This window comes from Pararge aegeria, chromosome 11 (genome assembly GCF_905163445.1).
Source record: "Pararge aegeria chromosome 11, ilParAegt1.1, whole genome shotgun sequence".
NCBI lineage: Eukaryota > Metazoa > Arthropoda > Insecta > Lepidoptera > Nymphalidae > Pararge > Pararge aegeria.
The window spans coordinates 6678473-6801791 of NC_053190.1; the positions used below are offsets into that span (position 1 = coordinate 6678473).

Sequence of the window (123319 nt, forward strand, 5' to 3'; positions counted from 1 at the left end):
TGACGTAACTAACACGTGACTGTTAAAGAAAAAACTCTACATGCCCATGAAGCGAGGATCATCGGAAGGGTTCTGGGGAATTTCATCATCATCATCATAATATCAACCCATTCCCGGCCCACCACAAGGCACGGATCTCCTCCGACAATGGGAAGGGTTTAGGCCCAGTGCGGACACGCCTTAAAGTTTATGAAGAACTCTCAGGCATGCGGGTTTCTATACGCTGTTTCCTACACCGTTGAAGCATGTAATATTTTAAGCACATAACTTGGAAAAGTAAGAGTAAGTAAAAGGTATGTGGAGGGATCCAGAATGGCCAAAAGTAAAGCTGAAGTCCCACCCACTAGGCTTCTGGGGAATTTGGTGTCGCGATAATATCGGTGAAAAATCGTTGTAACGAAGCAAATCGTAGAAAAAGACCAGCGACATCATCGCGGCGATTTAGCGGTCTTATTGCAATTTTATATTATGGTTCTTATTCAGAATGCAGGATGGTGAAAAGATGTTTACAAATTTTCATCAGTTATTGCACTGCCAACTACATCGGGCTTATTTGTTGCGCAAAGGTTCAGCCGGGCTGCTCAGCGAAGAAATTCAGCCAACATGCCACATAAAAAAACATCATACTTAATTCCTAATATACCGACTGCCCTAGTAGTCTAGTGGCTAGCATGTTCACCTACATATTACGAAGTACTGTGTTCGTCTTCGGATCGGTCCAAAAATTGTTTGTTAAAATAAATTTTCATTAAGTACCAGCCTGGCGTTGGGAAATCGGTATTCACCACCAATGTTGACTTAGCGTGCTTCAGAGAGCATGCTAAATCTCCATGGACAAGTCCTTACTCTACAACTCTATTATCTATGAGATTATCATTAATTGGCTGATGATGATAAATTAGATTACTCTTAATAAATTAGGTTCTCGAAATAATAGATTACAGGATTTAAAATGTCTAAAATCAACGTTAATATATACATATATTCTTCGGTTTATATAAAAACCGAAGTATTCAAGGAAGTATTGCATGACATTAAAATTAATTTAATCGTATTTAAAATAACGTATAATAAACATTTTAGTTATAACTAGGTATAATACATTGCATTTATATAACTATTATTGTATTTTCAATGAACTTATGACTAACAATATTTAGTGAACCTGATTTGATATAGACATGGCATAGCCAACATTTTTGATTGACTTACTGAGAAAGACCTTTTCAATACGTATACTCGTAAATCTCTCAGTGTTTAATTTGTATTAAATATTTATTTGGTCAAAATTATTTTAATTGACATATTTAAAATTTATAATAATTTTAATATTTTATAAAACCATTACCTAGCATCCGAGAAATATCACGTAGATTTGAATTTTCGATATATTTTTTGTAATAAATAAAGAACAAAAAGGCAACACCATACCGTGACAGGTGTCATGCCATTGTTAGATGTTTATCATGCAAATAAATAAATAGAAAAAAGACGAGAGTATGCAAGATTGGAAGACGAAATAAAGCCGACCGATATTAAATTAAATTAATTTTGTCTATTTCGTAATGTATATCTTTTGAGAGTTCTTTCATTTTTATTAATTTATATATTTATTATCTTTCTACTATGCTTTTATAGTAGTGTATTTATATGTTTATATGTTGGTATACATTATGTAAGGAATATATATTATATTTTTGTATATAGAATCTATGGGTTGTTTAATATGTACTATATTATTTTTTTGTTTATTTTATGTTTATATAGTTTTATCATAAAAACATACTTACTTCGTATATATATGTACCACCTACCAATTATCTAATATATAAAATAGCATTTTCTTCAACGCCTTTGGTGGCCTGGAATTTTAGTATTACTGAATCCATTGATTAATCAATTTTAAAGAATTTATATTTTTCATTTGAATATGTTTGATATCCACGCAAACTTCATAAAATCTAAATGTTCAATAAAAATCTAGCAAGTCAAAGATGCAATAGCGCCAGCATTTTAGGTACAATGCCCATAAGTGAAAGTTAGTTTATGTTAGTTTGTAATTATTAGTATGTGCTTTCTAATCGGAATTATACTTTGCTAAGCTATTTAAAAAAGAACAGAATGCTTAAATATTTGTGTGTGGATATAAGGGTTTTATTTTTAATTTTATTTCATTAAGTGAATTAATTATCCTTAGGTACGTACCTTTTAACTGACGTAAACTTATTATGAACACTTCCGGAACACCTTCTTAAATCTGTATAATATTACTTTATTTGCAAATATTTTTAAAATTATATGCGTATCACATATAGTCCAAATAAATGAAACTGAAACTGGCCAAACAACTTAAAAACCACTCATCGATTGAACGGCAAAACGCTTGTGTTGTAATCCTACGAAAATTTTACAGGTTTGGTAGTTCATTAGCAATTCATTAGCAAATTGCGATTTCTGTAAAGACTTCCATACACCTTAGTCCTCTATTTTTAACGCTGAGAACATTTTCTCATTAAAATGTATAATGGTAGGTATCTATTACTTGTAAATGCTGCAGGCTGCGATTTGCGAACCCTTTAAATTGGATTTGCATACCTTACTTTTCTTAATCGTTTCCTAAGAATTTATAAAATGTAGGTACTCAGTAGAGTCAGAAGGAAACAACAATCTTAAACAATACTTTTAAATCGGTTTCTTTTTTACGCTAATTCACAAACATGATACCTAGCTTTCGCCCGCGACTTTGTCTGTTTTTTTTTGAGTATTTAATTAAGAAGTCTTAATTAAAAACCTTTATTTGGGTTTTTTTAAGAATCCGTTGACTTTCCCGGGCGATGTTTAATATTCTAAGAGTGGATGCTATTTTTATACAAAAGTTTGTAACTTAAGAACAGAACCAGTTATTCATACTAATAATGTGAAAGTATTTTATATGTTTGTTTGCTCAACCGTATATATAATTGAAACTTCTCAACCTACAGCTTTAGCTATATTATAATATTGAAAAGTCACTTACAGGGCGGAAGTAAATATTATACGTACATACCCACACTTCATTCTTTCTTTTCCACTTCTAGTTAGCGCTTAACTACTATCTCACTTCTCCCTCCACCACCTCATAGAAGCAGTCTTTGATGGTAGGGGGATAACTTGTTAAGGGTATCACAGTCCTTATAAAACTCGCACAGGTAGCATGGGCAGGAGACAATTACATATATCCCCGGGGAAAAGATACAAATGTATCTTCTCCCTCAGCTTTATCAACTCCCAGGGCACTGGAGCACTATATGCGAAATAATAAACGGGGGTAAACTTCACATATTCCATTTTTTTTTTATACGACAATACACACATCGCCATCTAGCCCCAAAGTAAGCATAGCTTGTGTTATGGGTATTAAGATAGCTGATGGATATCTTTATGAATATAATACACGTTAATACTTATAATATACTGATAAACACCCAGACACTGAAAAACATTAATGTTCACCACACAAACATTTTCCAGTAGTGGGAATCGAACCCACGGCCTTGGACTCAGAAAGCAGGGTCGCTGCCCACTGCGCCACTCGGCCGTCAATTATAATTTTCCCGTGCTTAAGCAGGTGGACACGTTAATTATATTCCTTGTATATAGGGAGATATCCCCAGGGGATATAATTTTTATCTCCTGCCCGTGTTAGCCCTGCTGGTTGGTTTCTACGCTCGGACCAAAACGCTTAATCAATTCAGCGTTCCGCTACGATTCCTTAGTCGGTAGCCGCGGCCAAAATCTCCCACAGGACCAGAGGCCTAGACCTGAAAAATTCAGAAATTACAAATTCCCAAAAACCTTGCCGGGTTGCGAACCCGGTACACCCTGCTAATAAGACCAAGGGCTCACCAATTTTGGTATCGAGTATAAGTAAATTTCACTTTTTAACTATAGTCGTGACTATATTAATATTATAGTTTGCCTCTCTACATGAAGTAGGTACATATACGAATTGTCCAATTTGCTTTCAAGTGACTATATTGTATGCATCAATTGCAAAATAGCCTATATCCTTATACCAATAGACCGTAATGGGCCAAGATCCCATGAACGCCTGACCTACGTTATAGTATTGAGGTAGATTTTTTAAAATGTCTAGAACTCTAGACATTTAAAATTACCACAAAATATTATAGGCTATAAAAGTCTTTGGCTTCTCTTTTTTTGGGACTGAGTTCGATCCCCGCTCTTCCTTTCCGGAGTTACATGCGTTCTTAATTTAAACAATATCACGTGCTTTAACGGTCAAGGAAAATATTGTGAGTAAACCTGCATGTCTGAGAGTTATCAATAATGTTCTGAAGGGCGTGTGACGTCCACTAATCCGCACATGGTCAGCGTGGTGGACTACGGCCTAAACCCGTCTCATTTTGAAATTGGGTGTCCCACCTAATGATTTTAATTAATTTGTTAAAGGCTGAACTTGTAAGTGCAAATTTCATGCCGGCTTCTTCTCAAAAGAATCTGTATGATATTTGGAAGTATTTACTATATCCAAAAATATTTTATTTTTTCGGAATTTAATAGATTTTTGATATAAATTTCAAATCATATTCAAAAAAAATATTTCTCGCAAAAATTCCCGCATTCGTGACGTCATAGGCAAATTAGAACTATCGGCGTTAAGTCCTTGTTCCATAGTTATAGATTATTGATTTAAGTATTGATAACAAAAAACTTAGCAACTGATAGTCTGAAATCACAAAATACCTAATATATACCTACGCAATAACAAGTGCCGAGATTTTTTAAGTTCAAGCGGCATAAAATTATGTTTCGATACACGTGACCTAATTTGGAGTTTAAACTGTCATAGCGGATCGCATTTTGCAGTTTTATTTATTGAAAACAAATACCAGTCTCGCTTCAGATATACATAAAAATATCTAGCGATTCTTTGTTACTGGTATCATGCCTATTTTAAAGATTATAATCTCTGCGGCATCGACAGTAGGTAAGAGTAGGTACAGTAGTGCTTTATTTAATTAGTTTTTTGTTATCAATGAATAGTAATTAGACATTGGATACTCCAACTGGGTCGTAGTTGAAACACAACAAAAAGTAGCTGTTTATATTATTTAAATATACTGGCTTTATTTATCATAAAAATTCCCAAAAGACGTTGTTACACGTACACGTAAAGGAGTTTACACAACCCGTTGTCGGCGGCACAACATAAGCAATCTTCGAAATCGCCGTGCAACTGATCACATACATGTCTTCGGCAAGTTACCTACGTGTTTCCACAAATCACCGGAAAGCAGTTCACAGCCATGAAATTCTTAAAATAAAGTCGACACCAAAGTTGGTTACGTTCAACGACAACTCAAAACAGCGCACACAAAGTACGCTGGAGGCTGCACAGGACTCTTTTTGATATATGGAAACAGAGTAATCCTTAAACCAGGAAACACAGTTTCCGCTTACCGCTGGCAAGAGCTCAAGTTCCGCCTGATCACACTAATGTCACAACGTTGGTTTATCGTCTAAGGCTGTGAAGGCCCGCTCTTCACAGCAACTATTCCATAACGCTCGAGCACGCGCGTTAACATCCTATCCCCAAGGAAAAGATAAGCACCGTCGACGTAATTCGATATTGAGATGGCTATTGTCCAAATTTTCCACCTGGCACAATTATTACGGCTATGCCATTAATAATAACAATAATAATAATAAAAGGCTCAGTAACCACAAATACAATTATAAACATACAAATAATTATAAAAAAGAGGAGGAGAAGGAAAAGTATAACATAAAAACAATTAAAATCTACGTTGCGTTCTTGTAGTTAATGGGTCATCTCCTCAGCTTTATGCTGCAGCACCATGCCATTCGCAATCATCTTGCGGATAGTGACATCTTTCATGGCAGGCAGGTCCTTTTAAGTCTCCGTAGAGTGCACAAACTCCCAGTCGCGCCAAATACGTTCTGGAGTACCGCAGGGCAGAAACGTGATCCTGTATCTCTTCGCGAAATAACCAAGCCATCTTCATGAGACACCTGCACGAAAAGAAGATTTGCTATTTTGCTCTACATTTACTTAAACTTGCTTTCGGAAGGGGCGAACTTTCGAGTACAGAACTTAGAGTGGCAGACTGCGGTGGAGAGATTGGGGAGCAGCATCGACCGCACCCTAAACATCGTGCCTTCGATGGATCATGACGTAAACCACGCAAAGGCATGTCGATGCTGAAGCATGACCTCAAGTTTATCACCGAAAACCAAGCTTTAAGTTTATATATCCTCTCATGTGTGACGTGCCTGTCAAAAACGTGGGAAGCAAAACCAGTACCTGCGCTCGATTGTGGACCAACCGGATTGAGTTAGAAATGACTGTATACCATGGAGTATGTTGTTTTTTCTAACTTATGCTGAATGAATCGTCGCGAGGAAACCTGCATGCTTGAGAGTACTCCATAATGTTCTTGTGAAGTCAACGACTTGTAAAGTCTACCAACCCGCACTAGGAGAGCTTGGTAGACTACGGATTGAAATGTCCTCATTCTGAGAGGATCTGTGGAGCATACGCCGCACTATTGCACGACGATCCTGTATGTCGGTGTAAGGATACACCGACATACAGGATCGCTAGAACATTTTACTCAGAATGAGTATCATTTCAAAAGAGATAATTCATAAATCTATCTTCAGATAGATACAGTGTTGTTATTGCCGTGGCACGATAGTGCAGTCTAGCACGTAGTTCATTAGTACTCAATACCTCGGCGACCCTTGCGAAGCCGGGGCAGGTCAGCTCGTATATTAGTTTATCTTTAACTATTCTTATTATAACCCTCTGACTAGGCAAAAATCTCTACTTAATATTATAAATGCGATGCTATGTTTATTGCGTTTCTAAGATATGACTGGTAAGTACGGGATGTACATTTCTGTAATTCAGGCGGAACGGGTGTTAAAAAAATACTTCTTAGTTTTTAGTTATACACGATTCATTTTCAGAAGTAGGTAAAAGGAAATTATTAGAATTGTTATGCTCATAACACGTACCTACTCAATGCAATTATCGAAGTACTTAGTCTTTATTTGTCTTTTTTGATATTATAAACACACACCTTTATACCTACCCATACTCAAAATATTAAAAAAGGAAAAGTGTGCATTTTTGTGTAGGCTTAGTTGTTAACTTGAGCGAAGCCGCAGAAAGCTCATGTTCATATCTTTATTAAAGTATTATTCCTGACATAGATGGAAGCCAAAGAAGCGGTTCTTTTATATTTTTGGTCTTAGATCGCACCATATATTTAAAAAACCCATAAACGATGTCGTTTCCTATGGGAAAGAAAACATAAACTATGTGTTGATTTAATTTAGAAATCTAATACATACTCGTAGATAGCCTAAGTCATTTTCATTATCGACCCATTACATGTCCACTATCGTTATGGGCCACGGGTCTATCAAGAATCAGAAGGGTATAGGCCGTAGTTTACCAAGCTGGCCAAGTGCGGATTGACACAAGTAGACTTCACTAACAACGTTCAGACATAGGGATAAAAAGTCCGTCTCCATAATGCAATCTATCTCCGTCCCAAAGTTCGCCAAGATCGATGCAGTGGTTAAGCCAAACATAGCCTTACAAACAACGCATAAATAAATAGACACAACTTCGCATAAATAATATAATTACGGATAGTATGGAAGCAAATATTTTAGTAGGGATCAAGATCATGGAAACTTTCAGATGAAAGTATCTTTTCATATCACGTGGCAGTTTAATGAAATATTGTATCACGAGTGCGAAGTTTAGCGGTTATCAGTGAAAAGTGTGCAAAGGTGACGCTTTTATGCGTAATGATATTAATGTATTGCATGATAATAACTAATACTCGTAGGTAGATTCCGAAGAATTATGTCACATAGTTTTCAAAACGATATGAAATATTTGTATTCAATGAAGATTTAAACTCAGTGGGAATTTTCTCCCCATCCCGAAAGCACAAGTCCTGGAAGACGTGATGAATGGGTGCTTAGTTACTGATTGTTTTAAACAAGTATCTACTATACAAAATGTTTTAATAAATAGAACTCCTGAACCCTCCTGAACTTAACATATAGGCTCCTTATATCCATCTTACATATAGGCCCCCGAGGCGCAATTTTATTTTCATAACAATATTTTATCTTCGGATCAATAGCTAATTTCTTTTTTCCCGCGTGTAACATTCTTGAGTACACGCGATTTTGTAGATCATCTTTGCATACTTATGTTACGAATGCAAAGATAATCTACAAACCACGAGACTCAGTATCGCATTTATGACATTCGTGAAGTTTGAGTAGTTTAATATTTTACTTAGTAAATGAGCTTCGGCCTTTTTACTTGGGAACAGAGTTCAATCCCCGGAACGACCCTCTAATTTTTGAAGAATAATTGAAGGTATTATCATCATCATAAAGGTATTATCTTCGCTAATAATGTCATCTGTCTCCTTATGGACACATGCCGTCTCAAGCATTAACTTAGATAATAATAACTTTTTTTTGTATACTTGATAGACTTGCGCTTGACAACTATCATGCCTGATGTAAAGCAATGATGTGGTCTAAGTTGGGGCGCGCTTGCCTAGAAAATGTCTATTCATTCTTGCCTTTAAAGCATTCAGTTGTATGTATCAGGAAACTCCGAAGCCGGAAGAGCGTTCCAAACTTTAGCAGTCCGTATCAGAAACGTAGATGAAAAGCGCTTCGTGCGTGTTGCCTGTATGTCAACCACAAAAGGATGCCACCGTTCACGTCGTCTCGCTGTTCTGTGAAAGAGGATGAGCTGGAGGAACAAGATTATGAAGTTCCTGAGCATACTCGCTGAAGTATATCCTGTAAAAAACCGCCACGCAGGCAACATTACGTCGGTGCCGTAAGCATTGCAAATCATTTTTTTAGTACGTAGGAAAACCATAGCACCGCGTTGCCGGGGTATGCTAGTAAATTATAGAACACAAGTGCAGTATTGTTAAATAAGAAACGGGTGTCTTTAGTATAGAGTGTTATGAGCCTAATATGGTCCACGTTACGAGCAAGTGTATAGAAAATTAATTAACACGCGATATTGTGGTCGTAGGTCACTCTCAGCTTGTTGTACAGTACCTGTCAAGAAATACTGTGATGCTGATTTTCAGTAGGGACCCAAGGAGCAACATGGTCCAACGTAGTGCTGAGTTTTATTTTGTAATATTGTATGTTATAGGATTTCAAGGCAATAACGTTTTTTTTACACGTCAGTGATAACAATCAAGAAGAAGAAGAAGTCTTTACTTTACATACAAATAGAAAGCCAGGTTAACAAAAAAAACGATAGTACAAAACATATGCCCAAAGTCGGCCTTATCGTTTGAAGCGATGTCCTCCAGATAACCTTTGGTTGAAGAAACATTACATAATCTAGTGTACAGTAAAAATTCCGTTGGATTTTGTTTCTATAAAAAGCAAAAAATAGTGCCAATGGTTTAAATGAATTCATGAATTTTATGCATTTTTAAAACGCATATATAAATACGGAATCGACGAAGTCGATTTTGGATTTATCAAATTTGCTATTATATTTTTTCTAAATATATTAACATCCTTTGGACAAAGATCGCCGCAACTATTCTTAACCATTCTTTGCCTGCTAATAGGAACCTAGAGAGTTTAGGTAAACATAAACAAAGTAAATGTTTGAATACATAATGAATTACACGTTTTTATGATTGATTAAATATTTGCCAAAATTATTCTCTAAGTGACCTTTAGCTTTAGACTTTAACAACAGAATATTTAAATATATACTTACGTTACAAAGCGGTGATAGCCTTGTGGGCAAGGCAACGATTTTTTTCTGGGGGGACCAAGTTTTATCCTCGGTATGCACCTTAAACTCCTCTGAGCTATGTGCTTTTAAAATATGGGAAGAAAGGTGCTTTAGCATTAAGTACACCATTTATAAGCTGATTTCTGGTTGTAAAGCAGTGAAAATTGTAAATCTACTTGCATTTATTTGTAAAATTGAATTCCTTATTGCACACATAAAAGCAAGATACAAAAAAAAATGAAATAACACAGCAACTTACAATCGATGTTAGGCGTGCAAAAGCAGTCTTATTCATTACTAAAGCGATCTCTCCCAGACCTTTGTTGAAAGTAATTTGTAAGGAACGTTATAGCAACTATTTATGACTCGTCTTTCTACTTGCACTTGGTGATCAAGTAGAAAGACACACCATACCTCAAAAAGATAAAAACAAAACTGTAATGACAAGTAGATAAAAGACATAAAATAGGCGGTAGGTTAAGAGACCAGGGCTTCAGTAGGATAAAAGCTTCAGTTCCCATTAAAAGCTGAGACATAGATGCGGGTCCAGTCTACTCGAGAAAAAAAACGGTTTCCATCCTATGAGCAAAGCGATGCCACAAAATGGTTTGTTGAGGCGATCCGTACTGTAGATACCGCAGATTCACGCCTGGGGGTCTAATTATATGATCGAAATTACATAGCTGCCCGTGACTTTGTAACTTTAGAAGTAACCGACTTCTCCATCTTGAGGTTCAAAATGATTTCTTGTTTGTAGCGGATTATTTATACCAGTACCACCTATAGGATCAAGAGACGACTTGGATGTTCGAAACCTCTGACAGTTACGAGACTACGAGATAGTTACGAGTCTACGAATATCAACTTAGGTACCGAATGTAGGAAGGTACTGTTAAAGTTAACATATTTTTTTTTGGAATGAAACCGAGTGTGCACGGTTTTATTTTACAAAAATTAATTGAAAGTCCGCGTGAATATATTACAATTAACGAATGTTACAGTATTTTTATAATCAAACTTTTGATAACTATAAATTCATATTGGCCAGATATTTTATTAAATTGATTAGAATTTTTAAAAACACGATTATAATTATTATTTAATTAAAAATTAACAACCAATGTTCATGACATTGAGTTGGTGGGTGTTTCGATATAAATACGGGTTCCTTTTTGGATACACTTCAGTTCTACATTGACTCGAACGATGTAGAGACACCTTGACTTTCTGTATGTTTATGGCAATCTACATTCCGTATAATCTATTAAACTGATAGGTATTAAAGAATTTGCTTTTTTGATACAGGCATAAACATCGCGGAAAACCTCAATTACTAATCAGACGAAATCGCATATATAAATACATATATATGTATATGTTATATGTATTTAAATATAATTATAGGAACCTACTCTTAAAACCGGTGGTTTAAGAGTAGGTTCCTATCTACTCGTGCCATTGACAAAAAATTGCTCATTATAAATTTACAATTAAAAGTACGTACGTTAGCTGAAACGTTGAAACTTATTAATATGTATAAATAAAAAAAAACAGCGAGTGTGAACCAACCGAAAACTACGTTTGTTTGGAAAGTGTTGTTGCTGATTTAAAAATAAAACTGTGCCAGTAAAATACATTGTTTTAACTCTCCAGTATTGTTATAGTTTGACATTTATATTGATATTCTAATTTGACATAAATAATAATAGATTTGTAATATTGAAATGTTTTGTCTTGAAATTTGTTTCTTATTTTAATAATGTCAATTGATTTAGGATAGTATTATTAAAGAAAGTAGAAATTAGTCTAAGAACATGTTTATTTTATTTTTTGTTTGTCCTTATATTTTATCTAACAATATTGTAAAACCAATCAGCAAATAAACGAATTGAATTGAATTGAATGTATGTCTTGTATAAGTCATATATTCAATCCTATTAGCATTCTTCATTGACCACAACCTGATAACCATTCAAAATCTTGCGCTGACGAGTAGCTGATGTGGTAGTTTGTATGGAAAAGTTATCAGAAGTGGCATCGTACTCGGATCGTCATTGGGGTGAACTACTAGTGTGTTAACACTATTATTTTTTTGCAAATTTATGTATGTGTGTAATAATTGTTGTGTTAATATTCCGAGCACAGAATTAAGAACATACAGAAACCGAGTACACGTAATATTGAAGCATCAGAAACCACTCCACTGTAGAATGGTTCCTTGAACAAACCATTAGTCAATTCGTACCATTTAGCAGTTGATAGTAATTATTTAAGCTCTAATGTTTTAAACGTAAACCATAAAATGAGAGAATGGGAAGAAGTTTGTAAGCTAGCAACATTCCGCGGATGTAAAAGACGTGTACAGGGCGTTTTCACTGTTTTTGCACACAATAAATACACTGCATACAATAATGAGAATTCTGTATGTTTTTAATTCAATCTGCCCAAGATGGGCGCCGCTACAGAATGGCAGATTACATACTTTTCACGACATCCTTAATATGGGTAGAATAATGTAAAGCATATTAAAAAGTCGGGGGTTTTTTAAATTTTAAATTTATATTTATATCGTATATTTAAACATGAACGTTACCTTTCTTTATGATATTTCATGTTGCATTTATACATGAAAACATATTTGCTCCGTAATTTTTGCAGGTGTTTTTCATATATTATTTCTAAAATTAAAGCAGAATATAAAAAATGAAATTAAGGCAATATAGACGATTATTTTTCATCCTAGTAACTATGGCATAAACAAGGGTACTTATTAATGAAAAAGTTTCTGACGGCGTCCTATTATTTAAAAGTCAAAGTCAGAGTCAAATATTTCTTTATTCAAATAGGCACATAGATGGCACTTTTGATGCGCATTACATGTAAAATATGACATAGAAGTGAGCTGATGGCGATAACTAAATTCGTCAACCTAAAATTAAAAGGCGTTCCAAACGCGCCCTGGTCTAAGAAGAAGCCCTCAACAAACTTAGCCGGTTGTTATTTATTTTTTTGTTATCACCATCTCACATTGTCATTTATAACTACTAAATAAGCAACCTATAATTCACACCTATCGTTGACGTAGTCCTTAATACTATAATAGGATTTTTCTATAAGCTTACGTTTAATACAAACTTTGAATTTTTTCAGAGACATCTCCAAGATATCAACTTGTGGTTTATTGTAAAATTGAATACAATTTCCTTTAAATTAATTATTCTTTTTTCTCTTTCGCAGCCTCTCACAACCACCCTTACCCGAGCAGTTGACGGTCGGTTCACCGTTTAGTCATATAAGTTAAATTATCGATGTTAATATCAGCTATGACTTTTGTATTTGCAACGCTACTTTCCGGACTAAAATTCCATATTCTATTTTTAATATCTACTATTATCTTACCCCTTAACCCATTTATTAACAAACGTGCCATAAAATCGGAACAAAGTGTTTTATCACAGTTCAACTGAGCGCTACTTTCAAATGTCAGAGCACGATAAACAAAAAGGCTTTTATTCCACCCGCTCGTCAAAATCCCTTTGATATAATAAGAGAACTTTACAACCGATCCACAATATCAGGGAGAAATCGTTAAACAAAAATATAACAAACATATAACAAACAGTAGTAGTAGAGCTTTTTAAGACAGAGCTCGTCAGAAGAACTCCGCTATGCTTATCTCTGCCGAAAAGCTGTATTGGTGCAATGCTGTGTTCCGATCTGAAGGTACCCGTTACTGGTATAATTCCAGGCACATGGCCTAATACCTACGCCTCAGGTTGTCGGACACACGGTAGCACTGTTCAGGACCTGTTATTGGCATGCCTTGCGAAGTGTTTGCTCTGTTTATAGCCGATGGTTTTCCACCTGCCCTCCGGTGGGGCATCTGCTTGGAGCGTCAATATACCGTTGAATGATCTATTAGAAATATCTCCATCTTTTAAAGTCGCTTTAAAAAACTTCTCATTCAAACTTTTAATGAAACCAAGAAGGGAGATAATTTTCAGAAAACTTTGATGCTTGATAATAAAGGGCACACGATCCTACATTTCTGGTAACTTGACACTATTTCAGTAGAGTACTCTCAGTAACTGAGACATAAAGGGGGCGACCGAAATATAGTGTTACCGCTTGGCCCATTTGATCAGCAAAATTCTCTTGGCCTTGAGTCGGCAATATAGCACTGTGTGCTCTCATTATAATCCTTACTAATATTATAAATGTGAATGTAAGTTTTTTTGTTACGCTTTCACGCAAAAACTACTAAAACGATCTTCATGAATCTTTTTATACATATTCTTGGAGGTATTAGAAATAATATAGTATACTTTTCTCATTGAAAAAAAAAATAATTACCTAAGATAAAAATTGTTTGTGAAAATATCTCAAAATCTCATATATAACTATAGGTGTAGACTATGTAGCAGTACGCTGCCTCCCAAAATTACGCGGGCGAAGCCACAGGGCACATCTAGTAATGAATAAATGAATTAAGATTGTTTTGGATTATGAAAGAATAAGGTTCTTTCATAATTCAAATTAATCTTAATTCATTTATTTCCAGTAGGCTTAAAATTAAGCACTTTTAAAATGTAGAGTCTGACGTTTCTTAGTGACTCTACCTGGTTCGGAAGGCAGACTCTACCAAGAGAAGCCGGCAAGAAACTCAGCAGTTGTCCTTTTTCATCATCATTATTTTTACAATAATTATTGTGTCTTGCGAGAGATGAAAGCGCAGCGGTGTGCTTCGTAATAACCTTGTCGTTCAGAAAATCATCAATTTTATAGCTTATTAATTCATAGCTCAGATTAACCCTGGTGGAAATGCGCTCAACGAAGCTATGTCTATGCTTTCTATATTAAGAGAAAAGATTTTATATTTTATGTAACCTATATTTTTATGCTAACGAGACAGCTGCTAACAGTTAAAAATGTTTAATATCCTCGCAATCGAAGTGAAAGAAGTTGTTCATAAAGACTTAGGATTTGGTCATAAAATGACTAAATATGCCCGCATTTAATAGACGTGTAGTCTTTTAAATTCGGGCATAAAGCACTTTCTCCATTTTCTACCAGCCAGCCTTCGACGTGCGAAAAACATAATTTATATTATATCGCTTATAACCTTAAACCACATTTAAAAAAAAGGTTTCAGAGTCTAGAACCTCGCTTTCTACGGCTATAAAAAAGGATTTCCCTCATTCTCTATGGAGTTCTAGTGGTACCACTGAGTATAAAGATTACTTATAGGAGTTATAGGGTAGATACCGATAGCATAATATAACATAATTTACAAAATCGATCCACAAATTGTATTTTTTTAAAGTTGTTTATAAATTCACTTCGATTTCTTTTATTTATTAAATTAATTCAGTATACAATATACAGTATGTCGTGTATTTCGTAGGTATATGTAGCTTTCAAAGGAAATAATTTCACATCGCGCCAGTAACACCCAGTAATGAGGCAGGCTTCTAGGATTTTACGTAATGTGAAATACTCGCGCGGCTTTACGTGGAAATTGTCATATTATGTAAATAGGAATCTGCTCGGAATGAAGTTCAAATATAGAGAAAAATTCTGGTATATATCGGATATCGGTTTTAATAATACTCATTATATTATCTACATACGTCTATAGTTCCCTCGACGTCATCATCTTTATCATCGTCATCAATATCCCACTACTAACCACAGACTTGTCACAGGCAGGAAATAAAGGGATTTAGAATTTGACCCCCTAATATGGGTTTTAGGTAAAATAATTATCGTCATCTGGTGCTAGCGATAAATACACTAGAGGCCCTAGTGTAACTTAATCCTTACTAACATTATAAATGTGAATGTGTGTTTGTTTGTTGGCCCTTTATTTTCGGAAAGTAACATAGACTTTACATCCCAGGAAAACAGGTGGTTCCCACGGGATTTGTAAAAAAAACAAACGAAACGACGAAGAACGCGGACAATAGCTAGTAAATTAATAAACTAGACTTTGGAGTTAAAGACAATCTGTTTAATTAACAAATTGTAACGTTTGCCTCCAAATAAAATAACATATTTCTAAATATTGGATAGAAGCAGGCGTTACTTTGCGGAAATCCATGATATATTATCAAAATTAAGCTTAATTTGCTATACTCCGCGAAAAGCAGGAGAATCTGTATGGTGTAATTTATAATTTCTTCAATCCTTATACTCCACACCAAACAGATCTTCGGCAATATACCCTCTACGCACGTTTCGCTCCGAAACCGGAGCATCCTCAGGAGATGTTGACTTTACAATGAATAATTGTAAAAGTCAACATCTCCTGAGGATGTGTTGACTGAATGTCAACCATATAAGGATGCCACTGTTCACGGCGTCTCGCTGTTTTCCATTGATGGATGGCGTTAATCCATCATTTCCTATACATACTTTTACACTAGGAGCGTAGCGTAAACGAAACCAATGTTCGGGTTTAGATGGTTCCAAGTGCCACTCCGAGAGTCCAGAGTAAAAATTTGTGTACAAAAGAATTGGCACCAGAGTCCCAAGACGGTGACAAGACCTGTCTGCGTGTACACAGCGCCTAAAGTATCACAGTTCGTTTACTATCCCTATTTATCTCAGCCCAAGACAAATCCAGACCGTTTTGCTCACAGCAAGCTTCTAAAATGGTTATTGTTAAAGTTAGGCGATTCAAACTTGCACAGACAGTTAACATTCTCGCACTATACTTACACGTATGACTTGCTGTACCCGCAACTAATGTTCAACACCGGACGATAAGGCGTCGACAATGACATATATACGCTTGGTAGAATACCTATATGACCTTTTTTATAGTGATTGATTATGAAAATTTAGCAAGAGCAGGAGAATCTGTATATAATTTATAATTTCTTCAATCCTTATACTCTACAGCAAACCTATACACCTACAATATAAAAAATCTTCTGAAGATTTTTCGATTTGTTTAGTTTTATAATTAGTTTTATAACTTGCTGTAATGGCGAAAAAGACGCTCGGGAAACTGTAAGCGCTAAAACCGGAACAGGAAACTAGGATGTGAAGAATACAAACGTGTTTCCCGGCACAACATCCCGTTAAAACCTCCGCTGCTGTATTCACGTATACAGAGAAGGCATAAGCAGACGAACGATATAAAATCGACAAATCCTCTTCCAATTCAATTTGAAAAATAATTGACGTTCTTTTTATTCATGTGTGAAATCCCGGTACCGATTTAGATCCCCGGCATGCAGTGTAACTTTTCGGACCTTCATGCCTAAGAATTCTCCATAATGGCATTTAAAGTCCACCAATCCGAACTTTCCCAGCGTGGTGGACTACGGCCTAAACCGTCCTCATTCTGGAAGGAGCTCGTGACCTCTACGATAACCTGTAGTTGCTCACACACAAACACGTTTAAAATAATGTGAATTTTCTTTTATAAAAACTGAAATACATGTTGTAATTTATAATAATTTCGCCAAATAGAGTATAAATTCGCCGCCTTTTAAGTAGCGTCCTAGTACCGCCTTTTCATAAGACCTTGTATTTACCTTTTTGGCCAGCGTGGTGGACTACGGCCTCCCCTCCTCATTATGTGAGGAGACTCGTGCCCGGTAATGGGTTCATATGATGATGATGAACATCTACCTATATTGAGGATATCATGCTTTGCCAATTAATTAAGCATCGGCCCACCAAACTCCGATGCTGCAAATAATAGGTATATGCTTTTTTACCAGCCAATAACCTTTAGTGACTGTTAACGCGATCTAGTAAGAAACTAACGATGAGTCACTTTAAATAACGCGGGATACATTGCTTTTTATTATTTTAAATTTTGACCATACGGAACTCCTGCTGCTATGCCACTTCGTTTAACGTCATCAAAAGGTATTTCAAGCTATTTGAATAGCTTATGAACCGCCTAATGCAAGGAATCCCTAATGCCCATTTTCACTAAGGACTATGCTTAAGTAAAGCCTAGTGGCGTGCACTCCATACATGCACAAAAGCACTGCATACCCTTACATTGATGTATAACTTGTATAGGAGAAGAATTTGTGACGTTCTATGCAATTTTCCTGCTGTATGCATACCATACCATACCATATCAAACATGATTCCTAGGCATATATTTGCCTTTCCCAATCGATTTTCATTAGACTACTTAATTTGAATTTATTTTGTAATTCTTTGAATTTTATTATGAATTTGAATTCATTTTCCACATGGATATAAGTTTATTAAAAAAAGAAAGAACATAATTTTTATTTTTTACATCTATCAAAATAAAAACCTTAACCTTAAAGGTCCAATCTCAATGGCCATGTTAAGTAATTTGGACTTACAGATTTCTTGAGTTGAGCCGTTCATATAGAATCAGGGCCAAGAACTTGTATTAGTTGTTAAATACGAGTAGCAGAAACTACAAGAAACTGAACAACGTAATATATTTGATCTTAAGTTTCCGCGGTTGCAGTAACATAATGAAGGCGCTCGAGATGCTGTTTCACGGTCCATTTAAACAAGAAATGCCGCCTGCGTTATGGTCTCCAACAAACACTCTGCCACATATTGCTAGCCGTATTCCGACTGCTAACTTGCTGCCTACGACAGAATTAAGACTTACCTACGACATTTAAAATAACTTCGAAGTAAACAACTTATTTAGTTACTATGTATTCCGCGGTTTTACTCGCATTAACCACGCGGGTACCTTGCCCATAAACCCTTCGCTATGCCCCTTAATTTTGGGGCAAAATAACATACTATAGAGGGCCAAATTTATCTACATAAAATCGTCTTCATAATAAAATGCTCCTTTTGGGAAGGATTAGTATTTTATGTGCGATATATGCGGTGATAGCCCAGTGGGTAGGACTTCCACATCACTTTGGGTGGGCCGAGTTCAAATCCCAGAACGCACTTCTACCTTACCACAAATTGCTTGCCGTATTCAGACTGCTAACTTGTTGCCTACGACAGAATAGAGAACTTACCTACGTCATTATAATTAACTTCGATTTAAACAACTTATTTAGTTACTAGCTGTTCCCCGTGGCTTTACCCGCATTAACCACGCTCGTACCTTACCCATAAACCCTTCGTTATGCCAAGTTTATCTTCATAATATTATCTTCATAATGAAATGTAATTTTTTGTATGGATTAATATTCTATGTGCGATATACGCTGTGATAGCGCAGTGGGTCTTCGACTTCACTTTCAAGTTATCACTAGCTTGAACGATAAAGGAGTTTTCCTTCTTGAATTCTTTCATAAATTCGATTTGATACAATGTTTTATTATTATTTATTTACTAACATTTTACATTTTGTGTGACAATATCATAATTCTATCTTACGGCAGAAAATCATGAATAAATATGGCGGTTATATTTTCCTGGGCGAGCTCTGTCACCAAAAACTCGAAAAACCTGAAAAATCATGTCATCCTATGGACGTCCGCTGCTGGAAATTGATCATTTGTACTTACATATTATGTACAGTGGTCCCCTGGGCCTCGACAAGTTGAGAGTCGACATTAAATCAACTGTTAACTTAGTCTTAGTGGGTCTACCAACGCTTTGTTTGGGGCGCCATTTCGGCAGCTTGGGACCCCAATGACAATCGGTGCGATGAATCTTTACTCGAACAGAATTGCTTTAATTTAGATACAGACAGTGTGTTAATTTATTGCGATGTCGATTACGAAGAAAGCCGATAGTTAATGACTGCATAAATTACTTACTCTGATTGAATTAAGTACTTCGTTTGTTTTTCATTCAATCATTATTAGTTTCTTCGAAAAGGAATTAGCAAAATGTGTAGAAGATGTCCCATGAACCATTAGCAACCAACTGTATGTCATTGAAAGCAACTGCTGGGGCAACAAACTTGAAATTTTGACAGTAGGTTTATTTTATGACGTAACCGAACACTAAGAAAAGGATTGTTTGAAAATCCACCCCCAAGTGGGTTTAAAAGGGGTTCAAACTTCGTATGGAAGGCCGTCATTTTTTTAACTAATATCCATGAAACTTGGTACGATGGCTTTTAAAATTAAATAAATGTGTCTCCCAGTTTTTGTAAATTCTACCCCCAAAGAGTATAAATAAAGAATGAAATACGACTGAAATATGAATGCACATCCTAGTCCGCAACTAAGAAAGGATAAGTATCAACTAAGAAAGGATATTTTGAAACTCCACCCCTAAGCGAGTAAAATGCATGGTTTAATACTTATAATAACACTGTGCGTCCTACATTTAGTATTTTTTGAAAAATGTATTGGGGGGAAGCTTATAAATAGATAGAGAACAAATTTTTTTTTTTTCTGTCTGTCTATTAGCGCAATACGTGAAACTAAACTTAAAATAGTTTTGCATAATAGCCCATAATTATTTTGTAATCTAAGAATACAAAGGGAAATAATATAAATATATAAATATTGAAAATAATTAGGTTGTCTCCATAATAACTATCGCATTTTCCTTGTTTTGTGGAAGTTGATTAAAAATAAATCAACGTTTAAGCTTAATAAAGGGAGATGCTAACTTAACGGTGTCGTAAACAAAAGTCTCAAACAAGAAGTTGGAAACTTTATAGTTTCATAGTAATCTGAATACTAAAAGGGAAAAAATCGATTAGCTATGAGTAGATTTGTCTAACTTTGTCTTTTTGAGTTCGTTGCCGTGTCATATTCATATTCATGGTTTAATGGCATTGTAGAACGAGTTTAACAATAATTTAATAAATTAGTATGGTTATCAAATTAATCATAATGAGAAAATACTTGCGTTTACTTTACGGGTACTATTTACTAGTCTGCGTGAGTATAGTGTAGTGGTTGCACATGTAAGTACCGAGTGGATGTGAAAGCACCTGAAACGTTTAAATTTGCACGCTTCGAGATGAGAACTCCGCGAAACGGAATACTACTAGGTACGAGGTTACGAGGCGATTGAGTTCTCAGATAACTTCTCCATGCGTGGAGGATCGCGATCTTAGTACATAGTTAAAGACACATCAGAATCCGCTGCATACGTTGGTAAAGAACTCTGACTCTTAGGTGACTCCCAGTAAGCAAGACATACTTAAAACTCATGTTTTTTTTAAAATCAAAACAAAGGCGCCTACGCGATGGTTGACTAAGCGAAGCAGTAAGGCCTAATTTTATAATGCATAATTAGGTATATACGCTATGTTGTTTTTGTTTCTCTATTTTTTTGGTGTCTACAATAAAAGTGTTTTTATTCATTCATTCATACATTCACTCTTTTGCATGATAATAGATATTTTCACGCCGTTTCTTTGATATACTAAAGTTGTTACAAAAATAAAGCTCGCCTACGCGGTGTGAAAATAATTCTCATATTGTTTGCTCGGCGGCACAATCTCTGACAGGCGTTTGCATGTAAATATAACCAAAAATTCACTAATTCGTTCGTCGTAAACATGATTTTTTTCACTACAGGAGGTCCTAGGTCAATGAAAGCCTTACGTGCCTGTAATAAGTTACACCAACAGCGACGTCCTTGAGACCGGCACACAGCAAAGCTGGAACTTAGTTATGCTGCTTAGCGGTATAAATATGCGTGGCGGCACCACTTTCCCGAACAAGCTCTGTCACAAAAAGCTATACTAAAAACGTAGTTAAAGTCGGGAAAGACATCAATTTCAACAGAACTCTTGATGATTTATGAGGTAATGAACCTTCTATCTATCTATCTATATATATAAAAGAGAAAGTGTGTGGGTATGTTCCGTTTAGGCTCCGAAACGGCTGGACCGATTTCAATAAAACTTTCAGGGAATCTCCGGATTGACCTGGCGAGTAATCCTGTAAAGTTTGGTGACGATCGGAGCACTCTTATTTTTGAACTGTCAAATACAGCTTTTATTAAAAATTTTGTGATGTAAGTTTATTGTTTAAATAAAATAAAGCAAAATCTTGCCCGGCGAAGCGGGCTGGGTACCATTTAAAACATTGGACACATTACCACTGGTTAACATTGAAACAGATATCCTGCACTTACGAAGTAACGTTTTAAAAATGTCACGTTACGAGTGAGTGAATTTAACAGAACTCTGTTATGCAGTAGTTTGTAGTGATAAACTACTGCATATAAAAAAGATGGAAATAGTTTGGTACACATGTAACTAGCAGTTACTGTTTATTACTGGTTACAGTTGTTAAGCTTGCAGCTATGCAGTGGCATAACATGAGTGGGTTGGGGGTTAGCTGCCGCAATTTTAAAATGCAGAAATTGCCAAAAAATATCGATATTAAAAAATATATTAATATCGATGGATGGTATATCGAAAATAGAACATGATGCCGGTGAAATTTTCAGATACGTTTAAATTGTACTTTGTGCTTTATGAAATTCTTTTGGTTTGTTTTCTACTAGAATATAGTCAGTAAAAATATTAGATTTCGTTCTCACATACCCGATATTCTAATTATCAACAAAAAATATCTGTAAATTGATAAAATGATAAATCAAGTCGAGTTTAACAAACTCGACTTGATTTATCATTTTCACATAAATTATTTTGTACTATATTCATGCAGAGTTTCCTATAAATACTTGTTACGGAAAGAATAAAAATCGACATTGAAATACTTTTATACGGCTCAGATACCGCTTACAATGTTGACAACAAAACAAACATCACATACTATTGATGAATCTATTTGGAAAACATTAAATATTTTTTATTTAAGCAATTCAATATCAATGAAACTTTTTGTAACGTAACAACTTGTAATATGGAGTAGCAGTTACGAGTACTAGCCACATGCTTTATAGCGTCGTTTTCTGTATCCAAACTATCTGTAAATTTTGTTTGATAAAAATATCCATCCACATTTTTAACAAATAAAAACTTTGCAAAGTAACTTATGAAAAGATTAGATATAAATTTAATATAGAAAATGGACGATAGAGAATGGACATAAATCACTAAAAATTGTTTTGTTTTTATTCTAAAAGCTCATTTGATATACTTGATATTTGCAACAATTTTGTAACAATACATTATTAATTACATTACATGCAATAAATTTAAAGTTTCTGATTTTTCTCTGGTCTAGTCTTGTGGGAAGCTTCGGCTGTGGCTAGCTACCACACTACCGACACCGGAAATGGGTTTTTACCAAGTCAAAGTCAAAGCTTTCTCTATTAAAATAAGCATAAAAAGACGCTTCCAAGCGTAAATACAAGTTAATACATTGCGTTACTTTCTCACTTGTTAGGATTTACACAAATACGCGGTTGGATGTAAAAAAATGTTTTTTATGTTAACATAATTTATCCAGAAGGTAAATGAAGGTCAGTCAAGTGAAAAATACTGTAGTACCTACTCTAGACCGCGAACCTTATAGTGTATAATTAGATATGATAATATCTTCAGAAGTTCTTTGACAACGGAGTTTTGTTAAACCCCCTGGCGCAGTGGTCGTCAGCGCTGTGATCTTATAAGTTAGAGGTCCCGAGTTCGATTTCGAGGCAGGGAAAATTAGGGAATTTATTTTTAATTTCTGAATTTTCGCTGGTATGTTGTGGTTTGAGGATTTTGGATGTAGCTTTTTACCACCCATTCTATTGAGCACAGTAGAAACCGTAACAGGTCAAACCGCTACTTTCGTAAGTTGCATAATTACTTGCCATCAAATTAACTTGAAGTTAAATAAGGCTTCAGACCTACGCCTCAAATTGTTGGACACAGGGCGTCATGTTGTAGAACTTGCTCCTTGCATGCTCCGTGCTCTGTTTATAGGCGATGGTTTTCCACTTACCACCAGGTGGACCATCTGCTTGGTCCGACAATTATTATTATAAAAAAAACAAGTTCATCACGACCACAAATGTTGTAATACACATGGGCACTTAGCGCAACACCTAAGTCGTTTAAAGGACGCTTACTCACCTCAATACCGAGGGTCGCGATTCAGTCTATACAATGTTGGCATTAACCAGAGATCAAGGCATTTGCTGTATCTGCCTTTTATACTATGGTTTTATCATAATAATATCAACCTTTTACCGGTTCACTACAGGGCACGGGTCTCCCGGGTATTCCCCCACGATGTGTTCCTTCACCGTTGAAGCAAGTGATATTTTAATTGTTTAAAACGCACAAAACTTAGAGAGAGGTTAAAAATAAAGTTAGAGGTGCGTGCTGGGATTCGAAAGTCGAAGAGTAGAGCAATAGAGTACTTACAGTCCAATAACTATAACTTGCCTCCTTCATAATATAGACGACTATAAAAGATAGGGGACAAGTTATAATTGGACTGTACTTAGATTAAAACAAAAAAGGTACTAGACCTATTTCTAATCGGTTTTCCGAAGAAAAGAGTAGGAAATCGATCGAGAGAAATTAAAAGGTGGAAAAATAAAGGCAGTGTCATTCCCTAATGTAATATCATGTTCTTATCTTTACTGTCTTGGTTCTTACCCCAGATGAAGTATGAGGCCATGAGACAGAACTTTAGAAGATTAAACGAAATTTATAGGTGGAGCCTACTTGATGCGCCTTTTATTTTTGGGAGCAAAATGATCTTTAACCCTTATGGAATAAAGTTCGTAAATCCACGCGACACATGCCTTTGTAATAATTTAACAGAAGAAAATAATCTGCTTCCGCGTTTTGGATTACAAAACTGTTTGTTCCAGTAAATAAAACGTGTTACAGAAAATAAACATAAATACTTAATGTCATTGATTTAATGTGATACCCCCCTTAATGTTAACCAAAGTTTCGGAGGATAACTTTTGACAAATGACAGTAATAAACACACACACTATCATTTGATTATGGTGAAATAGCTAAATAACTTACCATATATTATATTATAATAAAGCGGTTGCATGTGACAAATACCCGTTTTCACTTACGTCCAATAAGGCAATGCCTTAGTAATTAAAGCCTAATCAAAGAAGGTTTCTAGGCTGTAGGCATACATTTACCTTACACTTATCATTTTTCACTACGCAACTCACATAACCTAACCTTGTATATAGTTCTTGCCACGAGGTGAGGTATTTTGTGTTTGTATTGTCATATTTTTCATTTTCCGAATGGATTTCAGAGTATTAATAAAAACCGAATTTATATATTTTTCATTTGTCAAGTGTCAATTTACGAGTCCCCTTAACATTACGATCCGCCTATTCGGTGTCGTAACTTTAGATTGCGCATAATATCGTTAAACGACACATAAGAGTTCGTGAAACGTTTTTTTCACTAGACATCCGTAATTGAGGCGATTCTTAGTCAATTAAGCATTACTGATTTCTCATTAGATTAGGAAAATTTCCTGCGCTAGCCGATGTCCGTTTCCAGAAAGGAAATATTCTCAAATCAGTTCAGTGAATTAAATGGTTAAAAATATATTAGTCGCATCAGAACAAAAACACTTTTGCATTTATAAGTGGTAATTTGGTCTATTTTTCAACACAAATTATACAATATAAAATCATATATTATGTTTATACGTATATGTGGCAAACATGTAAAAGAATTAGATTTCAAAAGTATTTTTGAGTAAGTAGAATTATATTCTACATATTTTAAAGTCGTTTAATCAGAAGTTGCTTCTATAAGTAGGTGTTTCATTGTTTAAAACAATTTAATCCCAGCAATTACAGGGATTTTTAAAGAAACAGACTGTCAATAGACTTACAGATATGTTATTTCTGACAAATAAATTTAATACCTAGTGTAATAATAACTACTGTGATAAATTTAAAACACATGAATTTCAAGTTTTAATAAATATTTAAAATCTTGTAATTAAAATAGTCAAACCTATTATATATATACATTATTATTAGCAATAGTAATATCGTCATTCAATCTCACAAGATCCTCTTGTCGCACCACGTGCGGCTTAGAAAAAAGAGAACTATAGAGCAAATTAAAGGTAAATAAAATAGATAGATTAGAATGCGTAAAGCTTTCAGCGACAGCTGCTATATTAGCGGAAATTTATCTTTTGTGTCGAGTGCGAGAAGGGATCGCATCGGCCTGGCATACCAAGCAACCATATAATTTCTAAAGTTAAACATTATGGCGTGTAGGATGCATTTAGAATATTTACTTGCCCTTTATATTTTAGTTTATTTTAAACAAAAGCAAAATTTTTTTGGATACACTTAAAACATCATGTGCAAAAGGTTGACAAAACCTGGTCAATAAAGGTCTCATTTGGCATTTAAAATAATCGCATATATATACTTTATGTATGTATATATATTTTTCAAATGGGGCACATATGAATACAAAATTAAAGTAAGTTTCACTTAATCAGAAAATACAATAGCCACAGTTGTATCTTCCACGCGTAGTTACATAATAGCAATAATAAACTTTACGAGATGATAACGGAATAATAGGATTACGACGAAATAAAGGAAAATTTCATCCGTATATTTAATGGATTCCATTATCCAAATTATTAAGAAAACAACGGCTCCTATTACAAAATTAAAATCCTGAAAAAGCGTGGCGTCCAAGTGGTTGTAGCTTTAAGAAGTTTCAGACCTTGTACAAATATTTCTTTTGGCAGAGCGAAGGGAGTCACTTCCAGTAAATTTTAAATTTCTACGTTTGTGTCAGAAGCTGAGAATGGACGAAAAAGTTAAAAATACCCCTATAATAAATAAGAAAACCAATAAATAAGAAAAGATTTATTAAAATACCAAAGATAAGATAGATAAATATTTTAAATAATGTCTAGGTACTTATTTATTTGGTAGTCGTACCTACCCTATTTAGACATATTATTTTAATAGCCGGTGCCCGCGTTCTTCGTCCGTGTTGTATTACGGTTTTATTCGAATCCCGTGGAAAACGTTTGTTTCTCTATATTACACTCCGTCCTTTCAACTTACTCTATGCTAAAACTCAATTTCGACGGACGAAGTCGCGAAGAACGGCTAGTATACATATATTTGTCATCTAAATCGCCTTTTTGTCCCATTCGTATCTATATTCTCGTCACGTAAAACAGTAGGTAAGCAAACCAATTTAGATGTTACTGTTGTATCTTTTAGTACGGTCAACGAAAACTAAGCTGTGTCTTAAGATTACGCGCGTAATTCTATAGATGACAGGAGAATCTTCAAAAGTTTTACAAAAAAACTACTTGGGTTTTCTTATTAATATTTTCATTATTATCATAATTCCAATCAGTGAATGTTTACTGCTGAATGTGGCCGGTCTTGCTGCCACTTACGTACAGCGACTCTCTGAAACTCGCTTGATGATATCTGTAGCCTTAGTCAATGATCTGCTCGCTCGCAATCGAAGAATCGTTTTCAAGTATGGAAATACTTGAACATCGGAGTAAAATGGATCTTATTTCTAATGGTTACCTCTGAAACACCTAACTAAGACTTGAAAGATTCATAGTAAGAGCCAGGGGTGTTAACGTCCTTTAATTAGGTAAAAATAAACTAATAGAATACGTTGGCTCCAATCATTGATCGGTAAGGTACACTTTTTAACAATCTTCAATTTTGATCATTTTCCATTATAAATCTCATTTATTATTCTTATATTTTTGTTTCATTTCTCCATTTCTCAATGCATGAAATGTCAGCTAATAGGTTGGGAAATCTATATTATTTTGAATGATAATCAATGTATACAAACATTGACTGGCAACTAAATAAATAAATAATTAGGTGCTTTCTTCAACAAAACCTTCCGAGCGTGGCTATTACTTACAGACATCAGCTTATGACGCAGTGTCTTAAGACAAAGCCTACGACTCAAATTAGCTTGATGAGAGACTATATTGTTACTGTTATACTGTAGAACGATTTATCCATCAATTTTATTTTTATTTACATCATTGCAGAGCTACTTTAAAATGAATCTTATCTACACAAGATAAACTTTAAAATTATGATTTGTACAACTTAAAAGAACGAGTTTTTTGGAGTTGTGGGAGCCTAAGCAACAATCGAACGCTCAACTTAAACATATGATGTGTCATGTGTCATATATATAATAAAGTGTGTGCGTTTAACCTTTACGCGCGATTGAAGTAAGACTTTTATTATTATTTATTGATGAAAGAGGAAAATGTTCCTGGGACTCCGCCATTTCATTTAATATTTACTATTTCATTTTATGTATAATAGAATACTATTTAAAATTCATTAATAACACTTTCAGATTTTATAAATATTTTCATTTGTTAAATATAGAATAATTGAGAGTAGAAAACTGAAGGTTAGATCAGCAGATGTCAATATAACCTTGTTATTGAATATTATAGAAAAAAAGATAAAAAAATATTTATTTCAAAAGTAATCAATAAACAATACACTTGTTTAGAGATTTTCAAAAAACTTTGCAATTTAAAATATTCGTTTTAAAATGGTTGAATTTTTATTCGCTTTGCTATCCACAATTGATCCGTATAAAAATATTGGAAATAAATAAATAATCCTAAGTGATTATGATATTTGCCAGAAATCAATATACGTTGGCTCCAATCATTGATCGGTAAGGTACACTTTTTAACAATCTTCAATTTTGATCATTTTCCATTATAAATCTCATTTATTATTCTTATATTTTTGTTTCATTTCTCCATTTCTCAATGCCTGAAATGTCAGCTAATAGGTTGGGAAATCTATATTATTTTGAATGATAATCAATGTATACAAACATTGACTGGCAACTAAATAAATAAAGACCGTTATAAATTAGACAATTAGACAATTTAGACCGTCTAAAATGTGCGAAATTCGCGTGCGCGCCGCTCTCGCGCGTGCGGGTGTCGTGCAGTCCAGTGAGGAGCACACGCTTTTGTGAAAATTTAGTTAAAAAATTTAGAAACTCGGAAAATTTTCGGAAAAAGTCCAAAAATTTTCCAATGAAATTAGTTATTTTTCTTTTTGCAGGGTGGCGCAGAAGGCCAGAAATAACACCCCGACAGTGGACTCGTAAAAAGTCTCGACCAGGAGCGGCGGTAAGTGTGTTTAGCAGTCAAATTGTTGAATGAAATCACTCAAAGTATGGCAGTTTTGTAGGGCCTATGAAGCCTCGGTTCAAGATTTATGTCTTTTTAGACCGTCTAAAAAGTGCGAAATTCGCGTGCGCGCCGCTCTTGCGCGTGCGGGTGTCGTGCAGTCCAGCGAGGAGCACACGCTTATGTGAAAATTTAGTTAAAAAATTTAGAAACTCGGAAAATTTTCGGAAAAAGTCCAAAAATTTTCCAATGAAATTAGTTATTTTTCTTTTTGCAGGGTGGCGCAGAAGGCCAGAAATAACACCCCGACAGTGGACTCGTAAAAAGTCTCGACCAGGAGCGGCGGTAAGTGTGTTTAGCAGTCAAATTGTTGAATGAAATCACTCAAAGTATGGCAGTTTTGTAGGGCCTATGAAGCCTCGGTTCAAGATTTATGCCTTTTTAGACCGTCTAAAAAGTGCGAAATTCGCGTGCGCGCCGCTCTCGCGCGTGCGGGTGTCGTGCAGTCCAGCGAGGAGCACACGCTTATGTGAAAATTTAGTTAAAAAATTTAGAAACTCGGAAAATTTTCGGTAAAAGTCCAAAAATTTTCCAATGAAATTAATTATTTTTCTTTTTGCAGGGTGGCGCAGAAGGCCAGAAAATTAAAAAAGAAAAATTAGAAAATTAAACAGATTAATTTTTTTTTAATTAGAATATTCCCCTAAAATTATACAATTGTATTGTATATTTTTGGGGGAATATTCTTATAATGTTTATTTTATTAGTTAGGTAGGTTTAAGATGAAAATATAGTTTATACGAAAATTTTTCATTTTTCAAAAAAAAAAACATGTAACTTTGGTTTTGCTTACAGTAGGAGTAAATAAGTAGGTACCTACATTTCACACATTTTTAAGAATTTTATTCCCGAAGGCTTAAGTTGGGTATAAAAGAAGGATAAAAAAACTTCATATTTAAAATTTTGACATTTATTAATGGCTTTTAGCTTTTTCCAATAGCTTGCTTTCGTAGATAGACATAGGTACCGCGGAAAATTTCTTTGACTTACGAGATATCACAAGTTCTAGAAGGCGGATGACGACCAAGTTGTTGGGACCCGCTATATGACTTTTGGCTTCAATTGGAATAAAAAAAATATTGTTGACTTTTAAGTGCAGTAGCTACTACATCTTTCTGTTTTCACTACTAAACGAAGTCATTTTATTACCAAAGTATTAAAAAACTTAACCTTAATTTAGATTTCTATTAATGTACAACGATTTTTCCATTGAAAGTATAGCAGTTATAATAATCCCATTTGCGTTAGTTGGTTTGCGTCCGCTATTATATTATACTAGCTTCTGCCTGTGACTTCGTCTGAGTGGACTTTAGAATTGGGTATAAAGCTTCGCTCGTTAACTATTTTTAATCCTACCATGGGAACTATTCGAGAGATCTGTATTGAAAGTACATGCCCTTTTCCATAGCATACCAAATTTCAAAAAGAAAGGTAGAAACGGTTAACCAGAGAAAATAAATACGATTTAACTAGGCGTTCTCTATTTTTTAATTATAACATAAACATATTTTTCATCTTCATTATTAATATCCCACTACTAGGTTACTGGCCTCCTCTCTCGTAAGACCTGTCCTTTTCGGAAGAAAACCAAAAACAATATGTTATTAAACGCTCATTACTTCCTGCTACTTATTTTTAAAAACTATACATAAAAAACCGAAAGCTTTCAATAATCTCCGATTTATAGCACGCAAAAGGTACTGCTCTGTATTTAATATGGGCCCCGAATTCCGAAATTCATTGTGCCTAAATAAGCTTTTTGTTGGAAATAACATAAGATATTGAATGTTCGAGCCAACAAGGAAATTCCAGTGTCATCGCTCAACCCGTTTTATTCTAAGTAGAGTAGCCAGTTCAGATTTCGTCTGAAAAAATAAAAGTAAGCCAATATATTTGTACAGCTGATATTCATCCATCCAGCTACAGCCTGTTAATATCTTACTGCTGGCACAGGCCTTTGTTTTTTTTTCTCTGGTTTTAATGCATAAACCCACCACGCTGCTCTTATGCTTATTCGATCAAAACCACAGTCTTGCCGGTTATAATAACCGTGGCCGACGACTTAACCTGCTCTCCGAGGCACGCGAATGGATGACGCATACATAAAATACTTATTTCCTAAATAAAACCTATCTTATCATTGCAGATTACCCTACTTTTGTATAATCATTAAGTTTGATTTTAATTTTTCAAACTATTAAATTAGTTGTGTGTGTTGAGTCACAAATAATTATTGAAAGGCCAAAATATGTGCCACATTCCAGCAAATCAAGTAATTCTATTATATTCTATTCTAGGCTGAAAAACCCAATAACTAATTTTTGGCATAGAACCCAACTCCCATCGAGGCTGTTAAATTATTATTATTATTACTTTAACAATATACGCATACATACTCTACATGCTATCGTAGCACTCTCAAGCAATTGTACCAACCGGCATACAATGTGGCACGCTCCTCTAACTTATTGTTTTTAATTCAAGCAATTAAAATATCGCTTGCTTAAACGGTGAAGGAAGACATCGTGAGAAAAACTGCCTCAAAGTTCTCCATTATCCCTTCCGAAAATAATGGAGAATTTGGAGGCAGGTTTTCGTGTGAAGTCTACCAATCCGCAATTAGCAAGAGTGGTGGACTAAGGTTTTAGACCTAAGTAGGAGTACCCGTACATTCAGAGAGGAGACCCTTGTTTTATAATAGACCGTTACTGGGCTAATGATGATTTATTTATTAAGAGCACTAACAACATGCATATTACACGTTTTTATAATTTAGCACCCATGCACATTCAAGTCAATTACAAGTGCACATAGCATTGACAAAGCGTCATGTAAACTTAATTTGACGAAAAATGTAACTCACCGATAAGTGTTCGGTGAGTTTTTTTCTAAAGCTGTAGGTGAGTCATGATGATGATGATTAAAATTAAGTCACCACCTGAAATCGCTGCTATTTCTGGCTTCGAAAAATTATACAGACTAAGAAGGAATAGGTGTTGCGTACGTAATATCTATCTTAAGCGAGGGCTCACCGATATGTAAGTATTAAGCTAGGTAAGTTTTTTTTTAAATACCTTTTTTCCGTTTGATTCCTATGACAACCAGCGTGCATCCATCGATTAAGACCGTTAACCCTGTTTGCATTTATGTTTCTAAGGGGATTTTGTGTTATTTCATACGACTGTAGTATTGAAAAAGTTACAAAACAAAGAACCTTTTCGGTGTGAAGTCAGACGCATCAAAATTTGCGTTGTATTTGAACCGCTAAGCCGTCACGTCGGCATTATATTTGATTAAAAGGAATTGTAAGTGATCAGTGAATATAATGGGAGTCATTTCTTACGGTTAAAGTAGTGAAAAGACCGTAAATTAATTAAATAAAAGGTTACAATTAAACGGTGAAAATCAGTAACCTTTGTATTATTTAGACGACATAGCTGATACATTGGGCATTGCAGTGGCGTGCACTTAGTACATACACTAAAGCACTACCTAACCTACGACTTTTGTAGAACTAAAATAGGAGGCGTTTTTTTTTTCATCATTTAAACGTGGAGTGATCGTCTAATATATTAAATGTATAATTGAGGGTTGAACTCTTTTAGACATTAACTTGTTTGGTTCCCAAATGCCGAATGGTTTTGAAACTAGCCTAGCAACCTCCGACAAAAATTCACGTGAGTTCAGACATCAATAAGACATTGAAATGAACTTTACTCAAGATAATATAATAAATAAATAATGTAAATACTAAAATGCTCAACGTGACGCACTCACCAGTCTCTGACTCAGTCCTAACATGCCCCAAAAGACTCTATAGCTACTGGGGCTATATTATTTCGAAGCAAAGTGTTATTTTGGTTAGACCTACATTAGGGATGGTCCAAAACAAATCTCTCAAGTATGCAAATTTAACCGCAGGCCTAACTGCGTCACTTACTATAAAATGTCTTGGCCAAAGAAACTAAAACAGCTCATTTCTATGTAAAAGGGTTTGCCAGTAGTAAGCAAATTGAAGTAAATCCTTCATAGTAGCTATATTATTTTAACTTTATATTTCAGGAAGGAAAAATTATCCAAGCCAATCGAACATCGCTTCAAGCTCCGAGAAAATAAATTTCTTTCCTCTTCCGGCAGCCGTTCCTTCTTCGTATAGCATAAGTAACTTATAGGCAAGTTTGAATAGGCATTTTCTTGATTGGTTTATATCAGGCATGATTTTAAATACACAAGCTCATCTCTCAGAACATCTGGGGACTGAAATCGATCCCAAGCAAGCAAGCAATTAAATTTCATTTACTTTAACAGTGAAGGAAAATATAATGGGGAAACATGCTTGCCTGAGAGTTCTCTCTGATGTGCTCAAAGGGGAGCGAAAATGGCAAGCGTGGATACGGACTAAGCCCTTCTGATACTTAGAGGTGACCAGACCCCTTTTGAGGTCGGGACTAAGACTGTGCGAAAAGAGTAGACTCGGCGACGGTTGAAACAAGACTGTGTTATTGATGATCTAAGAAGGTGCATTCTAGCATAATACATATGGTAAATGAACTTGCACACTACACCCTGTCGTTCGGTGATGAGTTGATAATGACAATGTTGATGATCTTGCATGAAAAAACATAATTATAAATTGCGGTAGGTACGGCCTCGTTAGTCTCATGGTTAACAACGCGAGTTTCTGGGGTCGATTCCCAAATCAAGCTATTATGTTTTTCAGTAAGAAGTTTCAAATCTGGAGCTAAACAATTAACGCTTTCCATCCCCGTGCCTTGGAGAACCCGTTAAGCTCGTGGTCCCGTTATTACCACTAATATGTGCTAACATTTGAGCAGCATGAAGGGTAAACGCTCTTATCTCACTCTCATAAGTAAGAAAACCTGCGTACTGCTATGGACTGGACATTACTGTTGTGACTGGGGATTATAACAACAAATTCCACATGGCAATTATATATTTACTAGTTTTTCAAATTTCGTTCATTTTTTCTATTGGTAAATTTTAACTACAAAGGTTTAAAAAAATGTCTTGCTGCTAATAGAAAAATATGAACGACTTAAAAAATCAGAAACTTTCATATAAATTTTCGTCCCCTATTTGATGCCTTTGGAGTTGGAATTTTTAAAATTTGTGAAACACTTATCTCTTTATTTTTAATCGAAAACCTAAAATCAAAGTTTCATGAAATTAACTTGAAAGGTAATTTGATAAATGAAGGATTTTATACAAACTTTCAACCGCTATTTAACTCTCTTAGGGTTGGAATTTCCAAAAATCCTTAGATTAGTGTTGCGTACAGCTACCTAGATGCTACGGTTAGAAGCTTCCTGTTGAATTGGTGTTGAAAGTGAAATGAACGCAGCATCATTTAATTCATAAGGTGTGTTCACAGTCCACACTTTGTACTTTCAGGGAAAAAGCACAAGATAGAAGATATTGTTTTATAGAGAATATAGTAGCAAATGGAAGACGCAAAGTAATACTTTATAGGTTAAGGTAGTTAGGGTAAAAAGTATTTAGAAAAAAGAAAGTATTTTTGAGTTTATACAAGACTGTCTGTATCAGGTTTTCAAGTTACCTGAATATACCCATAATATAATCAGAAAATCTCACTATTAACGGGCTGAAAGGAATGAAATAAAACATTTTACAAAACAATTATTTTCTTCGCATACCTACAACACAACAAAGCAAAGCTTTTTGTCAGAAGTACTGGATAACTTTTAATTTGGTTACAGCAATAATTGTACCCGTACAAAACGACATCACAAACAATCATGGAATATACGCACGTGAAAGACTCCAGCAATCCAAACTTTGCGACATTACGTTGTTGTAAACGAATTCGTTCAGTGAATCGGAAGCATGAAGTAGGTACAATATTTTCTGTTGATTACCAAGTTTTATGACGCTCTCTAGAATAATAAAGTACTTCATATTTTTCATATTAATAATAAAGGTACATTATTTACTGTCTCTGAGCCTTATCATTGAAACCGAAACGCTAATAGATTTTGAGTTAACCATTGCCATAGTTTTTTATCTTCAATAGGGTTGTCATAAGTAAACATTTCGAATGTTTTGCATTGGTTTGTATGGAAAAATAAATATGCTTCTTTTGATTTTTTTTATATTTTTTTTTTTAAACGCAATTGATTTATTTATTTTTCCATAAAATATAAATATAAACTATTTAAAACTAAATAAAATCTAAAACGTCCTCGAAACCACCGCAGCGAACACAGTTCCTAAGATGCTGGCAGCATTGCATTTATTATTAATAATAATAACGTTTATTTCGGATAAAATTCCATAGCTTGTAACAATATTGTTAAGATACATGAAAAAAAAAATACAACTTAAGAACAAAAAAAAAGTGCTAACCCTGGATTTTACCAAATTGTATTCAATTTTGTTGTTGAATCACTGTGTAACAAATATCTGCACATTTTTAATAATTTTCAAATATAAAATTACCGGGCTGTTTAAGCAATGCATTGATAATATAATCAAAAATCATAGTTTCATTTATTTTTTATAAATAAAGAATGCGTTATACAAAAATGAATATACAGTGTAAACTCTTTATAACGAAACTCGAGGGACTGAGCATTTTTTGTCGTTATAGAGAGTTATCGTTATATGGAGTGAACAAAAAAAACCAAATTAATAAGAATTTTTAATACAAGAATTTTTAATTGTATGTATGTCTTAGATAATAAATGGCCTTTCCGTTTACTGGCCATGTTAACAGTTTCAAAGTAGGTTTACGACTGATAATACGATAGGTACCCAGTATGCTTGGTCGAAGACCATCACTTCCGAGAAAACAATGCGTCATACTGCACGTGTACAAGGCAATTAAGGATAACAAAAGCTAGACCGACCTCGGATGTTTCGGAGCTTCAAAGTCTTTTGTTACCTGATAACATAACATAAACAATAATACCGATAATAAATATTTACTGTCTACAAATATGAACACATTTCTTCGTAATAGAGAATGGCGTATCGCTATAAAGAGTGTTTCAATATGTGAGTTTTAACGCAAACCAACCAACTTGGGCTCACTCCAACGTTATAGGGAGTTTATCGTTATAAAGGATAACGTTATAAAGAGTTTACACTGTATATATATTATACCTTCCTCTGTAAATAAGTCTGAACCAATGTTGATAATATAAAATGTATCTTTCGCCATTGGCCCTTCGGCGTTAGATAACCCATTTATTTAAAAAGATAGGCATATTTGTTTTAAAAGAAACTCGCGTGAAACCGCGGTGCATAGCTAGCAATTTAATTATATTGTTTCTTGACATAGTTGTTACCAACAGGCATTTTCCTCTATGAAACAACGGAACTCGTAGAAATACTTTATGAAACTATTTGATATTACTTTGTTGAATGATGCGACAGAAATGGTGATTGGGATTAAATTAACTTTTCTTACTTCTGTTGTAAACATGCAATCAAACTCACTAACTCAATTTATATTTTCATTAGTGTTCTACGTACTCGTGGTGAAAATATAAAATATTTGCATATTGCAATGCAAACCGGGACGTTTTATTAGAACTTTTTAATAACAGGCTAACTTTCATCCCCGTTTTATGTTAAATGGCGCTAACATTCGATTAAAGGCTGACAAAAGTTTAGATAGAATAGTTTCAGCATCAGTGGTAGAACGACTTCTAGTTTAAAGCCTGCCGGACACGAAATTTTAATATCATGCTATACACAATACAACTTGTGTTTAAAAACTCATCCTGCATGAAATACTCTAGTTTAATGTCTGACTAACTAATAACAAAATGTCAGAAACTACTAAATATGTATGATGACGATTTCTTTTTAAATGTAAACAGTGGAGGGTACATTGCCGAAGATCTGTTTGGTGTTGAGTATGAGTATAAAGAAGTGAAGTATGAAGAAATTACAAATTAAGCTTAATTTTCATAATGTAGTCATCGTTTTTTTTTTACTGATTTTAATAAATTTATTGAATGAATGTTTTTATGCCTGCACAAAATAAACAAATAACTGTACATAATAAATAAATAGTACAAATGCGTCTCTGAAAAATCACTTGTCTGTGTTTAATGAAAGATTGTACGGAAAAAAAATATTTTATTAAAAAGCCTACAAACCATGGCAGATATCAGGTGTAGTAGTTAAACCGGTGTTGGAAAGTTCTTTGATTTTAAAGTTAAAGACAAACTGCAATTTAGAATAATAGTTTGAAATACCTAATTAAATTCATGAATAAGCCCTATTGAAAATTAACATTTAGGGGGATAAATTGGGTAAGAAATTCTGTATTGGAAATATTCATTATTCAGCCCAGTAACTTTAAATTTGCAATGTAGATACTAGGACCGTCTTTCATTGAACGCTGCAGGGGTTTATTTATATTACACACTTTATTTGGACACCACAAAAAGAAAATGACATGAACAAGAAAAGAAGAAATTCCCAAAGAAGAATTAAAAAAAAAAATTACAAAAAAAACTCTGTTATGCCACTAAAAATAACTTAAAACGTTTGTAGAAAATATTTATTTCTCCCTTTTCAGTGTTTTGCCAAAAAAAAAAAATTTAACGCTTTTTAGTGGCTAGATTCGCAATTATACCTACCCAAGTTATAATAATCTAATATCAACTCATATCTTCTACAAAATATTGCTTTTCCGGAAGCCGCGGTGTTTTCCCGATACTTCACCATCAACTCCTTTATTGTGACGAGCATAAATTGCTTCCCAAACATATACTCGTACCATAATCGAATCGCAACCCTTGAATTATTCATTGAGTAGTTACGGTGGCCATCTATCTTCATCATCAGTTCCACTTGACCAAATGGTGTTTTTAATCTTAAATACTCAAATCGCTACACGTCCCTTAACATTTTATGAGCTCCACCGATCCAGAATCCCTCTAATAGATCTTGACCTGATGAAAAAGGAACCATCAAGACTATTAAGCCAGGCTACATACATACATATTCAACCGGTCGTAGCATAAAGCTGCAATACCCAACCGAAATTTGATAGCGACGCATAGGTTTCGCACGAATTACCGAGTAATTCGAATTCGCCCTACGCCTCTACAATCAACTATACTTGTAAATAAAAGAAACCTCTTATTCTTATCGTTACGTATCATATTTCTCTCATTACAGCATAACTCATCATAAATTAAACCATAGTAGAAACTATTTTAATTTATATTTAAGTTTAATCATGCTCTTGAACAGGATTAAACATATATATAAATATTTATGTGTAATCCTGCTGCAATTATTATGTAATTATTTATATTTTTTATTATTATTTTTAATGAGTCTTTTTTTGATCTCTCATTTGAATTTGAATTTCCACGAGATTCCCACTCTAACTTATACAGACTATGCATAATTGTGGCCAGTCCCAAATAATATTCTTTTTTTTTTTAAACTACAGGCAATGACATCTTTGCTAACATGAATAATTAATCTTAAATGCTATTTACTTAATAGCGTCACATAATCTTACGAAAAAGTAGTCGGGGATTTTGTATAAATATTGGTCCGATGTGTTATTTAACAGTATTATTTTCAAATAGGCTCATAGCGGCTATTAAACACATTAATATTTAGGTTGTCACTTTGATAAGTGCTGCTATACTGATATGCTCATGCCAATCGCATATAATCAAGTAAATATTGCCCTTAAACTTTGATTACTGTAAATAAAATTAGCATTTGTGATTTAAATAGCGCTTAGCTAAGTAACCGATAGAATAAGCACAAAGGAAATATACTTATCGATTGGTAAATAGTGCGTCACAAGGTCCCGGAATAGGAATGTCAACTAAGATACGCTTCATCTACAAAGTAGAGTTTCATCTCCATTGCAATATACATATTTTAATATCCTAGATACCGTTCCTAGGTAAGGTTTTAAATGAGTATGCCCCCGCAAATGGCATTGGGCTTACTGGCGGAGCTACGCGTAGCTACGTATTGTATTGTAAGCGAGTACCTATATTTTTATGAAGCGATTACAGCTTTGTGGTGAGGGTTTCAGCTTCCCTTTCGGAGAAACCGAGTTCGCATGCACGCACCGTATGCGTTCGGAGCTACAGGTCGTTTTTATTTTAAGCAATCAAAATATCACTTCCTTTCAAGCTGAAGGAATCGCTTGTTTTCGTTAAAGATGTAAAATTTCTTAATAGAGCATATTTAGCATGGACAAAAAAAATTTCAAAACGGTATAACGTAACGTTATCTCTCCTGCCTTTATCCTGACGTCTTCATTGTATCTAAAACTTTTTTTGTTGGATCATAGATGTCGCGAAGAAGCGAAATAAACATGGCGGTAGTAGGTACGAGTACTTCCCCGGATGAGCTCTATATCAAAACTTGTTACAGCGCATTAGGTATAGATAAAAGTACGTAATACGTAGTAACAGTTAATCCAAAAGGGGCATTAATCCCTATCGTTAGCATTTGTTGGCAAAGATACATATTGTAAGAACCCTACTCTTTGAGAAATGTTTCCCGGAACCTTATCTTAACACACACATACACATGCACGAAGGTAAATAAGGATTATTTTACAGGAAAGTCTGCTTATTTCGCGACCGAAAGACATCTCATAGCCCATAGAAAAAAAATATGCAGCAATGAGATTCATTATTATTATTATCATATTTGACGACCCCATTGGCGCAGTGTCGGGCACAATAAATCGGAGGTCCAGGGTTCGAGAGAAAATTCGCGAATTTGTAATTTTATCTAATACTAGCTGTTGCCCGCGACTTCGTCTGCGTTTGATTTTGTTTTTTGATGTGGCATTCAATTTAGTTGTAGTTCTAAAAAAAATTAAAGTATTCAGTATCGCTAAGCCTTAAGCGGCCTCATGGTTTGCTGCTGTCCGCTGAGGAGTTCTGTCCGCTATCTCCAACCGCATTCATCAGATCTACACACAGTTTGGGCAAATTAAACACATATTTAAAACCTCTATAGTACAAAAATAATTATTTAAAACTATTATTTATTTAAACTATTATTTAATATATAATTAATAATATTATTCAAATTTAAACGGTTATAATTTGTCGGAGTTATGGTGTAAAATCGTCAAACACTTTCATCCCCTCTCCCAAAGGAACCGAGCTTAATGTTGGGATAAATAGTATCCTATATTACTTCTAACACTTCCAAGAATATGTGTACAAAGTTTCATAAGGATCGGTTAAGTAGTTTTTGCGTGAAAGCGTAACAAACAAACTTAAATTACCATTTATAATATTAGTAGAGATAGGGATAGGGATAGGGATTATCTGAAGGGAGACTTTGGCCGTGGATTACCACCCTGATGATAAAGACCAAGCGATTAAATATACCGGTATGATGCCGCGTATAAACCTACAGCATATGTGTTTAATATTGTGTGTGCAAATATGCTATACCCCTACCAGGTTGGAACGCCACAATTTTAGAGATTAGCATTATCACTTGCGACTATAGACGAGATTGCAGTCCAGAGCAAACTTGAGGAATCATAAAAAAAACGTATGATCCTATTACGTGCTAACTTGTGTCACAGGGCATATCCTTATATGCCCTGTGACACAAGTTAGCCTACGGCCTAAACCTTTCTCATTTTAAGAGAAGACCTTTCTTCTCTTAAAATGAGAAAGGTTTAGGCCGTAGTTCAGCATGCTGGCCAAGTGCAGACGTGTAGACTTCACAAGCCTTGGCATCACAGAGAACTCTCAGGCATGCAGGTTTCCTCACGATCTTTCCCTGCACCGTTTTAAAAATGCACATAACTTCCAAAAGTTATAATTCCGTGCCGAAGATCGAATCCACTAAACTATCATGTCTCTTAATTATCGTCCAGAGCAATACTTAGCTTACATTCTTGATCTTTATCATCATCATCCGCAGCCTAATTGCGTCCCACTGCTTGGCGTCCCAGGCCTTGTCGCTCATAGAAGCCACGGGTTTAGAGCATAGACCCACCACGCTGCTACAATGCGGGTTGGTTGAATTTAACGACTATTACCTCAATTAAGTGATATAACGTAAACCATCGGTTCACGTTATATCATTTAAAGCTCTACGGGCTGACTACCTACCTGGTACCGAAAATTCTTAAAAATAAAATACCTAATAGATACCTTATATAATTTGGCCCGACCCGATTCGAACCCAGGACATGCAGACCTAGTTGAACATGATAACCACTAGACCAACGAAGCATTTACATGTTATCTGTATCAGCATTGTTAAATTGTAATATAATGTATAAATCATTATATATTATACAATACACTAGTGTATATTATTACAATTTATTAATAGTAAGTATACATTAAATTATAATAATGGTAGGGACATAATATAACGTCAAGCCTAATAAGGCATTAACTGAGCGTCACCTGCAGACTAATGTTCTGTGGTTTAATTAATGAGTCAAGAGAATCAGTTAGGCAAAATAGAATTAAAGATAGAATTAGTTAAGGGCATGTTATTCAACAAAATCATGTTAAGATATATATGGATATTCATAACAAAGGCTATCTTTTTCCGGGTGCAGTAATGGCCAATCTCCAGGATTCTAGCTATATATGTGCTAAATTTTATCAAGATCGGTGCAGTGGTTGAGCCACTAACACTAAGAAACTAACTTATAAACAAACGCACTTTCGGGTTCATAATAATCTTTATATATATATATATATTTCTTACGTGCGTGTGTATGTCACTGAAATCCTCCTAAACGGCTGGACCGAATTGAATGATTTTTTTTGGTATGCGTTTGGGTGGTACCGTTCTTGATAAAATTTGGTACATATTACGTATATAGTAAATCCCGGATATTTTCATAATATAATTTTTCTGGTAAAACAACCTCGTTCCCGCCTGATTAAAATAAATAGCTACCTATGTAATACTGGATAATGGAGCCAGTGCGCCGACCACAGATTATAGATAGACAATTTCTTAAAGCCAAGTTGTCATGTTGTCGTTGCTCACCGCCATGCCAAAAAATGCCGCCATTATGCTTTGGTACGCGCCAAGCTAGCCGAAGCCCGCCATTTTTTTCGAAAAAGTAATTTAAAAATTTTGTTGTACCAATTTTGTTTTTATTTTTCTTATGTAATGTAGTGGACATTAGTTCGTCCTCCGATTATATCGTATTTTGTCGGCTGATTGGCGCAGTAGGCTGCAACCCTGCTTTCTGAGTCCAAGGCTGTGTGGTCGATTCCTGCAACTGGAAAATGTTTGTGTGATGAACAATGAAGTTTATCTGCATATTATAAGTATATATGTACCTTATTCATCAATATATTCACCATCTTAGTACCCATAACACAAGCTACGCTTTCTTCGGGGCTAGCTGATGGAGATATGTGTATTGTCGTATATTTATTAAAACTGATCTCGACAAAATTCTGCATCGATATAATTTGCATTCTGGAGACATAAATGGGATAGTTTTTGGAATACTAAGGGAATAAACAACGCCAATTTCCTAGAATATTCTATCAAACTATTTCAAGAATTACTTTGATAGAATATTCAAAACAAAACTATTATTGGCCCGGCCTTATTGTAAGTTGTCATGTAACGTCACTCCCGCTTTAGTATCAATTTCTTAATATTTAGGGAGGGCCAATCACTAAAATTTGAGAACTTTTTACAAATCTGACAGTTTTACTTTGCTCCAGTAAGTAGAGCTTTTTGTGACAGTGCTCGTCCGGGGAAGTACTATCGCCATGTTTATTTCTGCTGCTAAACAGCATTGTTGCAATGCTGTGTTCCGGTTTGACAGGCGTTGTTACCGGTGTTATTACGGCACATGAGGCCTAAAACCTACGCCACATTTTTTTGGAAACAGGGCGGCATCTTGCAGGACATGCTCCTTGCATGCCCTGTTAAGTGTTGCTCTGTTTATAGGCGATAGTTTTCCACTTACCATCAGGTGAGCGATCTGCTTGGTCCGTCTATTATTACTATTATACTAAAGAAAAAAAAATCTTTATTTGCTAAATGTGTTAAAATTGTGGTATAAAAAATACTTAGTACCGTGTGGGACGGCAGATCAGAATACAGTTGTCACCACCCATTTTCCGCTGGTGTCATACGAGGCGAGTAAATTAAACACCACTACCATCTTCTGGTGAATATTGAAGGACCCTCCCCTTGGGAGTGGCCTTTAGTCCAGCAGTGGACTGTTATAACTTATAACTTACTAGATGTGCCCTGCGGCTTCGCCCGCGTCAATTTCGGGACTCAGCGTACTGCTACATAGTCTACACCTACAGTCATACATGAGATTTTTAACAAACATTTTTTATCTGTCGTAAAAAATATATATATTTTTGTTTACTAAAAAGTATCCTATGTTACTTTTGATACCTCCATATAATACAAACATACAAAGTACAAAGTTTCATGAAGAACGGTTAAGTAGTTTTCGCGCGAAAGCGTAACAAACAAACTTACATTCACATTTATTTTGTTGTACCAATATAATATTAGAAGGAAAGATAAGCTATTTATGACTTTACTCCAAAGTTAGGTTCGTAAACTTGATCAAATAGACTACTATACGTACCTATAACCACCTTAACAAGTTTAGTCAATTCAGTTAATCGTAAATACATTACGGATGATTACACTTCGTTTAGTTCTTTTATTGCGATATCTCAAGTCTTTTATAGTTCTCTTTAGTTAGTAGAAGAAGGCCTACTGTAGAATTCGTCCCATTTCAATTTAATAAATATATTCGGAGATTGAGATAACCTCTGCGACTAAAACTTTAAGAGCAGCAGTGCTGATTGGTGGATATTACACACCTTTGAAAACATTCTGGAGAACTCTCAGGCATGCAGGTTTCCTCACGATCTTTTCCTTCACCGTCGAAGTGATGTTTTAATAACAAAAAACGCAGATCACTTTGAAAAATTAGAGGAGCGTGCTGGGATTCGAATTCGGCCCCCGAAAGTAAAGTCGAGCTCGTACGCACTGGGCTATCACCACTTCAGTACATTCGCGTATATTACACAATGCTTATTGCATATATTATATATGCAGATAGCCGATTCGAGATTTCTTTTTCGTTCCACTACAAATTAGCCCTTAACTGCAATCTCACCTGGTGGTAAGTGATGATCCCGTCTAAGTTGGTAGGGGGCTAATCTGTTAGGGAGTATGATAGTCATACCCCTAACCCCTAATCTGTTTCTACGCGACATCGTACACTTACCCGCTTAACGGCACGTCTTTGTTTATAGGTTGGTAATTAGCCACTGCCAAAGTCTCCCAACAGACCAGACCAGAGAAAATTCATATATAATATAAATTCCCAAATTACCCCTGCCAGGAACCCGGGACTTCGGTCTTAAATTCATAGCGCTCACCGTTGCGCCAAAGCGGTCGTCAATTTTTTTATGAATACTAGAATAGATACACCAAATCCGTAGTGGCGCTAAGATATACGCAACGCGTTAAGTTGTGTAGAATTACGAACTATAATAAACAAACCTCTGAAATCGTTACAGGGATTAAGGCAGTTTATACAGACAAATAAATTTCGGATAATCCTATGTGTTTTATTGACTGTAATTATTGAAGGAGTTCAAGCGTATATCTTTTGTGTTCCAAAGCGTGATCAATTTAATATGTAAATCAATCTACCACCAATGACGGCCGATAAACGGCAGTTTTAAGCAAAATTATGTGTGGATTTTTCTTGTTATTTGTTAACATTATACCTACCTATTTTCTAAACAGGTAGGTATAATGTTAACGCATCTCTAAGATTTAAATCGAAAATCGATTTCCTTTTGCGATAGAAGCCTTTAAAACGACTCAAAAGAGTTTTTATAAGCATTTTGTACGGCTTCTCATGAACAAAATATGTTCCCAACACTTGTTTTCCTTTGTACAAATTTGTTTGTATAAAATGGTAGCTGGTTGGAGCCAGGGATCGTAAGAAGGATCACAGAGGTTTCTCAATATTGCTCCTTATGAGATAAGAGTGTTTCTTGAGCAGGCCTGCGTAATCTGACCGTCCATACTTATTTTATAAATGCAAAAGTAAGTCTGCTTTTTGTATGCGTTTTTAATTACGTTAGGCTCAACCACTGCTTGGATGTGGCTTGCACGGCTGAGACGGGCGAAGGATTAATATTTCCAGGTAGAACTGTCGCTGATTATTTCTCTACTCGTCATATTTTCATCTCTTTTTATATGTTAAAAAATAATTGAGTTACACACAATGAAATATTACGTTATATTCCCTACGATGACTTCATCCTCACTTACACGTACAAAAGATAATGCCTTGAGGAAATACTTATCGCTGACAGTTTTTTCGCCAAGAATAGGTTTTCAAGAAATGTATAAGTAACACAATAAGTGACATTTATTTAATATAAGTAGATCTTAAGCTTCTTGGTGAAAATCATCATGAAAACAGGCTTATTTCTGTACGTTATAAAAAATATAAAATAAATATTTTTTTACCATAACTTTGTCGGGCGGTCGGGTCGACAGGCGGGGTTTATTCCGGAATTTATAATTTCCCAATTTTCTCTAGTCTGTCGCGGTGGGAGGCTCTTAGGCCGTGGCTAGTTAACACCGTAGCACAAAGACGTGCAGCTAACCGTTTTACCGTACCGATACGATGTCGCGTAGAAACCGATTAGGAATATGGCTTATAGTAGCTATAAGCCATATTCCTAATACCCTAGTTAGCCTGATACCATCTTAGACTGATTTGATATAAATAAGAGATTTCCGCTCCTATTTGTGGGAGCGTGATGTTATACTGGAATCAGGATTGGCGCAGTGGCAAGTGACCCTGCTTACTGAGTCCTAGCCCGTGGGTCCGATTCCCACAACTTTATTTATATGTATAGCTTTCCTCGATAAATTGACTATCGAACAATTTTTTTTTCAATTCTATCTAGTAATTCCTGAGACTAGCTCGTTCAAAAAAAACAGCACTTCAAACTCTTCAGCTTTATAATATTATTAAAGTTGGTAGGTATGTAGAAGGGCCCCCTTTGTAGAGGTAACATAGTGTACGTTGTATATGAACACGTGCATACTAGCACGTTAGCGCCTTAATATGAAACATTTTCCTCATAACAAGCGTTATGCAAGCAAAACTGAACTAAAATGGTATTTAATCAATAAACATTTTCTCTTTTAAATGTATAAAAATGTATTGAAATGAAGAAAAAAAACAATATATAAATGCATATTTTATTATTCAACAACAAAACATTCAACATATATTATATTATTTCTTAGTAATCTAACATATTATATTACAAGTACCCACAATCCAGTCCTTTATTTACACATACAATTTAATTTATAGTACAATGGCGCGTCAATTTCAAAGAAAATCAATTAAACTTTTCATATGCGGAAAAACGTACTTAACTAAAAACGGAAATTCACATAGAAATTTTGAACATTGTTCTCAGAATAATGGAGGGCGGGAGCAAGACTGATAAAAATCGCATGTAAATAAGTTCCACGGTGAATAAGTCTGTACAATTCTTTGCAGTTACGTGTAGGCACAGACATGTTCATCGCGAGCAACTCCGCAGGCGTATCTAGTATAAATCTTATATCGAGATATTTTACTATTGCGAACTATAGTGAAAACTAGGCACGCACACACATATGCTATGGATACATAGGTTAATCCTGGATATTATATATTTCCATTCCAACTTTCAGTCTAATATTTTTCAGTAGTTCTTGCGTGTTTAACAAAAATCCATTCATACATCCTCACAAACTTTCGCGTCTATAATATTAGTAGGAAGAACTACACTACATTTGAAATGTCTGAACTATACTTTAATGTGTCAAACTGTGTAAACGAAGTTTTTAAATCTTTGATATTCCCAGTACGACAAACTATGTCACTGATCGGTTTAAGATCCGTAAACAGTTTGAGAGTATGCTCAGCGGACTTATTAGTATGGCATAAAGTTATAATACTTTCAAACTACAGTTATATTTGACAAACCTTGACGTCTTTGAAATAAGGCATATAATACTGAAGCAAGAATAAAAAAAAATATTAAAAGAAAGAACAAGTAAGTACTCGTAGGTACTCGATTTACTAACGTTTATATCTCCCTATCATCGTACCGCGAAGGAGCTGTTAAGTAGTTAGTTGATATCCCATGGACCTGTACTAAGCTTAAAGGCTTAGGCAGTGGTCTGACCGCCGGCGAGAAAACGACTAACTATCAGCGATTTTCTCGCTCAAGAAACGCACAATAAATGTACATTTCATGTTCCGTGAAAGAGATGCATATATTAAAAGTTGCTCTCTGTCTATTCACACTGCCAGCGACGACTCGCTTAACTACTTTTGTCGAGCTTTCAGCAATAAACTCGTTCAGCGATGCTCGCTCGCATGATCATTTCATTACAGTGCGGCATTGAAAATAGACGTATGGATATCAATGACTTATGAATGGCGCAAGAAATCGCTCGTCGCACTTACACAGTCGCTTATAGCCCGGCGAGTAAACTATCGAAACTGCATACTCGCGTCTCGTTGATCGCCAACTCGTTTATAGTTTCTAGTTCTACTCGTTTCTCGTTAATCGTCGGCGGTCAGACCACTGACTTAGCCTGCTTTTGTAGAATACTCCATTCCATTTATTCCCCGCCATTCTTCCATTTATTCCCCGCCATTCTTCCATTTATTCCCCGCCACCTATGTTATATGTGCCTTGCAATCTAGAGTGATCCACTCCATCTTACTGCACCATCTCTTACTTGCATTGCAGTCCAGAACTTTTGAAATTTTTTAAAACTATAATATAGTCCAGTTAAATTTATAAAATTTAGTGTAGTATCTTAAAATCCTTATTGACTAAAGTGACGCATATAGCCAATATAAAAATGAGGCAAGGATATGCCATCGTTGCTTGAGAGCAGTGGCTTGCCCATCCTACACATATAAAAATATAACCCTAAAGTCTTATTTGTCACTCGTATTTTTGTTTCATTTTATATCATCTGGCTGTTTTATGATAGCCTTGTCTATATGAGGGCATTGATGAGTAATTGTTAGAGAGAGACAGTGAGATTTTACAATTGTTGCCTCGATTTAATGCACCTGCCAGTAACGAATACTGCCCTTGTTTGTTGTTAATTTTTCAACACACCTGAGCATACACTCTGATTCCCAGATAACGAATTAATTTTTAACTGTGGATCCCCAATCTCTGAATACAATTAAATTTCGCTGTATGAATTAAAATACTTTTAACATGTTATATTTGCCACAGTCGGAGAGGCGCGTAAGTTTTCGTTTCACTTCCAAAACCCTCCGAGAACCGAAGAACCCCTTTGATGGGTGCAAAAACCGACACATGACTGGCCGGAAGCGGCCGATGACTCACGCCAGAAGACACACACGGCTACTTCGAAAACTGCACGTTCTTTACACCCCCAGTGTATATTGTTGCGTCGCGCTTATCTTTACAATTATAACTTTACAATTAATAATTTGTCATTTATAACTTCTCAATTTTCTGTGGTCTGGTGGGAGGCTTCGGCCGTGGCTAGTTAGCACCCTATAAACAAAGTCGTGCCACTAAGCAAGCAAGTGTTCCTGTACGATGTCATATAGAAACCGATTAGGGATATATTAAAATATTTACCTACCTACTCCCTACCTACTGCCTACTCTCTAACAGGTTAGCTCGCTTACCAGCAGGTGAAATTGCAGTCAAGATAATTTGTAGCTTGTAGAAATTAAAAAAAAAATATTTATAACATTCACAAAACCATATAAGTATAATGAAACTGACTAGAAGAAACGACAGTAGGTATATTATTTTGTTAAGAAAGCTTCTAAGATCCGCCGATGTGCAAGAATGAACAGAGTCTACTCTTTTAAACAAAGATAGAAAAATCGACGGCTAACATAACATAAGAGTTTATAATTAAGAACCTGTACAATTTCGCAAGAACGGTAATATTACTGGTAAACAACAATAAGATTAGTAGACTGTATTTTTATATATAAATGAGCAGTATATAAATCCTTTCCCAAATCAGTAAATAATTTAAACTGCACCAACCTTGTACCTTCGCCCCGAATGGATTCAACAGCTAACGACACACACGCAGCTCCCTTTTATTAGAAGACTCGACACAGCACTTTCCACTGCGTTTAAACCTTTCAAGAGATCGTTTGTATTATCAACACGGCATGTAAAAAACCACTATCAAAAACGGCTGTATTCCACCGTGAAAACGTTTCACGTAGAAATGTCCACGGCCAGCAATAACGTATTGTTTCTAAGTGGTCGCGGAACAAGTCCTTGGTCGCTCTCGCACATTCCGATGCAGTTATTTTATTTTCAAATTACCCACCAATTCATGGAAAAATATCGCAATTACCAAAAAAAAATTCGTAACTAATTATTATTAATAGTAACACATTCAACTTTTAAGGTTTTTACCGCGTATTACATGTAAATTACTTTGTATAGTTACTTCTTTTTCTTAATAACAATAGTTTTAGACATTTATTGTTACTAAGAAAAAGTTGTAGAACAATAAGTTTTTAATAACTTGAATACTGTACTATCCCGAATCCCGATGGGATTTTTACAGGATATACAATACATTACATACAAATAATATATATATAATACATTTAGTGTTGCGAAAATTATTTGAAAATGCAATTTACGTGAAATCATTCTTACGCCAAAAATTAATAATCAATCTATACAAAATCTTTAGAACAATGATATCAAATAGTACAATCCTTTTTTTACATAACCCTGTCAATAAGGATGATCTTAATATTGTTGACAAGACCTGAAGCTTCAGGCTTCAGTTAACTTACTTCCTCTTCAGATAACATATAATTATAATTCCTACCTACCTATTTCAGTTTAGTATAATTTTAGCAATTTTGATAATTTAACAATTTTGTAATAAATAATAGGGATATGATAGTATATAAGCAACCTCAGATAGAACCTACAGATCCAAGAATAAATAAATAACAGTCGTTGCAACGAATACTTCATTACTTTGTAACTCCTAGCAAATTTTTATCAAATACCCTTCAACATTTTGTATAATTAAACTTATTTTGTTTTAATATCAATTATTAGGTAATTGTAACATAATAATTTTAACGCTATAATTATATTTACAATTAAATTTACTTATACAATATAGTATCTTATACATTTTTGTGAGATCTCCTCGTCTTGACGATTGTTGATTTGATTTTCGACGGCCGAGTGGCGCAGTGGGCAGCAACCCTCTCTCTCGTCTTTTGGTCGTGGGTTCGATTCCCACAACTGGAAAATGTTTGTGTGATGAACATGAATGATTTTCAGTGTCTGGATGTTTATCTGTATATGTATTATATTCATAAAAAAAAAATTATATTCAGCAGCTATCTTAGTACCCATAACACAAGCTACGCTTACTTTGGGGCTAGATGGCGGTGTGTGTATTGTCGTAGTATATTTATTATTATTTATTATTTATTATTTTCTACAATCTGATGTAGAAAACCTTCTATATTAGAACATGCCTCGAAGTAGATTCCCTGATTATATGTATCCTAGGCCGACCAATGGGAACAGCAGAGGATTTGGGTCTTGGACGCACTATACTGCTTTCATGCGGGCTAGCACTAGTCATTCATAGCTATATAATATTATCTGATTATATTATATTTTGTAAGTGGCTAGGGCGTAACGTAAATATTTATTCAGTAACTTTATCAAAAAGCTTGTTTAATTGTTACCTAAAGATTTCAAAATCAACAGTAGAATGAATCACATTAATTGGGTCATTAAGTTTCCAACTATAGCTAATAATATGTGTAATTTAATTACAATATGACCATAATACAAAAATAACTTATAAACGTGAGAACATTTTCGCAGGCTAGATTTGTTTTTTCCAAAGTTTTTATGCTGAACCATAATAAACAAGGCTAGACGGGATGGGATACTAGCGATAAAAATATCACTAATCACTACTAAAGTAGAAAGATTTTTGTCATTATTTGTACCGAATAGGCATTCTTGGACCAATTTTATCCAATTCCTTTTACAAATAGAAACTTGAATTATCAGGAAGCAAAAAAAAAATTGAGAGCCAGAACATGAAAATAATGTATGAATCTAAGCTTAATACTCATCTTCCACCTAGCCTTAAACGTATACACATTACTTACTTATAGTTAGAGGATCCCTGATAAGTATACCTTTCTCTAAGATTTTTTAATTCCGAACACTGGTCGCTCGTAGTCAATTTTGAAGTTTGTTAAGAAAAATTTGTGAATCCTCATTCATCAAATTCTTCAGCTAAAATTTGTTATCATCTTTATTGAAAAAAGAATTAAATAATGACTGAATAATGTTTGTTTTTTTTCTTTGTTATAATCAAAGGAGTTTCAGCAGTTATACATAATTAGTTAACCAAATTACATCGTCGTGAATCGTATATGTTGAATTTTACTTACGCTTAGATCAAAGACATACTCGTATAACCTTGACTTAAAAAGAATAATGGTTATTGGCATAACAACCGACCATTTTATATTCATATCTATAACATGATTACGTTACTGGGAAAAAAATAATACTTAGTTTTCCTTTGAGATGAAATACATGACAGGAGTCTTCTTTCCTAATACTTTAACTAGATCGGGACTAACGAATCTGAAACGTGTGGGATACTTTGTTCTTTTTTTTTATTGTTCAAAGTACAAAGAATTCTTTAATTGAGGAATTTAGAATAAGATACACATCTGTGAATGCTATTTATTAATGTTATGGTTCATTATTGATCTGTTAATATTTTGTATTTTATTTTTTCGGCGCTGGGCAATCCTTCCGACGAGGGGTTATCCGTTATATGTGTAAAGGTGCTAATGCGGTGCTACTGGAATACTCCTTGGTGACATTCTTGAGTATTGGGTAATGCTATAAGAATGGATGTAATAAACTAAAGGCAGCTGCCAGAGAGGAGTAGCGACGTATAGTCAAGCGTGCCACAATACTTAAGTGGCGACCACGACACGACCGCTCTGACAAGAGCGAACCGACTGAGAAAAAGAATAAACTAAAAAATATATGTATGTATATATACATACATAACATAAATAACATAATAATAGTAGTTTAAGTACAAAGTATTGTCAAAACGTCAAGTAATAGATAAGGAAATTAAGGTGTCTGTCATTAAATTCTCAGTACCAGTAAAGTCTCCGGAAATTAATGTTATCTGTCCAAGAGTTAGAGTAACCCTAAGGTTAAGCCCTCGGTCCTTATTATTATCAGTAACATGAAAATAGTCTTAAAAAGCCCGCCAGCCCGCATTGGATGAGTATACCGGATCTACGCTCTAAATTCATGATCCATTTTCGAATATGCCGACCAGAGCATCGGGGATAAGGGCAGTCAATTTCCTCAACCCCCCGTTATTAATCATAATCATCAAAGTGTTCGTTAATAAAATGCAAAAAACGAAATCCATCAATCAAAATGAAAAATTAATCTTTGTGTTTACAAAAGCAGAAAATCAATTATCTGGTGTATTTACCTACACACCGAGAAAATAGTAGGTAGAATTTTAGAAGTAACATTTTTATTTTTTACTATTATTAGAAGGTTTTTCTTAATTTTACCATCTACTTTGTATCTTATATCTTTAAACGAGCAATTCTTGTATATATATAATTGGAAACTCGGAATCGGCTTCAACGATTTTCATGAAATTAAGTATACAGGGGGCGATAAATCGATCTAGCTAAGATTCATTTTTAGAAAATGTCATTTTATTCGTGTTTTCCGGTAATAACCGAATTGGTGGAGCCGAAGTTGCACGGGTCAGCTAGTTACTTATTAACACAGGTATAATTTAGGCATGTTATGTAGGTACATAACTTACTTTTTCCTTATGTACTTTTTTATCTAGCGAAGCGACGCGCGCTTTACGTGTATCATAAAAAGTACCATACCGACATAATAAGTAAAAGTGAAACTTCTTACGTCTCAGTACTATATTTAAATAACCTAACTAATGTGAAAAATATTTACAAAAATATGCATGACATATTCGTAGACGTTTTATAATAATATTATTATTGTACTAACTTCCGCTCCCGAATTGCATGCATGGAATTCGGTTATACATCGACATATGTCGATTTTATCTTGAAAGAGTTACAATCTTCCATGCATACAAAATTTCACGTTTATAATATCACATCTGTGTTTATTATGCTGCGTGGTAAGATTAGAGTACAGTTGTCATCACCCCTCCTTATCCCGCGTTCGACTAAGGGAATACAACAGAGAATGGGCAGCAGAGTTCTCTGTGTTACTAATACCATCTTCTGCGATTACTAACTCGTCTGCCCAGCAGCGTGGTGATTGTGGGCTAATACTCTCATTGGGAGGCCTAGTGATCAGAACTTCGGCCTCCCTTTTGAGGGGACCGAGTTCGATCTCCGTGTTTCGATCATCTTAATATTTTCGGAGTAACATGCAATTGCTTCGGCATTTATATCACTCGCTCTAACGGCACAAAAAGTGAAGAAACCGGAACCTGTGTAACCATAACCAATCCAACTCCAGTACTTACCTAATGTGATGGACTACGGCCTTAACTCTTCTCATTCCAAGAGAAGACCCATGCTAACTGTAGTGGGCTAGTAGGGGGTCAAAAAACATTTTGATATTACAGTATGATTGCCCAATTATTTATTTAAACATAATGGCAAAAAAATGTTTAATAGGCCTCCATATCTATGAAATTAATGTTTTGTCGATCTTCGAATTCTTTCTCAAATCAATCTTAACTTAAATTTTTACAACAGTTTACCATTGGTTTTGATGTGTTTATTTTTCTAACCTATTAAAATTAGCGCGTTTGAAAACGAGAATAAGAAGTGTGACTCCTTTTACATATGCAACTTATTTGTATAAAAACATTATTTTTCTACTACAATCAATAAGAAACAATTTTACGCACCAAGCATTCCTGCCATTTAATTCTTGACTCAGTTTAGAGTTCCACTCAGGGTTCTCTAAACAGACGTGTCTCAGGTAAGCCCACCAATATTACAATTTACTTGATACAAAAAAGTTGCCAATTCTTCACCGCTTAGTTCTTGATCTACTTCGTGTAAGCTGGAATTGGAGATGCTACGTGGGGAGGTGAAGGAGTCTGAGCCTTCCGTCAGACGTTGCTGCCACAGCCAGGTCGACCCCGGCACTTCATTCACGACTGAGAGATCTCTTCGGTGGTAGGACTGCAAAATAAAAATGCCGGTCACACACCATATTACCATATTTTGTAACAACCATTTAATAATGAAAAAGCAAAAATTTTAATTTTACACAACAAATCACAGTATCTAGCAAATTATGAACTACAATTTAACTAAATTAGGAAATTTAGAGAAAACAAATTATTGCCCTTGTCTTCTTCAGAACTGTATCTCGGAAACAGGGGCTTCCCTTAAAAATCTTAATGCGAATGTGGTAGCTATGTGTATGTATATGAAAGTGATTGAATGGGGTATAAATTAAAAATATTTTAAGTTAAACAAAAGTATCGGAGCTAAGTGCGATACTAAGGCTGCCTGCACACACTTTACTTCCACTTTTAAATATGCCCGCAGGGCGTGTTAAATTTAAACATTTCGTAATTGTATCTGCCAACAGAGTTGAATCGAACTCAGCTCTGAAAGTAAAGTTTCAGAATGCAAAATATGGATTTAATAGGTTATTTAGTAGATTCCACAGCCACAAGCTAAGTTTGGTGTCAAATTATATACAGAATAAGCCTGCTGTAATAGATGGTACACAGCTGGCGCAAGACCGAAAATATCTATGTCCAGAAGTGAATGTCTATCCGATGATGACCTAGTTTTTTGAATATATGACGTGTCCGTCAACGGCGTACGAGACTAATGCCTGATAAGTGAGCAAATGAAACTGGCAAATCAAAATTTGGGTTTGCATGGCGCACAGTGTAACTGGCCAGCTGTACTGTATGTGTAGGTGTAGGAAAACAAGTGAAACGCATATAAAGTTTACTAATTGTCCACGAAAGTTGATGAAGAAAAAGGGGAACAATGATGAACAAAAAACCGACACCCTGAAGTTAGCTATAAGGTTTGACAGTGCACACTTTCAATTGTCAAAGTCTGCGGGCGCATTCGGGTGATTCAATTGGTTCAATGGTATATAAATCTCAAATTTTAATGTTTTTCCGATAATGAGTTTAATAGTATTCCAAATTTAATTATGTTTATTATGTCCATTTCATTAATTATATAGATTTTATTTTTGTGATATTGTCTAACTGATATTGCGTTATAATAAAACTTTCAATGTATTGAACACCTTTTTCTACAAAGCCGAAATATGACATTTTTGATAAGATTTTAAATTTTTATCTCGTTACGCAAAAGGAGTATAACTTCTAACGTGTGTACATACGAGTAAGTGCACACACGTTTTTTTTATACATAAAACGTTTATAAGCCTAGTAAAATGGCTATTATAGGATTCAACAAATATTATTTCATATAATAAAGGCTTTGTTAGATGTTTTTCATAAAAAAAAATATTCGCAGTTGTTTAACTTTGAAAATGAGCAGAATGTTGAAGTATATCTTATAAATATTTTATTTTGCTGGATAATTCTTTTCACAAAATGTTAGATCTCAGATTGTTAGCTGACGGTAAAAGAAGCTTCGATAGCCTAGTGGTTAGTTTCTAACTCAAAAAATAAAATATCACTTGCTTTAACGGTGAAGGAAAACATCGTAAGTAAAACTGCATGGCTGAGAGTTCTCCATAATGTTTTCAAAGGTGTGACCAATCTACAATCCGCACTTTGCCAGTGTGATGGACTAAGTAATAATAATACAATAATAATAATTGTTTATTGTTCAATAATAAAACATAGGTACATGTAACATTACATCTGACGGCCGAGTGGCGCAGTGGGCAGCGACCCTGCTTTCTGAGTTCAAGGCCGTGGGTTAGATTCCCACAACTGGAGACTGTTTTTGTGATGAACATGAATGTTTTTCAGTGTCTGGGTGTTAACTGTTTATCTGTGTATTACAAGCATTTATGTGTATTATATTCATAAAAAAATATTTATCAGCTATCTCAGTACCCATAACACAAGCTACGCTTACTTTGGGGCTAGATGGCGATGTGTGTATTGTCATAGTATATTTATTATTTATTTATTTATTTATCTGCACAATAGGTATAACTTATATTAATGTTATAATTTACACGGATATACAGAAATCCACTGTCCCTAAGCTAGGTATAAACCTGTTTTATAGGCGACAGTGAAAGTAAGGCCTAAGACTCCGTTATTCTGAGAGAAGACCCGTGCTCTGTAGTGGTCCGGTAATTGCTGGATTATGATGATAAAACTGGTCGTAAATCTTTAACCGTGTTCTAACCAAACCTTATTCTATTTCTGTTGACCGTTCAAGACCTCCTCGGCGAAACGGTGAGCGCAGTGAATTTATGTACGAGGTCCCGGGTTTCTTTGCCGGCAGGGGCAATGCGGGAATTTATAATTTCTGAATTATTTAGTCTGTTCTGGTAGGAGGTTTTGGCTGTGGCTAGTTACCACCCTACCGACAAGAGTTCTGGTGTCATGTCGCGTGGAAACCGATTGGGGCTATGGGCTTAAAATAAACACTGTTTGTCAGGAACTACCTACGCCCGAAGCCTCCCACAAAACTAGCCCAGAGGAAAATCAGAAATTATAAATTTCTTAATTGCCCCTACTGGGATCGAACCGTACTCCTTCACTTATAAGCGTTGTGCTCACCGCTGCGCTACTGAGGTCGTCAAAATACGATACGACATTTGGACGTGTTTTTTCTGGCATTTTAAAGTTATGGTGGGTTAAACAGACTCACATAAGATACTCGCATTCGTTTTACCTGTCTTATTTTATTTATCAAAAATTAGATTTCATCAAACTTTTGTATCATAAAATAAAAAATATTTTAATTGGTAATTATTTTCCAATGATCAAATGAATTATTTATAGAACCTGTAAAGAAGTTCTTTATAGATGAAAATAAGATGATTGCCAAATGTTTTTGTGAAATGATATTTCACTAACAAAAATAAAATTTCCCTCGATTTTTTTCACAGTCAAATAAATAGCTTGTGTCTTCCCACTTTTTCTCTATTATTTGTAAGGATTTCGTGGGATTGATTATTTCGAAACATAGACAATGTACGAAAATAATTATAACCTAAAACGGTACCTAACACATATATTTATATATTGTATAACTAGTTAAATGTATCAGTAAACCCAATAAACTAATATTATTATTGGTAATTTTAAAAACTGTGTTAGGTATTGATATCGTTATTTTGCTGCAAAAACTTCCGAGATAAAAAAAAAATCTTGTAACTTTTTAATTCTAAATGTAAACTATGCTGCTTAATTGAAGGAAATAAATAAACGTATGTGACTTTGGAAAAATTGTAACTTCATAAACATTATGGAAACTATGAAAGTACAACAGTCACTGAAGACTAACTTCTGTTTTCACTTACGGCGGGCAAGGCCTTAGGCCTTTTTACCTTTCATCAATCGATTATCACTACGCAACTCATATAACCTAACTTGTCTATGGTTCTTGCCTATGGTTGTTGTATAAGGTTTGTGTTAGTATTATCATATTTCTCTTTTTTCGTTTGGATTTTATTTTATTGATTAAGGTTATTAAAAATACTATATTTATATTTTTTCACCTGTCAATTGAGAGTTTACGATTCCCCTATATTTTATTATCCGCCGAAACGGTTTCGAAACTTAAGATGGCGCTTACCCATCTTATAAGAGTTCGTGTAACGTTTTTTTTTCTCTAGGAATCACCTAAACCAATAGGCATCCGATAAAGGTCATTTCTAGGTTTAGTGAAAACGGGCATAAGTGGAAGATGTTGCCTTACCTTATTGAAAAATTGCCACTAAAGTTTGAGTATAGATCTATGAAATTACTTACTTATCCGTTAGCTCAGTTATTCATTTCCAAACATAATGAGATATATTACTTTTTTTACGTTTTTCGTACTATATCAAAGGTAGCCTTTTATAAAAGTTAGTCAAACTACCGCGTCGCAGGTTTTTTGTTGTATGGATTGTGGACATATTATTCCAGTAGGTTGATTCGCAATGAGTAAAAATATAGATTCGCATTTCATACAAATGTTTTTCAAAAGGTTCATTCAGACCTAATCAATGGAAGAATAGGTTGATTTCACGCGCATTTTTTCTTTCTTCAAGTTCCTAACGACACGTGTAAGCCTAGCTTGTATCTATGCAAGCTCGTTTTGTAAAAAACTAATAAGAAATTTTATTTATAAAAATCTACTTTACTGGTTTTCTTTATTTACAGTTATAAATAAATGTTCATATTTAAAGCAATCGTAATTCATGATTTTTTAAATCTACATTAGTTATTTTACCCTTTTGAGCAATTTTTCTTTAGAATTATAAAAGATTTGTGATTCCATTGAGGGATTTAATACCTAAGGGATTGTTATTTATATTGAAATGCGTTTTGTATTATTTGAAATAAGAACTTTATCATAGCTATGAAAGTATTGAAAGTTTTCTTGATGGTTGCTAACCAGCTTCCATGGTTGTTAATGCTAATCATTATAAAACTCGGAATGAGAAATCATAACAAAAACTAAAAAAGTCTTCAAATACAGTCAAAAGTTTGGATTCATCTTTTGGATTATTCAATTATACCCATTTAAATTCGAATTCAAATTCAAAATTCATTTATTTCAAGTAGGCCTAATATAAGCACTTTTGAAACGTCAAGTATGTCTGTTTGTAGTGACTCTACCACCGGTTTGGAAGGCAGATTCTACCGAGAAGAAACCGGCAAGTAACTCAGCAGTTGCTCTTTTCCAACATCGTTTTACAATTTAACAATCTTTGTTCTATCTTATATTATCCTCGATGTATTAAATATGTTTTTATACATTCTTTAAAGTTATGTTATTCTAATATTACTTTCGGTAGCATGTTATATAAAAGCATATTATACTTAGCCCCACAAAGGTTTTCTGTACTTTCCTAAGACGATATGCTGATATCACTAATTTATGACCGTTTCTAGTAAGTCAATTTTTTATAAATATATTTAAAAATATACTTCCGCGATTATTTTACAATATGACGTCTAGTGGTCGCGATAATTAGTCTAGTCGACAAGTTGAAAATGGTACAAAATAGAGATACTGCTCTTAAAATTACGTGCGATAGCTCATTGGATCCGGAATGACGTCTAGAAAAATGTGCTAAAAGCGTGTATTAGCACATATAAAATTGCAAAAGTTATAAACAATTAAAGATGAAAATAAAATGGCATTTCGTTTTTTGCCAATAATTCATTAACTATTAATATTTAAGAAATTTCAAAAAGATTCTGAAAGAGGAGGAAATTTCCAATAAAAAACTCCTAACTCCCGGAACTCTATCTCCATTATTTATAATTTTAATTTAACGCTGAAGATAGGTCCGCGCGCGACATTTTTAGGTTGCGCGCGCGGCGTCAAAAGCGAGTACGGCACATTAATTAATTTATTTAAGGTATTGAATATTTTTTTTTTAATTTGAAAAAATTATGGTGTGTTCTGAACACTATAAATAATTCATTCCCGTTGGAAATTTTACTTAAAGTTAATTTTTCAACAAGTTAAACAATTGTTAACTAAAGAAATTTTCTCGAAATTTTGTCTTAATTGTAAGTGAAAAAAAATGTTTAAATAATGGTTGTAAAAAATTTTCGCTTCGTAGAGCCTTTCTTACATACATACTTAACAAGATCGTGCCATAAAAGTTAAAAAAATATTTAAACTTTGTTTATAACAATTTTTTTACTTGAACAAAAACTTAAAAATCCAAGTAATGTTGTTAAAAAAATTTTTTTTTTTCTATATCATCATATTATCGTTTTTTTATTAATACAAGATATTAATTGATTTGCAAAAAAAAAATTTCCCGCCATTTGTTGATAAATTTTTTATAAACAAATTGATTAAATCAATATTTTTAAAAAAAAATTTTTCACAACTTTATTACATTATAAATATTATGATTTTTAAAAAAAAAAAATTTCCTTAATAACAATTTTTAATTGTTTATAATCGTTTTTTTTATATGTCTATTGTTTAAATAATTAGTTAAGAAATTTTTTTTTTTCTAAAAATCATAATTGACAGTCCTCTATAAAGTAACAAAAAAAAAATTTTTTTTTATTAACAATTCTATTGTTTATTAACTTACCAATTTGTTATAAACAAATTTTCAACTTTTTTTTATTTTTTTTCTAAAACTTCTAAAATTAACAAAAACAACCATATATAACGTATAAAACTTTGATAATAATCTTTTTGGCAAATTAAACATAATTTTTTATGCATAATATTATGGAATGAAAAATTAATTTCAACAAAACTTAATAAAAATTTTTAATACACCACGAGGCTTATACACTGAACTGTTTTTGGTAACTGTAAGATCGACTATGAGCCACGTTTTCAACTGAAGCAGGTATAGACTATAAGCCACGTCAGCAAAGAAAGCAGGTAACAGAAGGGACAAGATTCAAAGGTCGGACAGAAAAAATGGGCTCTAAAAGAAGCAGCTGTTCATTGTTAAGTACAGAACTCGAAATAAATGATGAATATTACAAGAAAAATAATAACTGTGAGAAGCGAGAGAACCGTAAAAGAGAAAAAATGCCAATAATTAATTAAAAAATGACATGATTTATAAATAAATAACTACAACGTTTATATATTTTATTACTTAACAAAATAGTCTTGAAGGTCTGTAACCGTATCTGCATTATTTAAAAAGTTAGGAGTCACGAAAGTTCGAAAAACATCGAAAAAAATATAAGTTTTTATAAACAAATGCGCGTAACAATAAATTAGTAATAACTAAAATTTTTTTGAATAATTCATTTAAAAGATCGTTTAACTGTTTATAAAATCGACTAGAATGTTTATTTTTGTATCTCTAATAGTTTAAAAGTTATTTCAGTTTTTTAATAGACAAACGAAGCAGCCGCTGCAACTTTTGTAACACGTGTTTTTTAAAAGTACAATAAAAAATTGAAAAAATTTTTTTTTTATACTTTCTTATATATGGTTGTTTTTGTTAATTTTAGAAGTTTTAGAAAAAAAATAAAAAAAAGTTGAAAATTTGTTTATAACAAATTGGTAAGTTAATAAACAATAGAATTGTTATTAAAAAAATTTTTATTTTTTTTACTTTATAGAGGACTGTCAATTATGATTTTTAGAAAAAAAATAATTTCTTAACTAATTATTTAAACAATAGAAATATAAAAAAAACGATTATAAACAATTAAAAATTGTTATTAAGGAAAAATTTTTTTTTTAAAAATCATAATATTTATAATGTAATAAAGTTGTGAAAAAAAAATTTTTAAAAATATTGATTTAATCAATTTGTTTATAAAAAATTTATCAACAAATGGCGGGAAAAATTTTTTTTGCAAATCAATTAATATCTTGTATTAATAAAAAAACGATAATATGATGATTTAGAAAAAAAAAAATTTTTTTAACAACATTACTTGGATTTTTAAGTTTTTGTTCAAGTAAAAAAATTGTTATAAACAAAGTATAAATATTTTTTTAACTTTTATGGCACGATCTTGTTAAGTATGTATGTAAGAAAGGCTCTACGAAGCGAAAATTTTTTACGACCATTATTTAAACATTTTTTTTCACTTACAATTAAGACGGTAGTTCGAGAAAATTTCGTTAGTTAACAATTGTTTAACTTGTTGAAAAATTAACTTTAAGTAAAATTTCCAACGGGAATGAATTATTTATAGTGTTCAGAACACACCATAATTTTTTCAAATTAAAAAAAAAATATTCAATACCTTAAATAAATTAATTAATGTGCCGTACTCGCTTTTGACGCCGCGCGCGCAACCTAAAAATGTCGCGCGCGGACCTATCTTCAGCGTTAAATTAAAATTATAAATAATGGAGATAGAGTTCCGGGAGTTAGGAGATTTTTATTGGAAATTTCCTCTTCTTTCAGAATCTTTTTTTGAAATTTCTTAAATATTAATAGTTTATGAAATATTGGCAAAAAACGAAATGCCATTTTTTTTTCATCTTAAATTGTTTATAACTTTTGCAATTTTTTATGTGCTAATACACGCTTTTAGCACATTTTTCTAGACGTCATTCCGGATCCAATGAGCTATCGCACGTAATTTTAAGAGCAGTATCTCTATTTTGTACCATTTTCAACTTGTCGACTAGACTAAATAACTTTGTATCAATTGATGTAAGAATCATTAAAATCGGCCCGTTTTGTATCGAAAGTGCCACAAGTATAAACATACATGCATACATACATAGGCCGATAAAGATATAACTCCTTTACGTCACACAGTCGGATAAAAATAGACCTCACTTCAGTATGGCCGGTAGCTATATTTTTTCTAAATAAAAATTAACGTTCCATTTTATAGCCCACCCTATTAAGGGCAAACCATGTTCTTTCGTACATACAAAAAGCCTACTTACAATTTTAATAGAAAACCATTAGTTGTTTATTGAAATTGCCGACGAGGGATGTGGCCTAGTGGCGGCAACGCAAATCACCAGCTCAAACGTGTGTATATGAATAGGTACATAGCGTCATTTACGCACTACTAGCTCGGACAATATATGTACAAAAAGGAATGAATCAATAAACTTTTACTTTACACCATATAAAGTATAGAAAACAGAAATGCAATCAAAATACAGCGTAGCTACTATACAATTTAGTGGCCTTTCGTAACATAGCGATCTCTTCGAGGCAACCACTGCCCAAAACAGACATAGCTACTGAAAATAGGTAGATTGTGCATATATTGTATTACATAAATATACACATATGTATGATATATATATATCATACATATGTATATATTTATATATAATATGTAACATATACAAACATATATATATGTATATCATCATCATCACCATAATAATATTAACCGATGACGTCCACTGCCGCACCTAGGTTTTTTGTAGAAAAATCCAAAGTCCACGGTCTTGATAAAATCTGTCTACCTCGTTTATGGTCGACAAATACTGCGCTTACCGGTGCGAGATCAGATATAATTTCGGTCTTGCTCATGTTCATTCGTAGCCCGTAGAATCTCTCAACAGGTATGTTGAGAGATTCTTCTGAGCATCATTCTAAGGTCTCCTAGAGGGTCTATCGTTGTGACAACATCATCGACAAACGTTGAGTGATTAATACCAAAGCCATTCCAATCCAGAAACTTAAAAACATCCTACTACGCAACAGTAAACAGCGTCGGGAAGATAACATCTCCGGAACCCAACTGTCGCTTAAGTTGGATATCACTCAGATGGAATTTTTGTACGAAAACTTCAACACCTGGATGTGCCTGCACCTGGTAGTCGATTCAGCAACTTTGCAGTGTCTTTAACACCGTATGTATGTATAATATACACTACTAAAATATTATCAAGGTAATAAAATTTCAGACCTGATCTAAGATAAAAATTATGTGTACCTACACATGTTGATGATCAATATCAATAGCACTTATTTTTTGAAATAGTAAAAGCAAATAAATGATGTAACTGGTGAGTGTGATCTTACGCTCCTTATAGCTTATATGAATGAATTGGCCTGACTTAAACAGTTAAATTCCTATAGTTATCTCAAAAGCTAAAATGAACATATAATTTGGCTGATAACCTGCGCATATTGAAAGATCACCTCTATCTTTTAATATGTGCAGGCTGAATCAAGATCAAATAGGTGAATCTCTACCGAGCTCTCAAAAGCTAAAATGAATGTCTCTGCCTGAATTAACCTGCGCATATTAAATTACGGTGATAATCAATATTCTATGCTCCCCACCGTGCTCCCAAATGCTTAAATGAATGTCTTTGCCTAACCTAACCTGCGCTCGAGGCGGTGCGTCACCCAGCTGTGATGAGGCCGTTGATAGGCGACAAAGTAGTCGCGGATATCGCTGCCGCTGCGTTGCTCTGGACGCAGCACGCTGCCTTTTAGAAGCCAGCAATGCGCTGTAAGTCCGCTCCATACGTGGGACATCTCTGCTGCACCACATTGATAGCGTCAACTGTGTAAAATACCAATATATTAATCGTTATACAAGAATATCTCCATCATCATCATCACTTCACCCGATTGACGTCCACTGTTGGGCATCAGTCTATTGTACGGAGTTCTAAAATTCAGGGTCTTGGGTCGCTTGTTTCAGCGAATCCCAGCGACTCGTGACTCGTCTATCCACCACGTCTGGAACCGACCAACGCTGCCTTTACCGGTGCCGGGTCGCCGTTTCAGCACCTTGGGACCAAACGGTCTATCGCTTCTCCGATCTATGTGCCTCGCCCATTGCCACTACAGCGTCGCGACAAGACACTGCATAGATAATTGTAAACTGGCGATTAAATTCTAACCATTTATTTCTATTTCAATTTATTTATTTATTATAATGCAATTCAAAAAAAACAGTCTACATTAATTATTAATACGATCAAGTGAGTTGCGTTTTGATGTGCATATATTAAAACATAGAGTAAACCTACAAAGCGCACAACTTATTCACTCATGCCCGCAATTAATAATGGTTAACCGTCTTATCCAAAATCTTCATATCGAAAATTAAATATCGTAGTGCTGTCCTTTTCCTACACTACTTTGTTGCCGGCAGTAGAGCGGCGAAGCTCATTAAATCGAGGTAAAATAATAAAATATACCTACTAAATATAGTTATGCAGACAGAGAACAAGGAGTACCTAATTTCTAACAAAAACTTGCCCAACGTAAAATTATCACTGAACATGAGGATCCCCACCTACCTACCCTGAGCTGTTGATATGTGTAGGGAACCGCTGGGATCAAATAGTACTAACACGTGGCAGCTGGAAATCTCTACTAGATACATAATATGTCCAGCACGGAATAGCTACGAAAATAAGAAATATTATAATGTCAAACAAAAAATTCACCCGACATAAAATTATAACTCGACGTGAATTGCCTCATTTCGTAAACAGAACGACCACAGTTTAGCTACGGATAATTTATTTGTAACAAGCTCTGTCCGCGACATCGCCCATGTGTACTATTTGCGTGTTGTTGAAGTGAAAACCCTAAAAACTTTGAACTGAAAATTGGCGAACTAAGAAAAACTTCGCATTAATTTTTTAAGTCTGTTACCAAGCTTAATCAAAAATATCTTTAAGTATACCTAAGCGTATCTAGATCGTTTGATTGCGTATTACGAAAAACTGTCTCACGTCGAAAGTAAATAGTTAATGTTATTTTAATCATCAGATGGCAGATTGAAAATAGTGCTATCTTTTTCTACTCTTCCCTGTAGAATAGGACATCTACATTCAATATGCCATCGAAAGATATGGAATTAGATCAATTTTATTATTAGTTTCTTCGTCGTCCGAGGTTTTTTTGTCAAAAAACGATGTTTTCTTTGTGTCGTACGACGTGTATATCTTGCGATTCGTTACACCTTCATCGGAATTCTTTAATACTAAATTGTCTCTCTCTCTCTTTTTGTGCCTCTCCACTACTGGAGGTTGGACGTCAGCTCAGCGAACTTCTCGCGGTCTTGCGCCAAGCGAAACAATACTTCCACGCTTTCAACATTGGTCCATTCACGGATGTTGCGCAACCACGACTTCTTCCTCCTTCCAACACGTCGTTTGCCCTCTACTTTGCCCATCATTATGAGCCGGAGCAGCTGGTATCGCTCATGTCTCAGAACGTGGCCCAGATACTCGACCTTACGCTTCTTAATGATAAGCAGTAACTCCCGGCTTCTGGCGACGCGTTGGAGTACTCTCACGTTAGAAACTTTCTGTGTCCAGCTAATGCGGAGCATTCTACGATAGCACCACATCTCAAGGGCTTCGAGACGTTTCTGAGTATCGGCTTTTAGAGTCCAAGATTCACTACCGTACAAAACTACCGGCCAGAATACTAAATTGTATTGCAATTCAATCAGCCATTTAAGCACGTTCCCTAAATGCCAAATAATAAACGTTTAGATCCATCCCATTATCGTCTTGCAGAAAGCAAAAAAGTAACTTGTGTCATTCGTGGAATGTCTATAAAAGTAAGTACTAAGAAAGTTCGAGAGATCGACTCGTCAAAAATCACTACAATCCGTTGCTCTGTTGCTATGTGAAAGAAGGATAAACCAACAGACACACTTTTACATTTGCAATATTAGTAGGGATAATTTTGGAATAACGGAGCCCCAGCAGTACGAACTCAGGGCGTTTCACCGAAAATATTTCAGATTTATGGGCGACCTTTGTTAGTAGCAATAGGGATATACTCGAAAGTGCTTCCGTTTGCCGTGAAACGCCTTTATATTATAACGAATTCCGTGTATTATCAAACACCAAATTGGTTTATTAAAACGTTTTTCTTTCTTTCTTGCTGAAGCGTTTTTTAACTTTATTTTATATTTAGATAAAATATATTTAATTTAGTTATAAGAATAGGCATTAGGTACTTTGTTTGAACAATCTTTATTTTTTTCTTTGTTTAATTTAAACGAATTTTATTGTTAGGGATTTCACTTGATGTTTTGTCCAAACCATCTAAACCATTATAGGTAAAGTATTTACTAACGGTTGCTCATGACTTACACCGCGGTTGTAACTTCTCGTTTCTTTTTCCGAGCTTGAAATTATCCTTTAAAGATATATAATTTATTCAATAGGTATAGATTTAACTGATGAAGTAAACATAACAAACGCATATCGTTTTATTGTTAGTTTCCATCTCTAATGGATACTTTGAAGCTTAAAAAAATTCCAGTGGATTTAGCTAATAAGTCCTCAATCGTAGTAAATAAAATAATCCAAATCGTAATTATATTTCACTTGTAACCAGGAGGTTATTCCAGAAAATCTTTTAACGGCTGAGAGATACCGAATTCTATTTAAACCTCCAAACTCATCCGTTTACCGACTTGGTCTTGTTTCGATTTTGCTCGGTCAAAATTTTAAATTCAGTATACCCTACCTATTATTTTTTTTATTTTTGTAAAATTACTAAACATATTATTTATTGTGTAAATAAATAATAGATTACATGGTTGTGATTGTAAAATTATATAGACGATTTGATATTTTTCCTTTTTTCACTTTATTTTACGATAAAGATCAGTAAAAATTTAATTGCTTCTCATACCTTGTAGTTTAATTATAATTAAGTTAATTTCTGGCAAGATTATATAAAAGTAATAAGATTAAATTAAATGCAATTACCTACTAAAGTAGTGCTTACAAATAAATTGTTTCAATCTCAATAGACCAGAATTTGGCAATACGGATGATAGAGGCATTGGCTGTTCATCATCATCATCATCATCGAATAAACCGATTGACGTCCACTACTGGACATAGGTCTTTTGTAGGGCGTTCTAAACTCCACGATTCTGGGCCGCTTTTATCTAGCGGCTCCCCGCGACTCGATTGATTTCGTCTGTCCACCTGGCTGGGGTCGACCAACGCTACGTTTAACGGTGCGGGGTTGCCTCTCCATTGCCTTGGAACCCCAACGTCCATCAGTTCTCCGAACTATGTGCCCCACCCATTGCCACTTCAGCTTCGCGACTCGTTGAGCTATGTCGGTAACTTTAGTTCTTCTACGGATCTCCTCATTTCTGATTTGATCACGTAGAGATACTTCTAACATAGCTCTTTCCATCACTCGCTGAGTGACTCTGAACCTTCTTATGAGGCCCATAGTTAGCTACCACATCAACGTTTTGGCTGTTCATTATAACTTAATTATGAAGCAGCTATATCATCGGAATTCTCCAATAAACTCGCAAGTAGCAATGTAATAATAATTAAATTGAATTAATTCCGCAGTTGATTATGTCATCTGGTGTCAGAAGGGCTGGCTCATTTTTTGCGCAAAGGATCAGTCTGGCTGGTCTGTCAGTGGAAAGGTTCAGCGCGGAAATGCAACCAGAATTCTTGGTATCATTCTTCCCCGTCGGTACCTCGAATGCTAAAAGTAATTAGTTTAGTTATACGTTATATTAAATTGGTTTAAGTATTAATTTCGCTAGAAAGGTTCTGTCTAAAGGAAAATAATGCAGTAACCAGATAAGTTATATTAAACTCAAACCTTTTAATCAGTTTGTACATACGACATCTTACCGAAGCGCGAAATAGCTTAGCAGCACCAGCTTAAATTCATAGTGCTCACCGTTGCAGCAAAAAGGTAAAAAATAACAATGCAAATTTTAATTTAAAAAAACTTTTGGGATATCTACTTCTAAATATTGAGGTAAGAATATATCTTATAAGGTTACTTTATTTTTATTCCACTACAAATTAAACTTTGACTTCACTCCCACCTGGTAAGTAACAACGTAGTCTAATATGGAAGAGGGCTAATATAAGAGCCTAAATCGTTTTGTACGCGGTATTGCCATGACCGATACTATTGAAATATGGAAAATATACTTATAATTTCGGAGATGCGTCGTTTATACTAATTTTCCGTACTGCAAAAATTGGCACACTTCATTTGGCGTTGCTAGTTTATATTAGAACTCTATTGAAGCTCCAAGTCAATATTAATTCTTAGAGACTTGGTAGGTGCCATCAATTACTTAAGGTAACTTATTGAATAAATACATATTGAGTTGTTTTCAGTATGTCTACTTGGTACAAATAAAGGCACCGTTTTAAGGATTCCTAAAAACGGTGCCTTTATTTTGTCCGGTCAGTCCTCCCCGTTTCTTCAAAATTTCTGTGTCTGTCCATTCATCCGGGTACCACAACCCATTTTTTCAGAAACCGCTTGGGTTACTAAGTTGGTTTCATCCCGAATGAGTAAGTCAATTGTTTCTTAATATTAAGGACTTGTCAAGGTACAGTCAGTCGTATTTTCTATTTTATCGGAGATTATTAATTGAACCAGTCAATAAATAATACACTACGAATGTATTTTCGAAACAAAACAGCATTGAACCTCAACCACAATAATTTTAGCTACGGATAATATATTTTGACGGTAAAATGGCAGCGGTCTGATGTCAGATCGTTTCAGCAAATATAGTCCAGATTTATGTGCGACCTTTGCCTTTGCTAGTGGCAATAGGGGAGCCTATCACCTTAGGCCCCCATGAAATGGCGCCCACATAATAATGAAATTCTCCAACTAAATTAGTTCTTCTGATATTTCGTTCCTAAATTTATAACATGTGCCCCATTCTTGAACCTACACTTCTTCCGACACGTTATGAAAATCTAATGAGAGAATTTTTTCCAAAAATAAACCAGGATATGGGACCAAATAAAATATCTCCATCCAAACAATACTATAAGAACATTGTAAGACTTTTTAATTTAACCAATTAAAGACTGACAATAAAGCAACGCAAAAGCTATATCATGCAACCATTGTCGTCTTTTTCATTATTGCGTAAATATTCAATCAATGATTATAAGAGATAATATCTTTAATCTGTTTATGTATCTTGTGTATATCAAATAAATATGCAATATGAAATTCCTAGTTTTTACTTTCCAATGTTTTATTTTATTTACGCTTTCTTCGATTATGAGTCTGGAATTCTGCCGTCGTTATTAAATTTTCATTTTCGAGTGTAAAGAATGTTAGTTTTAGATTTTACAAAACTTTTGTCTACACATTTTTGTTATCATAATATATTTATGTGCTTGTAAATTTGCGGTGTATTTTTACTCCCCAATCTTAATCCAGTAAGTAGTTATTTCAATCGAAGGATAGAACTGTGGGCACTTATAAAGGCTCCTATATTTCCACTTGTATCGTTGAATTTCAATAATTCTTATTAACGAGACAGAATGCAATAAATGTCACGATATAAGTAGAACAGACCGAATACCCGTTTTTATTGTACAGTTGTTTTGGGAAGAGGGAAGACTTTTTCTGATTTAATGGCGTAGATAAGTATGTATTACCACACGAAACTGTATCTGCTTGGCCTATTTGACGTTGCTAATATATAAATACTATACCCTTTATCTGGTATTTCGCACGTTTGTCGACCACGGATCCAAAAGTAAAGAATTCAATTCCCGGTCCGAAAAATGAGGAGTACTGGGGTAGTTCTGTCAAGAAGTCAGTGCCAGTCCGAAGTTAGAAAATTGGCGTTGTGATTGAAAGGACGTCAAGGTATCGCCGAAACCGGTTATGTTGTTATTAATCATTAAAACCTACCAACCTGAATGAGAGCATTGAGACGTCCCGGCTTTAATCCCCAGCAAGAGCAATTTGGAAATTTAGAGTTTCAAAAGATGTGCTGCCAAGTTATTTAGCGTTCCGCTTGGAAACCGATTAGGCGTATGGGTGTGGGCACTAAAATACCTGCCTTAACTTTAACAGGTTAGCCCACTTTCACTTACCAGGTGAGATTGCAGTCCAGGGCTAACTCGTTGTGGAATAAAGCAAAAATAAAATAATATCGTATAACCCGTATATAGGTATTTAAGTTTAGTTTGAAACATTCCACTCACGTCATAAAACTTCACGAAAACTGGCTGGCACACTCTGGAAATCTATTAAACGAGGCATTAATCGATAGGATGGGTTAACTTGTATTTTATTCCAAATTTAATACACGATAGCAAACTTTTATAACAGTGTAAATTTTACTGCTTTACTCATTTAATGACAATCTGTGCCAACTTTTAGAATGCAAAATCCTGTATTATTAAAAAAGGAATTCAATTAATCTAGGTGACTTTTTGCTTCAAACCCTGATCAGATCCTGTATGACAACTTATTATTAAGAGCTGTTTAGTACGGCAGGCTATCTTCAGTTCAACGTTGCCATATTATTGCAGTGTCAGTGATAAGAGAAGTGGAAGAAATGTTAAAGTAGATTGTTAAGCGTATCGAGGGATTTCTAGAATACCGAGTGTATAGAGGGGATTAGGGGCGCCAAATACAAAGACTTATTCGTTTAATGCTCGACTTTACACCTTCAGAGACTATATTCTTCTGGACCTCCAATAAACATAAAGTCAAAAGTCAAAGTCAAAGTCAAACATTTCTTTATTCAAATATGCACACAGATGGCACTTTACATGTAAAATATGAAATAGGAGTGAGTTGATGGCGATAAATAAATTCGTCAACTTAAAACAGGTTGTTATTTTTTTTTTGTTATCCATCTCACATTGTCCTTCAAAAACTAATTAAAGAAGCAACCTGGTTAGAGCCAAATAATTTACACCCTAGCATTTTTATCGTTAACGTAGTCCTTAATACTATAATACGACTTTTCTATAAGCTTACGTTTAATACAAACTTTGAACTTTTTCAGAGACATCTCCAATATATATACTGGTAATTTATTGTAAAATTGTATACAATTTCCTTTAAATGTACTTATTTTATGTAGTCTAGTATATTGCACTGCAAGTTTATTTTTGCTTCTAATGTTCAAATTATTGCAGTCACATTTTCTCTTAAATTTAGATATATTTTTGTGAACATACATTAAATTTTCAAATATGTATTGGCTAAAAACTGTCATTATCTTGACATCATCTCACACACATTTCACATTCACACACACACATTCACATCTATAAATTTATCTCTCAATGACTCTCTCAGACCCATTTTATAGATCGCATACATACATGCATCCCAATGCAAACATTTAAAAATTGTGTTAAAACACGTTTATTAAAGTAAGGTTACTTTACAATTGATGATGAATTTTGTATTTTATTTTTTGAATAAAATAAATAATAATAAATAAATAAATATACTACGACAATGCATCGCCATCTATTCCCAAATTAAGCGTAACTTGTGCTATGGGTAGGGGAGAGAGGGGCTAGTTGTAACATTTTTTTCTTTTTTCGATGGGGTGACTAAAACATTAAGTATTTTAATTGAAAAAAGGTTTTAAATGAGGAATCATGTATTTGGAAATATATTTCTGCAATATTTTTTCCTGAATCTATAACCAATTAGTATTTATGACACTTTTTGTGGAAAATTTCGCTTGTTACAACTTACCCTGTTTTTTGGGTAAGCAATAGCGTAAACATAGGTTAGTTAAACTTATTACCAGAAAACCTAATCATCAGTTAAAAATGAATTAATTTGCACTTATAATGGATATGTTTGTCACCAATATTAAAAACAGTAAGAGCTAATTGTTCTTCTTTTTTATGTATCTTAACAATGACACATGACATAGCTAATACAAGACGATTTTTTTTCTTTTGTAACAGGTTACTACTTGCCCCCTTTTGGTTAACAGGCAAAAAATAGTACTCCTGCTGAAAATCGGTCACGGCGGCCTACCATCCTGTGCTGGCTACGCTTACGTCGTAGGCGGTATGTTAAAGAGCACGTTTAGTTAAAAATCAAAACAATTTTTTTTAAACCGGCTGAGTTATGTTACTACTTACCCCCGTTACAACAAGCCCCTGTCTCCCCTACTAAGATGACAGTTGAATATTTTTATGAATAATATACATAAATACTTATAATATACAGATAAATACCCAGACACTGAAAAAAATTCATGTTTATCACACAAACATTTTCCAGTTGTGGGCATCGAACCCACGGCCTTGGACTCAGAAAGCAGAGTCGCCACTCGGCTGTCAAAAACCAAGACAAGCACATACTTTCAAAGTTGCCGGAATTAAATTACTGCGGTTAATAAACCGCTTCAAAATGACTCCAATAAAATCTTGATCTTTCAACCAGATGGTACAAATAACGACTTTTCATATTATGTAGGAATATTGCATAGACATAAGAATATAAAAATATTTCCTACATATTTAATATTCTTTAAAGGATAGTAAGGAATGCAGTTACAACGATTAGGGTTTTGATAACTTCAGATATTGAGATATTCCAAACCGGCATACATAAAGGGACTAATAAAATGTTATGCAAGCAATTTTGCACACAGTTTTATTAGTTTGCGCTGCTTGAATGCAAAATATTCCTAGTCGAAACAAGTTACAAGGACCACTGTTTTATCATCTAACTTATCCGTTAATAAATATTTGTCCCGCTTGAACTTACTACCGCTCTCTGGACAGGCTGTAATCACTTTTTTCTGCAATTGAATGACACTATTTTGGCACTTTAAGTTTGAAACTGTAATACGAGTGTCCAAGGAACTAAAATTTGAATGACTGAAAACCTTGTATACAAGACTTGCTAAAAACAGAATAACATTAGTTACAACCGTATTTTTAAACACGGCATCAAATGGGGACAAGATTTCAGCTGTCATTTGTATATGAACAGGCAGTCCATTATAATAGAGGCTACTGAAGATTATGGAGCTTCATAGCGAGAGAGAGACTGCCGTTTCTGACGAAACTTTATAGATTCGTTTTTAACCAGCTTCCTGAAAAAAGAGGCATGGAAGTATGCCTCTTTTTTCATCTAAAGACATTTGCGATATTTTTTTTCTGGAGGGTTTTATTCTGAAATGGTCCCATTTAAATTTCATATAGATTTGATGAAAAGTTTCGAAGAAAGCCAAAGGGACTCTTAAAAAAATAACTGCGTTCGCATAAATATGCATTGTTTACGCGATCACACAACATAACATCATGCCTGTACACTTTAAATAGTTACGCAGATGTATTCAGTATATCGGGGTACACCCACATTTTCCCATTATCCATTGACTGGATTCATCCATCTCTTCTTTGAACGTATTAAATAATAACTTGTTATGAAAATGAAGCTTTATTACTCAGCGAAAAGCAGGAGAATCTGTATGGTGTAATTTAGATGAGAGATTGAGAGATGTTGAATGAATAATTGTTAAGCTTAACAATAATTTATTGTTAAATCAACATCTCCTGAGGATGAGCGTAATGTACATTGAGGGTACATTGCCGAAGGTCTGTTTGGTGTGGAGTTAAGGACTGGAAAAATTATCAATCCTGCTTTTCGTGGAGTGTAGCAAATTAAGCTTAATTTTCATAATATATCATGGATTGTCGCAAAGTAACGTCTGCTTCTATCCAATATTTAAATAATAACTGTTTATAATTATCTTTTAAGCTAAATCTTTCACGGCCAATAAAAGTTTATAATGAAGTTTCTGAGCACATCAATCAAAGTGCCTTTATTGTTTTGCTGTAAAAAGGCGGATGATCACGCAACATCCTGTCTGTTCTGCGAACTGGGCAGTTTAGACTGTACTAGTTCAAGGTGTTGTCGTAACTACCGATTGCCCAATATCTCAAATTAAATGCCATTTAATTGAGTCGTAAAAATCACCATCGCTCGTTCAAAGCAATTAAACTGTATCCATGTTTTTTTTTCAAACACATAAAATACGGTTAAATAACTTCACCTAGGGACAACGTTGGTAAAAAAATCATTTATAAAGGTCTTTTTTATTTACTATTTCACAGAGCTACAGTGCATATAAAATACTGGGATTATACAAAACCATGTAGGTATGTTGGTTTTGTATTTATTTTTGACCCCGTTGCGCGTTCGTTCAAAATGGCTAAACTATTGGATGCAAGTGGAATAGTTTTTCCCGACTATACGTAACTATACGTTCACAAACAAAAGCTTTGGCTTAGGAGCTTGTGTTTTTTAGGGTTCCGTTACCAAAATGGTAAATACTAACCGTCGTTGTGTAACTAACCGGCTCTTAGATTTTTTTAATCTGAAACCCTAAAATCCGACACGTGGTGGCTCAACTCGGAAATCAAACCAAGAACCTCGCCATCCATAGTCAAGCAAGCTAACCACAAAACAATAGATGCAATTTGACACTACTTACATCCTCTTAGGTCCCGCTTATCAACTTTAGGAGGAAAATCTTAGTGAAATGCAAATTGAGAGATCGGACGGATAAAAAAAAAAAAACATTTTCGTTGATTCTCTCAAATAGCTTGCGCACATTGGAAAGGTCCGCGGCTTCGGCACTTGCCGAAAAGTGGGTGTCTCTGCGGCTACTTTAAAGACTCTGCACGTATTGTACACCCGCATTGTAAATGTGCAATTTGGAGGATTCAGAGAAGACAAATAACTCACTCTTTTGATTTTCCGATCTTTCATTATTGTAAAAGGTAAAAAAATTAGGGCTCGAATCGATTTAATAATGTGTTTTTACTTATTTATACAAAATTTCCAAAATAGCATGTGGGCAAAATATTTCAGCGGACGGTACTTAAAGCCTATTCGCCTAACCCAGACAAACTATTTATAAAGTTGATTACGTTACATAAAAGTAAACTCAATAATTACACTTAACAAAGTGATCTTGTAGATTAGTTTTATAACAATCCTTAGTACCTTACCTTCGACACGAACACTCGTAATTTGAAGAAGCCTTGTTACTTTATTAATGAGCAACAAATTGATTCTGACTCACCTTGAAGGCGTTTCGAAACTTGTTCGACATAATGTTGTACAGGAAGGGGTTGATCGCCGTGGACAGGAAGTACAGGACGCCCGATATGTAGGTCAGCACTATGTACACCTATGGAGAGTTTAGTCATTAATAAATTGCCATCAATTACACTTTAACCCCTATTAGATAAGAAGACATAATAATTATAATGGAATGATATCAACGTACGAATTGTACAATATTTTAGTGATTTAATATTAAATTCATCGCACCATACTCGACAGGATGTACACATAGTATAGTTTTTCAGTATTAATATCCCACTTCTGTGAATGTGTATGCCCAGAAATATGGTAGTAATATGGTAGTCATATTTTGTATACCCACTTAAGATTTGATTTGATTTGGCGTTGGTCGGCGTCTCGGCAATATGTTCCCGGTTAATTAGAATCCGAAAACGTGAACGGTACAACGTACACTCCTACGTTCAAAGGTTTCATCAAAGCAGTTATAAGTGTTCATAGTTCATACTATCTGCCTGAAAATTCATAAATAAGCGTCACACTTTAAATAGGAGCAATTTATTCCTTAGAATGGAATACCATTTCTATGTAGGTCGATACTGGTTCAGTGTTATGTCATAACATCCTTACATCCGTATTATAGGTAGCTATGATATAATAAAGCCTTATTAAATTATTTGTAAGAAGAATAAAATAATACTTTTAATCATGTCGCCGAAAAGTAAGTTTACAGGGTAGGCTAAACTTAAAGGTGTACTTAGAGAATAGTAGTACTTGTTTATTCCAATAAATAGAAAGAATAGGTTAAAGCAATCGAAAAAATAATTCACGGACCCGAATTGCTCAGCCGCGTATTTTGTTTGTATTGTGTAACGAGAAGTGAAAGAAGTAAACATTTTTTATAAAGAAATTCTATAAGCAAAGTTACTGTTATAACACTCTTTTCTAATTTATACCCGAGCTAAGCCCGGTTGGGCCATGACTTGCACATGGAAAAATATAAAGAATTGTATGTGTTATTTTTTGAATTCCTTAACATACAGCAAATATACAAGGTTAGTTGGAAGATGTTGGTATGTATGGCCCAATACTATTCATTAGCCCAGGACCTTCTGATCTGCGGTATTTGTGTATCCGCCCTCTAAATAGCCTTATAAGTATCCCTGGCGTACCTTCAACTTTTCGGACTTAGTGCATTTTTAAGTATCAATTTAATATAATTTGCTTGAGAGGTGAAGGAAAGTATCGTAAGAAAAACTGAATGGGAATTCTTCATAATGAAAAGATTCTAGACGTAGTCGTGTGGAAAATTCAAAAATGTTTTATTCATGTAGACCTTATCACAGGCACTTATGAAGCGTTCATACATTTAACATGTACACTAATGTTAGTGATGGTGATAACTGTATTTGTAAACTTATAACTAAAGCTCGGAGTGTCAGCTGTCAAGTCTATAATTCCTCACCTGGCCAGGATGGTGGACTGCGGCCCAGGCTCTTCTCATTCTTGTAGGTGACCTGTGGCCTATAGTGATCAGCGTAATAAGTTGGTGATGATGATAATGTGTAATGATCTTTGCGTCTCTACAGTTAGGTAACAGATTAAAAATGGCTCCATTTTAATACTGCTGTCAATTTCAAAACTCAATCATTTTGATACCGAAGTCGATAACAGTTTAGGGTTAAGGGATTTAGAGATTATTAAAACTACATAATATAAACAACACTGCGTGCACTTCATACATGCACAAGAGCACTGGCTACCCTATGTTAAAAATCTCCAATACGAGTATTAAAAAACTTAAGGATAGGCATTGCAAGAGTTATTAAAAGCCTACCTTTAAGTATTTATGACTTGTACCGGAGATTTTCTTCATTTTATATCATCTGCATACCCTGTGCATACCCTCTATGGACGCCACTGATGAAACTATATATCACATCTATATAGCTCCTTCCTAGATCGAAAAATTCAAAGAAGTTCTTGCGTTCAACCTCTTCAGCTTTATAATATGAGTATAGATAGGAATCGATTGACCAACTTCTCGGAATAGTTATAAACTCTATATGATCAAAGTAAACAGATAATCTTTAAATGTCTAAGATACTCAAAGTTTCCAACTTCCTTGGTTTATTAGCTCACAAGCCGCAGCATGACTTTGATATAAAATTAATTAAAATTATCTTAAACTTCGAATAGCTGTTGCCCGCGACTCTGAACGCGTTTATTTTTTGTTCTCAAACATCCTAAAAAAGTCTTACCTGTAAGAACCCTTTATTTTCCTGTGATAAAATGTATCCCATAGTCGTGGCAAACTATTTATATTCAAAACTTAGCTGCCAAGCTATGCACAAACACAAATGCACTTTTATTTATAACGCGGGCTACTTTAACATAAACTTTACAAATAAAATTATAACTTTATAAACAATAACAGCAAATTTTTTGGATGGATGAAAGCTACATGTGTGCCAAACTTCATTAAGATCTGATCAACGGTTGGTCTGAACATATGTTACAAACATACGAACTGACACACGTTCGCATATACCTATAATATAACATTATATATTTATTTGGTGTACCAACGGTCACTTATCTATTTAAGAAATATATTTATAGCTTATTCTAAGATGAAAAAAATAAATGGTAAAAAAATGAATCACGGGAATTTTCTAAATATTCTCTGGTTTGGTCTAGTGTGAGGCACTGTTCTTGGCTAGTTGCCATCCTGCCGATAAAGACGTGTCGCCAAGCAATTAAGCGTTCCGGTACGATGTTGTGTAGAACCCGATTAGGGGTATGGGTGTGATATAATTGCCATAACCCGAGCAGGGAAACCCGCTACATCTTAGACATGCATAATCACTAATAAAGTTTTACTTGTAGTGGTTGTACCCCTATGTAAGGCCGTGAAATTGTATGCATTATTTTTATTTTCTCAAAGGAAATTAAAGTTTCACTCATTGAGAATATTTACAACTTATTTTTATGTAGGTAATATTAAAACTACAAACAACGGCACGTACAAAACAATCAGAAATTATATAAAAAACTGGTTTTAAATTTTTTCTTATAAATATTGAAATTTTGTTCTATTTTAATGTTGTTAGGTAATTTCTTATATACATTAATCCTTCAATAAAGCTTATATTTTTCTTACCGTAATTTGTTCGTGGTTTGTTTAAGCAAAAGTTATTAGCACTACGAAATTGTGATCCATGTTCCTTATTTATGAAAATATATTTCATTAATTCTATAATATTTTATAGAGAGTTACCTTATAAAACGTATCAGTAGGGTGTTCCAAATTCTTCCCGTAGATGGCTATCAACCTCTGCACGTGAAAAGGCGCCCAGCAAAGAAAAAATGACAACGCCACAGCAACTGTAAATATTTACACATATCAAGGCACTAGATCGGTATTGTAGGCGTCACATAAAAAGTACACTGAAGGGGTATTTTCTAAAATTGGTTTTAACAAAAACAAAAAAATACTGTCATACATGTTGATTGTTTAAAGTATTCTTTATAGTTTGGACGCGTGCCTTGCATGCCATGTGAAGTTATTGCTCTACTTGTATATGCGAGGTTTATATGCGATATAGTTGCTCTAGCATTCGCTTTTTTTGGTGTCAGATATATAGGTATGAGAATAAATAGGTCTTGCATATTTTTTAATACACACTAGCTGTTTTCCGCTGTTTTTATCGCGTTAACTATAAGCCATATTATGTAACGTTCCTTGAGGATTGGGTTTTCAAATAAAAAGATTTTTAGCCGGACTTGTAGTTCATGACTTGTGCTTCTTCTTAGACCAGGGCGTGTTTGGAACTCTCGTAACTGTAGTTTTAAGTTGACGAACTTAGTTTTCGCCATGAACTCATTTCTGTCATATTTTACATGTAATGCAGGTATTACATGTAAAGTGCCATCTATGTGTCTATTTGAATAAAGAAATATTTGACTTTGACTTTAAACAAACAACTTATTCAGCTTAATTATATTAGGTCACCTAAGTTAAGTTTTGAATACACTCGGTTAGAAGCTGAGACCTATCTATGTAGCTTTAATTCTTATGTAATCAGTCCACTATCGAAACTAAGTGCTCTTTTTACGTGACATTTAAATACAAGTTGCAAAGAAATAGATGAACTATTGCTAAAGAAAAATTGCTTCGACTATCTGAGGAAATTGGATCTCGACTGCGAGCTTAGCTTATTTTAACGTCTACGCCTGAAGGATAGTTATTACGTGAACAACTTATGTTGTAGAGTACCTAAATAAGTAATAGAACAAATGGAAACTGCAACGACGGCGATAAAGTATAGATATTATTATTATTATTATTATTATTAACTCATTACACATAATATACATCACAGGTCTTAATTTAAAGGTGTAAGCATAAACTCAAAATAATTTTTCCGTACACCTAGCCGTTGACAAATTTTTGCTTTGTTAGTCTAATAGATTAATATATTCATCATCATCATCACATCAACCGATAGACGTCCACTGCTGGACATAGGTCTTTTGTAGGGAGTTCCAAGTTCCACGATTCTGAGCCGCTTGGATCCAACGGCTACCTGCTACGCGCTTAATGTCGTCTGTCCACCTCGTTGGGGGTCGATTAATATATTAACATTCACAATTAATGCTACAAAATCGTTACTTATTCACATTACCATTTAGAATGTGGGTAGGTAGACAATGATAAATGTAAAAACCTTTTGTTTACGTTCCATAATTTATATAACTCATTATAGGTAGGAACGAAGTGCGTTCATATTCCTACATGTACAGGATGTTTTTAATTTTTTCTCATATTTTGTCATTAAATATATTATTTTGTCATTAAATATATTTGTTTTTTATAAGTTCTATATAATATAAGAGAGACTTTAATGGATTACAACATGTGCCCTGCAGTTTCACATCCGTAAACTTAAAAAAGGTAAAAAAAATCATAGCCACCTACCTAACGCCAAAATTCAATCCAAAATCAGAATGCGATTACAAAACATTGGAACAAAACAGACTTAAGGCCAATAATTAAAAATTGCAGTCGGATGTATAATAATATATATAGCAAATGTGTATTATAAAGTTGCATAAAAAACTACCATAATAAGTCGTTACAGAGATATTCCAACATTAGCCTAGAGATCCCTTAATAAAATTCAAATATTTACAATGCCGTAATATTATTAGACGGTTTCTTTTTTAAGAGGGTCATGTGAAACATAATAAATGAAATTGAATGCTTATTTCGCAAAATGTTACGCCTAATATTATATTAACGTTCAATAACTTTAATTAAATTGGGTTACTTTTTTACTCAAGACTTAAATATTGGGTATCCCGTATTCACGAAGGTATGTCGTAGTAATAAAACCTTGGTTTATTGATTTTTAAACTCTAATTCCTGTTTTATATCCCTCTATTATGTTCTGTAAACAAGTATTAATATGATTTATTAATACTTGTTTACTTTTGAAATAGTAGGTGTTATTAATGAAGTACCAAGTCAAACCCCGTTAGCCAGGATCTTTTTCATTAAAATATATTCAAAAAAAAAATCATAATTCAAAATTCATTTATTTCAAGTAGGCCTAATATAAGCACTTTTGAAACGTCAATTAGTATATATATATATATGCGCTATATATATACGATGTGTGTGTATATATATACACACACATCGCCAACTAGCCCTAAAGTAAGCGTAGCTTGTGTTATGGGATGAATATTTTTAGGATTAATATACATTATACATAAATACTTAAAATTCATCACACTAAAATTTTCCAGTTGTGGTAATTGAACCCACGGCCTTGGACTCAGAAAGCGGGGTCGCTGCCCACTGCGCCAATCGGCCGTGAAATAATATGTTGATATGTGTTGTGGGGTACCTAATAATTTCAGTTCTCGCTAGCGATGGCGTAAGTAATACCGACTATAACCCGATAGAATTAATGTAAACACATAAAGACAGAATCTATAAACAAACAAAAGCGTCAGTTTCGTACCTACTAAATTTTTTCCACATCATATTTTCAATTTCATTCCCGTGCCAATTGGAAGAGATTTATGCTTTTTATATCGTCGATGTCACGGGTTTTTATCGTTTGTAATATATTTTTTTATCTAAATATCAAATAAAGTTATATCACTGACTTATCACGGAAGCGACACAAATTGTTAGCTATCTGTTCTCTTGGTGTTGAATTCGGTTCATTACAACACAATAGGAAAAACACAAGGAAAACAGTAATAGAACTTAGTGCTAGGGTACAAAGGCGGCCTTATCACTAAAAGTGATCTTTTGAAGGCAACCTGAGCGTGCGAAGCTGATAAAAGTGGAAAGTGGAAGGTACATAAAGTATGTTACAAAAATAATGTTTTATTTGGTAAAGTATTTAGAGTCTTTAATAGCCAGCTTTTTAATCATCTTCAACATTAAACAGGTATAAAATTTTTCAAAACCCGTACCCGTAACCGACCCGTACCCATACCGTAGTCCGTACCCGTAACCGAACGTACAGACTGAAGGTCAAAAATTTTAACGTTACGTCTTACAGACCCACAGTGCATGAATGCAAACGTAAATGAAATTGATGATTGATCGGTTAGAATATAAAGTCAACCAACCAACTCTTTCATCGCTCAAAGATTTGTTGAAAAGGTAAAGCTGTCTGAGAGGTGGAAGGACCAAATCAATCTATTTTTAGTCTAAGTTCGTCGTGGGCTAAGAGACAAAGGCGTTTAGCTAGAAATCTATAAGTTCTCCAACCTTATTTATAGATTTATGCCCGTTTTTACTAAACCCAGAAAACGAAATCAGATTGGGTGATTCGTAGAGAGAAAAACAACTCTTTGATGATGACTAGCGATGCTAGGCGCCATCATAGTTACGAAACCGATTCGACGGTGCGTATTGTTTAGGGATCTCATAAACTGACTCTTGGCAGATGAAGAAAATATAATTTCGGTTAGTTTAATAAATAAACTTCAATCAATACGTAGAACTAAAAATATGATAATACAAACACAAAATACTACACCCTGAGGCAACAATCATAGACAAGTTAGGTTATATGAGTTTTCAGTGAAAATCTTTTTTGATTAGACGTTTCTTACTTAGCCATTGCCGTTTTCTTTAGTGAAAACGGGCATTAGTTTATTTCAAAAAATCATCTTTCTAACGATATTTATTAAAATTGTTGTTTATTATGTATTACAATTTACATTTTAATATAAAATCCCTGATATTCCTTCTTCTAAATTCGTCGTGATACCCAGAATTTTATAAAATTGTTGGTAAATATGTATATAACATCTTGTAAAAATGCAATACAAACTAACAAATAAATAATGCATATTTTAAATTATATGTAGCTGTGTGTGATTATTATATTTAAAATATAACCTTCGGTTCATCTAAAGCATTATATTTTTACTACTAGCAACTCTACAAGGGGTAACTATGTAGCCGCATAGATAAGTACACCAAATTGTATTTTCCATTTTACTGATCGTATTTTCATTTTTTTTTCTCTGCGGCGCGTATTGAAAATTCAATCAGTCTTTTTTCAATAATTTAAATAACTATGCTGTAACAACAAAAAGTGATGTCGCGATAACTAGTGATGGGTGCTTATAATATAAAATATTAGAAGGTATAATAAAAAATTGCATGCATATTATATTTTATGATAAATTAGAACTTATAAACTTGACTATCTTTGATTAGTGATTTAGGATTCTGAAATACTTGAGATAGAAAATATACCTACGCGATATATTTACGTACTTATCTATGAATCATCATCATTATATCAACACTGGGTACATTCATTTAACTCAAAATCGAATCTAAGACTTTTTACAGAATTTTTCAATAATTTAAAATATTAGGGTTCAAATTTCCCAGTCCTGACAGGGCCTTATGTTTGGAAGAATACAAATAAATAAATTAAATTAAATAAAGAAAAGGCTTGTGACAGCATCTCCGTGATTATAGGGACGGAGACGATTACGTTAAAAATTGGGGTCCTCGAAAGTAACAATGTATGAACACTTCCTTCAGATAGGCCCAAGGTACACCTTTCTTACGATCGTAAAATATTAAATCAATGCCTCAGTGCAGTGTAAGAATTTATGATTTGATTTCATTTGACAAAAAAGTTGTTCGAAATTCTTAGAACTGTAGATGGGCTTTTAAATATTGGCGCTAGAAAATAATTATGTCGCCTGATATAAATTTCTACTAAGAGCTGTATTATTTTATTAAAGGAATATTGAAAATTAATGAACAAAATTTGTTACGTTTAATATATCCTTAATTCGGATCCATTCTTCATTTTAATTACTATTTCGTTGTAGGCATAGGTATATTCGTCGCTCTATTGATAGTGTTCTACAAAACAATAAAGTTTAATTAAGAAATTCTTTGTAAAAATATTTTGGAATTTTAGGGATAAAATGTGCTAAAATATTGTTATTTCACGGCCTCATTATATTTTTTTTACATTTGCTAAATAACTTTAACGTATTATGCTTTTGAATTCAAAATCATGGCTCGTCATCAGTTAACTTTAAAATTATTTAAAATATTAAATTGTGTAATAAAATCCAATACCAATAGAAGACTTGACATGACATAATGATAACTATACATATTGACTTAATGCGTTCTACTTAACCCCCCTCCAAGGAGTTTTTTTTATAGTCATAATTTGCCAGACCGAGCACTGAATATCAGGTTCAGTGGATTATCCATCATCAACTATAATCAGAGAAAAATTTTACAGGGCATGCCAGAAACACGTCCTGCAACGTGACGCCCTGTGTCCATCACAACACAGTATTTCGCCAGTGCTGTTTTACGATATAAATAAGCCCAGTTGTAGTGCTTCCCTGGACGAGCTATGTCACAAAAAAGTTTTACTACTACCAAAGTTCTACCAGTCACTTTGCAATACCGACGTAAAACTAACTGTTACGTTGGTAGAGATCTGCAAACTCACCCAGCATCCTAATGACGCGTCTCTGTGAAGCGCCATTTCTGTACCTCGGGATTCCATTTGGGCGCTCGCTGCTGTCCATCGAAGTCTTCTTTAAAGGATGCAGAACACGAGACGTGTGCAGTTTAGCACCGATCAGCACATACAAGATTGTGATCAAAGACATCGGCGCTACGAAGAACACGAAACTTGAAATCACGAACACCTGGTGCACACCGTGTCCCTTCACCGTGCACGCACTGATATTCTGCCCTTTCTCACTATAAGTCACTATACCGAATTGCATCGCTTGCGGTACTGCAGCACACAAAGCACACACCCAGATCGCGATAATATACCGCACAGCTCTTGACAACTTCGAAATGGTGTGTGACATAAACGGACGGCAAATAGCAATGTACCTTTCGACAGTAAACGCTGTTATAGTCAAAACCGTTGCGTTGGCGGACGTTTCCGATATAAGCCCCACGGTGATGCAAAGCGCTTCGCCAAGAGGGTAAGAGAGCGGACTCCATAGCCGATGCACTTCAAGAGGAAGCCCACAAACTAGCAGAAGTAGATCAGAGATCGCTAAGCTGAAGAGATAGAAGTTTGTAGCCGTGTGCATGGATCTGTTGCGTGCTATGACTACACACGTGCTTATATTTCCCAGGACTCCTGCCACGAATATGATGGCATATGTGATGCTTAGGGGTACTATGATGTTCAATGAATCAGGCTCCGAGAATCCCGATGAATGCGCCGTATCATTTGTTGTATTGAACAGGAACTCCTCATCGTCAAATTCCATCTTCACGAAATTCGCATAAGAAAACCTGCAACAAGGAAATTAAGTCGAAGTTAATTGAAAAATGTTACCTACATGTATTCATAGACGTAAACAAAAAGGCTAATTACAGGTTATTAGACTTTATTCTTTAAATTACATATAAAGTAAATTATAAGTTGATAGATATATTCAAAAAGATAACAGTGTCCAGTGGTGTGCACAGGACTTTTGCGACCAGGGTAAGCATAAAGCAGAAAGATGGCATAAAATGGAAAAATTGTCCTCCTATACGCGTAATATAAAAGTTTGAGGGTAGGCATTGCTTTTGTGCACGTATGAAGTGCACGCCGCTGACAGTCTCCCACTTTTTTTACTAATGCGAACCATGTCTTCTTTTGGATGCCACTATGTAAAGCTTTTGGAGTGAGGTACGACGTTCTAAACCTAGTAATATTTTAAATTACAAAAGTTTGTATGGATGGATGGACGGATGTTTGTTAGTCTTACAGGCAAACACTTCAGAACCAATTTGACTGAAATTTGGAATGAAGATAGATTATACCCTGGATTTACGCATAGGCTACTTTTTACCCTGGAAAACTTTACAATTCTTGCAGCATTTATGAAAAACAAAAAAACGCGAACAAAGCCCCGCGCAACAGCTAGTGTAGTAGTTAAACTGGCAGTGCAATATAAAATAAGCAATTCATTCAAATAAAATTGTATCTTATTTTATAATAAACTACTAGTTAGTACTTGATATCTTTGAGATGTCTCTTAAAAAGTTCAAAGTTTGTATTTAACGTAAGCTTATAGAAGAGATGTATAAGGTATTAAGGTCTAACTAGTATACTATATAATAAATTATAACAAAAACACTACGGCAATACACACATCGCCATCTAGGATATCTCGTGCGTTTCGCTGACATCGATATAGGATGTTTCTTAAACGCTAAACTATCAACTATTAATTTTCTTAATATTTTTGCCATTGGTGAAAAATATTAAGAAAATAAAAGACGACATTGGTTATATACAACTAAAAAAAATGTCAGCGTACACTTTCTCATATGAATAACTTCAGTCTCTTATATTACAGCCCTTATTCCGACCGAGCAAAAGCTTCTTTAGATATTATCACAGACTAAACCCTCGGTTTTCCCACTGAGCACGTGCAATTAGATTATGTTTGAATAATTATATTATCTTACTTCATTTTAAATTTTAATTCTTTCACGCAAAAAATGAACTACGGATGGATAAGATTATAACAAAGTGGCTTTTTAACCGACTTATAAACAAAGATGGAGGACGCTCTCAAATCAGTTGTATTTTTTTTAATGTTTGTTAGCTCAGAACTCTTGAAGTGAACTTGAAGCTATTTTGTTGGAGACGGTATACTGTCCATGTGCTCCCATTTTCATCAGGTCAAGATCTGTTCTGAAGGGATCCTAGAGAAGTTAAGGGAACTCTTGATATATTATATCGACACCTATAGCGATTTGGGTTTTTTTTAAAGTAACTTGAGCATTTGCTATCGAAAAGAACCATTTGTCAAGCGAAATTGATTATTGATAAAGACCACGGATGGCCACCGGAACAATAAAATAATAAGTATTACGCTGGTTGCGCTTAGATAATGGTGTATAGAAGGTAAGCAATTTATGTTCGTCACAATAAAGGAACTGATGGTGAAATGCCGGGTGAACTCCTCAAGCATTACCGCCCAAGCTTCGGGAAAAGCAATTTTTTGTAAAAGGTTATGAGCAGTTGACATTCGGTTATTATATCTTAGACATAGTTGCAAACCTTCCCATTAAAAAGAGTGAAAAAAATTAAAAAAAGAACCGACTTTGTTATTCAACTAAAAAGCAAGTAATATATATTTCCTGCAATATTTTTATGCCGGTGCAAAGTAAAATGTAGAAAATTACTGGTACTTTTATGCTACTATATAAAAAGCAATCTGAAATATATAATTTATACATAGTAAATTTGTACATTATACTTGGCACCAACTTAAGAATTTTGTAGATGTAGTTTTTGTTACCATGGAAACTAAATAATAAACATTACATTTATCCTAATAGTTCTGATACTCTACATCCACCTCACTCTCTCGTAGGCTTCTTTTAAGAAGTTACACTTCTGCCGTGTGTGAATAAATTGCACAGGATTTTTAATTTACCCTTTCATATGGTATTAATCTTTATTCAGCTAAATAAACTCTTTTTGTGTATGCTTCGACAATCGTACTTAACGAGTAAACTCCAGTCTTGCGTCGGAGCTGACACACACTTTTTTTGTACCTAGCAGGCATATTCTAGGTATTTGAGGTAGCTTTTAAAGTCAGGTCGTATTGCATCATAACAGTTTATTTTTATATACGAGCGAATTTTTCACGTTTTTTCCACATGCATGCCGGTTTGCTGTCAACGAAGCGTGACGTCCTCTGTTCAATTAACGAATATATAAATTCGCAACACATGGTCCATGATAATGAACTCTTGTTATATCGATCTTTTAATAATTAACAAAAAATATATTAAACCCTGATTCTTTTACCGGTTTTTTTTAATTAATATTATTTACTAGTGACCCGCCCCGGCTTCGTATAAGTGCAATGTAGATACCTACTAATGACGGGCAGTTTGTAGTGATTAATCATAAAATTCCGTAGTACCTCAATTTAAGCTATCTGTTAAGTTTTAGTCAGCGTTTACAATGTAAGCGCACAAAAATATATAGTACTGATACGAGAGAGGAAACTTGCGCCCAGCAGTGGGACGAATATAGGATGATTACTATGATATTCTATCTCAAAAAGGAGTTAGTAATCGTGGACTTCCGTTATTAGGAATACGTATACACTTTTCTGTATTGTAACAATTAATACTGAAAATATTTTCACTTCATGTCATAGCGGCGCATAACCAAAGAAATACTTAGATATATGTTTTTTTGCAAGGTTGAACGGGATTGTGTCTGCGCAACTACGACTCGCTCTTAGTAAGTTTTTTTTACTACACAGCAATTATAATAAATATCAAACATAAATACATTTATGTATTTATTTTTGTGTAGATAAAAGCCCATTAAAATATTGCGTAGAGCGTCAAGATTTTTATTTGATACGGGTACCCGTAGCTTGTACATATTATCGAGCGAGCTAAGTAAAAAATAATATACACAAATATTTAAATAAAATCAAATTATTAAATAGAAATCTATCAATCTAGGAGTCTAGGAATGTAAGGATAGGAATTTATAGACTAAATCAAATCTGGTAGAAAATGGTGATGTGATGGAGCGAAGGCACAGTAAACCGCTTTATAGCTCACTCTATTTTTAACCCGACGTACGACGCAACCCCAGTACCTACATTTTCAAATAAAACACACGCGGGCTTTTACTGAATTCAAAATATTGAGGCAATATATTCCAGGTACTACTTCAACGTTACATCTGAAAGCTTGAAAAAGTCTCAATCTGAACCATTGGATCTTATCTAAATTCAAATCTGTGGTATCTGAATCTCTTACCTTCAAAAAAGTTAAATGCTTTTAGTGGAGATTCAAGACCACCGCCTTTAAATTATCGCTCACACTCGATTTAAAATAAATACAAGTATTGTATAGATATATATTTCCTAAAGTACTTAACCTAGAAAAAGCCAACCTTAAATAATTGTAATGACTTCTTGCCATCTAAACTCTTCATTTAAACTAGTGTTTGTGTGTGTCTGTTGTGTACCTGTGTGTGTGTGTGTATGTGTGTGAGCTTCAATCTTTTTGGAACCCGTTCGACCTTACAATTAACACAACTGATGTTATGGTTGTCACCGAGTAATATTTTATGAAAACTTTTAATAGTTATTTCTCTAAGTCTCTGTATTTTATTAATAGCTCTGCTTACTATAATTCATTGCGGACTGGCGTGCGGAAAACTGGTGGGAATCTTAAGTGTCTATAAACCATTTCTACGCACAGGCGAACCATACGTTCGAGTAAAGCCGCATTAAGAGAGAGATTAAGTTCTAAGTTGGTTTTTTTGTTAAGATGGAATTGTCGATATTTTTGCGAACTCTGAAATAAACAAATAGTTTCCTTTAGTGATTTTGGTGGTCAATCTCTAGAGAGATTTTCCAACTATGAGATATTTTAGTGCACAAGTGTGTGCGCAAAAACCGGTGCAATCTCTATTCCCCCACTCTCATAATCCAATCACACCTTCACGTGCTTCTCAAGGCACGTGAGTGAATCATCGGTACTAGGAATTTCTTCGTAGAAAAAACTTATACTATTCATTGGCTCAACCCGTGTTTAAACCCAGGACCGCGTGATCTGCAACTGAACATGCTAACCTAAATCAACGAGGCAGATAACACCACTGAAATAAATGAAATTTCAACGGTGTGGCGCTATCAGGATATAATATCGATCAATCTTTTAATATTTCAGCTCAGCGAAACCCAAGGTCGCGCCTTCTATTAAAAAAAAATCGCATCCGAATTTCACATTCCAAATTATACCAACGTTTGTATCAGATGATAAATGGATTATGCAAATCAGAACGAGTTTCATTTAAAAAACTAGACGTCAAAAAAATATCGCTTGGTCATTTTATTCGGTAAACATAATCTGATATTTTGTTGGATAAAAGCAAAAAACCAAGTGTGTTGTGCCTTACATTTTTTTTTAAATGTCTATATACTTCTTACTCTTACTCTTAAAGACACAATGTCTTTAAGAGTAATGCGGCTTTTATTTAAAGAAAATGTTATTGAGACAAAAGTTACGGAGGAAAAAAAAGGAGCCTGGACACTGGCTACGCCAATAACCGTTAAAATTTATACTAGACTCACAGCTGCAGTCTCTGAATTGGTTGCCCGCATTAAAGCTACGGACTTGTAGGTATAAAACCTTAAGTTATTTACGGATTTGGAGGAATAAGGCTAAATTGCCCATACTGGTAAGAGATGAACCGCTTAATCCAGCAGCTTTTTTGGAAACTTCGTTCTTCTCTTCCATATCCCTCAGTGCCTGAAGACCAAATTTTCGAATTGTGTTTGCTTGTTGCCAAACAACAGAACCGATGGACGTTGGGTTCGCAGGGCGCTGTACTGACGCAATACGCACCGGTACGCACAGCAGTCGTCGACCCCAACGACAATATAAAAATAATCGCTGGAAGCCTCGAAGACCGCGGACTTTGCAATCCCCAGCAAAATACCTCCCAGATGTCCAGCAGAGGACGTCAATCGGTTGATATGATGATGACCCATAATGATGGAGAAGGAGCGGTTATAGCCTAGTGGGTAAGGCTTCGGCTTTTCTCCACTGACTTTTTGGAGTTACGTGCGTTTTTAATTTAAGCAATTTAAATACCAGTTGCTTTAAAGGCTAAAGAAAAACATTGTGAGGAAACCTGCATGTCAGAGAGTTCTCCATAAGGTTCTCAACGGCGCGGCGTGTTATATCTACCAATCCGCACTTGGCCAGCGTGGTAGACTACGGCCTATCCCTTCTCATTCTGGGATTCTGGGAGGAGACCCGTGCCCTGTACAGTCTGGTAATAGGTTGATGATAATAATGATGATTGATGGAAAAAGATGGTTCTAATAGTTGTTTCTATATTAACTTAAATAAAACAATGCATACCTACATACCAGCGTACTTAAAAGGGGGATTTTTTGAGTATACCTGGTAATAATAGGAACTCAACTCAATTTTAATATGGCAATCAAAATATGTGGCAAAACAAAACGCATCTATTAAAAAAGACTAATTTGACACTGTACGCTCATCAAAACTCCTAACTTTATTTTCTTCCTACCCGTCCCTTGGGATTCGCAAATTTATGAACATAAAGTCGATTTCCGACTACCGTCACGCGCGCATGTACTTTTCGTGAGAAAAAAAACATGGCTGTATAAGTTACAAAAATTATATAAATTAATATCGTTATGCATAACGTTTCATTGAATATTTTGGTTGTGAAGTTATTGTGTGTAAGTGAAAATAAGTGATACGCTGGATTCGCGAAGGGGTATCGTGAGTTGATTTCTTTTAATACATAATCTTTTTGTTCTTCGCAAATAGACACGACATTTTGTTGGAAATAGTGATGCTGTATATATTATTCAATAGTAAATACTTAACTAATAGAAGTAATAAAATATTCACCAATTAAAGACAGATAAGAAGGTTAACGGCCCAGTTATTTATATATCATTGAAAATGTACCCATTCGATGCCAGAAATAACCTCCACTGTTACAAAATAAAATGCTTGTTGGTTGGTTAATCGTTTGTAAAATTTGTTAAACACATTATATTATGTTATGTACTCATAAAAACACATAAAGTAACAAATTATAACTGGTTTTATTTTGAATAGTGCATCAATGTAGTTAATTAAAAATGCTAAACCGGTGATAGCCTAGTGATTGGGGCTTCAGGAAGTTATGTGCATTTTAAACAAATAAATATCACTAGCTCTAACGGTGAAGGAAAGCATCATAAGGAAAACATGCCGGAGAGCTTTCGTTTCTCAGCGTTTGAGCTCCACCAATCCGCACATCACCAGCGTGGTGGACAACGACCTAAACCCTTGTCATTCTAGAAGGAAACCCGTGCCTTCTAATAGTAGGCCGGTAATGGTTCAATAACGATGATCATTACTAAACAATTGTATACGTATAATAATAAATATTAAGATACATTTTCAATTAAAACTTTTTTTTGCAACATTTTCAAAACAATAGAAGTCCTTACTTTCTCACTAGTACTTGACATGTTTCATCGTCTGCAATAACCAGTTAGTTTATCGATCGTGTTTGATCGTTTAGCCTCTTATTTTTTCGTTGATCAGTAATGAAATCAATATCGCAGATTAGTTAAAGGTAATCGAGTTCGATAAGTATAGTTTAGTTCTCGAATTTTAACCGGTTCCCAAATACGTAACACCAATTTATAGTTTAATTTACATTAGTTTTCTATTGCTGCGGAGGTATTTGTACGGATAGTAGGTTATAATGTTTAATCACCTGAAATCTAAGTGTTTAAGCGTAAGCTAAGTGACGCATTTATAGGAGTAACCTATAATAGTTAATCGGAATGCTCTTTAGGATTTTGCTGTGAAAACATCACATTCAAATCGCATTAATTGAATAGTTATAAACGACAGAAAACCGGTCATCGAAAAAAGGATGGGTACCTACGTAATACGTAATAAAAAAACCTTTATTATTTTAAATCTTTTACCCGTGATATTAGGTATTTTGTTTTATATAAAACAGGTTTTGATTCAACGTGATCCTTAGTAGGTGCCTACCCACCATCTTCATACAAGAAGAAGAAGAAGAAGAAAAAGTATTTATTGCACATACAAATATAAAACCAGGTTAACAAAAAGAAATAAAAACGATAACATACATATGCACAAAGGCGGTCTTGTCGCTTGAAGCGATCTCCTCCAGACAACCTTTGGTTGAAGAAACATATTAGAGAAAACGGGATAGTGCAATACTTAAATTGTGCTAATTATAAACATACATACAAACATACTAATACTACACATATATAGTAAAAACATATATATTTTTATATACATTTTACAAGTTGCTAGATACAAAAATATCTGAACCTTAGAAGCACTACGGTTTACCCAAATCAGATCAAATCTTTTTTTTTAGACCATATTATTAAAAATTAAGAGAGCGGGCAGCAGCGTCCTCTGTGCTACTACTATTTACTACTCCTGCTACTACTACTATACCAACTACTAACAGCGACCACCAGCGTGGTGATTATGGGCAAACCGACCCCTTGGGAAAGGCCTTTAGTCCAGCAGTGGACTATTATAGACTATTGACGAATTTGTAATAATTTCTTCTGCCGCCCTGAGATGTTTAATTCTGTACCGCGTCGGTCAAGTATATTATCACCAAATAAATCATCATTATAATCAACCGATGGACGTCAACCGCTGGACAGGTCTGTTGTAGTGACTTGCAAATTCTAAGGTCTCGTGCCGCTTATATCAACCAAGCTGGAGGATTGCCTATGCAATATTTTCGGGTGTTACCATTCCAGCATCTTCATGCGATTTCAGCGTCAAACGGATCTTCGAGCTACGAGTATGTGCGCCCATTCCTACTACGGTTCGTGACTCGTTAACCCGTTAAACGTCGGGACCGAAGCCGCACTACTGTGCCAAGAGTGGTCTCTAAAGGGTTAAGCCATCTATATATGTAATTCTGATTCTTCTATGAAGTTACTGATTTAAGGTTCGTTTAGCATAAAGTTAAATCTGAGGATAGTTTACTCGTAATTCATAACTGGTAGCACGCACTGTTCGAAAAATATAGTTGTCAGGAACTGAAGGATTGTCTTTTTTTTCACTGAAACATACAGAGCTGGAAATCAGTGGTACAATAACGTGATGATGGTTAAAATATATTTTGTAAGACGTTTAAAATATTAATGATATTAAACTTGACCAATTACGATTTCAACTTACATACCTTTTTTATTGAATAAACCAAAGTCCAAATGCAACCATCGAGATCGTAATAGCCCCAAGGCTTATAATTATGAAGGTCTCTATCTCAAGAGCAACGTAACAGAGCCCATAATGAATATATTTCCATAAATCTCTAGTTCTCGTAAGCCTATTAGGGTCGTTATCTTATAGGATACTTGTAATGAATAGCACTCATCAAACATAATATTCTATTTTCAGGGGAGAGATTCTTGAGTGTTGTCGGTATTTTGTGTTTACATTTCTGAGTCTAACTATCCAGCAATATATAGTAGTATAGATTGTCCTAAATGGTGGTAATGCAATGTATTGCGTTACGGGTGCCGTAAAAATCCCAGGCATATCAAGGGATTTTAGAGTAACGGAGCGTAGCAAAGATGTTACACATAGAGACCTGAGTGATGCGCGGATTATAGGGACGCCCAAGATGAAGACAGCATTTTTATTTCCCTGCGTTTATTAATCTACTTCTCACACCTCGCAAGATAAATAAATCAAGGCTACTATAGTGTATAGGCGCTTTTATACTTTTAGTATCTATTTTATAGTTTCCCGAGTTTAATTACTACTGCTATCATTGTTACTTAAAATTTTATTTTAAAATTAAAACAAAGAAATTCAATGACAACTCTGCAATTAAAGAGGGTTTTAAACCTTTTCCATTCGAACTGAAATGTTGCGGTTATTACATCAACAGAAATAATTCAATGTCAGATAGATGGTAAGTCATAAAGAATACATCAAAACCAAAACAATGACTCTGTCTTAAAGTGGAAAGAATACATGTGCCGAGTCCACATGTCGTGGTATAGGGACAAAACGACGAAGACGAAAAACACAACTTTCCGATCTGAATTCTCTCTTTAATTACTATAGTATATGAATATTTTTATATTTTAGTTTATATGATTATATATTAGTTTTATGCTATTATTATTATACTTGTGGGTGTATTAGTTTACTACTGATTTAATTGCTGTATTTCTTTTCCTTTTTTTAAGCGCTATACGCTTCCACTGGTGCATGCAGCACAATGCTGAGCTGGCACCCTTTTCTAGGTTATGTCATGCATCATATACTTACTTCGTGTCGCTGATATTGTATTGTGTGGCGCTAATTTTTTTTTGTTTCTTTCTCTATCAATAGATGGAAGGGGTGATAGCCTAGTGGGTAGCCTAACGGCTTCAGGTTCGGGAGGTCGAATTCGAGACCAAGCTAGCGACTCTATGTGCATTTTAAGCAATTAAATATTGCTTGATCTCCCTGAGAGTCTCCAATGCATATATGGTCTCAAATGCGTGTGAAGTCCGCGAAACCGCACTAGACCAGTGTGGTGGACTACAGCCTAAGCCCTTCTCATTCCAAGCCTGTGGTGGGCTGGGTTGATGATCATGTTGATAATTTCAATCAATTATAATCTTTATAAGAATAGGCTTAGATCGTGTCCTGGATTAACACATAAGACACACAAAATCCCGGGAAAACATGATAGTCCCGCGAGAACGCAATAATTCCACGATTAAATTACTTCTATATACCTACACGTGCAAATTTTCGCAATTGAATGGGCAAACTCATCAACAGCATGTGTTGTATCTCGGTTATCGGATAAACAGACGATATAATATAATTTATGATTGAAATAAGAATCAAAAGGTTATTGATATGAAACAAATAAGTTAGTAAATGTTTAACAATTGTCGAGTTTGGAGATACTACATTGAGAACAGTAGTCTACCCATTTTCTCGTCTTAGTTAATTTTAATAGGACGAGAAAATGGTAGACATAGTTATCTAGTAAGCGCATTAGCCCCACAGGATGTCACAGATATATCAGACTGAATAAACATTCGACAAGGCATCTATTTTAGTTATTTACTAGTTGTTGACCGTGACGTCATCCACGTTGTTCTCGGTTTTAACGTTATCCCATGTGTAGTTTACCTAGATAATAATGATCCGATGTCACGTACAACTTACTTTTACGCGAAATTTTCCAAGATCGGTGCGGTAGGTAACCAAAAAACTAACACATTTTTATACATAGTAACCTGCACAAAACCGCAACAAGCAGAAATTCCTACAAAAGACTTACGTTCTGTGGCTCAGATGATGACGAAGGTATAGATGATCGCTTTACACAACAATATAACCCCATGAAAAACAGCTTATCCTTCCTAGAAGACGCTCAGCTAAATATAAAAACATAGAAAGCAATAAAGCCACCAAATAGCACCTTTTATTTCACTTGCTCTAATAAAGTGATATTTTTAAAACCTTTTCTATGTCGTGCAATAAAAGTGTATTAATATATGGCTGTAAATAAATAGATATAAGAGCATGGTTACAAGTATATAAAACGGTGAGAAACGGTGAGTATAGAACTCAGCGAGCGCGAAACTAGCTAACAATAAAAAGTACGGACGGTTGAGGATTATGGAAAAGTATTTGTGTTTGAAACAATCGGAAATCCAGACTTAAGTGTTAGTTATAAGTTTGTTTACAAACTAAGACATTCTTCATTATATCTAAGTTAAATTTTGGTATACTGAAAGGGCCATATGGCTGACTTGGAGCTAAACTGCTGTTATTACATAAATCAGTTATCTAGGTATATTCAAAAAAGGTTATGAAAACTAGCCAAGTGACTAAAAATTCTAAAGAAGATAAAAATTAACATAAACAAACTACATCATTATAATATAGGAATATGTACGTCTTTTAATTTTAAATATATAAATAATAAAGTGACTACGTTTTTCTCGGTAAAAGTGAAAAAGTATTATATAAGTTCGTTATATATCTGTGTTGTGTACATTTTGTTTAGCTACAAAAAACCTATTTCTGATACGGAGACGGCGTGAACATCGAACATACCAACCTATTATTAATTAATAGTTCATCATATATTTGTTTTAAAACGTATAAACGCTATCAGATATCTGCTTTCCGAACCGGTGGTAGAGTCACTACAAACATACATACTTGACGTTTCAAAAGTGCTTATAAAGTAGGCCTACTTGAAATAAATGAATTTGAATTTGAATTTAGATATTCCAACAAAAATAGCATCGGCACGCCATCGGTTGATTTACGCAAGTATTCGTAGGTCTAACACGCAGTCATTGTGTTATTGTTTCTGAACTGTAACTAATGACCAACTACTTTATTGTAACAGCGTCTAAAGTGCCTTGGAAGCTAGCGCGAAAGCTCGCCAGGTTAAACCCCCAGGGTTACCCCCTAGACATCCGGAGAGGCAAAGATTATGCGCGATAATGTTATTGCATGAAGAAAGGGGATCTTTTGAACGTGTTCGTCCATTGTTCGCATTCGCACGACCAAAACGAAATTCGTACGAATACGCACGCAAAGTGAGCGCGGCTTAATACATGTGTTAAGTTTCCTTATAACCGAGTTATTTTTATGGTAGTTGCAACAATAGATGTATTGAGATTTATGGAGGTTATTTACGACCACCATTGATGTATATTGTCAATTCCATAAATGCCGGTAATAGCTTTAGCCTATAAATTATTTTATCATGTGTTAACGTATTATTTAAAGAATTGCTTTAAGTGTTCATTGTAGTTTGTTTTTTTTCATATTTTTTATGTTATACTAGCTGTTGCCCGGGAATTCGTCTGCGTTTAATTTAATACAAAAATTATTATTTAAATCGGTTATAATTTGTCAGAGTTATGGAGTAAAATCGTCAAACACTTTCATCCGCTTTCCCTAAGGAACCAAGATTAATGTCGGGATAAAAAGTATTCTATATTACTTCTAACACTTCCAAGAATGTGTGTACAAAGTTTCATGAGGATCGGTTAAGCAGTTTTTACGTAAAAGCGTAACAAACAAACTTACATTGACATTTGTAATATTAGTAGAGATACTATTTGGTGCTGCTTGCGCAGTCCGCGGAATATAAAATATATACCGGGTTACTTACTACTACCGTTACAATTGTTTGGATATTTATTAGTTTTAAGTTATAAGTAGCTAGGTAGTTTGCAAAGTTAAGTTTGGCAAGTGCTACAACTTGCTAGATTATTTATAGGAACGCCTTTAATGGGGGTACTTTGGGGTGCTGTACTGCAGTCATTGTTGTAAGGCACAAAGGTTTAAACTGAACACCCGTTTTAGTCTAATTCGATCCAGTGATTATCGTATTCGATTTAGGGTTCTGGAGTCGATTCCCGAGTCAGGCCAATAGTGATATACTGAAATAGTCTGTCAAGAGCAGTACAAGCTGCGAGTTAGGAAATAAGTGGCAAATTATGGTCGTTGGCGTTCCAAGGTTCTGGAATAGCGACCTCGCAAATAACACGCTTGGTATAAAAACCATACTAATTCCTAACTTTTAGTTTGGTTTATTTATAAAGCGAAGGGTGAATAAGTTGAAGGGTTATTTATAAAGTAAATGGTGTTTATAAAGATGAAGCTAATGTAAAGCGTTTAAAAACCTAAACTTTTCGCAGAAACATAAAATAATACTTTAAAGTTATTCCTAAATACATTTCTGTTGTAAAGTGGTTTTTGACAAGATTCTTGCATATACATTCCGCAAAGCTGAAAGCAACGTTGGCGTACCTACTTACTTACGAATTCTCCCTCTGTACACATCTATTGATGATGTATGTAACATATACTTACCCTCATTATTTACTAGTGAGCCTTCCCTTCACTAGATTTATGACTACTTATCACTTTTACATAGTGTTTCACGATATATTACCACAAGATACACACAATCGCGTAGTTCTAATTTTGATCATGTTTGACTGCAGATCACGAGGGACTGGCTTCGATTTCCGGTTGGACTAATACATAGTATTTTACTAAAAAAAAAATTATACGAGCCCGGAGTTCGGAAAATGGCGTGATTCACCCACGTGCCTGAGAGAGCACGTTAAGTTTCGATCCTGCTTCTGATCTTTGTCTGGTCGTGACGGAGATGCGGTGCCATCAAACAATGAGAGTGATGGAATAGAGACTGCCCCTATGTTTGCACACAAATTTGTGCACCATATCTAATATCTCAAGCGTAGTTGAAAAATCTCCCTGCAGATTGACCACCGTGGCCGAATCTACTATAATTGATGGTATTGAAAAACCTTGAAATGTAAACATAACCCGTACAAAAAATATGAGTTATGTTTTCATTTTAACTCACATCATATTTAAAACCAACAGCGCCACAAAGCTTCTGTAGCAACTCTTAGATATATTCATGAAACTACTACCAGTTAATTGTTAAAGTAATAATTAACAAGACAGTGAACAGCTAAAAAACAGAAGCTTAACATTACTCGTTGCATGAAACTTTGCGCATGAATTCAACTCAATAACGATTGTTCGAAATTCCTCCCTAAGGGGGAAATATCGCCTGCAAATAAATGTACAACAATGCTAAGGCCTTCGTGTAAGTTATGTTTCTCCAGATAACTTCTAAAGCTTCGTATGCTCTATGTATTGCTGAACTCAGATCGGCTAATCTGCAACTGCTACTTTTTAATAAAGCAAAAGTTGTTCATTTTCATGGATGATACCCAAAGTGGTCTATAAAGACCCTCTCACGGTTATCATCTTTTTGCTTATAGACATACCCAAAATATAAACCGGTAATTTATTGTAAAATTGTATACATATCCTTTAAATGAATTGCTTATTTAGTACTTGCAAGTTTATTTTTGCTTCTAACGTTGAAATTATTGCTGTCACATTTTCTCCTAAATTTTGATATATTGTTGTGAACGTACATTAAATTTTCAAATATGTTTTTCATTCAATTTTCGGCTTTCGACAGTCATTATTTTAACATCTATAAATTTATCTCTCAAATTCTTCTACTTCAATAAAAGTCCTACTTTATAATATTACGTAGTATAGATTAAATCAGTTGTGGGTGCATGGAACATTAAGTGCGCAGATATTGAGAATATGATATAGAGTTAGATGCTAATGTCGGAATCCATCTTACTTACTAGCTGACCGAGCTAACATAAAAAAACGCGATTGCCTTCGAATCGCTTTAACCGAACATTAATTTCCAGACCCTAATAAAATTTATATGGGATTTATAATAAATAATGGTATAGGATGAGGTTTTTTATTTTACATAAATTACTAACGCCAGTGTGTGTGTGTAAAAAATTGGAAATATTTAATGTTGGCTTTACCCTGCGGTTTCACCCGCGGTAACTCCGTGTAGTAGTGTAATGCTACATGATATACACTTTGCTCAAATTGTAGATTATAAATGTTTTTTGCCATAAATATTGGTTTTTTAGTATTATAGGCTGTTATAAGATTTTGTCTTCTCTACTAACCGACTTACAAAAAAGGAAGAGGTTATAAATTCGGGAGAGTTTATTTTTTATTTGTTACCTCAGAACTGTGTTTGTAAACAGATTTGATTTTTTTTTTTAAATTTAAAACGGTTTACCTACCTCCCTTTTGGTCCCATTTTCATCAGCTCAAGATTCGTTCAAAGGATCCTTAAGAAACCGAACACTTCAAATAATATAGGGCCACCAAAAGTATATATCTTGAACTCAAGACCACAGATGGCCATCAAAATAACTGCATGGGTGTTGTGATTTAATCTGAGAGAACTCCTCAACCATTAACACCCTTTTTTTTTTTTTTTTTTTTACGTGGGGAATCCTCATGGATACCAACACACCCGGGGAGGTGCAATGGTTATGTCGGACTCTAACCGACTAAACCCCACGGTGTTCAAACACTTCGCCTGGTGACTGAGTTATGGGAACGCTTTCGCACACGACCGCGACCCAGCCAGCGGCGTCCGCTAATGCGGACCCTTCTCCGGGGGCATTTCGTGCCCCCTCATTCGCCAAAGGCGCACTTTGAACACAGAGTGCGCCTTCCAGCACGAGGACCTATCTCCCACGGGCGGTAAATGTCCCCGCATCTATCGCCCGGAGGTCCTCCTTATGGGGGCAGGCGGCGGTCTTGTGCAAGCCGCCTGCGCCCGACTCTCCTGCGGCGGATCGGCTGGGAGTCCACGGCATCCTCTCTCAGCCGCTCCGCTGCCTCCTTATGCGTCATCACGTCTTCGCAGAACGAGACTACCGCATCCCAAGACGTCTCACTGCGGGCCATGGCCCTGACCACAGCTTGCAGGGAGAGGTCTTGTCCCACTACCGCCACGAGTGCGGCCCGCTGCTCCGCCCAGCTCGGGCAATCGGCAAGCGTATGTTGCGCCGTGTCCACAGCGCAGCCGCACTCGTGGCACTCCTCGGTAGGTTCCCTACCGGCAATCTTGCACAGGTACTTTCCGAAACACCCGTGTCCTGAAAGCACCTGCGCAAGGTGGAAGGTCATCACCCCGTGTCTTCTCTCCACCCACTGCTGAAGCACGGGAACCATTAACACCCTAGGTTTGGGAAAAGAAATATTTTGTAAAAGGTGATTAACAGTTTACATTTTGCTTTTAAAACTTATATAAGTTATCCCAAATCGTGATTTTTTTTTGTTATTTTAATGTGAAACTTTCAATTCGTCGTCTCAAACTTTTTCGTATGTGTGTTGCATGTCGCGTGACGGTCGGCCGCGGAACGGGGATAAAGTGACAGGCGCTCTTCAGAGCAGCCGAGACCAATATGGTGGCGCCTATAGTTCGCATCAGCTGACCGTGTTGTGTATTGGCTATCACTCATTTGTGCCAGTGCTCGATGAAATATTAAGACTGAACGATTATAAAATATTGTTTTCAGTTTTTGTGTATGTGTATATCATCTTAATAATAATTGTTAAGTATTATGTTTGTCGTACTCTAAGACACAGAGTTCAATAAAAGTATTAGTCAGAGACCTAGTCTACTTTTATCATTTTCCATTATCATTCCCATTTTCCAAGTGTAAAATAAATATTGCTGAAGCTATTTTATACCCTATTTTTTAGTTTAATGTCTATAGTTTAAAAAAAGATTATTAAGTTTTCTAATTACCAAGGTTTGAGGAAAATATAAAACTATGGGAACTTCGCTCACTCATCGTTCCAATCTTTCAATGTCATAAACATTGTCACCGTCAAAAACCTTCCCTTTATTTACAGTCTCATCTGACATTTAATTCTTTTTATTTCTTATCAAAAATCCTACCTTGTGCAAATAAATTGTATATACTTATTTACATAATACGACAACGCACACATCGCCATCTAGCCCCAAAGTAAGCGTAGCTTGTGTTATGGGTACCTACTGAGATGACTGATGAATATTTTTATTAATAATATACTTATTATATACATGTAACACTGACAAACCCACACACTGAAAAACAATCATGCTCATCACACAAACATTTATAATGGAAAGATATGTTGCCTAGTACTTTTTAGTCGATTGCACTGGGTAAGCAACGTTGACTCAAGTCAGTCGGTTGTCAGGTGAGAAGAATCTATCAAAAACAACGAATTGTAATCGTTATACTAAGAATCGATATAGTATTCTTAGTTGACTCATATGCGAAGTTAGAACCATTGGGTATAACCATTGGGTATAACATTTATGAGGCATGTTAGCATATATTAAGAATCGTTCTTAAAATACTGATTGTACTAAAATGAAGTTCAAACAACATAGACTATTAATAAAACTCTGAAGTTTTTCACATTGAAAAAAATACGATCTTGATCATATTTCCGACTAAATGGTTATCCTATACACGATTAAACAAAATTTCTCGACAGTAATAAGATTACATCTGACGCAATCTCCAGTAAGGTTTTCTTAGTTATGTTTTAAAATTTGGCATTTTGATCGCGGGACCGTTTTGAAATTGTGGGTCATAAGTGGGGGGGGTTTCTGCTGTTCGCCGAGGACTTCTGTCCCATTTATCCAATAACATTGGTCTGAATTGATACAACCTTTCCAGTAAATGTTGTAAATGACTGTACTACTTTGTAAAGTTCTCAATAACTGTACTACTTTGTAAAGTCAACATCGATTGCAGTCAAGTGGCTTACTTATAGTAAAATATCTTTTAAAAAAAAAGTTTAAAGATATTATAAATCACACCGTGCAGACTCTGCTGCTTTTCGCAGAGTATAGCAAATTAAGCTTAATGTTTGTGTTTTAAAAAACACTGTCTAAACCTAATAACAATAAATACAAAACAAGAAACAAGTTGTGTTGATTGTGTCATATGCCAATCGATTTCTTATAGAGCTACAAATTTAGCCTGCGGCCGAGAAGGCACTTGTCAGCTTAACGCGGGTATTGAGGCATAATAAGTTATCGCCGGATCTGGTAAATGTATTATGCCGCTGCATCACCGGATCCGGTTTTCCGGATCTTAATAATACTTCGTGCTAAAGGGTCATGATAAAGGCCGCTTTGATAAAGGTCCTGCCATCTGTGTTAAATATAAATTTTAGGATAAAAAACTTTGTTGGAAATCTCCTTGTAAGAATTCTCCCCATTTACATAAGATACTACGATATAACTTTTCTATAAAAGACCCTAACCTAATATTGATTTCACAAAAACTCATTATCGAAGTAGGCAAGTGTTTGCAATGTGTGTTTTCTTAAGTGTTCGTTTCAAGTAATTAAAAAAAAGAACTTCTTGAAATTTTACATCTGACCCAACTTTTTATTTTTAGAGACGTAAATAATACTAACGGACCATAGAGGTATTCATGAAATTTCTAGAAGGACGAAGAGTCTTGCAACTGCTAGTTCTATATTATATCTACTAACGATGTGACCCGCGACTTCGCAAGGCGATTTCAAACGATAGGTAACTCTTAAATAACCCTTGTGATTGTCGTTAACGAAAGAAGCTTTTTTAGGTAAAAATAACCTAATTTTTTTTTTTTGATCTTTTTTCAATATATAGACAAGTGCTTGACTGATGCAGCCTAAGATAAAGCGCGCTTGCCTAGAAGATGCCTATTCACTCTTGATTTGAAGGTACCCAGATTATAGTTATCGGGGAAGACGGAAGGTGGGAAGGCATTCCAGGCCTTGGCGGTGCGGATCAGGAAGGAAAAAGCTTCGTACGTGTTGATGAAGAAGAATCAAACTAAAGAAGAAGAATTAAACTGATATACTTATATTTTATAGCCATACGTTTACTTAATTCCTTTCGTCATCCATCCAATAGGTAATTTACGCGTGAGGCGTAAACAAACAGACAGATAGACAACAAAAAATTTAAAATCTGTTTGTATTCTCTATTGATATTTAATTTTAATTGCGGGAAGCTTTCTCCCATTATAAATTTTCAAAACATAATTATTCTTACAAATAGAATAGAAAAACTTTATTGCAACACAACATTATAGGAAAAACACAAGGAAAACAGTAATAGTACTTAGTGCTAGGGTGCATAGGTAGCCTTATCACTAAAAGTGATTATTATATACAGGGATAAGGTTTTATTTTAAGTATAGATAAAGGAGAGCCTTAAGATGTGAAATTTATTTTATAGTAGTTCATTACAACCGCCTTATTATTTTCGAATAATAAAGGATATAAATGTGCGCATTACGGGTATGGATAATATGTGGGAAAATCTTTAACTTGTGAAATTGTTTTTACCAGATAATTCAGAACATACAGAAACCGTATACACGACTAATATTGAAGCACAATTTAGCAGATGACAGTAATTATTTTACCTCTAATGTTCTTAACGTTTACCATAAAATGCGGTAGATCGGAAAAGTTTGTGAGCTAGCAACATTCCACGGATATGATGTGAGACGTGCACGAGGCGTTTTCACTGTTTTTGGACACAATGCACTGAATGCGATATTGGCTGATTGAGGGTTCTGCACGTTCTTTATTTTGAGGTTTTTACCTACCATCACTAACTATTGTGATTACACATATAGCCCTGTTTAAAAATATTAAAGGTTAATTTATCAAATATGTAACGGAGTGTTCTCGAAAATATTTCGCCAATCACGAAAGCCGGTAATTCAGGAAGATTTTAATGTCCGGCTACTGTCGGTCATAAAAAATCCTTTAGCGATCAGAAAAAAATAACTTAAAACTTAAAAGTAGAAAAATTACAGTTGTAGTATAGACTGTTCAGTGTGAACCCCTTTTTTGAATATGTGGTAAAACTGTATTATATCATGATAAGTGGCTACATCTCATAAAATAGCGGCATCCTTGAAAACATAATATGTGAGTAGCATCGAACAACGAGATATTCCAAATGTATTAGAAAATCATCATATCATTTGAATGTATTAGGCCCCTTTTCTATTTTGTGCGAAAGGTGTGAACACACCTGATCCTGATGCTGAGTATTCCAAAATGAGGTTTAATGAAATAGATCCATTATCATTGAATTTAAGTTAGCCACAGCGAAAAATAAACAGTTGCAAAGTTAACGCTGTATGAACGGAGTACAGTAGTTATGTATTGTCTTCTCTATTAATACAACTCAATGGGAAATCTCCGACGAAATCCCATAAAATACCGACACACAAAACCCAATCAAATATGTTTGGCCATTCCTTGCTTCCTTCTCCTACATCCGACAGGGATTAACGTTCAATGCAGCTTTATAGATATATCGATGCTGGTTAAACCAACTCTCACTGTTCAGAATATATGTCTCAGAAAAGTTTTTTGCGTTTCGGACCCGTGTTCGCAGGGATAACTGCCTTGTTGGTCTTATGTTTAGCAGGTCAACTTGGGATCACGAGGTTCTGGGGTTCGAATCCCGCGTCGGGGTAAAAAAAATGTGATGTGCTATTGTGTATTTTCTGTTAAACCATTTACAGTACCAGCCTGGAGTTAGGAAATTGGCGGTGTCAAATTCTGTGCCTCAGAGGGCATGTCAAGCCCACCAACCCGAATTATATAGAATAAATAAATATACTACGACATTACACACATCGCCATCTAGCACCCACGGCCTAGGACTCAGAAAGCAGGGTCGCTGCCCACTGCGCCAGTCGGCCGTCTAATTGGAGGAGCGTGGTGGGTCTACGCTCTACATTCGTCTCTCCTTTGAGATACGCGGCTTGTGGGACTGCAGATGATAATTATTACGTTCGCAAGCATGAGTTGCAGATATAATTTTTTTTGAGGAATTATTTTATTAAATATTCCGCTACAAGATACTGCAATCTCACCTTGAAGGTAGTGTTAATGCAATCTAAAATGGAAGCGGGTTAACCTTTTAGGTATTGAAGTTTTACTAAACCATTACCCCTAATGCGTTTTAATTGCGTAGCGTACCCGAACGCTAAATCACTTGATGGCACTTCTTTGTCGGAACTTACGGAGTGGTGGAATTTTGTATCAAAGCCAACAATCAGACCAAACCATAGCAAAATTAAAACCTTAGAAAAGACGTTAAATAATACCAAATTGCCCCTCCCGGAAATCGAATCCGCAAACTCCTATTTATTTAATCGCAACGCTTACCCCTGCGTCAGAGAGTTCGATATCAATTTGAAATGTTGTAACAATGTAAATTGCGATGTTGACGAGTTTATTTAATATGCCCGAAATCGTTTTCAATCAGTTTAATGATATAAAATTGTCATTAAAAAAATAACATAATGATCTGGGTTTTATTTTATTTTAAAGTTGAGTAGGTACCTACCTAAAAAAGAATGAAACAAATAGTCAAGAGTAACTGACAAACACAACAATATTTTTAATCGAATTTTTGCCGCGGAACGAAAAACAAACTAGGTACGCACTAACAATTTTAGTCTTTTTTAAAGACCAAGAGTGAATTAAAGGCATAAAACAAAATCCGAGCTATCTAAAGGCAAATACGACTTTCTTTTACGGTATTTCTTTACAACTCGAAACTCTAACTTGACTTTACCACAATACATATTTGTAAAGTATTGAGTACTATGTTAGGTATGTGGAGTAACAGTACATACTTTAGCTTAGAGTATATACTATTAAGAATACCTTAAACAACATCCGTCATTTTATAAATCCGGAATGGTGTTAATGCATGCAATTAGTACATAAGCATTATACATTAAATTATTAGCGCGGAATTCGTCAGATTATAAACGGTGAAACTGAGAACCGAGGATCAAATTATAAATTTATCATACAAAGTGTGTAAGTTCTATAAATGTCAAGATAAAAAAACAAACTTTACCTAGCTATATTATACACTATATAACAGTACATTTAAGAATAGAATAGATTAGACAAACTTTATTGCAACATAACACAATAGGAAAAACAAGGAAAATAGTAATAGTACTTAGTGCTAGGGTGCAAAGGCGGCCTTATCAACAGTGGCGTGCATAGAGGGTATGTACAGGGTATGCAGATGATATAAAATGAAGAAAATCTCCAGTACGAGTTGTACTACCCTCTGAGAGCACGTTAAGCTGTCAAACCAGGTTATTTATTATCACTAACATGTCAAAATCAATGAAACATTGTGGATGATTTCGGCTCGAAAAACCTCCATCTGAATATCGGAGCATTTGCGAGGGCATTAACCCCCTTATTAATAAGCGTGGCGTTACGTCGGAATAGTTAGGCTTTTTTTTATATAGTAATAGTTTATTATTTATTTATTTATTTTTATTTATTATTTATGTACCATAAATTGTGATTGTGAACATAAGATACATGAAGTGACATTGAACTGGCGTCACCTTTTCAATGTCAGAATGTTACAAAACACTGCGAAACTGCCCCAACGCTACATCACGTTTATTAATAAAGGGGACTTATAATAATTGGTCATGACTCATATTTATAAAAAAATAACTAACAAAATTAAAAACTCTCAGCTTTTATTACGTTATTGTAGTTTATAAATAGTAAAGTTATGATAAATTAAAATGATACAAAAATAGTTTTATATTTTATTCTCTCCACCGCAAACCGTGGGATTAAATTATAATAATAATATACCATAGACTTCCGCTCTATAATTTTATCGAGTCTGAAAACGCTCTTAAACCTGACCTTCTTCCTTCAAATCGTGATAACCTCACTCAAATCATGTAAGAATGTCTGTAAAAATATTTTGGGCTCAGAGGCAACAATTCTATTAGATAAAAATACTTTCAATGCCCCGAAATACCCGTTTTATTAGTGATATATTTTCAATAAAAATACTGTCATATAGCTTTTTGATTGTTGCAGCACGTGTGAATATGTTATGGATAGTGACTATTTTTAGAGTTCAATACAACTTCAGCTTCTAATTGGCAATTGTATAAGCCTATTAATAGTATCAGACTCACAAAAAAACTCTATCGAATAATTGCCTTTATAGTCTCACGGTTAGCATGTTCGACTACGGATCACAAGTTCCTAATTAGATTTTCAAGTCGATAAAAAAATGTAAGGTATTTGGTTTTTTCTTTTAAAATCTCAGGAGGAACTAGCCCATTTGACGTTAAACCGTAACACGTTCCAAAAACCTCCTATGAGAAAAAACAGTTTTCATTAAAAAGTTTTCAATAAAAAAAAGCTCATTCGGTCATTAGGCCTGTAAGATCATTAAGCAGAGAATATTTTTACCTGTTGATCTAAATTTCACAGGGATGAAGATACAGCATGGCAGTCACAGCAGCAGCCGTCAGTCCGAGTTAATTGGCAGCTTCCACAGATATATATTATATGAAACTATTTCTTAGCAATGTAAGAATTTGTGGTAAGGACGCTTATCCGAAATTATTTGTTATAGCCCGCTTACATTATTCCAGTAGCATGAAGCATCTGGTACAGTGATTTAATCTATGGCTCTGTTAATACTGCAAACTGTATGGTACTGAATTTTATGAGCAAATTAGAAACTAAATCAGCAATCTAATTTTTAAATCAATACGACCGGAATCCTCTAATCTACTGACAATTAAATGTACAAGTTATCTAAAAATTCAGCTTCCATATGCTTATGTCCACAAAATAAAAAAGGAGTAGTTAAACTGACTTAAATTATTGTATAAATACAACATTGAGAATTTACAATTTCTGAATTTTCACAGGTCTGGTCTAGTGGGTTGCTACGGTCGTGGCTACTTACAACCCTACCGACAAAGACGTGCTGCTAAGCAATTTAGCGTTGCGGTATGATGTCGCGTAGAAACCGATTAGGTTTAATAAAAGTGCCATACCCCTAACAGGTTAGTGAGACTAACCTACTATCTTAGTGAGATAATCATTTACCAACCGGTGCGATTTTTCAAAAGTATACTGTTGTGCAAACGTAATAAAATGGTAACTGACTGTGAAATGATTGCATTATTGTAGACAGTCTCACATTTTCCATCAAGCTAAAATAAACTTGCAGCCACTTTTACAAACTAATTATAGTTATTTCCGAAACTCTATGAAAGTATCCTCATATTTTAAAATTCGTATGACCATACCAACTAAGTAGATGGATAATTTCCTCTTTTCTTCTCACTATTCATATGCAGGAAATGACACAATTTCCATGTATAATACCTAAACGTGTCGCTTCCACGCTACATCTCTCCACTCCAGATCGATCGGAAAATATAATTTTATATCATCATATTATCAGTCCAGTAACTTTCCTTTAGATTTCTATCTATCTCGATCGCAACGTCCTTCGCAATTTGATTACGATCCTCTGCCTCATGGACTGGAATACTACATTGCAACAAAGCGGCTTGGTGGTAGAAAGAAGCATTGAGGTAGTATTTTTCCAGACGAACTCTGCCACTGATATCTCTGCTACTGCATTATGTAGTACAATGTTTTTTTATAGGTTGTATCAGGGGGTACTATAGTTGATCTTAACAATTATTCATTGTAAAGTCAACATCTCCTGAGGATGATCCGGTTTCGAACCGAAACGTGCGTAGAGGGTACATGGCTGAAGATCTGTTTGGTATGGAGTACACAGATTGAAGTAATTATAAATTACACCATACAGATTCTCCTGCTGTTCGCGGAGTATAGCAAATTAAGCTTAATTTTCATAATATTTGAGTATATCGATAGTAGATATGAAATAATAACATTTATACAGAAGACGAAAATAAGACGTTGTATGCCTTTGGAATTTGAAATGAAGGCTGCGCACGCTACTTCCCAATAGACCACTAGATCAATATGTAATTTATTAATTGGTATTTCGCATTCACTTCTCTGAAATTTTTAGGTATAAATCAGCAAGAACTAGTTACTATAATTTTAATAATTGGATAGTGTATAATAATAGTCTTAGAATGTTTACGCTGATTGTGCTATAAGCCGCAAGAAACTAATTTTGAATATGGAAACGCCGATGACGCAAGTCTTTCACGAAATCGAATTTAAAATTCTACATAAAAAACCAATGCGTATATATAACTCAGCTGTAATGTGCGGTCAGCTTGCGATCAACATTATTGTTGTTTATCAAGAAAGGATAAAAACAAAAAACATAGGTAACACCACCAACAAGTTTTGAACATAATAATTGATGTGTTGGCCATTTCTGCTAATTATGTTGTGTACAATTTTTGTTAATTTTAGGCTGGTGTTGCTCAAAACATGTTCAATCCAGCAAAAATAAACCCTTAGGTTAGGCTAGTTTGATATTTTAAAGGTTGTTTTGTGAAAAGTGTATCATTTTTAGTTCTGATACTCATCACTTGTAATCATCTTTTTTTTAACCATACGGTCGGAACTTTGACAAAACCTAACGTGAGAATTCGTACGACCACACGTGTTGTTGGCAGGGATGGACCTATATCCTTACACATATTATGATAATTGCAAAAGTGTGTTTGTTTGTTTGTTTGTTTGTACCTACTTGTTTTACGCCTTAAATAAGGAACCACTCAACAAAATCCTCGGCATAGCGTTAGTTGAGAAAATACATAGAGTAAATTACGTTTTATCCTCATAAAACAAATGGTTTTTGTGAAAAACACGAGCAACCGCTAGTTTTCTATAATTATGAGGCCAGACCTCGATTGATGGATATTGTTGATCTATTCGACTGTCACACAGACTAATATAACAGGGTTGTCTCTGGGTCATGTACAAGAGTAGCCTAAAGCGGTTGACATTGAAATATTTTCGCGCTTAGCTTTAGACATGGTTTTAGTCAGATTCATCCAATTTATGTGACTTCGTCTTCAAACGGCTTATCTATCGTTTAATAAATAAGTCACATCAATTGAATTGTCGTAACAGACACCTCTACGTATTACTACGAGAGTTTGATTGATTTCGTCGTAGGTTTTGTGATGGATCTGTCTTTTTTCCTCGGCATGTCTTATGACTTTTGTAAGAGCTGCTGTTTCACAAGCTTGAATGTACCAATGAATGCAGAGATACTTTTATTTTGTTTTCAATAAAACAATATAAAATCAAATTTTATTTCTCTTTTTAAAGTTGTACATATATAATCTCAGTTTTATCCGAACAATGTCAAAGTAAAAATTCAAAACCATATTTATTAACTTTTTTGATATGTTATGTGGGAACCATTGCATTGCAAATGTCATACTAAGAATTAAAAGTATACAAAGTATCATCCGAAATTATAATCATTCCATCCACCACACAGTGTAGGTATTGTAGGCATTTCATTAGAAATACAGATATAATTACTCAGTTAAAATATTAGAGTAGAACTCCCAAACGACAAATATGCTAAAATCAAGTCGGTTTTTGTTTTGATAGTCTCATAAATTCTAATCCGGATTAAGTTTACAAATAAAATTACACCAAAAACGAATTACATTTATCCATACAAATAGCCTATACAAATAACCCCTTCTCACTTTTGGAGAAGACCCGTGCCCTGTAGTTGGCCGGTAATATGATGATGATGGTATAAATCATACCTAGCTAAGCGATGACACAATTTTTTGCGATGCAATGCTTCGAATCGCCCCGTCACTGTGTACGTTAAGTATTAAAGTTAGCTTCAATTAGTCGCGCGACAGTAACGCTGTTTGTGCTCTGCAGTCAAGTAGCTGGTGACGAAGAGTCACTTACCGCGTTACCGCACGTAGATATTCAATATTAAGAATCAAAGATCTATAGAAAAAAAGTATCAGAAAAGAATATTCGTACAAAAACAGAACAAAGAAACTTCTGGTACTTAGCTTGGTTAAATTTTACCCTACGATTTTATCGTAAAAAACCGTCAAACGTTAAAAACCATGTATGCATACATTTGCATACATACCTAATATTATCTACCGTCTGCAGTAATTATATAAACCCGAAATTAAAATAATTAATTTCCTTAAATACATCATGCTAACTTACCTTGAAGTTTAATATTAAATGAATGACCGCCGAAACTTAAGTTGGTGTAACAAATGTTTTTATCATTTCATACAAATTGTTTTCTCATCACTCACTTTAATAACTTATTCTTTTTTTAAAATATATTAGACCAAGTTCATTAAAACCAACTTTAATTACACGTTAATTTGAATACTTAGATAATTAATTTCGGAATATCGTGTTTACTTGTGCGTCAGTTAAAACCACCGGGCTTTTCGCGGCTTGCGAGATGTGGCGATACGTCGCTTCAACACAAAGTCAACGCGCGACTAAAATCGGTGCGGGAAAATCCGCCATACCCCTACCAAGTTCAATGTTGATGCTTCTGCTACTGGATATTCCGATCGGAAGTTTTACTAATTAGTGATACTTAAACAATGAAATTATGATTTTACAAAGTTTATTAGAATTCCATCTAGTCATTTACTGTTTTCAAAATAAGTACCTCTTAGGTACGTCTACGTCTGAATTGATATTTACGTAAGTAGGTACCAAAATAAAAATGATCTTTCAATCTTAAATAGCCTCTTGATTATTAATCGATCTATAACCTAACTATGAAATAACTTTGACAGATTACTTAGAGAAAACATTGAACTATTTCCTAAGATAAAGATTATTTGCGATTGGGCTTTGCGATTTGATTGCGATGGGCTCTTCTGTTTAAGATCCTAGGTATGGAATATTCGTTTATTCTATTTGACTTAACTCAACCGCTGTTCCTTTTTAGAATTATTAATCACGCTTAATTTCAATTAAGAATGTGCGATGATTGCAGGAAATGTCTGCCAGCTGGGCGGTGCGCAGATGCGAAGTTTAAGAGCATGACCTTTTCCGCCTAAGCCACTGAGAAGTTGTTATATATACTCCATGTAGGTCTATCTGTGCTATTTACCTTCAAATTCTCATTGCATTCCACGTGTATGCAAAATTTTGTGATAAGCGGTTGAAAGGATAAGACGTGACATAACATTAGTTAGAATTCATCACAACTAATCATTGTTTTTGACCGACAGAACAGTGTCTGAGTTGACTTATGTAAATTTGGACTTTCGTCAGTCCGTCCGTCAGCGTCGTACAAGCTCGTTAGAGCAAGGACAGATGGACGGACAAAGTACAAACTCGCCCAAATAAACTAGTAGACCTCGCTTTACTCAGTCAATATACAAATTACAATGTCATATTATGTTCTATCTAATGGAGAATGTACGAATAGTAAAACATTTTATTACATTTAAATAACTATTTTATTAGCTGTAATAAAATCTGTTCGGTAGGAAAATGGTTTCCGGACGTCACACTAAAACTTAACTGATGAATGAATGGTGTTTTGTTAGATCCGACTTTTATTACGCTCATATTAGCTTCGTGAAGGCGCGCAATTATAGATGTTTTATTATCTTAAATTAAAAAATGTATCGAAGTTATTACATACTAGATGTACCCGCGAATTCATCCGTAAGTCATCCACGACAAGAACAAATAAAACAACAAATTCATTTCCAAGTTTCATAATAATCAACTCCAACGAAATTGCGGCTTAGATCTAACCGTTTGGACCCGTGTACTTTTTAACATAAAAATAACCTTACTAAACGTGTTCCATAAAACACCTCTATCAGATAGTCTGCTGCTACATAATAGAATGACAAGAAATGCAAGGAAATCGTAAGCTTAACATGACCGTGGGATAGCAACTACGTAACAATGCAGAACCTTAACGGATGTTGCGATTCGATAGTAAAAAGCAGTAGTAACGTATTAAATGAGTGCTAGAAAGGTGAAGGCGGAACTAGATCAAACAATTCCGGAGCACATCGAAAATATATTCAATTTCAATTTATTTACTCAGCACAATCCACAATGTTACATTAATCATCATAAAAATTATTAATAATATTTTTCAAGATTCAGAATAAAATTTATATAATATAATATAAATAAATAAATTAAAACAGACCTGTCCCCTGAGTGATTTTTACCTCTTTCCAAAACTGAAAAAAATAGCTGCGCGGTAAAATTTTACTACCGGTGATGAAGTTAAGGAGGCCGTTTAGGCGTATTTTGAGGACAAAGACAAAACATTTTTTTATGAGGTTATAAATAAATTAATTGAAAGAACTAAAAAATGTATCCGTCCTCGTATAAGTAGGAAATAGTTAGCACGGATTCTATTGGGGATGCTCTATAATATCAAAATAATTATTTGCAGAATAAAAGAAGAATTTTTAATTTTTATCTTGTAAAATGCCGATGGCAAGCACGTAGAGATGCTCCAAACTAAAGAGTCATGCATCGACTATCTATGCTTGTCAATGGAACGTTGGAAGTCACGTGTAAAGTGTTTTAAAGAACTGTCTACAATGCGAGAACATAGATCTGCGAGCATTCAGACTACAGGGTTTACAGACAAGCATTAAGTTTTTTTGTACTTGTTTCAAATATTACCTCACTGGACTTGCATGCTTGGTCCACACCATGGGAAATGATTAATTGTATTGTTAAGACTGTCTTAAAAGCCGTTGGTTGCCAAGAGATCTAGATTAGCGATAAGGCCGCCAAATTTATAGGGTGTGTTAAATGTATTTCTGTTTTCTGTATCTATTGTGATGTTTTTTTTGTAATAAAAATTTACAGAACCGGCAGAATATCGCCCATCTGATGGTTACTTCGAAACCATCGACTATAACGGGAACAACACCTCTAAGGGCATGCAAGGAACATGTCCTTCAAAATTACTCAAGTGCTTGTAAGACATCGGCAACCACGCCCTTCATACCAGACCACAGCATTGCAACAACCCTACTTGTCAGCAGAAATAAGCGTGATGGTAGAACTTACCCGAACGAGCTCTGTCACAAAAAACTCTACTACTACTGCTAAACAATCTTTTACCTATTCATTCATAATTCATTATTTAAACGTGATAAACTTATAAAAAATATTGTTATAACCATGGTGTTAACCTTAATTGGTGCCTCCAATGAAATACCTACATACTATTATCTTATCTTAAACATCTTTATGAACTAAAACTCAGTCATCTTAGTAGGTACCCATAATACAAGCTACGCTTACTTTGGGGTTAGATGACGATGAGTCGTAGATTATTTATATATTTTTATACTAGAGGAGATTATTAAGTGGTGATATGGGTAGGACTTTGACATCGCTTTTGGGCCCGAGTTCATATTCCAACAAGCACCTCTAACTTTTCTAAATTATGTGCGTTTTAAGCAATTAAAATATCACTTGCTTCAATGGTGAATGAAAACATCAGGAGGAAACCTGCATCCCTTTGAGTCCTCCATAATGTTCTCAAAGGGTTGTGAAGTCCACCAATCCGCACTGGGCCAGCGTGGTGGGTTATAGCCTTAACCCCTTCTCATTGTGGGAGGAGTCCTGTGCCCTGTAGTAGGTAATGGGTTAATATAAAAATAATAAAATAAAAATAAAATAAAATAAAATCATTTTATTTCAGGTCGGGGACCCATATACAAAATTTAACACAAAATAAATATACATATAGACAGATTTTAAAAATAAACACAAAATAAATATAAGACTGATTTTAAAAATACATAAATAAAGAGAAAAAAAAACAATAATTAATTAAAATCTACAATTAAAAATTAAAAATTAAAAATTACAATTAAAAATATAATGATGATAATGATGATGAAAATATTATTATACTTGTTTTATTAATTCGAATTTTGAGAAAAACGTCTCATTTTCTTTATAACACACGAAGTTTGATATCTCTACAAACAAATTTGAGAACGCGTTCTCAAAGGAACTTTTGTTCGAAACGGTGGCAACTTGCGCGAATCTTTTCAACTTCCACAGGTTAACTTCCTTTTATATTATGTAGGTACAGTAATAGCTGTTGAACTCCCTTGCCTTACCATGCGAGTAACAATTTTCCGAACATCACACAAAAAGAAAATTGCATCGACGTACGTACCAACTACCTACCTTTATATAAGCTATGTATGCTCAAAAGTCTCATAAAATACGCTTTCCAATGGCCCTTTTGAGTTTTTCAATCAATAACAACAAAATCAAAGAACAATAGTTCTTAAAGAAAAACAAAGAGCAAAAGTTTTGGGTATCATGTGATAATTTCAAAGTCATATATTTTCTACGGAAAGCGGCGATTGCCTAGTTGTCAGGACTTCGTCTTCTCTTTCGGGGTGCCGAGTTCGAATCCCAGCACGCACCTCTAACTTTCCTAAACATCGTGAGGAAACCTGCACGCCTGAGAGTTCCCCATAATGTTATTTATAAAAGCGTGTTTAGTCCGGCCTAGATCGTTCTAATTGTGGAGAAGAATTGAATTGTGGAGAAGAAGATTGCCCTGATGATGATGATAATAATGCTTTCGACAAATATTTTCCTAGAAGTTAAGCTATCGTTAAAATTAAATGAAGAATATATACAAAAAATGTATATATTCTTCATTTAATTTTAACGGCGATTACACTTTGATTGTTCATTATAATCTCGAATCACGTATATAAATAAATAAATATACTACGACAATGACGAATGTTACAATGGCGAAAATAATATAGTGGTCACTAAATGATACTGGCTAAACGAAATACGAATTCGTTAGTGAAAAAGCGATAGAAAGATTAATTTTAAACTTGTAATTAACGCGTTTTTTAAACCAAGCTTTATTTTATAGATAGAAAAAATTCCTAATATTAAAACTGCCAATCAAGTGCCAATTTACAGCGCTCACCGTTGCGCCAGGGAGGTCGTCAAAATATGTCCGTGATCAAGAAACTTAAAGTTCTCTTTGAGATGTGCGAAAGGGTTATGACCCACATTAATCGATAGTTGGCTTAATATACAAATAAGTGTAATATAAGATATATGGTCAAAGTTGACTAAAGTGTCATGTTTCCGAAATATGAGCTACCAAAGTTGTATGTAGTTGTAGTCGGAGGTAGAGTCACTACGAACATACAGACCTTTCAAAGAGCTAATATTAGTGATTACATTGTTGTATGCAACTTAAAAGTCCTGTTTTGAAATCACATGCGAGAAAAGTGTCTTTAAGGTTAATAATTATAAAGCCTTTTTAAAAACGAAGAAATCCCAGGTTTACATTCCCGCGTGATTTAAAAAAAAATAGCTTTCGTTACGTATTTACTATTTTACCGATTTAGGCGAAATTACACATAGAGATAGGACGTTTATCCCGAGAAAAGGAACGGTTCCCACGAGTTTTTTTTACAAAACTAACAAATCGCGGATGAATTCATGGGCAATAACTAGCTCCTTAATTACAGGCTGTTATTGCCAAATCACAGATAGACTCCATTTTTAACCGACTTCAAAAATGTGGAGGTTCTCAATTCGTCGGAATCTTTTTTTTTATGTATGATTACTCGAAGACCCCTAAGCTGATTTGAAAAATTCAGTTTTGTTTTAAAGGGCATACTTTTAAGGTCCCATTTAAATTTTATCGAAATCGGTCGAGATGTTATTAAAAAATCAACAATAATGGAACCCATGTAGCAATTTTTTTTTAGTTATTTGTATAAACCATTAATTTTATGTAACTAACGGAAAGAGAAGTTTTTTTTTTTTTATAACTATAAAACTGGTGGAAAACCATCGCCTATAAACACTTTAGCGAAAGCAAGAAGCACCATCAATATGAGTGGAGGGTGTTAAGCCTCATATGCCTGTAATTACACCCGCAACCACGCCCTACAGACCGGAACACAGCATTGAGACAATGCTGCTTAGCGGCAGAAATAAGCATGGGGATAGTAATTCCCCAGAAGAGCAATAGGATATCAAAGCAATCAACAAATAAACTTCTAAAAATAGAGAGCTAACAGCCGTAGTAGAGAGCAAATTCTTAGCGGTGACGGCATCCAAATATTATGTTTTCCCAAGAGGTGTTGTGACTTTTGATATAAATATAGATAAAAAATGTCGCAGCATTTTACGGGAAACGTTTTCCAGATAAGTAAGAAAGACATGCAGAGTTTAATTTTATGTGAAATATTCCTACATTTTGCACTACCAAGTAAATGTTTACACGCGAAACATTGTCTGATAAGGAAAGAATTACTGCTGCTAGATGACTACAATCGTCCGAAATTTTTGAACTACAAAAGGGTATTAAAATTAAACTATTTAAGCTCAAACCTGTATCTAAACTGGTAAAATCCGGATAATGTTCTTACCATAGTATAGTATAATACTATGAGTCATAATCATCATATCAATCCATTACCGGCCTACTACAGGGTACGGGTCCCTTCCCAAAATGAGAAGGGGTTAAGGCCGTAGTCCACCACGCTGGTCCATTGCGGATTGGTTGATTCCATACACCTTTGAGAATATTATGCAGAACTCTAAGGCATGCAGGTTACCTCACGATATTTTCCTTCGCGGTTAAGCAAGCGATATTTCAATTGCTTAAAACACACATAACCTAATAACAGCTCCAAGTGCGTGCTGGGATTCAAAATTGGGCCTCCGAAAGTGAAATTGGAGTCCTACTCACTGGGCTATCACCGCTTATACGAGTACTATGAGGAGCCCGGACAAAGGGGATGGCTCATGGAAGGTATATTTTAAAAGAAATCGGATCACTTATATAACGCCTAGCAACGTCTATAGCAACGCCCACCCACGCTATTAATTCGTCTTCGCTTTTTTCTCTTTACTCAGCTTCCTAGGACCTAGCTATTAAATAGTATTTCCCAAGTTTTGGGCTGTCAAATTCCAAAACTTCGTCTTGAGTTGTAAGAGAACGGTTGTGAAATGTAAAATACATTACATTATTAAATTTTGTATATAAAAAATAAATACCATATGGTACTGAACTTTAGTCTTGAACTTGAATATACAACGAAACCGGTTCCATTATATTCCATTATTTAGGAATCGATTCAGACCGAGACACATATGTATATCTACTTTCTTCTGGTGAAGCCCACACAGATACTGCAGGTAGGGTGAACGAGAATCAAACCTGGACAAGCAATAGACGACATCCTCTAAACCACTACGTCACAGAATCCTTATTGATTAGGTTCAATCTCGCAAACAAACAAAATAAACAAACCGAGTCAAAATTCATTCACATGTCGAACATACTCGTAATACAGCATCCCACCCTTATTTAGGGGGTCGAAAAGCGATATCAGCTTCGGTTAAGATAAATCATGCTTTAATCCAGGCATCCTCTGCATGCGCAAAAAAGCTGATAATTTATTAGCAAAGAGGATTTGGAACTAGTTTAATACTCGTAGGTCCGACCTCGCCATCCCATTTATTACCCATTACTACTTGTTCGTTCTTGCTAAATATAAAACTGTCGGCTGTTTAATTAAATTGAAAAGCATTTTAACAAATAAGACTTATACCTACTACGTTTTTTTTCCTGATGTCACAAATTCTTCACACTTCTACATCTAGTACGAATTAACGACACCTCTTTTATAAAAATTCATTAGACTATTTCAACAGAAACATTCCTCAAGAGAAAAAAACATACATATAGGTAGTCGAGTAACTAGCTTCTTGGTCTAGAGGTTAGAACGTTTAAGTACGGAGCACGCGGTGCTGGGTTTGAATCCTGTGTCGGACTTAAACTTTTTAGGTATTGGGTTTTTCTGTTAAATAACTCGAGAAAGATTATATTTAACTTGTTATAATATTCCATATAGCCCACCAACCCGGTTTGGAACAGTGTGGTGGGTCTAATCTCTAAAACCCAGCTGTGGGAAGTTAATATATAGGTGATTATAAATGTTCGGTGACTAGCCTATTGGTTAGGACTTCGGACTCACTTTCGAGGGGCCGAGTTCGAATCCCAGCATGCATCACTATCTTTTCTAAGTTATATGTGTTTTATGCAATTGAAATATCACGTGCTTCAACAGTGAAGGAAAACATCGTAAGAAAACATGCCCGAGAATTCTCTATAATGTTCTCAAAGGCGTGTGGAGTCCACCAATCTGCACTGGGCCAGCATGGTGGACTACGACCTAAACGATTCTCATGTGTAGGAGGCCCGTTCCCTGCAGTGGGCCGGTAAAAGGTTGATATGATGATATATAGGTAGGTAATGTACACCTTACAACCTCCTTCTGGTGAAACAAACATTTCTTGTCTCTCCGAAAAGGTTTTACATGAACCCGCACTTAAAATTGTACTGTGCCGCTATCAGGAAATTCCCAACACCACCTACGTAATTCTTTAGGAGTGGTTGGAATTTTTATATACTATTTTTACCGTACTTTTGAAGCGTGTTTCGCCTACATTGAACTCATTTAATCGTATGGTAATCTACGGTTATGGTTGAAACATTGTAACTAATCCTTGTTTTACCAAAGACTTTAAAATACTAATTGCGAAATATGTTGGTTTGTCCTCCAATCATGCTGCAAAAGTAACAGATTGACGTGATCTTTACTGTGGATTTTTGTAGTTTTCGTACCCAAAGGAATTACGAAGACTCTGATGTCCTTCCGTCTTTCTGGCTGTCCATCTGTCACCTAGCTGTATCTCATGAACCGTGATAGTTAGACAGTTCTAATTTTCACAGATGTGATGCGATGATTTCTATTGCTGCTAGGTATAACAAAAAATACAAGAAGTACACAATAAAAATAATATATAAGGGGGCTTGATAATGAATATTTAATTTGCATATACTTTATGAGTCCGAGAGTTATTAAGGCCAGCGAATATATCCAGTAGATTCCTTACACCAAGAACAATAAGTTCTTTCAACACGAGTTAAGTGAATATTTTTCTTATGAAAACAATACATTTCTTAAACCGCAACACATCCGGCAAAGGTGTGATATAAGGATACCTAAAAACTCAATACAAAATAAATAATACCGATAAGCATTAATGTTCGGTATGTGTTGTAATGAAATAAGTCACATCCCTAGTCCTCGTGCACAAGGTTGTGCGCAAACACAGGTGCACTATCTATTCCCTCAATTTCATGGTCCGATGGGACGGCAGGTCCAACTTGATCGCAAAGAAATTAAGCGCAGGACCGACAGCTTAACGTGCTCCCCGAGGCACAGAGAGATGTTTATGTAAAAAGTATATAATATACATTGATTTATTTATTTATTGAGAATTTTTTACCCCAAAAACCTACCTCCTATACTGAAAACTGCATCTTTTTAGCCGATTTAAAAAATTCTTACACCAATATCAATCCACATTATTAGCGATTGCCAAATAATGTGGTTATTTACTAGCCTAAAAACTGATACGTAATAACTTTTCCGTGGCAGTTGGATTTGCATAGTAAGTCGGAGAAAAAACGGTCGAAAGAAATAATACTTATTATAAAATTGAAATTAAGTTGTTTGGCTTGTCTTTCTAGCCGTGTAACATCCGTAACATATTATAGCATTAGTATATATGCAGAAATACACTTCTTATCTTATCTCTCTCATTTTACAGTCGGAAGCTTGTTCGCATGTTGTGCGCAAAAAATCATTACAGCTGGAATGGTTAGCCCAGTCTTCCAAGCTCATTCCATAAGCCTAAGATGTTACGATACCGTACACGCGAATAATACACGAGGGCAAAGCCACGGGCAGATCTAGTAAAGAAATTGTGAAAGCCGCAGCCGCATCATTACACCCTGTGGCTTTCACGGATTGAGGGGATAAAACAATATATTCGGAAAACCTTCGTATTTTTCACTTTTGTCATTGAATAACCTATGTCCTATATGTTATTTATTATTTACAAATGCGATTGTTTTTTATGATATCAGATGAATATTTCTTTGTAAAAACATAATACAGGTCTCTACGCTATTCAATCTAACTTGTCTCATTGCGCAAACTTTGTATTGCGTTTTTTTTTTTTTTTAGTATCTAGTCTAAAGTTGGTAACTTTGTTTAAAAAATAGTACGAATGCAAGTCATTCTGATCATCATCAAATCAACCCATTACCGGCCCACTAAAGGGCATGGGTGTCCTCTCACAACGAGAAGGGGTTAAGACCGATTACACGTGGCACTAAAATAAAATAAAATAAAATAAAGCAATAATTTTTTTATAAATACGTTTTTTATTTTTTTTTTCTGAAATTTAAACAAAATGAATTGCACAGACCGTCATTCGATTTGATTTAAGTCATTTTATTTAAATTTACGATCCAAATCCTGATTCCCAAAGCTGTTCTTTAACGGTAATGTATGAAGATGGGTATAGATATTATGTTAACAAAGTGTATTTTTAGGACCTACCTTTTATCATGTTAAGTGTTTATTTAGTTTAACAGTCATTAAACCCATCTTGTTCATGTATCCAACAAAGACGATTACAGTCGCTAAAGAACTTGTAACTATGCCATAGGCTTTGTTCTTTGGCTCTGTTTGTAAAATATACTTGATTTTTAACATTTCTTACCAACATTAATAATAATACAATCATCACTACCATAATAATTCATGCCCTACTACTTGCCACAGACTGCCTGTCTCGTAGAAGAGAAGGACTTATAGATTTCGATGACCTCTCTGGCGCAGCGGTCAGCACTGTCGTTGAAAGTGGGAGGTCCCGGGTTTGATACCCGGTACTTTTCTCTGGTCTACCATTATTGACTACCAGCATGGGTAACTTTTAACAGGTTAAAAAGATACTTATGTTAGAACCACCATGCTGCTCCCGCCTCGCATGCTGGTTTGAAGTATTAGTTTAAGTACTGTAACTCATACTCAGCACATAACTCATACTCATACAGTTAACAGTCATAATCAGCTATTTATGCTGTTAGCTGAAACCATTATATTTAAATTAAGGAGAAAAGATTATTCGAGTTCTAACCTCACTCATCCTTTTACCTACAGAAGTGGATCATAAAGTTGCTGTACCAAACCAATCGTTTGATTTGAATCAGGCTACTCCACCAAAATTAAGACAATAGATCATGTTAATCTGCCCGTTAACATAATTAATTATACCGTTGGATACTAGGTAAACGTAAATTAACCGAGGGACGTGATAACGCATTTATTAACTCACAGATTATCCTTTGCTCCTTGTTTTGATCATGACGTACTTACGCAGGATTGTGCAGAGTTCTTAAAAACTTTAACAATAATTAAGTAACAGAATTTTCCATCATTTAAAAACAAAAAGATTATTTTTATAACTTGCTTCAATGACGTAGTTAAAACCCACTACCGGCCCAGGCCCATTACAGACCACGGGTCTC

At 34.7% G+C, this 123319-nt stretch overlaps 2 protein-coding genes across 2 annotated transcripts; both read right to left on the bottom strand.

The window, feature by feature from the left end:
• Positions 1-53118: 53118 nt before the first annotated feature.
• Positions 53119-112176, bottom strand: LOC120627730 (pyrokinin-1 receptor-like). Its single transcript, XM_039895754.1, has 6 exons — positions 112063-112176; positions 84521-85332; positions 78769-78875; positions 75487-75594; positions 63988-64170; positions 53119-54232 (listed from the first exon to the last, which is right to left on the bottom strand). Exons 2-6 carry the CDS (start codon positions 85305-85307, stop codon positions 54023-54025), a joined length of 1395 nt encoding a protein of 464 aa, XP_039751688.1. The 5' UTR covers positions 85308-85332; positions 112063-112176; the 3' UTR covers positions 53119-54022.
• LOC120627731 lies at positions 65643-65973 on the bottom strand. The gene has a single exon (XM_039895755.1). It carries the CDS (start codon positions 65956-65958, stop codon positions 65644-65646), a length of 315 nt encoding a protein of 104 aa, XP_039751689.1. The 5' UTR covers positions 65959-65973; the 3' UTR covers position 65643.
• Positions 112177-123319: the final 11143 nt, after the last annotated feature.

Coding starts and splice junctions, on each gene's coding strand:
- LOC120627731 (XM_039895755.1), bottom strand. CDS start 65,958: ATGCTCCGCATTAGCTGGACACAGAAAGTTTCTAACGTGAGAGTACTC.
- LOC120627730 (XM_039895754.1), bottom strand. CDS start 85,307: ATGGAATTTGACGATGAGGAGTTCCTGTTCAATACAACAAATGATACG. Junction 78,876..84,520: donor ACGCGTCATTAGGATGCTGG/GTGAGTTTGCAG, acceptor AAATATTTACAG/TTGCTGTGGCGTTGTCATTT. Junction 54,233..63,987: donor ACGCACCGCCTCGAGCGCAG/GTTAGGTTAGGC, acceptor TTTATTTTGCAG/TCCTACCACCGAAGAGATCT.